Source organism: Archocentrus centrarchus, unplaced genomic scaffold, assembly GCF_007364275.1.
Source record: "Archocentrus centrarchus isolate MPI-CPG fArcCen1 unplaced genomic scaffold, fArcCen1 scaffold_42_ctg1, whole genome shotgun sequence".
NCBI classification, from domain to species: domain Eukaryota; kingdom Metazoa; phylum Chordata; class Actinopteri; order Cichliformes; family Cichlidae; genus Archocentrus; species Archocentrus centrarchus.
The window spans coordinates 1,462,124-1,585,151 of NW_022060268.1; the positions used below are offsets into that span (position 1 = coordinate 1,462,124).

General features: G+C 46.3%; 6 protein-coding genes across 11 annotated transcripts; 3 read left to right on the top strand and 3 right to left on the bottom strand.

Annotated features, from left to right (window-relative positions):
• Window positions 1-29,399: 29,399 nt before the first annotated feature.
• actr1b (actin related protein 1B) lies at window positions 29,400-35,425 on the bottom strand. Its single transcript, XM_030724866.1, has 11 exons — window positions 35,220-35,425; window positions 33,542-33,606; window positions 33,385-33,460; window positions 32,549-32,674; window positions 32,333-32,457; window positions 31,322-31,538; window positions 31,154-31,246; window positions 30,890-31,064; window positions 30,744-30,805; window positions 30,345-30,385; window positions 29,400-30,240 (listed from the first exon to the last, which is right to left on the bottom strand). The coding sequence occupies exons 1-11, from the start codon at window positions 35,265-35,267 to the stop codon at window positions 30,138-30,140; spliced, it is 1,131 nt and encodes a 376-aa protein (XP_030580726.1). The 5' UTR covers window positions 35,268-35,425; the 3' UTR covers window positions 29,400-30,137.
• Window positions 35,426-35,899: 474 nt separating this feature from the next.
• Window positions 35,900-40,468, top strand: LOC115777051 (E3 ubiquitin-protein ligase MARCH5-like). 2 transcript variants are annotated; one of them, XM_030724868.1, is made up of 7 exons: window positions 35,900-35,959; window positions 37,988-38,067; window positions 38,548-38,750; window positions 39,062-39,192; window positions 39,260-39,431; window positions 39,690-39,856; window positions 40,027-40,468. In XM_030724868.1, exons 2-7 carry the CDS (start codon window positions 38,045-38,047, stop codon window positions 40,180-40,182), a joined length of 852 nt encoding a protein of 283 aa, XP_030580728.1. In that variant the 5' UTR covers window positions 35,900-35,959; window positions 37,988-38,044; the 3' UTR covers window positions 40,183-40,468. The 2 variants fall into 2 exon arrangements, with proteins under 2 accessions (XP_030580728.1, XP_030580729.1); XM_030724869.1 differs by lacking the exon at window positions 35,900-35,959 and having other exon boundaries at window positions 37,972-38,067.
• A 2,321-nt stretch (window positions 40,469-42,789) lies between these two features.
• On the top strand, window positions 42,790-52,629 carry LOC115777049 (BTB/POZ domain-containing protein KCTD9-like). Of its 2 annotated transcripts, XM_030724865.1 has the most exons (12): window positions 42,790-42,958; window positions 43,095-43,216; window positions 43,830-43,873; window positions 44,204-44,297; window positions 44,923-44,981; window positions 45,052-45,180; window positions 45,260-45,327; window positions 45,418-45,513; window positions 45,796-45,945; window positions 46,301-46,406; window positions 46,518-46,651; window positions 51,023-52,629. In XM_030724865.1, exons 1-12 carry the CDS (start codon window positions 42,911-42,913, stop codon window positions 51,137-51,139), a joined length of 1,167 nt encoding a protein of 388 aa, XP_030580725.1. In that variant the 5' UTR covers window positions 42,790-42,910; the 3' UTR covers window positions 51,140-52,629. The 2 variants fall into 2 exon arrangements, with proteins under 2 accessions (XP_030580725.1, XP_030580724.1); XM_030724864.1 differs by having other exon boundaries at window positions 46,301-46,651.
• Window positions 52,630-76,007: 23,378 nt separating this feature from the next.
• On the top strand, window positions 76,008-91,193 carry LOC115777030 (fibroblast growth factor receptor 1-A-like). 4 transcript variants are annotated; one of them, XM_030724839.1, is made up of 17 exons: window positions 76,008-76,311; window positions 80,405-80,548; window positions 82,691-82,795; window positions 82,882-83,054; window positions 83,204-83,327; window positions 83,431-83,621; window positions 85,744-85,888; window positions 85,970-86,160; window positions 86,231-86,376; window positions 86,751-86,872; window positions 87,262-87,372; window positions 87,467-87,657; window positions 88,055-88,177; window positions 88,254-88,324; window positions 89,366-89,503; window positions 89,947-90,052; window positions 90,596-90,846. In XM_030724839.1, exons 2-17 carry the CDS (start codon window positions 80,452-80,454, stop codon window positions 90,692-90,694), a joined length of 2,133 nt encoding a protein of 710 aa, XP_030580699.1. In that variant the 5' UTR covers window positions 76,008-76,311; window positions 80,405-80,451; the 3' UTR covers window positions 90,695-90,846. The 4 variants fall into 4 exon arrangements, with proteins under 4 accessions (XP_030580699.1, XP_030580700.1, XP_030580697.1 ...); XM_030724840.1 differs by having other exon boundaries at window positions 82,694-82,795; window positions 90,596-90,729; XM_030724837.1 differs by lacking the exon at window positions 88,254-88,324 and having other exon boundaries at window positions 90,596-91,193.
• A 3,612-nt stretch (window positions 91,194-94,805) lies between these two features.
• Window positions 94,806-107,942, bottom strand: LOC115777061 (fibroblast growth factor receptor 1-A-like). Its single transcript, XM_030724881.1, has 12 exons — window positions 107,829-107,942; window positions 106,183-106,304; window positions 104,162-104,334; window positions 103,944-104,067; window positions 103,277-103,467; window positions 102,076-102,220; window positions 100,045-100,116; window positions 99,813-99,952; window positions 99,602-99,725; window positions 98,855-99,045; window positions 96,535-96,682; window positions 94,806-95,097 (listed from the first exon to the last, which is right to left on the bottom strand). Exons 2-12 carry the CDS (start codon window positions 106,262-106,264, stop codon window positions 95,021-95,023), a joined length of 1,467 nt encoding a protein of 488 aa, XP_030580741.1. The 5' UTR covers window positions 106,265-106,304; window positions 107,829-107,942; the 3' UTR covers window positions 94,806-95,020.
• A 5,731-nt stretch (window positions 107,943-113,673) lies between these two features.
• Window positions 113,674-116,250, bottom strand: LOC115777062 (stanniocalcin-like). The gene is made up of 5 exons (XM_030724883.1): window positions 116,061-116,250; window positions 115,343-115,485; window positions 115,165-115,272; window positions 114,688-114,791; window positions 113,674-114,146 (listed from the first exon to the last, which is right to left on the bottom strand). Exons 1-5 carry the CDS (start codon window positions 116,173-116,175, stop codon window positions 113,849-113,851), a joined length of 768 nt encoding a protein of 255 aa, XP_030580743.1. The 5' UTR covers window positions 116,176-116,250; the 3' UTR covers window positions 113,674-113,848.
• Window positions 116,251-123,028: the final 6,778 nt, after the last annotated feature.

Genomic DNA, 123,028 nt, shown 5'->3' on the forward strand with positions numbered 1-123,028 from the left:
AGATCAAATGTGCACATTGAAACCGCCTGTGCTCTGTGGTAGAGTGCAAATGCAAGTGGCAATAACAGCAGCAACCTAGCCGGGGGGACGGAGCCCACGGGGGTGCGCTCTGGTTTGCTAAATGCAGTGACAGCAGAGCTCCCAAAGTGAAGCGCTGACATCCTCAGCCCTGCGCAAGGACGTCTCAGCACGGTGCAGTGCCTGCCATCAACCACTAGTTAGAACACTGGCCTCTTACAAGACAAGGTTTTACATAGTAGCACCAAATTTGAAAGAGTCATCTGGTCCTCAGCAGGTACTAGTACTGTGCCATTATTTCTGGAACAGAAACCATACCAAAATACAGAAGCTGTGCGTCAAACATTAAACACACCATGACTCGATAGCTTGTAGTACCACCCTTATCAACAATCATTTGAAATCATGCTTTTCTGAATGACTGCATCAGTTTGTCACATCATCGGTGAGGAATTCTGACCCACTCTTCTTCAGTTCATTGAGGTTTGTGGGCATTGGTTTATGCACAGCTTTCTTAAGTTCCTGCCACAGCATTTCAATGTGGATGTTGACTGAACCATTACAGCACCATTCTTTTCTTTTTCAGCCATTCTGCTGGACAAGGTAGGTCTGCACTGTGTCCCAGTAAGAAGCAAACTACCTTTGTAATACACTGAAACCCTCCATCAAACCAGCAGCTGCCTTGTTGAGCCCCTAATCCTTCTTTGTAGGTGGGCCTCCAGAGCCATTTCAGGCAAGTGGCAGCCTCCTGGGCTTAAACATGAAGCTACTGTGGAAGTGCCAAAAACTGCACTTCCTGGAATGGCCACTTGTCTCCAATTGATGATTAAAAGCCCATTACAATGATAAGAAAGAAGAATATTATTATAGCTGCAGAAGATGAAAATAGCTGTTTCCATTAGCTGTCTGCTAGGCTTCACTTTAACTTATTAAAGCCATAAAACAGGAAATCTCTGCTCAGTTTGTCATGTCGAGGCCTTTTTGGAGCATTTTTAATGCAACTCTGTGACAAATTATGTTTGGCCATATGATTAATTACACTAACTGCTGTCAAAGAAGCCAGTGTTTGTAGTAATGTAGCATTTAGCCCTAATAAGCAGGTATCAGAGAGAAAAACCTTCTTTTAATGGGTTTTCTCACATAGATTTTGCACCCACAGCAGAGTGAACTCTGCCCTGCTGACTGTGTGTTGGTGTGAGAGGCTCCATATTTCACACCATGTGTTATAAGTCGCACTGTGTGCTAAAATAGACTTTTTTGTATTGAACAAACTGCAGAGATTGAGGCAGACTCAGCAGCACCATCTGTCACACATTTAGTCTGACACAGTACACTGTGAATCAGAGGATCAATGTTTGGAGGAAAAATGATAGATTATCAATCACTGATAACAGTGTGATGATGAGAATAATAATAACACCATTTCCAGCTCTTGAGTTAGAAATAAGGCAGAGAACAGTGAATGCATATAACGGAGGAAAAATGACTTTTCACATGTCAATACTCCATAATAATGAGCAGCAATGAAGTCAGAGTTCCTTTGCCAAGAGGTGTGAGTGGATGAAGAATTAAAGCTGAGGACTTTCTTATTTCTTCCTTGTCTAGTTGTTTATTTCTACTGGAAAATTACTGCGCGCTCAAAACAGGTTTTTTCCAGCAGCTTGTAAATGACCAACGGGGCACAGAGCTCAGAAAGTAGAAGGCTGTTTTTCTGCTGTATCCATATATAACATGAGATTTCAGTGCATGCTGTTCACAGCGCTTTGCCCTCTTCATTCAGCAGTGGTGTGTAGCACAAAAATCAAGAAGGGGTAAAAGGAAAAACCAATAAACTGACAGAAGAACAGAACAAGAATCTAACGTGCACAGCTGCTTCAGCCATAGTCACTCTTTAGTTATATCCACGCTCTGTATAACAGCTATCATGACTTCTATAGGTTTCCTCTGTCAGTGACCAGAGTGGGTTAACAGAACATCTCTGTAACAGGTTGGTTTCCTTCTGGTAGGTTTCCACACTGACACGGGAAGAAACAGCTAAAAACCATCTTTAGTTTCACTGCTTTACACAAGATTCATACTTTTACATAAAGTCATATTTGGAGGGCCAGAGAAAATGATTGTGAGGAATATTGTATCAGGAAGTCATTGTCCTTCCATGTCTACACAACAGCTTCCTCATGGACCACTGAGCCTTTGTAAGAACCAGCCTGGAAGTCTCATCATCACTGTGGTCAGTCATAAACGGCTGCAGCTGACATTAGTTTTTCATGGTTTTAACCAGCGTCCCACTATGAGTACCAGACTGTAGCTTCAAGGATCCAAATGTGACAAAGAAAGCATTCATTATTCATCAGGTACCACAATTCTCAACATTTACAATGCTTGCTGAGACAGTTCCTCTCACAGCAGGTCAGTAAAAACAAGGCTTCATGTAGAAGCATCCCTATGAAATATGTCATTATTAGAAAATTGATGGTGGTGACAGACAGTTACAAAGAAATGTAGCCTTTCCTGTCACTAAATGGTTAATGTAAAGCAACTGTAATGAATGACATTTCAATAAAAAATGAATAAAGTCTAAAGATGTCTAGAGCATCTAAAGCTATTCTCTTCCTTTGGCAGCCTCAATAAAGAGTTAAAGTTGTGATAGTCAGCAAATATAGAATGAAAGCAATAAATTAAAAGGATCTTGTAGGTTGCAGAAGTGAAGCTGCAGAATTGAACCTGTGTGGTACTAACCTGAACCCACATGCTTATTAACTAACAGGCTGCTCATCATTAAACTCACTGTGAATAAAGTCTGAGAAAAACAACCACATAAAAACATGACACATACAAAAACTTTGGTCACTCAGTCTCAGTTTCCTGCAGCCAGAAATGCACAATGCACCAATCCTCTCAACACAATGATTGATTGATTGATTTTTTTCAGCCAGATGAGAGAAACATAGTATTAATATAATAAGCAGCTCCAGGATGAAGAGCAGCTCGTTCCACCACAGGATTCATTACTGCACTGTGGCCTCCAGTTTGCATTGAGAGAAGGCCTGAAGCTCAGCCAATCACAGCAGAGAATGAGGACAGGAAGTGATCGGCGGACACAGCTGCAGTGATTGGAAGGTTCAGGTGAGGGTGTGAGGCTGCTTCATGCAGGTGTGAAACTATGAGGAACCTGAACGCCTCCTCTTCCCTCAGCAGGGATCTGTGGCAGTGAGAGCTCAGTGAGAGCTCAGTGAGAGCTGCAGGAGGAACAAACTGATTGACTGAGAGGGTCAGCTCTGTTTGTGCTGCTCTTTAACACCCTCAGCCTTAGTGTCAGTAACAGCAGACTGACTTCCATCACAGCAGAAACAAGTGAGGCCTCAAGGAGGAGTGCTGCTCGCTACACTTTTGCTCTCTGCAGGAAAAACTCAGCACACACTTCGTCCCGCTGAGGATCTCTGAGCTCCGCCTTTAATGAGTGTTCACAAATATCAGATCAATGAAAGTGAAACACTTGTTTATTTTTTAAAATGTAGTACAAACAAAAATGTCTGTGTAGATTCTCAGTCATCCAGGTCATAGTAGTCTCTGGAGCTTGAAAAAAGGCGATTTAAACCCCTGTGGGCGTAGTCCCCTGGAGGTGGTTATGACCCTCTATTGATCATGTGCGTGAACACATGTGCCCAGGTGTGAAAGGAGGCGTGGGTCATTTCAATCAGTGGTTTCAGTTGAAACCAATTTAGGACTCTGCTCCATTGTTTCCTGTGGCCTATTGAGGTCACTGGAACAAAGGTGTGAATGGGGGTTGAGACGTCTGGGAAGGGAGCTCAGGACAGCACTGTAAGCGGGGGAAAGTTGGTGACGTAATCCACCTCCTCTGTTCAATGATGGTTGTTCACAGTGGACATAGATGGCTTCTTTCACTCCTCTTTCAAACCATCTGTCTTCCCTGTCCAAAATGTGAACATTGGCATCCTCAAAAGAGTGCCCTTTTTCCTTCAGATGCAGATGTACTGCTGAATCTTGTCCTGTCGAGGTGGCTCTTCTATGTTGTGCCATTCGTTTGTGAAGAGGCTGTTTGGTTTCACCAATGTAGAGGTCCGAGCACTCTTCACTGCACTGAACAGCATACACTACATCGCTGATCTTGTGTTTGGCGGGTTTGTCCTTGGGATGAACCAGTTTTTGCCTTAGGGTGTGACTTGGTTTGAAGTATACTGGGATGTCATGCTTGGAGAAAATTCTTCTGAGTTTCTCTGACAAGCCTGACACATATGGGATGACAATGTTGTTCCTCTTGTCCTTCCTATTCTCTGTAGTTTGTGTTTGGCCTTCATTCCTGTGCATCTTAGCTGATTTGATGAAGGCCCAGTTGGGGTAACCGCATGTTTTGAGGGCTTTCTTAATGTGTGTGTGTTCCTTATGCTTCCCTTCTGCCTTAGAGGGAACACTTTCCGCACGGTGTTGTAGGGTCCTGATCACCCCAAGTTTGTGTTCCAGAGGGTGGTGGGAGTCAAAGAGGAGATACTGGTCTGTGTGTGTGGGCTTCCGGTAAACTTCAATGTTGAGGCTTCCATCTTCCTCGATAAGCACCGCACAGTCCAGGAATGGTAACTTGTTATCTCTGGTGTCCTCCCTGGTAAAACGTATGTATTTATCCACTGAGTTAATGTGACGAGTGAAGGCTTCTACTTCTTGGGTTTTGATTTTGACCCAGGTGTCATCTACATATCTGTACCAGTGGCTAGGTGCCATCCCTTTGAAAGAACCAAGAGCTTTACTTTCCACTTCCTCCATGTAAAGGTTGGCTACAATGGGAGACACTGGGGAGCCCATGGCACATCCATGCTTCTGTCTGTAGAATCCATCATTGTATTTAAAATATGTTGTGGTAAGGCAGAGATATAAAAGTGCACAAATCTGATCTGGGGTGAAGCTGGTTCTGTTCAGTAAGGAATCGTCTTCCTGTAGTCGTCTTCTGACGGTCTCCACTGCCTCAGTTGTGGGTATGCAAGTGAAAAGTGAAACCACATCAAAGGACACCATGTGTAGCGGCGTTTCTTCTGTTTTCTCCATGCCGCCTCTGGGCTGCTAGCACAGAAACTTGATCCTGACGCGTATGACAGTGGACTTTGCTTTTGTTTTCAAACGTTTATTTTGTAATTATCACACCATAGTCACACGGTAGAAAAACTGTTTTTGCTCCCGTCCCTAATGCAGCCCTCTAAACCTTCCCCCACCTGACGTCACTCATTAAATTAAAAGGAGCAGCATTAACACCAGTCAAATGCACATTTACAAATCTTTATGCATCAAGTTTTAATTATTCAGGAACTAGAAGTGAGTAATAAACTTTGACTAAACCTTATATCAAACTTCTTATAAATCGGCTCTTACACATCCGGCCCCTAATGGTTAAACAGGAAGGTTAAACCATTAAACAACTAACATAATAAAGAGCCATCTATTTACAAACTACTCTCAGCAGATAAACAACATTAAAGTCATCAATCTCTCTTTACGCATATTCTTCATTCTGTTTCCTTGTGTTCACACTGCTTCCTGTAGTAAACACAGTTTATTTATAGGTCTCTCTAAGGTGCTGGTTTTGGTCTTCAACATCACTCGGCGTACTGTTCCACTTGAGTCTGGGATGGTTTGGGTTATTCTTCCCATTATCCATGTGTTTCTAGGGGATGAACTGTCAACCACTAGCACCACATCTCCAGGCTTGTAGTTCCTTTTTAATCCTACCCATTTCTGACGCTCCTGTGGGAGAGGTAAGTATTCTCGAGTCCATCTAGTCCAGAATAAATCTGCAAGATACTGTACTTGTCTCCACCGCTTTCTAGCATACTGATCCTCCTTGTTGAAGACTCCTGGCGGCATGTTGGGCTGTACCTTCATGAGCAGTAAATGGTTAGGTGTTAAAGGTTCCAGATCATGTGGATCGTCTGTTTGATTTGTGATAGGCCGACTGTTAATTATGCTTTCTACCTCACACATAAAAGTTTGCAGACTGTCATCTGTGAGCATCTGCTCTTTTAGTAGGGCACTAAGGATCCTCCGTACAGTGCGGATTTGCCTTTCCCAAACACCTCCTTGATGAGATGCAGTTGGGCTGTTGAAGATCCACTTTATGTTCTTCTTCTGCATAGCCTTTTCAATGTGTGACTGATTCACATTTTCAGTGGCCTCCCGCAATTCCTTTTCTGCGCTGACTAAATTTGTGCCATTATCAGAGCGCATGATGGTGACTTGGCCTCTTCTGCTTATGAATCGCCTGAGAGCATTAATGCAGGAGTTAGTGTCAAGACTGTCTGCTACTTCAGTGTGTACTGCCCTGATGGTGAGGCATGTAAACAACACACCATACCTTTTGACAGTTCCTCGGCCGCGTTTAACTTCAAACGGTCCGAAGAAATCAACACCTACATTAGTGAAAGGTGGTTTGTCTGGTAGAAGACGATCTTCTGGCAGGACTGCCATTTTTTGTTGTCCAACATGCCCTTGCAATCATCTGCAGACTGTGCATTCTGATATAAGCCTCCTGATGACTGAAGTAGCCTGAGGAATCCAAAATTTTTGTCTTAGCTTGGACAACATGTAGTTTCGTCCGCAATGTCCAATTTGTTCATGGATGTCACGCAAGATGAGACTGGCAACTCTAGATTGCTTGGAGAGAATGGCTGGATGCTTTGCTTCCTCTGGCATGACAGATTTGTTCAGCCGTCCTCCCACTCTCAAAATTCCATCTTGCAAAACAGGATCGAGCTTGTATAGCGAACTGGTTTTCTTGACAGGCAGATTACTGTGAAGGGCCTTCATTTCTTCAGAGAAACATTGAGTCTGGCTATATCGGATGACTTCTGTTTCTGCAGTCATCAGCTCATCCAGAGTAAGTGTTTTCTTTCCCATTCCGGATTCAACCTTCTGTCTGTGTTTTCGCATAAACACTCTTTGCTTCTCGGGATCTTTTCCAGCCTGACTGATGAAGTGCTGTGGCTCTTTCTTTTTATCTTTCAAGTGGATCAGCAACTCTTTGGCTCTCAAAATCCATGCTACTGCCCTTTTTAGTCGGTCCCAGCTTGAGTAGTACTGAATCAAAGTTTTCATTGGGTCACACTGTTCTCCCGCTGTGATAGCATTCACGGTTATTTTCTTGACCTCTGGATCATTTTGTAGATTTTGAGTTACATTCTCTGGTCTTCGTGGCCACTCACATTCTGGCTGTGACAGAAATGGTGGTCCACTTATCCATGTTCTCTCTTGCATCAAGCTCTTCACTTTCATGCCTCTGCTGGCCCAGTCAGCAGGGTTTTGTCCGGTTTTAACATATCTCCACTGCACAGGATTGGTAGCCTCTCTTACGAGATTAATCCTGTTTGCCACAAATGTTTTGAAATGAGCTGTGTCACTTTCAATGTATCTGAGAACTGTTGTGCTGTCAGTCCAGAAAACAGACTGCTGAAGTGACATCTGCATTTCCTCCCGCAACATCTTGTCCATTTTAACTGCAACCACGGCTGCAGTTAACTCAAGCCTCGGAAAAGTAACCTCTTTTAGGGGGGCCACTCTAGACTTCCCCATCATGAAGGAACAGTGTTTTCTGCCCTCTTCATTTGTCAGCACAAGGTATGACACTGTCCCATATGCATACTCACTTGCATCAGAAAAGTGATGTAAGCGTGCTTCTGCTGTGTGCCCAAATCCAGCTGGTTTAATGCATCGATTAATCTTCAAGTCCGCAAGGTGACTAAGCTCTTGAAACCATTTGTACCATTGCTCACTTCGCCATCCACTGATTCCTTCATCCCATCCTTGCTTTTCTTTGCACAGATCCCTCAGAATCAGCTTAGCAGGGAGTACAACTGGTGCCAAGAACCCAAGGGGGTCATAGATGGAATTTACGATGGACAGAATACTTCTTCTGGTCAATGGTTGATCCTGCAGTTTGATGCTGAATGTGAACGCATCGCTTTCTGTGCACCACTGTATACCAAGTGCTCTTTCAGTGGGCAGGGCTTCATGAACCAGTCCATGATCCACTAGCTCATTGGCTCTGCGTTCTGCAGGGATGGTTGACAAGACCTTTCGGCTGTTGCTCACCCATTTTGTGAGGTTAAAACCTCCCTCCATACACAACTCTTGCAGGCCCCTCACCAAAGAGACAGCTATGTCTTCTGTAGAGACGGACTTTAAACAGTCGTCAACATAGAAGTTGTGCAGGATCGTTTCAACAGCCTCTGGAGATGCAATATGCTTTCTGTCTTCTGCCGTTCTTCGCAGAGCATAGGAAGCAACACTAGGTGATGACGTTGCCCCAAAAAGGTGTACTGCCATCCGGTACTCTTTTAGCGGTTCACTTAGGTTGCCATTTGGCCACCACAAAAACCGCAACAGGTCAGCATCTTCTTCAGGAACCCTCACTTGGTAAAACATTGATTCAATATCCGCCATCATTGCTACAGGCTCTTCTCGAAACCTTAGCAAGACACCAATAAGTGTATTAGTGAGGTCAGGTCCTTGCAGTAACTGACCATTCAGGGACACTTCCTGGAATGATGCTGTACAGTCAAAGACTACACGAATTTTCTTTTTCTTTGGGTGGTACACCCCGTGGTGTGGGACATACCAGACTCTGCTGTCATCACGGTTAAGCTGCTCAGGAGGAACCTCTATAGCATACCTTTTGTCCAACAGACTCTGCATGAAGGTTTTGTAGTCTTGAAGGAACACGTCACTTCTTCCTAGTTTCCTCTTCAAACCAGCAGCTCTTTGTTCAGCCAGACAGCGGTTTTTTGGCATCTTTACCGTTTCATCTCTTAGTGGGAGCCCCACACAGTAATGTCCATTCACGTACTTTGTCGTTTTCTGCACTGATAGCATAAACCTTTTGTCTTCCTGGGACATCTCTTCCTTGTCATCGTACCGACGCTCCGGGAAGTCTGTGTTATACTGCTGTATTAACAACCGTTCTACTTCCACAACTGAGGTACGATTGACACTGTAATGAGTTGTCTTGTCATTAGGATTTATGCCTTCAGTCTGCACAGTTCCATACACCATCCAGCCTAGGACAGTCTTCACTGCATAAGGTCCATCGTTTTGGCTATTGATGATGTGCCATGGCTCCATTGCATTTGAGTTGTTGGCTCCTATGAGAAGACCCACCTCAGCATCAATGTGTGGTAAATGTACCTCTTTCAAGTATGGCCACTTTTGCAGGTGTTGTTGTCTAGGAATGTTTTCACTCTGTACTGGGATATGGCTGTGTGTGAAAACCTTTGGTAAGTGAATGTACTCTGCTTCTTCCAGTCCACGTATTTCCAGGTCTGAGAGCATGTAACTGTTCATCAGCTTCTGCTCACCAGGCTGTTCTTGTTCCATTGTACTCAACAGAATCTGCGTTGGCTTTCCTTTCACATTCAGTTTCTTGCGAAGATCTTCAGTACAGAAAGTAGCTGTACTCCCAGGATCCACAAAGGCATATGTCTCTATAGATCTTTCACTATTACAGGCCCTAACTTTCACTGGTACAATAGGTAACAGACATTCTGCTTCTCCGGCCCCAGTGTAGCCAACTATTTCCTGTGTAATAGTCATTTGTGCTCCGGCGGGCTCTTCATTTTGAGGGTTATCATGATTCATAGATGCAAACGTCTCAGTTTCCTTATCCACATGAAGGACATCTGGATGTCTCTGTGAGCACTGTTTGCACACCATTCTTTTCTTGCAAGTCTTGCTAAGATGACCTTGAGTTAAGCAACCAAAGCATAGCCCTTTTGTCTTTAAAAATTCAACACGCTTAGTAGTCAGGGAGACTATGCGGTAGTCAGGGAGACTATGCTGTAGTCACGTGAGACTTTGTGAATCTCGGCAGTATCGTTAATGGCGGCGTGACTCTATCAGCAAACATTTGCGTGATTAGCCTTTTTTTTTTTCGCCAATTTATAACTAGACAGGCTTAAAACCAAAAAATATAGGTAGTTTCTTAGCCTAACTTAAATTATTTACAACAATCTGGAGGACGGTGAAGAGGACCTGGATAGTTTGCTGCGGTACATCGACGGGTGTTTTGAGCGAGTCGTCATGGGGAAAACAGACAAGACGCCGACTCCCTCCACCAGCAAAGCAACGCCGTCCACAAAAAGAAGCCGCCCAGAAGATTCCCCAGAGGCAACTTCGCCACCCACCACCAATATTGTGGACATTCTGGAGTCCATTAATAACAAATTGTCCAGCTTTGACGCCCGCTTGGCCCTGGTTGAAATCCTTCACAAGGAGTTTCAGGCCCTGCGGGAGTCAGTCGAGTTCAGCCAGCATCAGGTGGAAACACTGGCTGCTGAAAACGCTGTCCTCAGAGAGTCGGTGAATTCCCTCACCGAGGAAACGACCCGGCTCTCAGAAGAAAATAAGAAAATTAAAGAATCGATTATCGAGCTTCAGGCCCGCAGCATGAGAGAAAATCTTGTGTTTTCAGGTATCCCGGAGAAGGCAGAGGAGGACCCGGAGGCTACAGTGAAGGAATTTATCCAAACTCACCTGAAGCTCCCGGAGGACGCCGTGAAGACCATCGCCTTCCATAGAGTCCACCGCCTGGGAGGGAAGCGACCCGGAGCACGCAGACCCAGACCGATCGTGGCCAAATTCGAACACTTCAAAGAAAAAGAGCTGGTGAAGAGCCGCGGCCGGGAGCTGAGAGGGACGGACTTCAGCGTCAACGACCAGTTTCCAAAGGAGATTCTGGAGCGACGCAAGGGCCTGTTCCCCATCCGGAAGAAGCTCATGCAGGAAGGCTCCCGGGCTGTCATCGCCGTGGACAAACTGTATGTAAACGGACAGCTTTACCGAGACAAAAACACCACGCCATGGCTCTGCTGATCGATCAGGTGATCTGTGTCCATATTAACGTTCTTTTCTGAGTTTTTTTTTTAACCATCTAAACAGTACCATTAAATAGTCTAAATCTGTCTAAGTAGTACCATTAACGCCGACGAGTCAGCATAGTACCGTGATCGTTTGTTTGTTTGTTTGTTCTGTTTTGTTTTCCCCTCATCTAATTTCATTCTTATGTCACTTAGGTCACTTTTTACACGTCTTTTTTCTTTCTGCACTCAGCAATATGTTTACGTCACTTACAATGCTACAGTTTACTACACTAACATACAGCGCAGATGCACACACACCAACATACAGCGCACATACACACGCACACATCAATATAAAGGGCACACGCCAACATACAGAACATATGTACACACACACACATCCTTAGTGAGCACACAACAGTCCATCAGTTAGTTTAAATATGAGCACACTCAGATTTGTCTCATGGAATGTGCACGGGGCTGGTTCGAGGGAAAAGAGACTAAAAATTTTTAATCGGTTAAAAGACTTAAAAGCAGATGTTGTTTTTCTACAGGAGACACATGTGTCCAAAACATCTGTGCTCACTCTTTCCTCTCCACAGTTCCCTCACACGTACTCAGCCTGCTATAACTCCAAACAAAGAGGTGTAGCTATATTGATTAACAAGAAGATAAACTTTAACATTAGCAACAGTACAATAGACCCTGAAGGTAGATTTATAATACTTAATTTATCTATACAGAATACAGATTTATGTATTGCTAGTATATATGGACCAAATGTTGATGACCCCTCCTTCTTTCATGCTTTGTTCACTTCACTCTCAGATCACTCTGACACCACACTTGTAATAGGAGGAGACTTCAACCTGGTACTTAATGCAGATATTGACAGGCTCAGTACAGCAGTGAGTCAGAGGAACTGGCAGTCTGCAGACATTCTTAAACAGTACATGAAGGATTTTGGACTTTGCGATGCTTGGCGTTCACATCACCCTACTTTGAGAGATTATAGTTATTTCTCACCAGTACACAAATCTCATTCCCGCTTAGATTACTTTTTAGTTAGCAGCTCCATAATGATGGATATCACAGACACTCAGATTCACCCTATCACTATTAGCGATCATGCACCGGTGTCTATGTCTCTGACACAGAAAAGAGTCACACCACCAATCAGGAACTGGAGATTTAATACATCATTACTTAAAGAAGAAGATTTTATTAATTATTTCAAAAAGGAATGGTCAGCATACTTTGAATATAATGATATTCCAGGAATATCACCATGTGTTCTTTGGGAAGCAGGAAAGGCAGTAATGCGGGGCAAAATAATATCTTACTGCTCGCATAGGAAAAATAAAGAAAAAGCACTTGTGTTAGAATTAGAACAAAAAATTAAATCTTTAGAAACTGCCTATGCCGCTTCACCACAAGAACATACAATTATCAGCCTGAGCAAACTGAAACTGGAGCTAAATGAAATAATTGATAAAAGGACACAATTTATGTTGCAGAGGCTGCGTTTGGAAAACTTTGAGCATGGAAATAAATCTGGAAAATTCCTGGCCAAGCAATTAAAACTGAATAAAGAAAAAACAGCTATTTTTTCTATTAAAGACTCGACTGGTATTATTACTCATGACCCACAACAAATAAATAACTCTTTCAGAGACTTCTATGAAGCCTTATATTCACCACAGATTAACCCATCTGATACTGAAATTGAAGAATTTCTTAATAATATAAATCTACCAAAACTAAATGACAGCCAGGCTGCAGCTCTGGATTTACCTCTTTCATTGTCTGAACTTAGTGAAGCAGTACAGCATCTCCCAAATAATAAAGCCCCAGGCCCAGATGGTTTTCCAGCCGAGTTTTATAAAGAATTTTGGTCTGAGCTAGCTCCCATTTTTTTCAGAATGGTAACTCAGATTCAGAATGACCACATCTTATCTCCAACCTTAAACTCTGCTAACATTAGCCTGCTTCTTAAACCAGGCAAAGACCCCACACTCCCATCCAGCTACAGGCCAATCTCTCTCATTAATGTAGATCTTAAAATAATTTGCAAAGCCCTTGCCAAAAGATTAGAAAGTATTACTCCATTTATTGTACATCCAGATCAAACAGGCTTTATCAAGGGTCGGCACTCAGCCAATAATACACGTCGACTGATAAATATAATAGACTATTGTTCTATTAACAAATTAGAGACGACAATCGTGTCTTTAGATGCAGAGAAGGCATTTGATCGGGTAAATTGGAAATTCTTACTAGCAGTTCTGCAAAAATTTGGATTCGGTTCATCCTTTATAAACTGGATCAGAACACTACACAGCTCTCCGAATGCGCGTGTTAGGACAAATGATCTCATTTCACAAAGTTTCAGTCTGCAGAGGGGCACTAGGCAGGGCTGCCCACTCTCTCCCTCTCTTTTTGTAATTTTCATTGAGCCGCTAGCAGCAGCAATCCGTCAAAATGCAAATATTAAAGGGATTCAAACTGAAAATATGGACCATAAACTTAGCCTTTATGCTGATGATGTATTACTTTTCCTTGGGAATTCACAAGGCTCTCTTTTGAAGACTATCACACTGATAGATAAGTTCTCATCTATATCTGATTACTCTATCAATTGGAGTAAATCAACAGTTTTGCCTCTGAATTGTAATTTCCAGAGAACCTCTAGGACCCCACTAAAGTCAGGAAATATTAGATATTTAGGCATAAATTTTTCCGCCAGGCTCTCAGACTTGGTACGATTAAATCATATCCCCTTATTAAAAACAATAGAGGATGATCTCACACGTTGGAACAGTTTACCTATATCACTCATGGGGAGAGTTGCTGCCATTAAAATGATGGTTTTACCAAAAATTAATTATCTATTTTCATTGATCCCTAATAAACCTACTCTTCCTTGGTTTAAGTCACTAGATTCAAACATCTCAAAATTTTTATGGAAAAACAAACCGTCAAGAATAAGCTTAAAAACTTTACAAAAGCCAAAACACAGTGGAGGTCTAGAATTACCAAACTTTTATTACTATTTCTTAAGCAATAGGTTGCAGTATATTTCAAAGTGGATCAAATCCAATTCATTAGACAACCCATGGCTGGATCTAGAACAGGCGTTTTGTGGAAAAATAAAAATCTCAGATTTACCTTTCATTAGTTCCAGTATTAAACATCATAACTGCTATAAAGTCCTTAGTATAAATACCTCTCTGACAGCCTGGTGGGAATTTTTAAAAATAACTAAGTCTTCACTCATCCCCTGTAAACTAACACCCATTTGGAACAATCCAGATATTTGTCAGAAAAAGAAAATGCTGAATTTTCCGTTATGGCGTGATAAGGGTATAAATAACTTAGAACATATTATCCAAGATGGAAATTTTATCACGTTCCAAGAACTTATATCAAAATATAGAATTGGCAACGGTAGATTTCTGGAATATCAACAAGTTAAGTCCGTCCTACAGGGAAGATTTAACCTTAATCAATTGAATCTAGAAATGCCTACTTGGGTAACAGAATTTCTTAACCTCTGTACCCCAAAATTGTTATCAAAATTATATAAATTATTAATAAAAACTGATGATTCAGTTTCCCTCCCAATTACAAAATGGGAGCGTGATCTTTCTGTCAACCTGGATCAAAATTTATGGACAGAAATATGTTTAAATATCTTCAAAATGACTAAAAGACCCCAAATACAACTTGTACAATATAAGATTCTCCATAGAACATACTACACTGGACAAAGGATGTTCCAAATGGGCCTTACACACTCAAACATATGCACCCACTGTACAAGCAATTCAGAGGATAATCATCTACACGCTCTGTGGTCTTGTGTACCAGTTCAGAGATTTTGGCAGAGGATTTGTGAAGATCTATCCACATGGTTTAGCTGTCATATCCCAACTTCCCCCAGACTATGCATCTTAGGTGATGTCAGTGAATTAATTATGGAGTTAAATATATCACACATAGTTCTTACTGCCTTGTGCATCGCTAAGAAGATGATCCTCATGAACTGGAAGACAAAAAATAAACTATGTATTACTCAGTACAGAAATTTATTAGTAGATCATGTTAGTTTAGAGAGAATGTCTGCTTCTTCTAAAAACAAATTGGAGGAATTTGACTCTCTTTGGTTCCCACTGCTCAGCTCCATTACTTAGTGGGGGTGGTGGGCTGCGGGCTCTGCTCCTGATGTGCTTTGTGGGGGGGTGGGGGGGGACTCCGGGGGCCTGGGTAGCTGGTAGCCTCCTGGGGCTGGGGTCCTGGGGTGACCTTCTGGTGATGTCTGTGTGCCTGTCCTGGTTGATGGTGGTGGGGGCTTGGATGGTGCTGCCTTCGGTCCTGGGGTGTGGGCGGGGTGCTTGGGGGGGTGGTGCCGGCCCTCGGTCGGTTGGCTGGTCTTCCCTGTATGGCTTGGGGGCTGGGGTCTGGGGCCCCGGCACTGGGGCCGCGCCGGCTCCCGGTGGGCCCCCCCTGGCGCGGGGGGGGCCTCTGCTGTCCCGGCCGCGCCGCCGGGTGGGGTGGGTTGGCCTGACGTCGGGATGTCCGGTGTACGCTTTTGGGGCCCTGGGGTGCCTGCATTGCAGGGGGGTGGGGTGGGGGATGGGGCCGCGGTGGGGTGGTTGGGGGGGACTGGGCACTGCATTTCCATGCCCAGGCCAGTATGTCCTGTCGCCTGTTTGTGTCTATTGTTGAGTGAATGGGCATCTAGGAGGAGCGGGCCGCCCTCTGCGGTGGGGGCGAGGGCGCCAACCTCGGGTGCTGCAGTGCTCCGGGATGCTGTCACCGCGGCCCCGGGCTCACCTCCCCCTGCCCTGTGCTGGGGTGTGGGAGGTCGGGGTGCCTATTGAGCCAGCGGACAGCTGGCTCTCTTCTTCCAGGATTTTTCCTGGTCATATGACCCCCCCCCCCCTCCCCCTCCCCATACACAAACACACACACACACACACACAGAATACACATCACTCACAGATGTAGGATGGAGAGGCCACGTGGAGAGCTGCACCACCACTTGCCTCTCCGTTTTAATTGCACTTTAGTCATTATAACTCACAACACATACACACTTACACCCTGATACACATAGGACCTTTGGGGCAGGCATGTTACTCAGAGGTTGATGAGATGGGCCGCTGAGGTGGCCCCACTCGGATCCTCGTCACTGTCTGTCTCCAAATTTTATTTGCACTTTAGACATGGAGGGTTTTGGGGGGGCAGTGTGGGCAAGCGCTGACGACCAACAGTTGGCGCTTGTGGCATAACTGTCCCCTCAATTTTAACTGCACCCTATACACCTCATTCACTCACAAACATTAACACATAGACCTACAAGTTGGGGAGGAGGAGGGGTGGATGGGTCATCTTACACCCCGATTTCTTGCGTCTCGCCCGGGGTAGGGGTCGGGTGGTTCCTTGGGGACCGGGCTGGTGGCGTCCTGGGGTCGCTGTTGGCCCTGGGGTGGTTTCCACTTGCCCCGCCTTCAGAGGGTGGGTAGCTATGGATGAATGTGTGTCTTTGTGTATTTGTCACCGTCTCCGTGAGTATGGGGGGGTGAGTGAATGTGTATGTATGGCATATCTGTGTGTGGGTAAGTATGTATGGGCATGTATGAGTATCTGTGTATAAATGTGTACACGGGTGTCTGGGTGTGTTTGTATGTATGGCTGGACCTGGGTCTGGGCCTTGTGCCTTGCCTCCTGGCCGCTCCTTGCTGGTTGCCTCCTCCCCCCTACCCCCCTGGGATGGGGGTGCCTCGGGGTTCCTGGGTGGGGCTGGGTGTTCTGGCGTGGGTGCTGGCCTGCCCCCCTTGGGGGTGCGGTGCGGGGCTGCGTTGGCTTCTTCGGCCTGGGGGGGTGCTCTGTGGAGGGTCGGGCGGTCCTTGGGTGCCGTGGGCCCGGGAGCCCTGCCGCCGGCCAGTGCAGGGGGCTGGCCGCTGGGGGGGGGCTGGCTTCTCATCGCCTTGGGTTCCCTGGAGCCCTCGCTCCTCGACTGGGGGGGCTCCGTCTGAGACCACCCTCTCCCGTCTGCTGGGGTAGGTGTGCGGTTGTCTTTGGACTGAGTGGCCGGGGGTCTTCCTGGCCCTTGGTGGGCTGCTGGTGGCCTGGGGTTCCGGGGGCTTTCCGTACCTGCCTCTGGCTTCTGATGGGTGGAGCTGCAGCGTTTTGCCCTCATTGGTAAGTACGTTCCATGACACAGACACAAACATGACACAGACACAAACGCCCACTCAATCACAACTCAACAAAATTGTTGGTGTGCGTAACATGCTTTGTTAGTTTTGTTTTTCACACACAAATTTATTTTTGCAAGTATTGATAGTATTTTTTTATATGTTAAAGTGATGAAGTATCTGATTAATAGACTTGTGCTCTTTCCCCTTTTTTTTTTTTGCTCCCTTTCTCTCTCCCTTTTTCTTCTCTTTATTTTCCTCTTCTTCAGCCTGTCAGCTCTGGCTGTTACATAGTATGTGGAAAAATAACTCAGATAAATAAAATAAAGGGTTAAAACATCAACAAGAAGAGCCTATTGAGAACCTATAGAGCTCATCTTGAAATAGCAAATATGTTTGGCACAACAACGCATTCAGATCACAGTTCTGCTTGCAAGATCTACCAGACATGACAGGCTAAAAAAAAAAAAAAAAAAAAAAAAAAAAAAAAAAAAAAAAATTCAACACGCTTGTTGTGAGTTAGCTCTTTAAACTTGGTGCATGACTCAAACGTGTGAGTTCTTTGGCAGAAAATACATGGTACTTCAAAAGCATTAACTGTCTTCAGTTGGTTAACTGGCCTTGGCTTTACCTCCGCACTTTTCCTTTGCACTGACACACCTGTTGCAAAGCTGCTTCCTTTAATTCCAGCTTTGCCGTATTTTCCCTTTTCTCCACTTTTCTCAGACGGAGATCTGCGATTGTCGTGGAGTTCTCCAAAGAGTGGATCTAAAGCTATTTTTGCTTGACGATCAATGAATTTAACAAGGTTGGCAAATCTTGCTCTGTGTCCTGAGCTTTCTTTAATTTCAAATGCTGCGTTGCGCCATCTTTCCCTCATTTTGTATGGCAATTTGGACACCACTATTCGCATGTTTGTGGGGTTATCCATTTCCTCCATAAACTCCACATCTTCCATTGTGTTACAACAGCCAGTCAAGAACACAGCATAAGCATTTAGTGCTTTCCCATCTTCAGACTTGATCTGTGGCCATTTCAGGGCTTTATCAATATAAGCACTGGCTATCAGTAGCTCATCCCCATAATGTTTCTGAAGCAGTCTTTTTGCTTCCTTGAACCCTCTGTTCGGTGGCATGTGTTCACAGCTACACACAAGCGCCTGAGGCTCTCCTACAGTAAACTGCTGCAAGTAGTACAACTTGTCGGGATCGTTATCGGTTCTCTGCTCAGTGGCTTGCTCAAAGGCTCTCATAAAGGACCTGTAAGTAAGTGGATCCCCTTTGAAAACTGGAACATCTTTAATTGGCAGCTGAGCCTGTTTCTGATGATTCACTAACATTTCTGTGATCATATTTTGCTTCTGCATTACTTGCAAAATGCCATCACTGTTTCTATCAGTCTGTTGCCTGTCGTTACTGTCTGTGTATCTCGGCCTTGCAACTTGTGTATTTGTTAACTGCAGCGACTCCAAAGCATTCTTAGCTCCAGAAGCTGGTCTGTTAGACATGGGATGAGATCTCCGCTCTGACAAATGAGAATGAATATAGCTATTCATACCATCGTCTGATCTTTCATACTCCTTTAATATTCTTACTTGAGCTCTCTTTTCCGCAATAGCTGCTTCTAAAGTCAACCTTTCCAGCTTGGATTTAATGCGTGCTTCTTCCACTTCAAGTTCCTGTTTCTTTTGCAAAACTGCAGTACGTTCCATTAGTCCAGCCAGCTTTGCTTCTTCTGTAACACAAACTGATGATCTGGCAGACATTACAGATAAATGTCCAATAGAACTCCCTTTTTTGCCTGCTTTGATAGCACCAATCCCTATTTGTGATGCACTATCTTCAGGGCCCACTTCGTCATTTACTACATCTGCTGCCCTCACACCGTCATCATCAGCTGTTTTATCCTCTTCGCTTTTTTTGCTTTCATTCACAGCACTCATCCATTTTTCAGCTTCTTCCATAAACTCTCTTATGGTCAGCATTTTAGGTTCGACCCAAGTATTTAAATCTGCATCCCTTTCTTCATCAGACAAAAGCTCTCCTATTTGCTTAGTGAGGTCCTCAAACTCCACAACCAGAGCAGATAAATCTTTATCCATGACATCCTGCACCTTCTGTTTATTGCCAGCATCACTCATCCAACTCTCTATCTCTCTCTTCTTACCCGTTATTTGAGCTAACACTCCTCTTCTAACTCCAATAAGCCTGTGCAATTTATTTTCCAATGCTCTCTCTGTTAACTTGCTTGCTCTTTTAGTTTCCATTTCACCAGCATCAGTTACTCCTTTACCTTCAGCCATCATGTAAACAAGGCACTGTGTAAGTCGTGCACACGTTCCAAATCCCACTGCTCACAGAAGCATACGCATCACAACTTCCAAATACACAGACTTCAATGGCTCTTTGCGAGGCAAGCTATCATTACCAGCATGTAGAAAACCGGAGCAGCTAGCAGACGAATCCAGTTAGCACTTAACGTCACTCACTTTAAAGCGTGCGACAGTCTGTCAGAGAGCCCGTTCTTAAAAGGCAATACATTCCCGATCTTTCCGTTACCTTTTCCAATGCTCTTCTATCCTTCACGTGTTACGGCAACCGCGCTCGCTGTTTTATACGGCGCCATCCATCGGATATCCCTTCCTGCCGCTCGTGCTGCGCTCTTAGCGTCCCTCTCTCCTTCGTAGTTTGAGCAGTTTTTCTACTAATGTAGCAGCGTTTCTTCTGTTTTCTCCATGCCACCTCTGGGCTGCTAGCACAGAAACTTGATCCTGACGCATATGACAGTGGACTTTGCTTTTGTTTTCAAACGTTTATTTTGTAATTATCACACCATAGTCACACGGTAGAAAAACTGTTTTTGCTCCCGTCCCTAATGCAGCCCTCTAAGGTGCCGTTTACACGAGACCGTTTTCATTTTGAAACGGTGTCGTTTTGATGCGTTTCGGCCTTGCGTTTACACGACAACAGAGTGAAAACGATGTGTTTCAGAAACGGGGTCCAGAGTGGAGCGTTTCAGAAACGCACCGGCTTGCGTTTTCGTGTAAACACTTGAAACCGGGGTGACTTGAAAACGCTCGACTCGCACATGCGCACTATGGTTGCGACGGCCAGTTTTTCGTGCACGCGCAAACTGATAAACAGTACTCGCGGATTCACGAGTGCTTCTTATGCTTTTCCTGTGTTTTTACCGTTTTGTAATTCAGCGTTGTGTGCAGCAGCGATCCAACCTCATCATCGGTCAACACAAAACCTCTCACATTGGCCGTTTTGTAAGTAATGAACAATTTGCCGCACTACCTACTGTGTCACTCCACGCATGCGCGTCTTGCGTAAACAAACTGCAAAGAGAAAACCAACGCCAACTTGTGGCCTGGCATGGGAACTACATCGTTTTCATCGTTTCACATGTCCTCGTGTAAACGCGGATCGTTTCTGAAACGCCATCGTGTAAACGAAAGGCTGAAACGCATCAAAACGACACCGTTTCCAGTGAAAACGGCTTCGTGTAAACGGCACCTAAACCTTCCCCCACCTGACGTCACTCATTAAATTAAAAGGAGCAGCATTAACACCAGTCAAATGCACATTTACAAATCTTTATGCATCATGTTTTAATTATTCAGGAACTAGAAGTGAGTAATAAACTTTGACTAAACCTTATATCAAACTTCTTATAAATCGGCTCTTACACCATGGTTTCATCTGGATTCAGTACAAGATTATGGACCTTGTTTGTAAAATCTGTGGAGTTTTCAATGTGGTGGGGTGTGTTGCCAACAAGCGGTGATAAGATGGTGGCGAGGTGTTTGGAAATGTTGTAGGTGACCGAGTTTATACTGCTGATAATGGGTCGGAGTGGGACTCCTTCTTTGTGGATCTTCGGAAGTCCATAAACACATGGCGTAGTTTCTCCAGGGTACAGACGGTAGTAAGTGGGGCGGTCAAATCCGGAAGGAAATCCACCAGTGGTACGAGGGCCAAAAACAATCACCTCCGTCTTTTTGTCATTAAAATTCAGAAAGTTTAGAGCCATCCATAAGTCAGGTAGGCTCATCTTTCCCTGTCCCCGAAGGGGAAACAGGGTATTTTGTTTGCTGTTTGTTTGTTAACAATATTACAGCACAACTACCAGTTCATACCAAATTTTTACAAAACATACCTAGATCACCTGATTCATTTCTGCCATAACTGGGTCAAGGTAAAAAATATATCCAGAAAAACAGGAAAAAAATCCATGTTCCTACCATCGGGCAAAGTTTAAATAATCACATCTCCCTGTAAACCTGTTAGATTCGTCTGAAATTCGGCACACAGCTGTGGAGGGCCAAGAACTCGAGCCATCAGGATTGGATCCAGAGTCTGGATTTGCAGGATAGTTGAACTTAACATGGGAAACTCTATTTAACCATATTTTTGTCCATAGCTGAACAAAGACATCATCATCCTCATGTGTTGCAGTAAGAAGTATCTCACTGTTGTCCATGGACATGGAACATTTGATCGGGTTATGAACTGGGTACACGAATACATGACACACCTTTCAGTCGGATCACTCAGTTCCCCTTTTATCACCAATTATCACACCATTTCTCATCATCAGAGCTTTAAACCCTGGAAGATGATGAGCGTGGACATCGGGACCTCTGTGTTATCTCTGAGTCAGTGGTTAAATCAGCTAAAGTGTCTGCTGGGGGTGGGGCTTGTTATGCCCACTCCACTTCTTGTTTTAGGGATTTTTTCACAACCCAAAGTGCCTGCAGCCATGGCTGTCGCCCCCTGCTGGTCATTTAATGAGTCTAATCTGCAGAGTCTGAGAAGTCTGTTAATGCACACAGCCCGACATTTTTTTTTTTTTTTTGGCCACAGCGGCTTTATTTGTAGTGTAGACAGACAGGAAACAGGGAAGGATATGGGGAAGACACATGGGCAGGTTGGCGATGGGCCAGGACTCAAACCTGTGCCAACCGCACCACAAGGCGGTGTATGTATATGTTTTTATATATATATATATATATATGTGGTCGCCTGCGCCACCACTGAGCTACCTGGGCACCCCCAGCCTGACTTTGACTAAACATTATTGATATAGCAGCTCTTTTCCAGCCTGACTGAGCAAAGCTCTCAAAGCTCTCCTGATGAAAGGCTGTGATGCTAAAACAAAGACGCCGACTGTTCCTGAAAAGATCCTAATGAATAAAGATCAGAATAAATATCAGAGTTTTTAATTCACACTAAACACTTTACAAAGGAACTGCAATACAAATATTTTTTAGTTATTTAGTTAACCACAAACCCTTCTCCTCTCGAGGATGTTTGAGTGTGCGTGGGAGTTTGTCCAACCAGTCTACATGTGCTTTGTGGACTTGGAGAAGGGATTCGACCGTGTCCCTCGGGGTGTTCTTTGGGAGGTCCTGCGGGAGTATGGGGTGTCTGGCTCATTGTTGCGGGCCATTCAGTCTCTGTACAACCACAGTGAGAGCTTGGTCTGTATAGACGGTAATAAGTCGGATTTGTTTCCTGTGGGTGTTGGACTCCGTCAGGGCTGCCCTTTGTCACCGATTCTGTTCATAATTTTTATGGACAGAATTTCTAGGCGTAGCCAGGTGGAGGAAGGCTTCTTCCTTGGTGACCTCAGAGTCTCATCTCTGCTCTTTGCAGATGATGCGGTTCTGTTGGCTTCATCAGGGGGGGGCCTCCAGCTCGCAGTGGAACGGTTCGCAGCCGAGTGTGAAGCAGCTGGCATGAGAATCAGCACCTCTAAGTCTGAGGCCATGGTCCTCAGCCGGAAAAGGGTGGAGTGCCATCTCCGGCTCAGGAATGAGTTCTTGGCCCAAGTGGAGGAGTTCAAGTATCTCGGGGTCTTGTTCACGAGTGATGGGAGAAGGGAACGGGAGATCGACAGACGGATCGGGGCTGCTTCTGCAGTGATGCGGACGCTGCACCGATCTGTCGTGGTGATGAGGGAGCTTAGTGTAAAAGCGAAGCTCTCGATTTACTGGTAGATCTATGTTCCTACCCTCACCTATGGTCACGAGCTTTGGGTAGTGACCGAAAGAATAAGTTTGCAAATACAAGCGGCAGAAATGAGTTTCCTTCAAAGAGTGGCTGGCCTTTCCCTTAGAGATAAGGTGAGGAGTGCGGCCATCCGGGAGGGGCTCAGAGTAGAGCCACTGCTCCTCCACATCGAAAGGAGCCAGTTGAGGTGGTTTGAGCATCTGATTAGGATGCCTCCTGGCCGCCTCTTAGGTGAGGTGTTCTGGGCATGACCCACCAGGAGGAGGCCCCGTGGTAGACCCAGGGCACACTGGGGAGATTATATCTCTTGGCTGGCCTGAGAACGCATTGGGGTCCCCCAGATGAGCTGGAGGAGGTGGCTGGGGAGAGGGAAGCCTGGGCTTTACTGCTTAGGCTGCTGCCCCCGCGACCCGGCCCTGGATAAGCAGAAGAGAATGGATGGACTCACTGCTCTAACTTTAAGGGGACCAGCTGTGCCTCCATGCATGGCCACTTCTCTGAGGCTCATTTCGAGCAGGAAGAACTCTGAAGATGTCAAATAAGCCCAATCGGTCGCGGCAGATGACCCCCCCTCCCTGAGCCTGGTTCTGATGGAGGTTTCTTCCTGTTAAAGGGAGTTTTTCCTTTCCACTGTCACCAAGTGCTGCTCATAGGGGGTCGTTCTGACTGTTGGGTTTTCTCTGTATTATTGTAGGGTCTTTACCCACAATACAAAGCGCCTTGAGGCGACAGTTTGTTGTGATTTGGCGCTATATAAATAACATTGAATTGAATTGAATTGAATTGAATTGAATTGAATTGAATTGAATTGAATTGAATTGAATTGAATTGAATTGAATTGAATTAAAATAAGCTTAAAAATATCACATTCAAGAGTTTAGCTCTTTACAACAGCTTTAATGCAAATGGAGGGGAGCTCTGTGGTTGTTAGCCTGCAGCCATTTGCACTGATGCTCATTTAGGGCTGGCATGTTTAAACTGTGGCAGAGCTTCTTCCACATTACAGCCAATGATGTGAAGCTGCTGCAGAGTGAACTGTCAGAAAGAACTTTCCCCAGACTGGAGTCCAGGTGGAGTTGAAAACTTTCTGAAATTCCTGGAAGCGAGATATGGGGAGTAAAAAAAAATGGAGAAGGAGGGGGGAAAAAAACCCTGTCAGTATTTGCAGCGATGTTTTTGTAGCCGGGGGCACTTCTGCCAGCTCAAACTGAATTAAAGATTAAGGCTCACCATGAGCCTCACTTTCCAGCTCTCTGAGCACTCCATGCAATTCAAATGCCTCCCTCTGAGTGTGTGTGTGTGTGTGTGTGTGTGTGTGTGTGTGTGTGTGTGTGTGTGTGTGTGTGTGTGTGTGTGTGTGTGTGTGTGTGTGTGTGTGTGTATTTTTCCTGTGTGTATACTCCCACAGGGTACAGCAGGCCTGTAACCACAGTGTGCTCAGCCTCCTCTAAGCTCTGAGTCTACCTGTCCATGAGGAGGGAGTGTAGGAGGAGCCTACAGCTCAGCAAACAGCAGCAAAACTAACGGACGACTTCAGGATGTTCACAGCACACTGAAACAATTTTATTAGATTTTATTAGTGAGCATGAAGTTATTATGAAAGATGAACACGTGTTACAGACCTCGAGGTGAAGAGCTTGTAACAGTCGTAACTGTGTGGTGTCTCTTTACGACAGTCTAAGCTTTTGTTAGTGATGTCATCAGTGTGCGCCACCGCTCCTCTGTAGAGAGCGTGGGAGAAACGTTTTGGCAGATGGACGCACGGTACGAAGCGGACCTCTATTTTTCTATCTCCCCAACTCTTGGTAATGTTATGGGTTGTATGAACTCTGCTTCCTTCATGTATGATAATGCAGCAGCCGTTCAACCGGGCTTTATAAGGTTGGTGAAGAGTGTGTTTATTAAAGGACAACATTGTGGAATTCCAGTACCAGTGTGGTTGTGCGTTTTTGACTGTCTGCTAAGTATGTCTGCCACCTCCTCTTCACCACCGAACACAACCCAAATGTTACAAGCTACACAAACTAAATCCACCCTTACTGCTCCCACAGGAAGCCAACAGCTCCACCTCAGACTCTGCAGGCCTCAGTGAGCATGTGAAAGGTTAAAGGTCATGACAGTCCAATTAGAAACAGACTGAACCAGGATGGCTGGTTTGGAAGGGCTGCAGGAGAGAGCTTCTTCTCTCTAAAAGAACAGAGCAGCACAGCTTAGGTCTGCAGGGCTGCATCACAGAGACCTCAGGAACAAACCAATTTGCAGATGTTTGTCTGCGATGGTCAAACCAAACACCTCAGAGCAGCTGTCAGCACGGTGGAGGAGGGCGGAGGATCTGGGCTCCTTGCAGTCACTGAGTGGACCACGAACTCTTCTGTAGACCAAAGTATTCTAGAGGCACACGTGAGGCCGTCTGTCCCACAGCTGAAGCTGGGACCAAACTGGGTCACCAACAGGCCGACAATCCAAGCACAGCAGCAGGAATGAAGGTGCTGCAACGACCCAGTCAGAGTCCAGACCTCAGCCTGCTGAGTGCTGTGGGGGGCCTTCAGAGAGCTGTGCAGGAATGAATGCTGCAAACCGCACTGAGCTGAAGCTACGCTGTGAAGGAGAGGCTGCATATTTAAGGCAGACTGTGGTCAGAGCTCAGTTGTAGCTGATATCTGTTTGGATGCTGATATTAATCTAAACACCAAAGCACCAAGACCTGCAGTTCCTCTGGCGTCCAGCAGAGGCAGCAGTGAGTCAGTCCCCATAGACTCTCATGTTAAGTAAACATTCACAGCCTGATACAGAAACTGCTTTGGTCTCTGTGGATCATTTCCTCCTTCATGACAGCTGTACGGGGGTCTATAACTCATCTGTTTAAATAAAGCTTGAATTATCTTATTTTTATTTATTCATGATCACGTGTGTATTCTTTTTCATTTATTTTCTGATTCGAATCCTGTTACTGATCATTGTATAATCAGTTTTTTTAATCATCTTTCTGCAGACACATTTTCTGCTTTTTTTAACACTTTTTCCTAACAAAGATGTGAATTTTATGGTTTTTTATGAATTTATGAATGAGTTTTTTATGAATTTGGTGAATTTTATGATCGCTGCCCCCTCTGCCGAACCCTTAGCCTGGATGATCACAGTATTCACTGTTCCAAGCGTAGCTCTCGGAAAGCGGAAATGCACAAAGTTTCAGGTTTATCTTTGCTATGTGAGGGAGCTCTGCAGTCTTTTAACCTTATGGTGAAAGATGCGAGGGCTACATATTTTTCAAATTTAATCCACGACAGGAAATCCTAACGTTTTATTTGACACAATCAGGAATATTGTCACACCCGTTTCTCCTGCTCTGTTCACTCAAACGAACAGTGTGAAAAACTTTGCTTTGCTTCCTTGTTAATAAGATCCATCAGCGTGAGAGACTGAGGATGTGGGGGGGGTCTCTGGGTCAGCTCTTGACTGGTTTTCTTCCTATCTCTCTCTCACAGGAGCTTTTCGGTTGCTTCTGCTAATTTTGTGCAGCTTCACTATCTGTGCCCCAAGGCTCGAACCTGGAACCTATCCTGTTGTTCTATTATGCTCCCACTTGGACACATCCTGAATAACTGAAGCCATCTCATACCGCTGTTACACAGATGATACTCAGCTGTAAATGTCTTTCAAACCCCAGAATTCAGCCAAATTATGGTTCATGTTATAAAGAAGTGGATGGCAGTGAATTATCTGTCCCTGAGTACAGGAAAAACTGAAGCTGTGGTCTGTGCCCCTGACAGCTTTGTTCCCACAGTAACTGAAAACCCTTCATCTTCAGTTTGCCCCACTGTGAGAAATCTGGGTGTTACTTTGGATCAGGAAAAAGCTTGTTGGCTGTTTGCATAAACTTGTTTTTATCATCTGCGCAGAATAAATATATATATTTATGTATATGTTACATGTATATATTGTGTCTCACAGTGAAATGATTATATGTGCCTTTATTTCATCTCACCTCGATTATTCTAATTCGTTATTCCTGTGCCTGAGCAAATCATCTCAGGGTCGCTCTCAGATGATCCAGATTGCTGCTGAGGCTTCTCATCAGGTCCCCTAAAAGGTGCCATGTGCACTGGCTCCCCTTAATTTAACCCTTATATTGAAGTTCAGGGTTTATTTGAAAATGCCGGTGCTTTCACAGCCCTCCACTGTTGGGTGCCTCCAAATATCAGTGAGCTACTACAACCAGATCCAGGTGACTGTGCTTTTGAGGTCGTGGCCCCCAAGTTATGGAAGTCACTTCCACTGGATTTTCCAGCCATCCATCCATTCGCTTCCGCTTATCCTGTTCAGGGTCGCGGGGGGGCTGGAGCCTATCCCAGCTGTCATAGGGCGAGAGGCGGGGTACACCCTGAACAGGTCGCCAGCCTGTCGCAGGGCCAACACAGAGAGACGAACAACCTTTCACACTCTCATTCACACCTATGGGCAATTTAGAGTAGCCAATTAACCTCTAACCCCAGTAAGTGCATGTCTTTGGACTGTGGGAGGAAACCGGAGTACCCTGGATTTAAAAAAAAAAAATTAATCTATTTATACCATTTTAATTGGTGCATTTTATTCTGTATTGTAAAGCGCTATATAAATAAACTTTACTTACTTACGTACATTAGGGGCGTGGCCTCTTTGACAGACAGTGTTTGTGCTGGTGGAGCATTTTTAATGCAATTATCTGACCAATAATATGGCTGCCATCTTTTATGATCCAGACACCAGTTAATGATGTCGTGGTGCCTGCATCCATCTTTTATATACAGTCTGCATGTTTGCTGCTAGGTGATGAGTGAGGTTCAGTAAAGAGTGAAACACGTTTATATAATATGCTGAAGCACAAACTTGTGGTCTGTTGTGGCTGTGTTGCCGTGGTGTCGCGGTGTGTTCAGGCTTCCTGGGCAAACTGAACACAGCTGAGAGGGAGGGGTGTTTAAAGTCTGCTCTTTCGTTTCTCATCCATCATTAAAAGTCCTGAGGAGTCTCTGGAGTTTTCTTGGCTCATCATCTCCCTCCCACACTCTCGGTCTCTCAGCGATGCTGCACTTTCCGCCCCACGAGAAAAGAAGAAAGCGCCGCTGGCGAGCGGCGTCTCCAGGATGGACTGTTAAATACACACAGCACAGGAGGCTGATTACTGCCTCGTTCACCTGCTGGCTTCCTGCTCCCTCATCTCCTCCCCGCCGGAGTTTGTCGTTGTTGCTCAGGAAGACAGATTTCTCTGATAACTGCTCCATAATTCATGGTCTCACCTTCCATCAGATAAATGAGGGGGAACATGAAACCGATTATCAGAGCAGGCTGCTCAGGTGTAGGTGTGCAGGTAAAACCTTTCCTGCTGGACTGATGCTGATGGAGGCTGTGACTGATGTCTGAGATTAATGAATCATTCATATTTTTAAAGGTAGTTTTGACTGTCTGCTTTTTTAGGTTGGTGACTTCAGTTTTTAGGCGGCCTACATGTCACCGATGAATATTTTTAGTGTGTGCATAATTTACATGAAGCCAGTACAAACGTCTGTACCCTGATGCGTCCTCCAGTAATGAAGGTTGGGCCGCGTTCATGGATATCTGAGGATTAACGAGGCGGAGCAGCTCCTTCTTCCCATCACAATGATCCTGGATTTGTTAGGTTCAGAGAGGAAAAGCAGATCCTGACAGATACAGAGCGGCTTTGGTCAATCAGCCTTTTATAGCATCGCTCTGAAGTCCCACAGGCCCGTTTGTGTCAGGCATGGAAGTAAGCTCGGGTAAAATCAGAGCTGAAACAATGACCCCTGAACCCGACTGACAGGGATGTTTCTGATGATCAGTGAAGGTGCTGCAGCAGTCACACTGACACCTGCTGGCCACCACACAAACTGCAGCAGCTATTTATCGGTGCCATTTGGCATCTTTGGAAACTAACTCTTGACCTTTGACCTTCGTGATTCTGCTCCATCAGCATCCAGGAGGTGTCTGAGCGGTCCATCTTCACCCACAGAGTCCTGTAACGGACCCACAGACCCACCTGGAGCTGTTTTAAAGGAAAATCAGGATCAGATTTTTCCTCTTTACTTGGTATGAAGATCAAAGTCCCGGTGCAGGACCGGCTGAGGCTAATGTTTGGTGAAACATGAACATGAAATCCTCTCCACATGATTTATCCTCTTTTTGACAGCTGCAGACTCACCAGTGATGCTGGGGTGCCCACACATCGGTACAGGCCCAGTGCTGCGATCACTTCCTGATAAATGGGCCCCGCGGACCCGTCGATGGAATAAGAACCAAAGAAAAGGAAAACTGAGGCTTTTCGCACATTTTGTTTTAATCCCGTCAGCTGAGACAAAAAGCCGACAAAGACGCTGCTGAACATTTTCCTCTGCACACAAACACGTGACGCCATGTTCACGTAAAAAACATTTCATTGGTAACGAAGATGATGAGCGGCGGACGATAAATTAACTGTACTGAGAATAACTGTGCAGTTCAGGTCTATAATACAGTGGCGTTTTAATAGCACTACACACTGCAGAGAGCTGCAGACTCATGTCAGAAAGAAGGCTACAAAACAGACATGAAATCAAAACGTTCGTCTGGAATGGAAATCTGAACATTAGCAAAGAAAACAAAAACATTCAGGTTTATTGACGTCATGATGACCTCACAGGGCTTCAGAGAGCAACACCAATACTTCAGCCGAGGAGCTCAGAGCACCCACAGCAAACCGCCACCCTCCCACCACCCTGACAGCCCTGTGTGTGTGTGTGTGTGTGTGTGTGTGTGTGTGTGTGTGTGTGTGATGTCTGGAGAGTGTTGTCACTGTCACCTGACAACAGGAAGAACATGGGGGTCAGAGGAGGTAAATATGAGACGAGCACACACAAAGGTGTGTGTGTGTCTGCAGGTGGAGGGGTGGAGCGGGAGGCTGATGGTGGATTAGAAGCGGGTGGGTGTATAAGGAGGAGGAGGAGGGACCCGCAGGTGTCAGGGAGTCTCCAGCGTATGATGGGGGTTAATGGGGGCAGTTCTGAGGGGACATTAGCCTAGAAGGTCTTCCTGTGGATGGCACGTGCTCTGTCTTCTTCATATTCCCGCTTCGACACCCACATCTTCTTAAACGTGTCCAACGACGCCAAGATGGAGCCACTGCCAGAGGAAGTGAGGTCAGAAAGGGGAACGATCAAAGAGGTGACTCACAAAAACAACTGCTGTGAATAAATGACTGTGGGGAGGGCGGCTGACCCACTTACCCGATCCATGTGGAGTAGAGCCTCTCCTGAGGAGCCGAAATCTACAACAGAAGAACCACAGGTCACAAAAACGAGCCGCTCCCACCGTAACCCCGACACGCACGTCTGTACCGCTCACCTGTACGTCTGCAAGCATGCAGGTGGCCCTCTGTGTGCACCTTTATTGAACTGATACCAATCTCGGAGCAGCAGAGTTTTCTGCAGCTCACAGTCAGCGCTGACTGTGAGCTGCAGTCCACGTCTGCATTCGATCTGCTTGCTGGTGTTACTGTCATTACAACAGGATGAGTGCAGAGTGAGCCAATCAGAGCTCCCACAGAGGTCGTGAGAGCAGGACGCCCTCCTGCAGAGAGGAGGTGCAGCTGGAGCTGCACGGCTGAAGTGTCACAGTGAGCTCACCTTAATCTTCACGTCTTTGGGTGCGAGCTTCTTCACTTCAGTCAGTAGCCGTTCTCCAAAGCCTGCGAGTCGGTGAAGATGGAACACAGTGTGAGCGACATTCATTTAAACAGTGCGGTGAATCCTGCCGTGTCACATCCACCCACCTTTGATCAGCGTCGAGCCCCCGCACAGCACGATGGTGGAGAACAGCGTGCGGCGGAGGTCCATGTCGGACTTCTGGATGGCGTAGGCCAGGACTTCGTGGATGCCCGAGCTCTCGTCTCCGATCAGGTCGGGTCTGAACAGCAGCTCGGGAGCGCGGAACCTGGCTGGACCGATCTGAAAATATCGAGGTCACATTTCAGGTGTCGTGGTCGGGACAGGGAGGAGCTTCACGGGAACGACCGATCAAAATGTGCTGGACTCACATTTAAAGTGCTTCCATCGGGGAGGACGTACTGAGCCTTCTCTGTTTCTAAAGTCTCGTCCTTTTGAGGGTTGAGAGAGAGGTAACAAGCTCTCTGCAGAGACAGAGCACATTTAATCAGACATCCTCCCAAACATGTCACTCATATTTCATCGCCCCGCCGCCTCACCTCTTTGATGGTGCGAACGACCTCGAACTCGGCGGACGTGTTGAAGTTGTAGCCTTCCTTACGCAGCAGCAGCCGGAGGTACCGGGAGACGTCTCTTCCAGCGATGTCCACGCGCATGATGGAGTGGGGGATGGCGAAGCCTTCGTATATGGGCACGACATGGGTTACACCGTCGCCAGAGTCCAACACCACACCGGTGGTGCGACCTGTGGCGTACCTGCGGGAAAGAAGAGGCCGTTACGTTTAGGACAGAGTGGCGTGCAGCTGATTGATTCTGTGTGATAACAGTCGCCGAGCGGCGCTGAGGCGTTTCTGCCTCCTCTGATTCTGTTTGGCGAACAAACACGGCGCCAGTTTAACGTCCGTCAGAACCACAGACGGAGCGAAGGACGACGTCGCTCCTGAGTCTGAAACGTGAAGCCAGCGCTTGTATTTAACTCAGAGACGTGTCAGTTAAAAATGACACGCACACAAAAAAAACACAAACAAACAAAGAACATCAAAAATCATCTAACAGGTGCAGTCATGTGACCATCACAGCTGCTGGAAGCCTGCACAGGTTAATGCTGCAGGGTTCTCCGTAATAACCTGTGCAGTCTTCATTAGTCGGGCAGTAACGAGGGAACAGGCCGATGGAGATGGAGCTGCTGTCATACTTCAGCTGAGAGTCAGACACAGAACCAGCTGTCAGTGAGCGGCTACAGACGGCTGTCTGTGTCCTCCCCTGTAATGTAGGAAAGCCTCTCCAATGAGCTGAAGTGTGTCTGCAGCTGCAGTGCAGCGCCGTGTGTCACGTGGCATCATCTCAGTGACTCAGGGGAACTTAAAGCCTATACTGCCTCCTTGTGTCTAAACAGTGCAGCTGCTGGCAGCATTGACTGATAATATGCGCTCTCATGCACTGTGTGGTTAACACCTTTGCATCAATGTGTTTGATGGGAAAACATGAAGCTGCATGAGGAGGTTAGCACGTTCCTCAGGTCAGCCGGCAGAAATGTGACGAGTTCTTACAAGCTGAGCACAGCCTGCATGGAGATGAAGAGAGCGGGGACGTTGAAGGTCTCAAAGAAAACCTCTGCAGCCTTCTCCCGGTTCTTGCTGGGGTTCAGAGGCGCCTCAGTGAGCAGCACAGGATGCTGGAAAAGGGAAAAAAACAAAACAAGAACAGGATTACCAGCGCTCCGATGACCTCGTGTGTGGAAGTGTGAGACCCAGAGAGGAGCTCACCTCCTCAGAGAACGTCTGCAGCTGCTCCTTGGAGTAAACGTACTGCCAGATCCGCTCCATATCATTCCAGTCGGTCACGATGCCGTGCTCCATCGGGTACCGCACTGACAGCAGGCCCCTGTGCTCCTGGGAGGAGGAGGAGGAGAGTTTATTATTCCCTCGAACTGTTTCAGTCACATGCTTCGGACGCTGATGACAGAAACGGTACAGAGAGCCACAGAGGAGATGCTGTGAGCAAGAGTCACATGACCATGATCTGAAAACAGCTTTCAGAAAGTAAAGCTTTACTGACCCCGCAGGGAAAGAACTTCCTGTTCCTCCTGCACGGTGAGAGCAGAGCTGGAGGAGACGCTGCTGGAGACGAGCAGCTCGAGCACAGTGACACATTCAGACGGAAACTTACAGAATAATAAGAAATAACAGAAGCGAGGCCTTCCTCGCTGCCTCTAACATGGGGGGGGGGGGGGGGGGCTTTACTCTGGAGGGTCCATCAGCTGAGCGATTATCGGCTTTGGTGATTACGGCTGATCATTTCCCTCTCTATCAGCAGCTTTTCTGCTGGGAGATCATCAATAAAAGATGTAAACAGGTTACTTTCACACTTTGAGAACTTTCTGACCCTTCTGGTTTAAATCTGGTACGTCTGTGCTGATTGGCTGATGAGGGTCTGAAGAGGGGGAGCAGCCTCTACACAGAGCTCAAACTTTAAAGTAAAGTTTCCAACACTTCAGCTCAGTGTAGACGTACACCATCAGCTCACACAAAAACACAAATCACATCAGGCACCGAACACGAGCAGGGCTGTGGTTTCAATCTGCAGAGGAGGGGGGAGGTACCTCGGCCTTGGGTCCGATGAAGAGGTCTCCCTCCAGGGCTCCTGCCATCACGCGCACATGCTTCGGACGCCCAACACTGCACAAGACACAAATCACACAGTGAGAGGCGTGTGAGCTGGAACACTTCAGCACATTATGGAGTTTAAGGTGAACTTACTAGTTAGGGAAGCAGTATTTGGGGATCTGGTCTCCTGCAAACCCGGCCTTGATGACCCCCGAACCCTGCAGGAAGGAAAGAGACGAGACGTTTGAGCATCATGGGGTTAAAAGAAACGCAGAGAGGTCATGAGACAGAGCCCGAGGCGAGCAGCAGTCACATCTCCTCTGCTTCAACAGACACTTTGTCCTCCAGTCGCTCGGCTAATGGAGAAGCTTTCACTTGCAACTGTGAGCCGACGCCGGATCTACGAGGTCCAAACTACAGACGATACAACAAGCAGAGAAGCTCCTCCTGCACGCGGCTACAGCTGAAAACTGGGAGCAATGATCCTCAAACTGCAGCGCAGGCTGTAGCTCCACACAGGAAAACAACGTGAAAACTGATCTGACATCAGGAGAAACACAATAAAGGAAATTCTCTCAAATGTAACAAAAAATGAATTAAAATCTGCTTATTAAATACAGCAAATATCAGTTATTACCAACATTTATCATCATTAATTCACTAATATACTCCAGTTCCTAACGAGGGCGGCTCCGCCCTGATCACTGTGTGAGTTTTAATTGGCTCCCTCTGCCACCAGCCATGACCCTTGACCTTTGACAGTTTAGGTTAACAGCTGGTTAGGTTTGGATAAAGATCACAGGCTTGAAAATGCAGCAGCTGCTACATTGAAGCTTCCCATTCTTGGCTGCCATGATTATGCTTTCCTCTAGACAAAATTCGTTCTTCTGACACGACAAAACACACAAATTTGTGTCCTTTTTCAGGACTTTTACATCATAAACTGCTGTAGGACTTCCTGCGGCGGACGGACTTCCTGCGGCGGTGGTGGTGGGCTGAGAGGAGCCAGTAGACGGGCTCAGGCCTAGCAGCACACCGTGAATACTCAGATCAGACCAAAGGCCTGACTGACTCGCTGTGTTTGTAAACAAAGCTCTGGAGGCCCTCAGCAGGCTTCCAGATATTAGCCAATGAAAAATAAGTAGGCATAATGGGGGCAAGGCTTAAAGTAACAGAGCTGAAACATGTTCTGTCAGACTGAGAGGGTCTGAGATCAGATAAATCAGGATTATTGTGACTCTGGCTCACATGGAAACGTCTTTAGTTTCTGTGAGAAATGACAATTAAAGGCAGCTTTTGTTTACTTTTCTGCTGATCAGTGATCGATCGGTCGATCGATGAGCAGGGTTGGCTATGTAAACACGGTGTTTGATGAGGAAGCTTCACCTCCTGGTGGACTTCACTTTACTGACAGTGTCACGGCCATGCTAACATGCTAACAGCCGCTTTTGTGTTCCATGTGGAACCGCGGAGTGACTCCCATATCCTCGCCGCTGTTTATGTGGCATCACAGCCGGGGTGTACGTGCGCAGTGATGCCGCTGCAGCACGGCAGCCGGCTAACACGCCCCGGATCCGGCTTAACCGACCGGTAATTGCTCTGAGTTAGCCGCGGCTCCGGCTATCGGATAACACCGCCGCAAGCTGCGGAGACCTGAGCCGCTCAGAGGAGCTGAGCCGCCGGCATCACAGCTGGAACACCTGAGAGGAAGGCCCTCTGCACCTTTGGAGCAGGTGATCACCTCTCAGCTAGCTCCGGTACAAAGCTTAGCAGGCTAACGGTTAGCGGCGGCCTCGGTTTGGGTGTGGATGAATGACATCATCATACTTACATTATCGATCACAACCGGCTGGTTAGCTAAAATGTCATAGGACTCCATGACCGAACGTGCGTTTCAGGTGTGCTTCTGTGGATCCGCGCGAGTCTTCCTCTCCGTTTAGTGTTTTAATCATGTAAAATCACCGCCGGTAGCCGCTCCGCCCGTCGACGCTCCGCTGCTGCCTCTCCGAGCCGCCACAACAACCACAGCACCGCGGTGGGCTCACAGCGCAGCCAACCAATCACGTGCCCCAGCGCCCTGACGGACAGCACGGACATCCAATCAGAACGCCGGTGCGCTGTCAACAGCATAGCACTGTGAGTGTTACTTTTGAAATTAATAAGGGCATTAATACGTTTTACTGGCTGTTATTACAAGCAGTTTTATGTCGGTTTCTAATAAAAATGTATTTTATATTTATGACTGTAGACTGTATTTAGTCTACAGTCATAAATATTCAAATTTTTTAATACTCGGTATGAGTGATGACAATTCAATGACAGAGAGTGAAAACTAAAGCAAATAAATAAACACGTTCATGTTGCTCGTAATAAATAAACTCCAGTAGTTGGAGTAAAATTCCGCAAAAGCAGGCGTTTGTAAGTTTTCCCAGGCACCATAAAAGTATCGAGCGCTGTCACATGCTCCAGCCAATCAGCAAGCACAAAAGGGCCAAAGTGGGCGGGTCCACACGACCTGAGCAGTGAAATCACAGCGGGCTGGAGCAGGTGGCGTTTCGGTGATTTTCTCAGGTGAGTGTCACGCGTCTGTCTGTAACAGGGTTGTGGCTGCTGTCTCGTCCTAGAGTGACGTTTAAGTTAGTGGCTGAAGTCTCGTGAGCTCCGGAAACGAGTAAACGTGTGTGTTTTGGGCTGCTCAGAGAGGGTCTGTCTCAGTTAAAGTGAAAACCAAACTGTGAGTGTGTCCGCAGTAAAACTCCCGTCACTTCCGCCCGGTGTTACACCAAATTCTGCGACCCATCATATTCTGCGACCACAGGGGGCGATAGCGTACATCCCTCTGCATGTACGTGCTGAATACCAGCGAGAAGGAGACTATTTACGTAAACTGCAACATTTATTTATCGTTTACCAATTTATTGAAGGATGGGTAGTAGTGGGTTTATGTATTTCAAACGATAGAATAAAAGCATTCAATGCAACGGTCCGTCCAGCTGTGTTCAATGTCAAATAAAAAAAACGTCAATGCGAACGAAATAATATTCCGTAAGGTTTACAATCTCCTGTTTTGGTGATTACGCAGTTTACGTAAATAGTCTCCTTCTCGCTGGTATTCAGCACGTACATGCAGAGGGATGTACGCTATTGCCCCCTGTGGTCGCAGAATATGATGGGTCGCAGAATTTGGTGTAACACCGGCTCTCGGTGGGATGAAAGTCTGGAATTTGAAAGTTGCTAAAGCCCGTTTTCGTTGTTTTCTGCCGGTCAGTGGGATGCGACGCAGGTGCGGCACAGGTGTGTGTCGCTGAAGGACCTCCAAACGGCTGTGGTTCTGATCCTCGGCGGAACTCAAGAGGCTGAGCTTCGCCGTGCAGCCCGAGGCTGAAGCCGCGCTCATATTCAGCATATATTTTAAAGTACACTATATTACCAGAAGTGTTCACTCACCCATCAAATCATTGAATTCAGGTGTTCCAGTCACTTCCATGGCCACAGGTGTATAAACCAGTGGTTGTTGATGCAGTGGTGTAAAGCACGCCGCCACTGGACTCTAGAGCAGTGGAGACGTGTTCTCTGGAGGGATAAATCACACTTCTCCATCTGCCAATCAGAGGGAGGAGTCTGGGTTTGGTGGTTGCCAGGGGAACGGTGCCTGTCTGACAGTGTAAAGTTTGGTGGAGGGGGGGGTTATGGTGTGGGGGTGTTCTTCAGGAGTTGGGCTCGGCCCCTTAGTTCCAGTCAAAGGAACTCTTAATGCTTCAGCAGACCAAGGCGTTTGGGACAATTTGGTCCTCCAACTCTGTGGGAACAGTTTGGGGATGGCCCCTTCCTGTTCCAGCATGACTGCACACCAGTGCACAAAGCAGCTCCATAAAGACATGGACAGAGTCCTGACCTCAGCCTGGTAGAACACCTTTGGGATGGATTAGAGCGGAGACTGTGAGCCAGGCCTTCTCTCCAACATCAGTGTCTGATCTCACAGATGTGCTTCTGGAAGAATGGTCAGAAATTCCCATAAACACTCCTAAACCTGTGGAAAGACTTCCCAGAAGAGCTGAAGCTGTTATAGCTGCAGAGGGTGGGCCCACATCATATTAAAGCCTCTGGGTGTGTGTGTGTGTGTGTGTGTGTGTGTGTGTGTGTGTGTGTGTGTCCTTTTGGCAGTATAGTACAGCTTTAGTCTGACTGATGCCACCTCACAGCAGTGACACACAAACAGCTTCTATTATGTGTGAGTGCTTCTTTAAAATGAACCATTTGCTGCTTCTCTGCTTCGAAGCACATTTTGGGAACGATGTCAGCGTTCTGCCCTCTGACCTGTTGTCCTCTCACTCCTTTTCTGCCTCTGTCTTTGGAAGTTCATCTTTTATTTGTGGAGCCTACAGATTTTTTATTTATTTATTTATTTGCAGATATCTTAAACTCTGCAGTACACGTTTTAATTATCAGTTTTAATGAGTGTTATTGTAGAGCGTGCTCAGCTTCTCTTCCTCCTCCAAAAAAATGGTCCTGAAATTTGGACTCTTCAAACTTTCGGACCTTTTTTAAAGATGTTTTTCTCCTGCTGTCTAATCTGATATTTTCTGCCTGTGGCCTCAGGAGGGTCAGCCCACTGCGGTTCAGTATCTGGAGGAGCCGAATCTGCCCGGTAACAGCATGGCTGAGCAGCGGTCTGAAAAGTAAGCTCACAACTGGGAGACGAGTTCGTCCTCGTTACAACGTTCCAATAACGTCCTGATTTCCAGTTATTTTCCTATAAACTGTTAATGTCCAAATGTATTACAGACACGTCTGAGTCATTTCATTTAGAGGTGTTTACAGAGCTTTATTATTTTGCTTATTCTTTTTGTAACTTTCTGACTTTAATTTTTTCTGTTTTGGGGCTTTTTAAAACTTTTTGACTTGATCCTGTTTTTTTTTTTTTTCCCAGATTATTGTAATAAAAGTGAGTTCTGCTCAGCTTGTTTTCAGGTTTTACCTCTTTGGATCGTTTTAGTCATCAGTAAAAGTATTTCCGTTCTTTTGTTGGAAATCATCTGAAAACAAAGCTGAGCTGAACCTCTGCAGCGTTCTGCTGCTCTGTCCTGGTGTGTGTGTGTGTGTGTGTGTGTGTGTGTGTGTGTGTGTGTGTGTGTGTGTGTGTGTGCGCGTGCGCGCAGGCACTGCTGGGTGTGTTTTGCCACAGAGAGGGATGACCCCCGGGCGCAGTGGCTGAGCCCCTGCAGGTGCAGAGGAAGCACTAAATGGGTCCACCTGTCCTGCCTGCAGTACTGGCTCGACACAAGGCTGAGGATGAGCCAGCGACAGCCAATCAGGTGTCAGCTGTGTGAGGCGACGTACGCCGTCATCTTCCCCCGAATGGGTGAGCGGTGACTTGAGTGTTTGGGGTGTGCAGCGGGGTGGGGGGAGCATTTCACTGCCCCCCTCAGACAGAGCAGGAACTACAGTCTCAGATCCCTGAAGTACCTGATGGTGTCTCTGAGCTGTTAGTCATGTTCAGGATGGAGGGTTTGTCCTGCTGAGCAAGTCTGACTCAGTGAGCCCTCCATGACTGTGCAACCTCTGACTGTGGGCGGGGCTACCTGCAGGACACTGGGCCACGAGGTCTGGATTTGAGGATCCCTGGTTTAGAGTGACATCATCCCCCTGACCTTGTTTCCCGTTGTTCTTCAGGTCTGCTGGTGGACTTCCTGCGGGTGGTGGACAGGACTCTGACTGCGATGGGGCCGTACGGGACCTTGGGGCTGTTGGTTGGGTCTGTGTACTGGTCGGCTCTGACCTACGGCGCTGTGACGGTCGTGCAGGTACGCAGCACGAGCACCGCATGTGGGCGGCGCGTTCGCGGCCTCCTCACCTCCTCGTGTTCTGCAGGTGATGGGCCGTACGAAGGGTCTGCTGCTGATGAGGCGAGCCAGCCCTCTGCTCCTGCTCTCCGGCCTGCCCTCCATCCCTGTGCTGCTCGTCCTGGGGAAAACCGTCCGCTGGAACGACTACATCATGAAGCTGTGGCGGAAACATTGGTACGAACCCCAGCTACCCCCAGGTACTCGCACACACCTGCAAGGCTTCACCTCACTGCTTAACAAAGCTGTGACAAAGGGCTAGTTATACTGTGATGCCGTGGAAACGCCCACAGTGAGGTGAGGCAGGAACCTCAGTGGGCGGGGCGTCCGCTAATTTGCTCTCACAGTAGCGTTCTCGTCACGTCAGTAACTGAGCCTCGTCTGACGCCAGTGTCATCAGTGTCATGATGACGTTAATGTCGGCGCTGATTTCTGAAGGTGTGTCTGTGCTCCCTCAGGTAACAGTCGGTACCTGCCCCCCATCCCTGTGGATGAGCCCAGAGTACAGCCTCAGTACCTGACCTCCAGGAATCTGTGCGGCGCGCTCATGTTTCCCTCCATCGCCGTTCTGACCGGGCGGCTGCTGTTTCCGTCCCTGACCTCTCACCTGCAGCGCGCTTTACTGGTAACTGCACTGAGCAGGCTGCCTGACTTTGGGGGCTTTCATCAGAATGTGCATAAGAAAATGAGTTGTGCCTGTTTGCAGGTGTTGCTGTAACATGGCTCTGAGCTCATTGGTTGTAGATGTAAAGCAGGTGGAGCTGATTGGCCAGTTTCCTCCTGTCTGCCCCACAGGGAGGCGGTGCCTACGTGCTGCTCAAAGGCGTGCTGAAGGTGTATTTCAAACAGCAACTGTTCATCATGCACGCCGGCCGACGCATCCTCAACTACTGCGACGTGAAGAGGAAGCAGCCGCTGGAAGCCGGAGAGTCAGAGGGCGCCGTGGATTAGAGCCAAGGGAGGCGGGACCCTGACATGATGATGGACTGTAACCTGACCCTGAAGAAGCCTGCTGCTGTTGTAGGTTTGAAAAGCTTTATTGCTGTAACTGAAACTCCTGAGCAGCTCTGAGTACGACCGCAGCACCACAGAGCAGCCGCCTCTGCCTCAAACAGCTCCGGGCGGTTTCAGAAAGCGGCTCTCTGTAAACCAGACTGTAACTGCACGCGCTCAGGCAGTCAGTGCTCGGAAAAGGAGCTGCTGTTTATATTTCTGTTTTTAATAAAGCTGTTTTTACAAGTCACATGTTCTGTTTACTAAAGCTTAACTTTGCTTTATTAATGAAGGGAAACAGGTGCCCTCATTAATGTTTGTATAAATGATTGAGGTAAAAATTTAAAGTGTTTAAAATTGGAACGCTCTGGTTTGGCTTCAGCCTTTAAAAACAGCACGTACAGAAGTGCTCACTGTGGGCCCCTCGGTACCAGCGGAGCATCAGCGGACCGTCGTCTGATACGCACAGGCATGGGGGGGGTCCCCCAAATATTGAAGACGGGCGCATTTGTCCCACCCAGGAATTGCATTGCGGAGGTTGAAAAATCCTTTATTTTGAAATCTTTAACTCGCGTGCTTTTATTTTGAAGGCATGTGTCGCTGTGCTCCCCCCTACAAAGAGAACTTTGTAGCTGCTCCATACACCGCGGTGTGTTTCACACAGCAAAAAATCTGCAGCATGGAAGCTAAAATATGAGATGATTAAGTATTTCTAATCACTCAAATCATAATCAATGGAATAATTAACAGAATACTCAATTACTGAAATAATCAATAGTTGCAGCCCTATTTTGCTGTACTGCTTTCACTTTCTGATGAATCTGTAACATTTAGTTGATGAGGGCTGCCAGAGTCTGGCGGGTTCTCGCACACCTTGCTGTTGTGTTAATATATTAAAATTGTTAATGTTGACAGAAGGGTTCTTATTTTTTTATATCAGTTTTAATTTTGTTCTACTTTTGTTCTCCCATTTGTGGTATATTTTATTCACTAGCCCAATGAGAACTGATAAGAGAAGAAGTAATTGAATTGATAAGTGATATCGATTATGGAATTTGAATTGCTAAATTCTTACTAATTCCCCATCCCCAGGAGGAGTCAGAAACTTGAATGAGTCAAAACAGTCATCTTAATCCTGGGATGGTCACTGTCCAACATTTAACTGTACCAGGGGCATGGTGGCCATCGGGAGGTTTCCCGACTGGCCGGTCGTGTCCAGGCAGAACCGGCCGGTGATCAGTATTTTTTTATTTTTTCTTCCCAAGTAAGCACAGCAGGGTTAGGGTTAGCCCCAGCCCGCCCCTGACTGCTGCCTTTGTTAGCCTAAATGTTTTATCTCATGTCAGCACAACAAAAAGGCTGAAACAGCCGCACGACTCACTTTGTTTTTTTAAAAAGAGTAAAAAATCATAAAACTAAACAGTTTTATGATGAGAAGAACAGGTTCAGAGAGAGGAGAGCCAGGTGGAGCTTCAGGGTGTGAGGTCAGCTTTAAAAACCATATTATAATAGATCCAGAAAGAACAGGTGAGGACTGATGTCAGGTTGATTTTTTTTTTCCAAGATAAATTTTCAATAATGTTTTCATTATTTCCACAGTACTTAATAATAAATGGATTTTTTTTCTTGTTTAGTATAAAATGAGCCACCTTTAGGCTCAGGAGCTGTGCCTCATCTCTGAAAACATTTTGTATGTTTAGGAGCAGCAGTGCAGCACAGAGGAGAGGTGAGGTCTTAAAATAAATGCAAACTTTTAGCGCAGGGTTAGGTGATGCTGTATGAGATATAATGTATACATCTTAGGGCTGGGCAATAAATCAGTAACAATATATATTGTAATAGACGTGATCAATATCAGTTCCTCATTTGTTTCTATCATAATAAGGAACTAGTCTAAGTTGACACATTTGTGTCACAGACTGAACTGGAGATGGTTATTCATGCTTTTATATCCTTCCTCTATCTGTCAGGTTTCCCATATGCGTCCCCCCCCCCCCCAGTAGTAAACTCATTCCTACGCCCCCATACGAGCTCACACCTCCTCAGACGACCTCTGACCTCAGCCCATCAGAGCTCCTCTGGGATGTGGTGGAGTTTCTCATTGTGGATGCTGCAGCTGTGATGGTGGACCAAAGTTTCCAGCAGCTCAGAGAAACGGGGCCAGCCCAGTACCAGCAGGGTGTACCTAATAAAGTGTCCAGCGTGACTGTTTTCATAAATTTAAACATTTGTTTTAGGATTGTGTTTATAAATATTTAGTAAAAACTTGTGAATTTTCCGTGATATGCTTTATATTTTAACACGTATTTTAAAATTTTATTTTAGCTTCTATTTATTGAATGTCTAAATGTATTTTCTGCTTTTAGATTTTTTATTTCAAAATTCATGTACTTTACTCATAATGATGGATTTTACACGTGATTTTATCGTTTAATGAGATTAAATATGATTAGTTTAATAACGGTTCCTCATCCAGCGGCGCTTTACGGGTAGACAGGCCCCGCCCACCGTGTTTACTGATTGGTTGTTGAGCTCAGTGTAACCCGCTGATTGGCGGATGCGCCACTGGGCGTTTAGCGGCGTGTGGAAGCGGAAGGAGAGAGCGCTCGGTGCCGTGGCCGGAGAATAAGCTCCTTTCATGGTTGGAAGTGTGAGCGGGCGTCGCTCCGGTTGAAGCCGTTTCGCCATGAGAAGAGTCACCCTGTTCGTTAACGGGACGTCCTCAAACGGAAAGGTAAGCGGAAGCGGGAGTCTGTGTGCTGGTGCTGGACAAAATGTCCGGTTCCCGCCCGCGGCCCGTACGGAGCTGCGGGAGGGCGGGCTGCACGGGCTGAGCCGCTAACGGTGCGTTTTATCGGGGTACCGCTCAGGTGGTGGCCGTGTACGGATCTCTGGAGGACCTGCTGTGCGTGGCCAGCTCCAAGCTGGGGATCAGAGCCTCCAGCGTTTACAACGGGAACGGCGGCCTCATAGACGACATAGCGCTGATCAGGTGAGACAGACGCAGGTAAGAGACGGTCTCAGGTGTGTGCAGGTGTTACGGCCCCTGACTTCACAAAGGCCAACAACGTGTCTCTAAACTGCAGAGGTGTTCAAGGTGTCCGCACCTGTGGGCAGGTAAACAACCTGGTAAATAGGTTGGTAAAAAAAAAAAAAAAAAAAAAAAAAAAAATATATATATATATATATATATATATAACAAAAGAGAACATTTATTTTATGTTTGGCATCTTTGTGTATTTCACTCAATGACAGCTGGGATAGCCCCCCCACAGCAACCCTAAACAGGATAAGTAGAAGAGACTGGATGGATATTATTTTCTCTTTTTCAGTGTATTTGTTTATTAGTGATTAAAGGTTAATTAGTGATTAAAGGGTAATTAGTGATTAAAGGTTAGCATAGTGAGCTGGATTATGTGGCGTTTCTGGGATTCTTTTGCTTCTGTTTCCACCTGCTGACCAATCCTGCTCTAGACTGAGGTTAAATGGTTCTTATACAGCATGTTTGCATCTACCCATTCACACACATTCAAACAAGCACTTCCTTCTACAGCTAAGTGCTTTCTGTGTGTCTGTGTTTAAAGAGTGTTTTTCTGTGTGTGCAGAGACGATGACGTGCTCTACGTTTCGGAGGGAGATGCGTTTGAAGGTGAGTTTGCTGACCTGCAGCAGAGTCACAGCTAATGGTTTCCTGTGTGTGCGTTTCTGATGATGAGCTCGGTGTGTGTGCCGTAAGCCCAAACCTCAGGCTGCTCTGAACACTCAGCTCATCACAGTTTTTTCTACTCTTGGATCTGAATGATGTCATAGAGAGGGGATATTTCTAATATGGTCATCTCTGACAGAAGCCCCGCCCACCTGCTGTCTTCTCTGAAAGTACCTTTAAGCCTGATACTGGGGACACTGGTATCTCCAGCAAACCTGACAGCGATCTCATGCTTCACTGCACTCACTCACCTGTGTGCTCACCTGTGTGCAGATCCTCAGGAGGACCCCAGAGGCCCTGAAAACGATCAGACTCACACTGATTGGCTGACACTCAACGTCGGTGGACGCTGCTTCACCACCACACGGTAAACGCGACCATTGTGAATCCTGTAATGTCACAGATGTGCAACAGGTGTGATTTTAGTTTGTTTAGACCTCAAATCCATAAATCAGCTGTTCTTATTTTAATAATTGGTCTCTAACAAGGTTCAGGTGTCAAAAATGATTGCTTATAGTGAATAAATCAAAGGTTTTATGTGAGTTTGCTGTTGGATGCTGGAAGTGTAATGTGCAGACTGACCTGAGGGGGGCAGTGCTGGTGCTGTTATAGCGTTACAGAAACGATCTTTGTCTCAGTCACCTGAAGGCGGAGGAGGGGAACCAGAGCGTGGAACCAAAGAAACTCTAATGCAGTCGAGAACTCCCCTTCCTTCCTGTTCCACAGGGGGCGCTCTCGAGCATGTGCATAATGAGCGGGGCTCTGTGGAGCTGCAGAACAGGAGCAGGTTTCCTTGTTTCTGAGTCTCAGACAGGTGCAGCTCTGATTAGGATTCGTGTAAATCTGCAGGAACCTCGTAGTTACTCCAGGAGCCGCTGCAGCTCCAAGCTCCTCATTGGTCCTTCCATGCTGGAGCTGCATGCAGCCCTGATCAGCAGCTGCCTCCCTGATATCAGGTTCACAGGTCACTGTTAATGTGTGTGTTTGCTCAGGAGCACGCTGGTCAGTAAAGAGCCGGAGAGCATGCTGGCCCACATGTTCAGAGAGAAAGGTGAGCGCACGTCTGTCTCAGATCAGTGTTAGCCGCTCTGCGTGTCCTTAAACTGTGTGCTGTGCTTCAGACGTGTGGGCGAACAAGCGGGACTCTCAGGGGGCGTACCTGATCGACCGCAGTCCCGACTACTTCGAACCCATCCTGAACTACCTGAGGCACGGGCAGCTCATCATCAACGAAGGCATCAACCCTCTGGGTACGGCCACCGCGCACCGCAGCGTCTGCTCAAAGCGCCTGTGATGATGCGCTCCCTAACTGTCTTCCTACCTGTGCAGGTGTGCTGGAAGAAGCTCGCTTTTTTGGCATTGAGCAGCTCGCCGAGCAGCTGGAGACCCTCATAAAGGTGTGTGTTTGTGTGTGTGTGTGTGTGTGTGTGTGTGTGTGTGTGTGTGTGTGTGTGTGTTTCCTAACCTGATTGGTTGCTTCTCCTCAGTCCTCTCAGCCTCCTGACGATCACTCCCCTCTGACCCGCAAAGAGTTCATCCGGTTCCTGCTGGCCACGACCACGAAGTCCGAGCTGCGCTGTCAGGTGAGCGCTCGCGGTGTGCGCATGGTCACCATGGTAACACCAGCAGAGGTTGGTGTTAGCTGACAGTAACCAGAATAAAAGGCGTCCACGCTGACTGCTGGTTACCCAGAGCAGCAGCTGTCTGTCTCACCTGACAGGTGAGGAAGCTGAATCGAGCACCTGTGCTCTGATAATCGCTGTAGAAACTCGGTGTGTTTGGTATTTCTGCCGCTCACTCAGACACTTGAAGGCATCACTGCGGACACCTGCACAGGTAATAATCAGCCCTTTTTGCTGCTTCAGGGTCTGAACTTCACCGGTGCCGATCTGTCTCGTCTGGATCTGCGTTACATCAACTTTAAGATGGCCAACCTGAGAGGAACCAACATGACCCACGCTAACCTGAGCGGGGCCAACCTGGAGAGGGCCGACCTGTCCGTGGCCTGCCTCGATGTGAGTTTAGGGAGGGGTTAGCAGCGGGGTCACCCCCCTGACCCCCTCGCCATCAGCTGAGCTTTGTATACAGGAACTTTAATGAAGCTATGCACAGTGAGTTCACAGGGGTGGGTGCTAGTACTGTAATTATTACTGCAGCATCTTTAGCCCTCACAGCTTCATCAGCACAGCTTTCAGGCTTCAAGGTAGAAACTGCAGCCAGATCAGGTTCACTCCCACCGAGGAGCAGGTCATTCACCGCAGCAAACCGCACAAAGTGCATTCTGGGAAAACCTTCAGGCTCATATCAGCACGTGAGACAGGTGTTCTTTTATGTTATATATATGCACGTGTGTGTGTGTGTGTGCTGCAGGGGGCCAACCTGCAGGGTGTGAAGATGCTGTGCACCAACGCTGAAGGAGCGTCACTGCGAAGCTGCAACTTTGAGGATCCTGCAGGAATCAAAGCCAACCTGGAGGGTGAAGCAGCCAATCAAGAACATTCTTCAGATAAACATGCAGATACTGTGGTCAATATGGTTTTACTCGTGTGTGTGTGTGTGTGTGTGTGTGTGTGTGTGTGGAGTACAGGAGCCAACCTGAAGGGCGTGGACATGGAGGGAAGTCAGATGACGGGCATCAACCTGAGGGTGGCCACGCTGAAGAACGCCAAACTGAAGAACTGTAACCTGAGGGGAGCAACTCTGGCTGGGACTGACCTGGAGGTAAAACACACACACACACACTCAGTGACCCCCCATCATTCCCTGAATGCTGAGGAGGACCAGCAGCTAGCAAAGGAGAGCCTCATGACAAAACATTTAACCTCAAGCAAACAGCGCATTGATGTCCACTCAGCGTGTGTGCTTGTGGTCACTGCGAGCCTAAAGCCATAAAAGACCTTAAAGAGCAAACTCCAGTGACAAATGTCAGCTCTGCTCTCCCAGAAATCCCAGCCCTCACAGTGGACACCAACAACACAAGAACAAATAAACATAATAATAATTCATACTGGACACATCTATCTTTTCTGCACTTTGAGGAGGCTTCAGAATCACCTCGGTGCAGTTCAGTTCAGTGTGTGCACCTTTTTAAAGTGTGGGTGAAGTCAGTTCAGTTCAGTTTTCCTTGTTGGAAGGGCAGGGAACAAGGTCCAGATCCCAAGGTCAGAGAAGGAAAAACAAGTACTCCTACCAGCTGGCCATCAAACCTTTCAGCTGGGTCTGCATCACAGAAAGCCCGACCTGTAAACAAGGTCATTAAAGTAGTATCGTTTTAACATTTTACTACAATCCTTCCACAACCCACTGAAAAATGCAGGGAAGTAAACAACATGCCGTTTTGGGAAGGTAGCCGAATTCAAAGCAGCATGTCTGACCGATGAAGTTCGTCACCTCTAAATTCAATTCAATTTTATTTATATAGCGCCAAATCACAACAAACTGTCGCCTCAAGGCGCTTTGTATTGTGGGTAAAGACCCTACAATAATACAGAGAAAACCCAACAGTCAAAACGACCCCCTATGAGCAGCACTTGGTGACAGTGGGAAGGAAAAACTCCCTTTAACAGGAAGAAACCTCCAGCAGAACCAGGCTCAGGGAGGGGGGGTCATCTGCTGAGGGGGGGGCTGAGGGGAGAGAAAGACATGCTGTGGAATCAGAATCAGAATCAGAAGGTTTTTATTGCCATATGGGTGAACAGGTTCACAGCATTAGGAAATTGCTGCGGTACTTCGTGCTTACAGAAAAAAACAAATAAGTATAAAAACTATAAGACAATATACAAGTATACAATTGCAAATATACAGAGATATTAGAGCTATAACTATAGCACAATATTACAAAATTACAAAATATACAGTGCAGAGACTAATTAAAAGATAAAAGAATGTAGACTATATTCCACTAATATGTACATCAGTGCAGTCAGACAGGTGCATAGACATAGGGTCATCAGCGTTTGTGGAGGGTGGTGGTAACAGTCTTAGGGTTATTGTTCATGAGTCCAACAGCAGAGGGGAAGAAACTGTTCTTATGGCGGGAGGTTCTGGTCCGTATGGACCGTAGCCTCCTGCCTGAGGGGAGAGGGTCAAAAAGTCTGTGCCCAGGGTGAGAGTGGTCGGCTGTGATCCGACCTGCACGCCCCAGTGTCCTGGAGGTGTACAGGTCCTGGAGAGATGGGAGGTTACAGCCAATCACCTTCTCAGCAGAGTGCACAACGCGCTGTAGTCTCTGTTTGTCCCTAGTGGTGGCTCCAGCGTACCACACAGTGATGGAGGAGGTGAGGATGGACTCAATGATGGCAGTATAGAACTGCACCATGGTCCTTGCTGGCAAGTTGAATTTCTTCAACTGCTGCAGGAAGTACATCCTCTGCTGGGCCTTTTTGACAACAGAGGTGATGGTGGGCTCCCACTTGAGGTCCTGGGTGATGGTAGTTCCCAGGAAGCGAAAAGAGTCCACTGTGGTGATGGGGGTGTCAGTCAGGATGATGGAGGGTAGAGGGGCTGTGTGCTTCCTAAAGTCCACTATAATCTCCACTGTCTTCTGGGCGTTCAGTACCAGGTTATTGTGGCTGCACCAGGACACCAGACGTTTGACCTCCATCCTGTAGGCCGACTCGTCCCCGTCTGAGATGAGTCCGATGAGAGTCATGTCGTCTGCAAACTTAATAAGCTTGACAGACTGGTGGTCAGAGGTGCAGCAGTTGGTATACAGGGAGAAGTGCTGTAGGATGAAGTGCAGAGTCAGGTTGATGGCGTCGTCCACAGACCTGTTGGCTCTGTAGGCAAACTGCAGGGGGTCCAGAAGGGGGGCTGTGAGGGACTTGAGGTGGGACAGCACCAGACGCTCAAATGACTTCATGACCACAGAAGTCAGTGCCACAGGTCTGTAGTCATTTAGTCCAGTGATCCTTGGCTTCTTGGGGACAGGAACAATGGTAGCGGTTTTAAAGCAGACAGGCACGTGGCAAGCCTCCAGTGAGGAGTTGAAGAGAGACAGAGATTAATATCAATTAATGATTAAATGCAGAGTGGAGTATAAACAAAGTAAATAAGGTGAATGAGAAGAAACAGTGCATTATGTGAACCCCCCAGCAGTCTAGGCCTATAGCAGCATAACTAAGGGATGGTTCAGGGTCACCTGATCCAGCCCTAACTATAAGCTTTATCATAAAGGAAAGTTTTAAGCCTAATCTTAAAAATAGAGAGGGTGTCTGTCTCCTGAATCCAAGCTGGGAGCTGGTTCCACAGAAGAGGCGCCTGAAAGCTGAAGGCTCTGCCTCCCATTCTACTCTTAAGTATCCTAGGAACCACAAGTAAGCCAGCAGTCTGAGAGCGAAGTGCTCTGTTGGGGTGATATGGGTACTATGAGGTCTTTGAGATAAGATGGGGCCTGATTATTCAAGACCTTGTATGTGAATGTTTTGAAGGCTGGAACCTTCAGAAATAGAACCAGTTCTTAGTGGAGACACTTCGCAGCATTGACCCTGTTAAAGAAAAGAGGGAAATAACTCACCGCTGAGTATTTACGTAACAATCTTCTAGCTGTGCCAGCCAGGAGCCAACCACCCAAGTGTAGGTCTGCCTGCTAGATCTTAAAGGAGCCGCTCAGCAAACCAGGAGAGGTAACCGTGTCAGCTGATGTGTGTCACATGATGCGCTTAAAGTGACACAGGTTACACAGGTTAAATTACCTGACCTAAGTTTGTTCACAGCCTCCTTTTTCTTCAGCACATTGATGCTTATAGGAACTCTTAAAGTCACACCAACCAAATCCCTACTGTACTGGACAAACACGCATTACTATGGTGACATCAAAGGGTCTGAGTGACAGGGACGAGGTGAAACATCGATTTCCTGCGACTAACTACGGTGGCCCTGAAGTGCAAACCACAACATTAACTAAGCACAATTACAAATGACAAAAACTGATTGGAAGTTAAACACAGACACAACTCCCTCAGATGATCTCTAATGGCTGGTGTTTGTTTATTTCAGCATTTCATTTGTTCCTGAGCAAATCGGTTTGCCTGAAAATTAAAGTTCAGCTTTATAACCGGATAGTTTTATTCAACATTAATGTCTCACTGTGTTTAACTTCCAATCAGTGGCGAAAGCCAGCGGGACTTTGAAAAGGATGTGACATCTTAAAAGACATATAAAAATCTTAAAAGACATATTAAGTGAGACATTAAGATGTCTCACTTAATATAGTTGGAAATCAATCATTTGCTCAGCTGTATTCCTTGATGTTGAAATGTGTTATGCTTGTTTTAACAGCTTATTTTGAATTAAGACTGAAAATTAAACCACAAAAAGGAGAAAAAGTTTGTTTAACCAGCTGCTTTTACACAGCTGTGCTTCGTACTGTCACGGTTGCTAGGCGACATGAGCTACACCGATGAGAGGGCAGGTGACGCTGATATGAAGGACAGACCGTCCAATTTCACAGCCGCTCACTTCCGGTCTTTGCGGTCTTCGTGGGCTGCGAAGGACCCAGTTTACGTGAGCCGGGTCCTTCGCAGGATGCGGCCCCTGAATTTGGACACAGCTAGTCACAGCACTATGTATTACCCTAGCTGCGGAAAAGAGCTGGCTGAGCTGTCACCGAACTTTTGCAGCAGCTGTGGCCTAACTTCCGGTTCAAAAGCCAAACGTGGCGTCGTCCAATCAGCGATTTCCCAGGTTTTCCCACTGGGACCTACCTTTTCTGGTTTGTTAATGTTGTTGTGTTTTTGTTAATGTTGTTGTGGTTTGCACTTCAGGGCCACCGTAACTAACGGTACCTAACTGTTCGGTCCAAATGCTGCACATGTGCTCTCATCGGCCCTTTGTAATGTTAAAAAGTCAGCTTCATAGGCGTCCTCGGACAAACTCATCGACTCAGAACTGCTCGTAAAGAAAAGAGTTTCCACCATCATTTTGAAGCTTTGACAGTAATAATCATCTGAACCTGCTTCCTGACGGGTTTCAGCTCCATGTTTCATAGATAATGAGCCAGATGTGTCCTCGGGAGGAGGGGGAGTCATGAACATGCCAGCGGTATGAGTCCGTGATGCATTCAGGTTCATTTTCTTTATTGTTTTTCTCCAGAACTGTGACCTGTCTGGCTGCGACCTTCAGGAAGCGAACCTAAGGGGCTCCAACGTGAAGGGGGCCATCTTTGAGGAGATGCTGACTCCTCTGCACATGTCTCAGAGTGTGCGGTGAACCCGTCTACCATTATGACCTGCACTCACAGTGCCACACCAACCAGTGAATGCCAAACACGTTTATTATTACTTTACTGTCAGCCCAAAGGTCAGCCACAGCATTAAAACCACCTCCGATCCATCTGGGGCACCTCCCCAGGTCGGTGGGTCCTCTGGGCTTTGTTTTGGCCTTCATAGATCCAGGTCGGGCTCTTTGCTGAGTTCTTGGAGCTGCTGCTGAGCAGCTTCTGATGTCGTGGGAGACCACTGCCACTGGGGAGTGCTATGATGGGTGGGTGGGTGGTTCTTGCCAGAGGAACATCCACCTGAATACAGTTAGATCATAGCGAGCTGATCAGTGTTGGTCAGTGGTTGTAACGTTGTGGCTGCTCAGTGTAACGCCATCTTTTTTCACTGTTTTTCAAACATGTCTGCATCTCTTTGGGGGGGCAATGATGGTGCCTTTGATGCTTCTGAATGTATTTTTTTTTAATTTTAACAGGTTTGTGGTATTCATGAGCCTTCAGACTGTTCTGAGATGTTTTATATTTGCTTCTAATATATTTTAAAGGGGACTTTTTCTGCTCGTTTCCAGCTCAGCATTTATGTTCATGAAGTCTGCCCAACCAGCTTTGCATGATTCACAGTTCAGAATAATCCTTCTTTATCTCGTACTGGGCTTTGGCGCGGCTCCTCGGTTCATCCTCTGTCTGTGGCATCCCTCAAGGATCTATTCTTGGTCCTCCTGTTTTCATCATATCAGCTTCCTGTTGGGATTTATATTTGGAAAGTATGGCACTCTTTTTCATTGTTATGCAGGTGATACCCTGTTTGACTGTTACAAACCAAAAACTGCCGACAGTCACTTTTATTTTGTGTAGAAGGACATAAAAACCATATCAGGGCTGTCAAACACAGGCCGTCGTGGATGAAACATTAAATTTCTCTGTTTTACAGCAGGTTTTCACAGTAGAAAGAGAAGACGCTCGGCCTTCTGTGAACTCATTAGCATGTTTTTGTAGCGTTACAGATGTACTTCGTTAGCCTGAGGAGCCGTGCTCGCGTGTTTTATGTGCTACAGCAACACTTCTCTGGCTTCAGGCCGGCTCGGAGCGGGAGCTCTGAGGCAGGGTGTTTTACTTTAAAATCTCAGGCCTTTTATCATCTGGATGGTTTTTAAATGTGAATGTTTTTAGGATGAACCTAATATTTTTTATAGGCTGTTAGTTTTAGTGGTCTGGCTCAGGTAGGATCATGGTGAACTGTACATGGCCCACAGACTGAAATGAGTTTGACCCCTGCTGGAGGTCATGTGAGCAGATGGTCCAGGTGGAAAAAGCTTTGTGGGGTTTCTGAAGGACCAGAGAGACTGTAAGGCTGTCAGCAAATTAGTGGCAGTGGCGCAGTGGGTAGGCACTCGCCTTGCAGCCGAGTTGCTGGTTCGAGCCCCTGTCCCTGCGCTGCGTTGTGTCCTTGGGCAAGACACTTAAACCACATTGCCTAACAGTAGTGCCGGTCTCTGGCTGCATGACCGCAGATGCTCGTCTCTGGATGAGTGAACGATCATTTCGTTGTACCTTGTGTGAACCAGGGTTATAATAGTTTTGGATTTTACATTATAGTTTAGTTTTAGTTAGTTTTTACTTTTTTCTCTCTAATTCAGTTAGTTTTAATTAGTTTTCAGAGTGGTTTTGCTCGTTTGTATTAGTTTTTATTTTTGGTTTTATGCTTAGTTTTAGTTAGTTTCAGTATTAGTTTTAGTATTTTCATACTTAATCAGGTACGCTTTAAAGATCCCCTTTAAAGAAATAAATTCAGCAACCAACTGTTCACAGACAGCAGCACTACATGCTAAATGTGTGTAATATTAAGGACACACATGAACATCAACAGGGAGAAACTGCTAACAATATGAACTCCAAAACTCGATAAATTCTACAATAAATTCCCAATAAAGTTCAGCCTCAGTGCAGCAGATTAACAACAGCTACATGTGGTGTTTGACAAAAACAAACTCCTTGAAGGAGTCAAAGCTCAAATCCAGCTGCATCCTGATGTTCTCACCACCTGATGCTGCTTCTGTTTTGGAGCTAGCTTGGTTAGATGCTCGCTGATTAGACTTGCAGGGTCTTTGCAGCCTCTGTAGCCTACGGAAGTGTCCGACCTCATGTCCGCATTTATGCATGTATAGCTGGATTGCGTGTGTTAATTACCTTGTGGTTGTGTGCTCGGGGTTTTTTGGTCCTCGCTCTTTGTGCTCAGTTTTTAGGGTGCAAACATATTTGTCCCTGTTTTTTCACTTTCTTCCTTCCTTCACGTCCATTCCCATAGTTTCAGCAGCTCCCTCCAGGAATTTGCTGACATTTGTGAGTCCTTATATTGATGCTTTGATTATTAGTCCTGATTGTTATTATCTGACTGATAAAGTAGCCGGAAACGCACAAGGACTAAACACAACGTTGTGGGCTGCGTTGACCCGACGAGTAGTCACGTTTCTCTGGAGGTGCAGGCCGGGTTGCCTTGTAGGATGACAGCGGTTTCCGTAGCTGCCTTGTGTGCGCTTCTCAGGTCTACTTTGATGTTGGTGTTTTTTTTCCTGACTAAGAAGTGTTCCGTACATCATCCACAACATCATCCACAACAAGACACTCGCTGCTATCTGTGCTATCATAGTAAAAAAAAAAAAAAAAAACACCACATGGGACTCTCTGAGGAGCAGCGCGGTGTGCGCACGCACGCACATGCGCACCCATTTGCCCGACGGCGTTCCGAGCTTAAACTCGGAGAGAGGAAAAAAATGATTTCATATCAATCCACAAGACTTTTGAAAAAATAACAATATCTATAATTTCAGTTAGTTTTAGTTAGTTTTGTAAACTCACAATTCAGTTTTAGTTAGTTGTCGTTTCTTCCTTTTAATTTTAGTTTTTTATTTATTTCAGTTAACGACAATGTTTTTTCAATTTCAGTTTTCGTTATTTCGTTCGTTTTCGTTAACTATAATAACCCTGGTGTGCACAATGACAATGAGTTGAACCCAATATCTAAATGAATCAGTTATGACAGCCTGTACCAAAACACTTGTAGTATGTACCTCAACTCTCTGCTGGATGTTTGTGAACAGATGCTCTTCACCCCCGCTTGTCCCGTTTTTGTGACCTGCGTGAACTGGTATCCTGGTGACCAAGGCTGATTATTCCACATTATCATGAACATTATCACGAACTGCTAGCCAAGGGGGGGGGGCGCTGGCTACCTCCACAGTACCCCAGACTCACTCGTCTCAGCGTGAGCTTACTGCTCACACACTGAGCTCATCATCAGAAGTTTCACATTTAACATGAACATCTGGAACAGGAAGTGAGGAAAAGTAGAACAGGTCTTTAAAATCAGAGATATCTGATTATCGTATGAACAGACGTTGATATAAAAGTGTGAAATCTGTCCTGAGTGTCAGTTACTCCTTTTCCACCGCCGAGGAGCTGGTGCTCGTGCTGTTCTCAATGAACCGGCGAAACGCTTAAGAACGGGCCCGCGTTCCCACCGCGTTTCTGTGAACTGCTCCTTTACGTATGAGTGTGGGCGGGTCCTCGTCTGGACACGAAGCCGAAGCGCACAAACGTGGGAGAACACGCTCTCCTTTCTGTGCTGCAAACACGTTTTAGGGTCCAAACCAAACTACTGCAGCATCTGTGTGCAGCACAGAGGGAAACACAGACAGCGATTAGAGCAAGACGACAAGTACGCACTTTGTGTCCTTTTATCTGTGATATGAACTAATACAAAGCAGCAAGTTCAGCCTTAGAGCCCAACCTAATTCACAGCTGTGAACATCGCTTCTCTTTTCTCCTGTAATACACATGTAATATGGTAGAAAACTTGATGTTGACACGGCAGAGTCACGCCCTTCTGCCACTTTCATCACGCGTTCTTGGTTCCAGACCAGCTAGTTTGCGGGGCCGGAGTTGAACCCCTTTTTTCGGCCGAGCACCGAGTGTTTCGGTGGTGGAAAACCCGCCTAACGGTTCAAATTAAGGCACCGGCTCCAGAACCCTGTTGGTGGGAAAGCGGTTAGACTGTGCTGCGACCAGCCCTACACCCATCGTGTTACCTCTGACCGTCACAGGCTTCTTCAGGCTGGGAGATGCAGTAGGCGGAAATAAACCGGAATGATCCTTTAATGAAAAGCAGAAACAAGTGTTGATGTAAAAAAAAAGTGAGGCTGAAACGTGTTTGGTATTTCTGCTGCGTTTCTGTTCATCATGTTGAAGAATGATGGTTTTAGTCGCATCCTGCTGATGAACTTTGTGGAAGCTGCTGTGGGCGATGCTGAAGCTGGAGCGCTCCGCCCTCTTTAATAAATCTGTTTTTTCTTAAAGTCTCGTCTTCATCTGCATGTTTATTAGAGCAGTGAAAGCTTTGAGTCCATGTTTCTGTCACACAAACCAAATCAGAACCATTAAAATTTTCTATTTTATTTGTTTGCTTTTAGTTGGTTTTTATTCACTTTGATATCAGCAAGTTATCATCAGAAAAATCACATTTATGAGACTCCTCAGGAACTTAGGAGATAAGGAACATCTGTGATGTAAACGTGAGTTACACACAGTTCAAAGAACCTTTATTGATTTTGGGAATGTGGTTCCTTCACAGCACAGCAGGCAGGAAGAAGTTACTTAAATTTAAAAAAGTAATGTTTTTAACGTGAGCGTGAATGCTGTCTGTCTGTGTTACCCTGTTCAGGATTTGCCCCGCCTCTCGCCCTACGGCAGGGGAAGAAGTCCTGTGTGGTCGATCATGAGATGCACCTGTCTGATCCGTTCCTGCAGAAGCTGGTTCTGAGCTGTCCGTAGGGTCTGCTCAGCTGTGTCCCTGAACCATGGGCTCAGGTTAAAGCACAAGGGGCTTCTGTAGCGTGCTAGCCTCCTCTTGGACTGTGTGCGTGCTGCATGTTTGTCAGAGAAACTGAGGACTCTTCTCCAGGCTCGACTCCCTGCTACACTTTCGATCCAGGAACACCCTTGGACAAAAACCGGTTCACCACAGGGCAAAACACCTAAACGCAGCAGGACACCTGCAGTGCAGCGAGGAGTGCTCGGACCTTCACAGGAGAGACCAAACAGCTGCTCTGCAAAGGCACGGCAGCAGAGAAGAATCAGCTCACAAGACGAGACTCAGCTTGACAGGTGCCCTTAAAGGAGCTGCTGGCCCATCACACTAACTTTCAGCCACCTGTAACGCCATCTTCAGATCCGCTCCCAGGTGAGTCCCTCTGGTCCCTGTGACCTTACTGACAGATGATGAGATGGTGGCTCTCTCAGATCACATCCCAGGTGACAACCCCACTAGAGGTTAAGTACCTGGGTTCCCCCTCCTCAGCTTTGGGAAGTGAAGAAGCTGTTTGGGTGAGAGGTGAAACAGAGAAGTCCAGCTGCTCAGTTTTAAGAAGTACAACTAAGTGATCAGAGGTAGGCACCAAAACTACTGAGTTACTTTGAGGTGCTCAAATCGATGTAGTTGTGCCTTTCAGTCTGTAAGCACTCACCGGGAAGACCTACTGTTACCATAGAAACCAAAAAAGCTGACTCCCAAATGTGACGCGTCGTCCTTTCAAAGTGAAGAAGAGGACTACAACGGGTGCTACAAAGGAAGCAGCCCCAACCTTCCTAAAGGAGACACAAACAACATTCATCTCAGTGCTGGAGTCCTCGTTCATTTACCTCACTTATCCACACCGCAGCTCGCCGCCCTCACTTCCTGTCCTTGGTTTCTTACAGCTGATTGGCTCCTGCATTCCTTAATTAAGCTCACCTGGCACATGTTGAATAAGGACTGCAGGCTCTTCTACAGCAGCTGCTGAGTCACTGTTAGCAGCCTAATTAATTACATTCATCCTCAAGCTGATGACTTCCTGTTATGTCTCATTTTGCCTTATTAAAGCAGATGAACCCAAATGCTGAAGAGTCATTGATGAAGGTGGTCTCTGCATCCTCATCACAGGAAAAATAAGTCACTGCTTTTGGGAGCGTGAGGGTCCTGTTGATATATCAGTGTGATATAAGGGTAGATCTTTACTGAAGGTACCAAAGTGTCCATTTTCTGCACATACTCATAGAATTAGAGAAAACAGTTTGTTAAAAATGTTCATTTTTATTTAGTAAAGTTCAATTTACCGTTAATATAAGCCTTTAACTCTCTGTGTGTTTTCTGTAGATTTTGGAGTACCACACACATCGTAACTTACATTCACACACATTGCTTACACACACATCACAGATGTGTGACCTCTGACCTCCTGGGTCTGCTCTTCCTCAGCGTCTCCCTCTCAGCGAGGTCACTGTCATCGCTGTGGGAGTGGCTCTGACTGTCCAGTCACATTCATAGTCTGCTTCTATATCCCATCACATTAACACAGAGGCTCTCCTGAGGAGCCCGGCTCCCTGATGCAGAGGATCAGCTGGACTCACCTGAACCACGCAGGACCCGAGCTGAGAGCCACAGTTTCAGCTTTCGCCCAAACAAAAGTGGTCTAATAGCACAAAGCTGCCTGGAGGCAAAGGACCAGTGAAAGCTGTTTTATCAAATAAATCTCAATCTGTTTAAACCATCAAACGTACTTCATCACATATTCATGCACGTGAGTTATTCCAACTTAAACATGAGTAAAAGTGATCTTGATCATGGCAGTAGCTGGCAATGTGTGGATCCTGAAAGGCTTGTTCCACCCCCAGGTCAAAGGTCAAACCTTCTACCCCTCATTGTACTGAACAGTGAGGTGTCTTATGTCATTAAATAAAGATAAATTTAAAAAGGGATAGTGTAATAACCAAAAATGTGGTTTGTTACCTCAGGGTAACACCCTGCCATAAAAAACCCTCCAGGTCAGTGTTGGTACGTCAGAGTCCTGCCCCCCCCTCCAGTGGGAGCTTCAGCACTGATCAGCTGACCAGCAGTTACACACAGATTCACTTATTAGGGAAGCATGAAGAGCTCAGAAGGTGATCACCAAAGTCTGAACCCTGAAATTAACATTTGCAGCCACATTTAGAACAAGTCCTGTTTTATGCTCTGTTTTTGAGTCTATGATGCATTCAGGTGTTTCCTCCAGAACTGTGACCTTTCTGGCTGTGACCTTCAGGTAGTGAACCTGTGAGGCTCCAACATGAAGTGAACCATGAAGCTGACTCCTCTGCATGCCTCAGAGCACCGAGACAGTCTTTCATAACGGGGCCGCACCGACTGCTGAAAGCCAAACATTTGGAAATTTAACATCATCTAGTTTCTGAAAGTTTGACTCTTTAGCATGTGGCTAAAATAAACCCGACCCAGCAGCAACACGAAGGTCCTGCCAGCCGGCACTCCTGATGATGAAACCCTGCATTACCCTGTTTCACCATGATGTAATCATGAGGTCACACTTATTTTATTTCTTACATTTTAATGACTTATTTACTGTTTATTATATATATGCTGTTTCAGTCAGTGTTTGTTTTAACCCCTCCCACTTTAAGCCAACTTTCTTCTGATTGGCTGCCCCTCCCAAACAGTAACTTTGTACAGCAGGTGGGTGGGGCTTCTGTGTCCCCTCTGTGTGACATCACACAGATCTAAGAGGAGAAAAAACGTGTGAAATGGAGTGATCAGAGCAGTCAGAAGTTACAGATAACAGCAATGGGAGTTCAGCATGTTGCCTCTGCAGGTCACCTGTGCAGGTGAAATAGCCTCCTGATTGGACAGACTGATGTACGTGAGCCCGGCTTGTGTGATGATGACAGATGTGATCGGAAGAGTTCACGTTGACCCTTGAATGAAACTTTCTGGGCGACTTGCAGCCGTTTGCAGGTTAAACTCAGTGTTTCACTGAATGAACTGCAGAACTGAACCTTCACTTTCAAACATGCTGAGAAAAGCTGCCATGCTGTGAAGCAGCCAAGTGGGTCACATTATTTTATGATTGCTGTCAGTTTAGCTCAAAAGTGCTGCTGGATGTAATCCCTCAGTGGGTCAGCAGAGGGCAGTATCATCCCTGTGTGATGAGTTCAGCCTCGGGTTGGTGCTGTTTTCCTGCAGGATCACTGAGCTGAGCTGCACTTTGATCTCTCAGCAGATCATAAAAATAATTCAGAAAGCACTGAGAGAACTTAAGATCCAGGAAACAAAATGATTTTTAGCCTGAAATGAACTCCACTCGATTCAGTGGAGAAAATAAAAAATGCACCTTAAACATGATGAAATTTATTTTTACAGACATTTATCTGTTTCTCCTGATTATTTGTAAAAAATACACAGTGTGTTGCTGCAGAAATCAATTCAATTTTCAATTCAATTTTATTTATATAGTGCCAAATCATGGCAGTGGTTAGCACTGCTGCCTCACAGTTAGAATACCATCTGGAAGGCCTGGGTTCGATTCCACCTTGGCCCAGGCCTCTCCTTCTCTCTCTGGGTGGAGTTTGCATGTTCTCCCCGTGTCTGTGTGGGTTTCCTCCCACAGTCCAAAGACATGCACTTACTGGGGTTAGGTTAATTGGCCACTCGAAATTGCCCGTAGGTGTGAGTGTGGATGTTGTCTGCCTCTCTACGTTGGCCCTGCGACAGGCTGGCGACCTGTACAGGGTGTACCCTGCCTCTCACCCTATGTCAGCTGGGATAAGCTCCAACCCCCCCGCGACCCTGAACAGGATAAGCAGAAGTGAATGGATGGATGGATAGTGCCAAATCACAACAAACAGTCGCTTCAAGGTGACTCAGGATGTGGATGTCACTGTGTGGTCAGTGGACCACACAGTGACATCCACGTCCTGGAAGATTTTCAACCTTCAGGAAGTCCTTCCAACGCAATCTGCAGCGACCCGACTTCAGACAGAAGATCACGTCTTCCTTCTGCCTGGTTCATGCCTTTGAATCATTCGCACAGTCGGCCTCAGACGTAGATTTGGTGTGACGAAGTCCACCAGAGGCTCGCTCACCGCAGAACTGCCCTTGCATCTGTGTTGTCTCGATTGAGTTCGAGTGATTTGATCTCTTAAGATCCAGAGTTTCACTGTAAGTTCAGTTTGTTTGTAAAGCTGAACGCTGGTCACCGTTCCAGGCTCTGGTTACGTGGGTAACCTTCCATAGCATGCTAATGGCCCACACCTTTTTTCACCCCTGGGCTCATGTGACATCTCACATGATTAATAGCGAGCCCCCCCCCCCGAACTCTCCATCGGGTCCTTAAAACTGAAGAAGCCTCCTGGATGAGAGGAGAAGCATCTTTACAAACCTAAGGAAGTCCATTTGCCTTCTTTTCAAGCTCTTGAGACTTCTTGCATCATGTTTGCAGTCTGTGGGCTTCATGAAGACAAATCAGACCTGCTTCCTTTAGTGGAACCACAGAACCAGGTTCTTCAGAAAAGTTCCTGCAGAGTTCCTGCATCTCTCAGTAGAGGGAGGAATAAGTTGAGATTATTTTTAGTGCCTGATACAGAAGAAATCGCTGCCTGAAGCCAAACGTGATAATACAGACTGGAGAACAGAATCTCCTCAGACATGTTTCCTCTGTGCTGCTGAACCGCAACGCCTGCCCGGCCTCCTGATCCAGACTTCCACATCAGGTCCTGACCCCGGCCCTGGCTACAGCTGGTTTCAGGAGCTGGTTAGGCAGCAGTTCCAGTTTATATCTGCGGTCTGAACACAGGAACATGTAAACAGGATCAGGAAATCCGTGTGAGCGCGCTGGAGCAGAACGTGATGCTGGAGGCGGCTTTTCTCAGGTCCTGCCTGCTACCCAACCACAGCGCCCCCGTTTGGTACAGTGTTTAGATGGGGTAATGAGGCTGGGGGTGGGGGAGCTTGATTGGTGGTTTGTCCAATCATAGTTTAGTACACATCTGTAATTATTACTGCGAGCGTGTCAGCAGAGATAACAAACACACTTTGTGCTTCCTGTTCCTGTTTGTGTCTTTTTTGGGATCAGGATCAGGGTGGAGCAGGTTGGTGCCACAGTCGCAGGTCTCTCAGTCAGGAGTTTGTGTTCTGCACTTGGCTTCACCCCTAAAAGCTGCTTGGTTGCTTCAGGCTGTTTATGAAGGGTTAACTTTATCAACATATCAGTGAGTTTACAGGTCTCAGAGTCACGTGTGGAATCCAAACTGAACTGATGTCATATGTTGGATCCATACGATGTCGTATTTACTGCTTTGACCGATGTCAGCTGACTCGTGGCCGGGGTGGCAGGAGGCACGCTGACAGCAGCCAAACACAACACTCGCCTCGAGCTCCTCAGAGGAAACCAGTGGGCGTGTTTCCAGTGTGGATGTAAATCCTGAGCTGGAGCTGTTTCTGTTTGGAAAGGGAATGAAATGCACGGGCGTGGGCTGCCAGTGTTTGTGTTGTGCACAGCTCGGGCCTGAGTGGGTCGTCTGCGTGCAGAGGGTCTCTGTAGGTGCACTACCTTCACCAGTGAGGGGCTGGACACTTCCTGCCACAAGCCCAGCAACAGCCTCCTGAAGCCGGCAGGGTTTCCTGTCTGTACACCGCGGCATCACAAAGACAGGCAGGAACGGGTCCAGCTGCTCGCTGAAGGTTTGTCACTCAGGGTCTCCAGATGCTGCACAGCTGCTTGGAGGGCCACAGATCAGCTGACTGCCCTCATGTGTCACGTCCTTTCCACCAAATCCTTCAAAGAACGGTCGATACCAACTGTGGCTGCTCTCAGTGGAGCCACCGACATCACCGACGTCACTGACCTCACTGTCTGTGAGTTATGCAAATCAGGCTGAGGTCTGAAACAAGTCTCCATTAATAAAGAACATGATCCATGGGACAGCAGCCCACTCAGATCTGAGCTCATATGAATAACCGAGTCACCGACACATCTGTTCCAGTGACATCAGAGGAACATCTGGCCCGTGGTTCCCGAGCAGATGGTGATCAGTGTGTTTTATCAGCACAGCAGCAGGTTAACACCTCTGAGGTCTGTTTGTGGTCATTCTTCTGTCTCTGCAGCTCTTTTTGTCTCTTTATGATCATTTTGTGTCATTCTGTACTTCGTTGTTGTCTGTTTTAAATCAGTTTGTTGTCATTTTTTCTGATTGTTTTTGTGATTGTTTCACATATTGTGTCATATTTGTATCTCCAGGGCTGGTACACACCTAAAAACCTAAAGAAAGGAGAGTGAATATCATCCCCACAACAGTAAAATACAGAATCTAGCAGCATTTGTTGTGTTACTGCTGCCAAAACTGGCTTTTACCTGTTCTGAAACTGCACCTTCAAAAGTCTGTGTACGCCTCGTTTGTGTGCAGAATCCACAACAGGAGATGGTGATGTAGTACAGACACAAAATAACTCGTTTCCAAATCCACACACAACAGGTGTTTTTCTGATTTTATCACAGACTGTACATAAAAGATGGACACAACCACCAAGCCATCACCCACTGGGTTTGGCTACCACCATACTGGTTTTTGAAGCATATCTGGATGAGACCTGGTTATCAGGTGGCACAGACTGTACAGGAGCATCCACACACACACACACACACTCTGCAAACAGGAGCTCCGCCTCCTTGGACGGAATGTTAGTCCAACGAAGCCACAGCAGTCATATTATTGGTCAGATCATTGCATTAAAAATGCTCCAAAAGGCTCCAAAAGGCTCCAACAGCACCAACGCGGTCCAGAGGTCCAGTTAAGGAACTCCGGTTAGCTGAGGTGAAGCCTAGCAGACAGCTAGCAGCTACAGCCAAATGTGTCACCACCCACCTGTCAGTCAGAGAGGCCACGCCCTTAATAATGCAAACACATGAGATCTAGAAACATCCTCCCCCCAGTAGAGCTGCTATGAAGGAGGAAATTATCCAGAGACCAAAGCAGTTTCTGTATCAGGCTGTAAACATGTTGATTTAACATGGGAGTCTATGGGGACTGACTCACTGCTGCCTCTGCTGGACACCAGATGAACTGCCGCTGTGGGACTATCTGACCCCTGGAGGCTGCTAGTTGAGTAGATGATTGCGGATGTTCGGCGTGGCTTTAATCAGCATCTGCTCGTGTGCAGTTAGGACGCTGCTTTCTGCTCCTCGGTGCGGCTGCCTCAGTTTGCAAAAGAAGAGTTCCTGAGATTTGTTTATGTGTGTGCAGATGTGTGACGACAGCTGTCTGCAATCTGTTTGTAGTCCTTTTGTCTCTTTATGGTTGTTTCTTTGTCTCTCGGCTGTGTTTTTGTGGGTTTTTGTGAGTCTTGGCAGTCGTTTCATGTGTCTCTGTTTCTCGTTAGAGCTTTTGTCTCTTTATAGTTATGTCTTTGTCTTTGTCCCTCATTGTTTGTCTGCTTGTTTTTGTGTCAGTTTTAGTCATTTTCTGTCTTTAAACTGAGCCTCATGACTTCTGGTTGCAGTTGTTCCCAGAACCACCTCTGATGAACTGAATTATTAAATGTTAATAACAGATGGAGCTTTATTTTGGATGTGTGTGTGTGTGTGTGTGTGTGTGTGTGTGTGTGTGTGTGTGTGTGTGTGTGTGTGTGTGTGTGTGTGTGTGTGTGTGTGTGTGTGTGAGTGAGAGGGATGTGGCTTTCTGAATGAGGGAACATTTTCTTCAGGCCAAATAAAGCTGCCCATGTAAACTCCACATTCCTGACTTTGTGGTGCGTCTGAGTTTCGTTATGGAGGAAGGAGGTTGTGTGTGTGTGTGTGTGTGTGTGTGTGTGTGTGTGTGTGTGTGTGTGTGTGTGTGTGTGTGTGTGTGTGTTCGTGACAAACACACTTTTGAACATGGCTGACGCTGAGGTTCACACACTTTCTGCTGACTGCAGTGAAAGCAGAAACGACTCAAACATCCAAACTGTTAAAAACATCCAAAGTGAATTCACTGATTACTTTTCCTGTTAAGGTTTTCATGACAAAGATGATGGTATTTAAATAAAAAACTGCAGAACTTACAGTATTTGTGTACTTTTACTCCTGGGTGAGTGGACACGTAGTGGTGTGGTGGCTCCTCCTGCACATCATTCCCTGCATTATGAAGAATTTTTATGTACCAGTTTGCACCAATGGTATGAATTAATTGCACCAATTCTAAACTGAAAATCTTCTGCAGCAAACAAACCTTTAATGACATCAGTCTAAGGATGCTTCTGAGGCTGCAGCCTCCATGACTGCCCTGCAGGAGCTCTATCATTAGCAGCTCAGTGGCTTCAACACGCTGCTAAAATTACACTGTGTCTCTAATGAAGTCCAGAAAACCTCCAGGAAGCTCCAGAATTTGGCAACACAGAGACCCAAGGGTGCAAAGGCTTTTTGTAAATCACTCTCAGACCGCCAGATAAACCCTGAAGCTGGAGGCCTTTGTTTACGCTCCAAATCATTTTAAATGATTTTAGCTGTCTTCATTAAAACGCTCCCCTGCCCTTGACTCAGCACGTTTCAATAAATACGACCCAGTGTGTTTATTTTAATCTGCATTGTCCTCCTGTGGAGCAGAAGCTTGAATAACATTTTGAATCCAGAAACAGATTAGGATAAGCTGACACAGAGATGGTAATGGGCTGACTTTTCATTTGTCATTGGCAGTTGGCAGCAGACTTTTGGACCTGGTGGCTGTGAAACGACCTCTGAGCCGGTCAGACGCTCCATCTCAGCCTTCAAGGTCACTTCAGTTCTAATTTGCATAAAATGGTTTCTTGGCTTCCCACAGCTGAAGAGAACCTGGAAACAAAACAACCGCAGACATGCAGCACACTGGAAAAGGTCCAGCGGTGCAAGACGAGCAGAAATACCAGCAGGAAAATACATGTGTGTGTTTACCAGGAGGAAGTCACAGCCACAGGTGACTGTAAAATATTCTAAAGGCCACAAATACGACATAAAACACAGCATATACAACATGGCACAAGGAAAACATCGCCTCCCTCAGCATGATCTTTATGAAACTGTTAAACTACAAAAAAAAACACATGGTCACATTTTATTTTAGATCATTCCACATCCATGGTGTGCAGTAAGGAAATGTTTCCCACACAGCTGCCAAACAGCAATCAAAAATTAAAAAAACAATAAGAAGTTTCTGCTGTCATTCCTGCCATCTCAGTCCTGTTTAACATCTGTTTAATGTCTCTTTAACAGCTGTTTAACATCTGTTTTACATCTGTTGACACTGGTTTAAGGTCTGGTGTTAAAAGTCTGTTTAACATCTGTTTAACATCTGTTTAATGGCTTTTCAACATCTGTTTACCAGCTGTTTAATTGCTGTTCAATGTCTGTTTCGCATCTGTTTCATGGCTGTTTAATGCCTGTCTAACAGCTGTTCAACCTCTGTTTAACATCTGTTTAAAAGCTGTTTAACATCTGTTGGTACTGGTACCAAAGACCAAACATCCAAAGGATCTTAGCAGCTTCAGGCCGGTAGCCCTGACATCGCATCTAATGAAGACCCTCGAGAGGCTGGTCCTCAACCATCTACGCCTCATGGTGTCGTCTTCGTTGGACCCGCTGCAGTTCGCCTACGGGCCTGGCATCGGGGTGGATGACGCCATCATCTACCTCCTGCACCGAGCTCTGACCCACCTGGAGAAGCCTGGAAGCACTGTGAGGATCATGTTCTTTGATTTCTCCAGTGCTTTTAACACCATCCAGCCAGGACTTCTGAGAGACAAGCTGGAACTGTCAGGAGTGGACCACCACATCTCCGAGTGGATACTGGACTACCTCACTGACCGCCCACAGTACGTGAGGACACAGGGCTGTGTCTCTGACAGGCTGGTCTGCAGTACGGGGGCCCCACAGGGAACTGTGCTGGCACCGTTCCTCTTCACCCTCTACACTGCAGACTTCTCCATCAACTCCCCACGCTGCCATCTGCAGAAGTTCTCTGACGACTCTGCCATAGTTGGCCTCATCACAGGTGAGGATGACTCAGAGTACAGACAGTGGACTCAGGACTTTGTGGACTGGTGCCAGCGGAACCACCTCCTGATCAACGCCGCTAAAACCAAGGAGCTGGTGGTGGATTTCCGCAGGCGCAGACCCACCACACGGACACCGGTGAACATCCAGGGAGTGGACATTGAGATAGTGGACTCTTATAAGTACCTGGGTGTTCACCTAAACAATAAACTGGACTGGACTCATAACACTGATGCGCTCTACAGGAAGGGTCAGAGCAGACTCTACCTGCTGAGAAGGCTGAGGTCTTTTGGAGTGCAGGGGACACTCCTGAAGACCTTCTATGACTCTGTGGTGGCATCAGCCATCTTCTATGCAGCAGTATGTTGGAGCAGCAGCTTGTCTACAGCTGAGAGGAAGAGGATAGACAAGCTCATCAGGAAAGCCAGCTCTGTCCTAGGATGTCCTCTCGACTCAGTGCAGGTGGTGGGAGACAGAAGGACTCTGACCAAAATAACATCACTGATGGACAAGGTCTCCCATCCCATGCATGAAGCTGTTGCTGAGCTGGAGAGCTCCTTCAGTGACAGACTGCTGCATCCTAAATGCACAATAGAGCGTTATCGCAGATCCTTCCTCCCAGCAGCTGTAAGACTTTATAATCATCACTGCTCCCAACAAAAACCACAATAGCCTACACAATGTAGGATAATATATAATATACTGTAAATAGTCCGGCCTGTTAAGGTTCAACACACAGGCACATCATGTACAATGTATATAGTGTTATTATTAGTAGTATTAAGGTTAATCTTGTTTGTTGATTTTATATATATTTATATTCTTTTCTTAATAGTGTGAATTATTATATTTTTACTTATATTTATAATAACTGCGGCTGCTGTTACACCCAAATTTCCCCTCTGTGGGACAATAAAGGCTGTTTCTTCTTCTTTCTTCTTCTTCTTCTGTTTAACAGCTATTTAATGTCTGTTTATTCATTTCATTTTTTTCATTTATTCATTTATTTAAATTAGGACAATGCATAAAGGCCCTTTTACTGTTTGTAAACAATGATGACGTAGGTAGCGATGTGCGCATTTTGGAAACGGAAGTACGGCGGAGTTCAATATCGTTTCAATCTATGAGAAGGGATTATCAATGAAAGATCATGAAAACTACCTGCAAAAATTAATTTTGACCACCAGCAACCGACTCTGATCCCTGTGGTACGTTAGTGGCCCGGTATCTGTGGGCGGATATATATACACGTGTATTTGGTGGAGAAACCCAGCGCACACACCGGAGACAAGTTGCAGCGCATATAAGTCACTGGATGCTTACAATTATGTTGTTTGCGACCGTGTACGAACATCAAATATCCTGACACAGACTCGGAGTTTTGTGTCTTGAAGGCAGCGCTGTGTGTGAGGCTCAGGTCATTGTAAACAAGTCAGAGAACTACGTCCTCACAGCGGACTGTACCTGCATGGCAGCCTGAGTACTTCATCAAACTGCTTTTCTAGCTTGTTAAGAGTTTTCTGACTGCAGATATAATTGATTTACAATGAAAAAAATATATATATACTGTTCCAGTCACACTGTGAGACTCGCTCAACCATTCATATGTGAGTCTGCTCAGACTTTTGACTGGCACTGCATTTTGTAATCTATAGTGTGATTAAATATTAGTTTAAAAATCAGGACTCTCTGAGTCCAGCGATGCTCACCTGTAAATAGCCACACTACAGTTTAAAAGCCAAACAGCCGACCAGCTCCTGCTGTTTAATTTAGATACCAGACATCCCACAACGGAAGATAAATAACTTCACCTGATATAAAATGGGCGCTTCAAATGTGAATATTTCTGATCCTGTCCTCAGTCCTGGTCGTGTCCAATTTTTATCAATACATTTGATAGCTTGCGACCACAGACGCCTCCGTTTTCTCTCAAACAGCTGTGATCCCGTGGGATTCGGTACAACTTCAGTCCACTTTTGGTAGAGTAGAAATTCTGACAGCCAAACACGCAACAGCAGACATTTTGATGCTGACATCGCTTTTAAATCACGTTTAAACACTGAGCAGTCTCCTCGTTCTTATTGATTTGAATGGGGTAGCAGTTCACTTCCGTTGCCAAAATGCGCGCATATCCTTTGATGACGTAGGCTGTAAATGGGTCCATTAATCAACATGTCTGCAATGAGCATCAATGTAAATATGCTGGAGTTAGCACAAAAGCTAATTTTCATCCATTGTCCTAAGGCAGGTAAGACCAAAAAACACCCAACAAGATAAAGAGCAGAGAATAATACAAACATCATCTATATAACACATAACACAACATAAAATTACAGTAAAGATAGGACACCCTAACAAAATAAAGTAATGACTGCACCTCCAGTTAGTTTTCAGCCAATGTTTCAAAGAGTTTTTAAAGCTAGAGTAGGTGCCACAGTTCCTGATATAAGCTGGCAGTGTGTTCCACAACTGTGTGCCTCTAATGGACACCACTGTTTGGCCAAATTTTGTCCTGCGCCACTGTACATTACAGTCACCTCTGGTCAGTGCTCTTGTGTTTATTGTATTGCTTGTTTTTTTGCTCATAAAATACATTAAAGGAGGGGGAGCAAGTCCATTTAAAACTTTATAAATAAAGCAAGCATCCATAAAAATCGGATAACTATCAAAATCCAAAATATTGTACTTGGTTATGATGTTACAACAATGATACTGTAAAGGCTTTTTATCGAGAATTTTTAGTGTTTTCTTAAAAAGAGACTTTAAGGGCTTCAAAATGGTCTCTGAAGTGTGAGACCATGTAGTATAACAGTACGCTATATGACTGAATATCATGGCATGCATATAAGCCTTTGCTGATTCTGTTGTCAGAGAAGGTCTTATATGTTTGAAGTTTGACAGATTAAGTTTATTTATGGTTGAAATTCTCTTTACATGATGCTTAAAATTTAATTTGGAATCAAAAACTACTCCAAGGTATTTAAATTAATCAACCACTTCCAATGTCTCTGCATTGACCAACACAGATGGCTGCTCGCTATCTGCTGGCAGCCGAGAAAAAAACATACAAACTGTTTTTCTAAAGTTAAGATGTAAACCGGAGACCTTGAGCCAGTGAGATTTTGGTGTCATGGCGTCGGAAAGTACTGCAGCAGCTGCATTTTTTGTTTTCGCATGAACATACAGTACAGTATCATCTGCATATAATTGTATTTTTGCAGTTTTGCAGACATTGGGTAAATCATTAACATATAAGCTAAATAATATTGGTCCCAGTATTGAGCCCTGTGGGACTCCAGCTGAGCAGGTAAGAAAGGTAGATTGTGAATTTTCCATTTGTACTGCTTGTTTTCTGCCAGACAGATATGATTTCATCCAGCAGAGGGCACCATTAGAGAAATTAAAATGAGTCAATTTAACAAGAAGCATATTGTGATTGATGGTGTCAAAAGCACGTTTCAGGTCAAGGAACACAGCACCCACAAAGCTGCCCTGATCTAGGTGAAGTTTTAGATTTTCCAGAAAATAGCAGGTCGCTGTCTCTGTGGAGTGATACTTTCTAAACCCAAACTGCATGGGATGGAGAGAAGTTGGGCTGTTAATTAAATGCTCTGTTAACTGTGCAGCAACCCATTTCTCTGCAGTTTTTGAAATGTTTTGGCAAAATACTTATAGGACGGTAATTCTCTGGATTTGTTTTGTCTCCTGACTTAAACACTGGGATAACCCTAGCAATCTTCCATCTTGATGGCACTACTCCATATTTAATGGACTGGTTAATTATATGTGCAATTGGACTTACAAGTGCCTCTTTATGAAGCTTGAAAAAATAACTTGTCAAGCCAAATATGTCTCTAGCCTTTGAGCCTTTTAGAGACGCTATCATTTTTATTACATCAGTGACAGAGATTTCTTGTATACTAAATACTGGAGCAGGGGTGGGCAACTCCAGGGCTCAAAGGCCGGTGTCCTGCAGGTTTTAGATGTGTCCCTGATCCAACACACCTGAACCAAATGGCTGAATTACCTCCTCAGTATGCAGTCAAGTTCTCCAGAGTCCTGCTAATGACTTCTATATTTGACTCAGGTGTGTTGGATCAGGAACACATCTAAAACCTGCAGGACACCGGCCCTCGAAGTCTGGAGTTGCCCACCCCTGATCTAGAGAATTGTATGAGATATCAGGGTGTTTGACATGCATTGTTAGTTTGTCAATTGAACTAATAAAAAATGCATTAAAGATATTAACAATTTTACTTAAATCATCTATTGGTGATTTAAGCCGTGCATTTTTGCATACTTGAAGCCGTGCATTTTTAAGATTATCAGCATTGTTGCACCCTAGTAGCTTACTTAAATTTTCCCATATCATTTTCCCATTTCCATTTGCTCCTTTTATAATGTCATTGTAAAAATTAGCTTTTGAAGTTCCTTTACTCAAAGATTTCTTAAAGGCTCGATCTCTTTCTTTAATCAGTTTTAAAATGTCACTGTTAAGCCAGGGTAAATTATGTTTTTGTTTCCTAAACCTACCTATTTTTGTAAACTGGCTTAAAATTTCATTGACACTTTTGATAATGTTGTTAGTACAAATCTCAGTATCATTATATTCCAATACATTAGACCAATTTTTTTTTTCAAGTTCAGTCTGAAGATGCTGCTGCAGATGTTTAGGAATAAAAAGTTAGGATCTATCTTTAGTGATTATAGCTGGATGCTGCCTATTCATTTTTCTTGAGCAGAAAATAAAATTGTGATCAGAGAGACCTGATAGAAGGTTAAAAGTTTTCAAAATTCTATCAGGTTTATTAGTGAAAGTCAAATCAGTAGTTGTTTTGGATGTATTTGTTATTCTTGTTGGCCCATTTATAATCTTTGTTAAATTATATTTGTCAACAAGTTGTTTCAGTTTTTTCCTATCCAATTTATTGTCCCAGTTGACGTTAAAATCACCCAATATCTTGTTTAATATCTGTTTAACAGCTGTTCAATGTGTGTTTAATGGCTGTTTAATGTCTAACATCTGTTTAATGGCTGTTACTGGAGGCCAAAGTAATGCCATCCAGAGTAAGTATTTGGTTCGACACCATGTTTCTAAGATTTGTGGGGCTGAGTTCAAGAACTTCAGTTTTCTCTGAATTTAGAAGCAAACTTTGATAGTTTTCTTCTTTCTGTTTTGACTTCTATCAGTTATTTTCTAATGTAATAATAAAATATATGAATATGAACTGTAATTCTGGAATGTGCTCAGCTTCACCATCTGTGATGTAGAAGAACAAAGGGAGAAACAAATCTTGCTCTCCTCGCTGTTGCATAAATTGTAGATGGGTGGCTCTGCTCCACACCTGAACAGGTGCAGTCAGGGATTAAAGCTGCAATCAGTTGACTTGCTCTTTGTGGATTTTAGCACCTGAACTCAACAGTTTGTTCAGTTTTATTTCAGTAACACCAAATCACAGCAACAGCCACCTCAAGATGCTTTATACGGTAAGGCAAAGACCCTACAATAATACAGAGAAAACCCAACAATCTGACAACCTCCTATGAGCACTTGGCAAGAGTGGGAAGGAAAAACTCCCTTTTAACAGGAAGAGGTCTCTGGCAGAACCTGGCTCAGGGAGGGGTGTAACGAACACCAATAGGATTGTCTTTGATAGGTGTTTGTTCCCTCAGTGGCTCAAAGGTCTCAAACCTGCAGTAACGAGGAGCAGGAAGGAGAGAGATTTGTGGAGGGAGTAAAAGCTGTGAGTAGAATAAATACTCCAGTAAAGCACGGATACCTGAAAATACAATAAGGAGGTACTTGTACTCTGTTTGGTTTACTGGATATGTGGAAAAAGGACATGTGTCGTTCCATAAAGTTTGGTTTTGCGGATCATGAACTCGAGTATCGCTGGGCTTTCCTGGTCGTCATGTGATGCTCGTTTGTCCTGTGCACGCAATCAGCAGAAAACTGTGTCACAAACCTGCAGCAGAGATGCTGAAGGACTTCACAGTGCTTTTCTTTCTTTTTGGCCTGCTCTGCTCTGCTCTGTCCAAACTCTGGGGTTTGGCCCTGGTTTTAGGTTTGGGTGGGTCCCGGCTAGTCTGACTGTGTGGTTTAACGGGGTCAGTAGTTAGTGCTGGGCTGGGGCTGGGGCTGCTGTGGCTCTCAAGTCCAAAATAATGACTGGATGCAAGTGGCCTGGATGGAGGACTGATTGCTGACTCAGAGAGGCTGGCAGACTGTTTCAGTGATGTTATCCATGAAGGCAGCACAGCTGTGATGCATAAACATGACCAGTTTCAGCCTAAAGGAGACATATTTTGTCCTCAGGGACTCCACTAGAATCCCTGCATCATACAGCAGTGCTTATTCCAGACTGTTATTCTGGCCTTTCTGTAACACAGAGCTCACTTTCCTCTGATTCTTGAGTAAAGAAAGGGGATTAGCTAAGACAGAGCCAGAGGACAGGATATGGAGCGAGGGGAAACCTGTGAGCACGGCGGACCATGACTGCCTAGCTTTTTATTAACTAGCAGAAAGAAGTTAAACAGTCCTGGAAAGTCCAAAGTCCCTTCCTGTGTTTCTGAAACAGGTGCAGAAAAAGCCCTGAAGAGGAAGTGCAGGTTTGAGCCCCGTGACCACACCAACACTTCATAAGCCACAGTTTAACAGGAATCAAACCCACATCCTCCTCGGCCCACTTTCACCCTGCAGTGTTTCACCGCACACTGATGACTGAGTGATGTCTCAGCACGTCCATCCTTGGACGCCATCCAGGGAAAATATTCATCTTCTCCTGAGTGTTTATGAGTCAGCAGCTTTTACAGATTCTGAGCTGGTTTTCTTCTGTGAATCACAGCGTTTGTATTTAATACAGTAAAACACTGAACACAGTGACAGCACCGTTATTGACTCTGGACGGGATCAACCCTCCGTCTGCAATCAGACTGTCTCACTGCCTCAGTGTTTCTGTCAGGCCGTCTCTGTTAAAAGAAGAAAAGGCCAGAACACGTGGACGTACCGAACCTTTAGAGCCTTCACTGAGAAGCAAACACATGCTGCACTGTGGGCCAGTGAAGCTTTGCTGACAGGCTGATTGCTCCACTTTGTTCTTCCAGGCAGTCTTAATGGTCCACATATTTAACCCTAACCTTTCCAAAGTGAACTAAAGCTCTCACTTTAAGGAAACAAACATGACTTTATGTCCAAAATATCTGTGTGTTGTACTGAAAAGATACAAACGGCAGTTAAACTAGTACTGCAGGATGGTACAGCAATCGTGGTGTAGTACCCACTCTGCCCTGAATCCAATATGACAGGAAATACCAGGCAACAACATCCGGGTTGGAAAAGTGAAGCTAATGTGGAAGAGCATCAATCTGGCAATCCTTTGACTGTCCAGCAGGGGGCGACTCCACTGAAGCTTGTGAGAAAATGAACCTCCTGCTCAGCTGATCTCTGAGCATAAAATCGTGATTAATGCCTCAGCGAGCGTAGTCACTCCGTCCCACATGAAACAACACTGGCAGCAGCAAAAATGCTTCAAGCCTCACAGCAGCTACGTCCATCTTTTACCAGCTGCAGGAAGTAGGTTTTCGTCTTTCCTACAGCAGGAAAAAAAATCTTTCTGCTAATGAGTACTTTCAAAAAGTACATTTTATTAATGTCTGTTTATCTCAGTTTGTTTTGTACAGTGACATGTGTGTGACTGCATTGTTGTTATGAATGCTCTGATTTATGAACTGTGCGTCCGTCCTGCCCACGCCCTCTAATAGCTTTGCCCTTACTTTGTGTGTCTGGATGGAGCCCACAGTACCGTCTCTGTGCTGTGTGCGCTCTCACAGGCAGTCATTGTTCACAGTCTGACACTCTTAAACACACACTGTGCCAGTGAATTCACAATGGAAACCATCTGTGTGTGTGTGTGTGTGTGGGCGCGTGTGTGTGTGTGTGTGTGTTGATCAGAGTTGTGGGGACACTCAGGGTGCACAGTCACTTTGTGGGGACTCTGCTTCCTCATGTGAAAACAAAGCAAAGATACAGAGAAAATCCTAACGTGAAGCCTCGGATCCACTTTAGGATCCCGTCAGCTCGCCGAGGAAGATGTAAGTGAGCGACAGACGCACAGCTGTTAGCGCTGGGCAGTAATGTGACCGAGGCCAGTCTGAACAGCTGATTAGAGACTTTCACACAGAGACACACGTCATCAACACCAAACTACACTTGTTTTAACACTCACGTCACAAATCATGGTTTGATACCTAAAAACAGACATGTCCACAAGTCGAAGTCGAAACAGTCTGATGCTACTTTCCCACCGCCGAGGAGCCGGTGCTCGTGCCAGTGCTGGTTCTGGTTCTGGTTTCAATGAACCGGTGAAACGCTTAAAAATGGGCCCACCGTGTTTCTGTGAACTGCTCCTTTACGTATGAGTGTGGGCGGGTCCTCATCTGGACACGAAGCCAAAGCGCACAAACGTGGGAGAACACGCTCCCCTTTCTGTGCTGCAAATACGTTTTAGGGTCCAAACCAAACTACTGCAGCATCTGTGTGCAGCACAGAGGGAAACACAGACAGAGATTAGAGCAAGACGACAAGTACGCACTTTGTGTCCTTTTATCTGTGATATGAACTGATACAAAGCAGCAAGTTCAGCCTTAGAGCCCAACCTAATTCACAGCCGTGAACATCGCTTCGCTTTTCTCATGTAATACACATGTAATATGGTAGAAAACTTGATGTTGAGACGGCAGAGTCACGCCCTTCTGCCGCTTTAGGCTCGGGTTCTTGGTTCAGGACCAGCTAGTTTGTGGGGCCGGAGCTGAACCCGTTTTTCAGCCAAGCATCGAGTGTGTTCGCGGTAGAAAACCCGCCTAATGGTTCAAATAATGGCACCGGCTCCAGAACCCTGTTGGTGGGAAAGAGGCTTGAGTCCACCATGATCCTTTGCCCCCCTTCTCCCCCCCCCCCACGTAGTTCTCTTTCCTAGCAGCTCTAACTGAAATGACAAAGCTGCAAAAAGACTCCTTCCATGCTGATGGCCACAGCTGAAGCTTTCAGTAGATGGAGTCGGTACACACCAAATCTATCAGTATGTTTTATTTTTTATTGCATTTTTCCCATGAAAAACAGTGCCTGGTTAACTCTGTGTTTCCTGATCGAGCAGATAAATCTGTAGCTCAGCTCTGCAGACCACACACAGGACAGGAAGTCCTTTCCCTTCCTGCTGCTTCAAGATGAATTGGGGAGGGGTGGGTGGGGCGGGTCTCAGGCATACACATGTGTACTGATGCTATATAGCATCAACCCTGACTGTAACTTGGAGCTGGATTAGAGAAACTCAGCAGCCACAAACTAAAGAAGCAGCCTCATACATGAACTCGGCACTGAAGGCTTTTTGATTGGGATCCAAATTTACAGGCAGATTTTTTTTTTTTTTGAATTATTGCATAACAAACAACCACAGCTCTATAGTACTGGTTCCTCTCTGTGTGTTTAACACTGCAGGGCCCAAAGGGGGGGGCAGCACCAGGGCCTCTTAAAGGGTTAGACCGGCTCTGCTATCCCATCAGTTCATATCAATGAGTCTCACAGTTAGTTTCCTTTAATATTATTATTATTATTATTATTATTATTTTTGAAGGCTGGGTTATGAACGAGGTAAAAACCTAAGAAGTTCAGTAGCACAGAGCATGACCCATATGAGAAGCTCCCAGAGTACCTTTTTGCTTAAAGATTCAATCTCTCCCAACCCCCTGTGTTTGGGGCTTTAACGATGGGGGGACTGGGGTACTAGGGTACTGGGGGCCGGGGGGCAGCGGAGCGCTGTTTGGGCCCCTCTGCACTTTGATCCGGCCATCGTCGGACCGCACTTTAGCCTAAATCTGATTTACAGATTTCCATTACGGGGCGTTTTTGTGCCCACGCCGGCAGTGAAGCCAGCCTCCCCCCCATGGGTGGCCCCGGGGGAGGTCCCGGCCCGCTGGGGGTCTGGGGGAAAGAAGCGGAGGCGCTGTGGCGCATGAGTCGGCTGCAGGAAACTCCCACTGTAGGCGTTTCTTCCCGGTGGCGGTACGCCGACAGACAGCGTCGATGAACGGCGCGCTTCACGCGCTTCTCTCCGGGGGCGAAGAAGAAGGACGGGGCGCGTCTGGGATTACTCCGCCGGGACTTTAGTGGCAACTAGAGCCGCTCGTTCAGGCTCCTCACACTCCCGCGGACGCTCGAGTGTGCTGTTGAAATCCCGGGACCGACTGACGTGTGCTTCCTCCTCCGCTCCGGATCCAGGAGCTCGCTGACCGTGGATCAGCCCGCACAGGTACCGCTGCTGTGACCTGAAGCTTTGTCTCTAAATACTGCAGTACTTGTACTATCAGAGTTGGCTCATGCTCAGGTCAGAGAGGAAAGTAGTAGATGAAAGTAGAGGAGTGCAGAGACTTCACAGAGTGGAGCATGCGCGCTGTTCCTCTGCTGGAGACTCATTTCAGACCTGTGTGCATCAGCAGGAGCTCCTCAGTCATGAGCTCACTTAAAAATGATTTGCTTACAGGAACAGATCCAGGTACAGGTAGCACTCTGCTCAGGACTCACAGGCTTGAACCATCAGAGTTTGGATCTCTCTGTGTGTGTGTGTGTGTGTGTGTGTGTGTGTGTGTGTGTGTGTGTGTGTGTGTGTGTGTGTGTGTGTTGGCTGGTCTGGGTTCAGCCACAGTAGGCCCTCCTGTGGGTGGAGGTCAGTGATCTCCATCAGTGCCATCCAGCAGCTGGAAGCATGTCTGTGTGTGGCAGCATGAGTGCAGATCAGACACCTGTGTGTGAGATCAGTGCTTTCAGTCCATCATCATCATCATCATCATCACGCTGCAGTGACCTCACAGTTACCTTCAGCGTGCTGCGGGGAGTTCTTTGGGAAAATGAATTTATTGAACTTAAAGACAGACTGGCTTCGGTTTGTTCCGGCATTGGAGGACAGGGAATCTGTCCCAGGGCCTCACTGTCACTCAATGATCCAAAAAAGCTTTGAATTTAGAATCAGATGAATTGGACAGTCCTGTCCTCCATCCGGGGAGGCTCTTCATCCAGCCAAGAGCTGTAAAGCTCCAGAAGATTCATTCTCAGGTTCCTCCAGGAAAACAGTGCATCCTCACACGTCAGCAGCTGGAAGCCCAAAATGCGCGGCACTGGGTCATTCCACGGAATATTTCAGATTTAAAATAAGATGTTTGATTGAAGCTGAGCGATCTGCACGAATCTGTTATGAATACAGAAATCCTAAAGCTCAAATTCAAGAAGAGCTCATTGACGTCTGCGAGTGGGTTCGCTCAGCGTCACAGAGACTGCGTGTGCTCAAAGCCAGCAACAGGAAAACACACCAAGCATCAGTTCATCCCCTGCAGGCCACAGAGTTTTCTGCAGAAATACACACAAATCTCAGTTTGGAATTTCCCATGAAGAACGGAGCAGAGCGAGTAAAACCCTGAGCTTCACGTGAGAAATTATGTTTGCTGATACGTGCAGCTGAAATCCAAACAGCACACAGCTTCAGTCGGCTGCCTTTGACTTTGAAATGTTGGCGGCTCAAATGAAATGACTTCATTGTTGTAACTGAAGGAAGTGGATCAGTGTTCAGTCACATGCTGCGTCTGCGCCACTGCAGGCGGCAGTTTGGATCTGCAGGTCCGTCACTTCACAGCTGCTTTTGCAGACCCTCTGAGCTTCAGCTGCAGACCGTCTGAGCTTCAGCTGCAGACCGTCTGAGCTTCAGCTGCAGACCCTCTGAGCTTCAGCTGCAGAGCTGCAGCAGACACTTTGCTGGTGAGACTTTCACAGACCTCTGTGACTCTCACTGGGATTTGATGCTGTTAAATCATCTCACAGTGAAAACCTGAAATATGTTGCGTGTGCGTGACGAGTCTGACTCATTTTTCCACTCAGACATCCCAAAGCCTGACTGTAAACCAGCAGCTGGTTCTTCTTATTTCTGCATCCCTTCCTACCTGTTTCCTGCCTTTCCCTCCTTCACTTTAGTGTCTGATTTCTGAGGCACTGCCTCTTGGCTGGCTGCTGTTTCCGGCTCAGATGGATACGGGGGGGGGGTCTGCAGATTCTGGTGTAGGTGAGGACGTGTAACAGCCAAAGTTTGTTAGGCAGGCTTAAAGGTTTTTCTCAAAGTGCTGTGATGGTAAGAGGCTAATGACGTCTCCTCAGACTGAGTGTCACAGACACGGTGAGAGCGTCAGTGCCTGCAGAGGCAGCCGGCCGGGGGTGAGAGCCCCCCGTCTCCTTATGGCGGGGGGCTCTCAGCCACAGTTAGTGAGAGTCAGGAGCTCACCAGCTGTGAGGATCAATAATGTGGAGGCAGCTTTCCAGCTTTCTCCTGATGAGGCAGATTAAAGCATCATAAAATCACCTCCACCGGCACTCAGACCAGAAATAATAATAATAATTTATTATTACAGCGTAATGAATTCAAACAGGACCCCGCCCTGCCGCTCAGGCTGCTGTGAGGCCGTCAGGTAACATGAAGGTTCAGTGCTTTTGTGCGTACAGGCTGCAGCCGGGCCGTGGCCCTGCAGGCAGCCAGGCAGCTGCTCCTAACCACAGGCTGCTCCAGAGACACAAAGCTTTTTAATCAGCTGCTCTAATTCTGTGATGTGTGCAGGACTGGGCCAAACCACACCAGAAATGTCACCTCCCTGTTTTCCATAAATATTCCCCTCGAGTTTTACAGCTGCTCACGTTTATCGCTGAAACTGGTTCCTGAAGCCTCGCTACGCTTCTTCTATCTGAGTGTGTTTGTAGGCCACAGCCAGCCTGCTGTGTGTGAGGCTGCAGGCTGAATGTGCTCACTGTCTGTGTGTGTGTGGTTGGAGGGGGGAGGAGGCCGCTGTATTTTCCAGAAACTCTGGACTGGATGAATGTCTGTCTTTGCGCGCTGCGGCCGACACTCGCAGGAGGCTCTGATTAACTAAGGCGGCTGTTGAGTGCGTAACCGTGGCGCTCTCTGCTGTTGTGGATGCCACTCTCCACCGCACGCACATGCTCAGCACACATGCTGGTCGGTGCGGTGTGAAGCTGAAGGACTGATTCTGCATCATCCACACCCACCTGCGGCTCGGCCGGGGGGAGCGGCCAGAGTTCACCGTGTTTATGAGGCTCTTCAGACGATGAGACGTGATTTAAGGGAGCTTCTTCTCTGCTGCTCCGTGGATCCGTGCTGACCTTCTGTGGGAGGAAAGCAGGGTTTCACCCTTGAATGGGTTTCTGTTAGCTGTCCTTCCTCAGACCTCCCTCTCTCAGCCCCTCCTCTCCTGGAGGGACACTGAGATGTTCCCAAGCCGACCAAGAGACATCATCTCTCGAGCGTGTCCCGATCTCCTCCAGGTTGGTATGTTTATGTCTTAAACACCTTACGCAGGAGCGTCCTGGTCAGATGCCACTCCTTTTGGTCAGTCAGGAGGAGTTCTACTCCGAGCTCCTCCTGACTGACGGAGCCCCTCACCCTGTCTCCACAGGAGAGCCCAGAAAGCCTTCAGAGGGCTCATTCCTGCTACTTCAGCTTTATCAGCTCCATCTTCACCACAGCAGACCACTACTCCCCCCAAACTTGTGAACCAGAGCCTGAGATACTTGAGCTCCTTCGCTCGAGGCAGCACCTCCTCCAACCGAGAGCCACGGCCTCACACCTGATGGTGCTGATTCTCATCCCAACCCTAACACCGGTGTGAGGTGGAGGTTATGGGACCAGGACCACATTTTGAAAGCACAACACTTGGAAACAGATGTGAAAACAGTTGTGAAAGTAAAGAATCGGTGCAGCCCGTTCAGTCGATTACAGGAGTTCATCTGTACAATAACTCATTAAAATTGATGGGCCAGTTTATTTTTGTTAAATTAATGAACCACCACAAAGCTGCTGCTTTCATCTCCAGATTAGCTGTGACTGGTGTAGCTTTAAGGAGCATTTCTGCTGCGGTGATGTTTGTGTGCTCACACAGAAACAGAGCCAGGGATTCATGTCAGTGAGAACCCCTAACCCCTAACTTTAACCTTAAACAGGTAGGTCAGACTGCAGGCTCCTCCTCTCTGCTGCCACTTTGCTCTAGGAGCAGCGTTTCATGCCTTTGTGGAGACAAATGGTGGCAAGTTTGTTCAAGGCAGCATGCACATCGGTCTATATTTGACATGTGTCTAGCAGTCACCTCACAGGGGTCAAAGGTCATCATGTCTTCATGGAGCAGCTGCAGCAGCACCTGAAGCACCTGCAACACCTGAATCAGGCCGATTTCCATCCTCAGAGCTGCTGAAGCCCTCGGTCAGGGCATGGTGTCGTGGTCTGAACCTCAGGGCAGCAGGAAAGGTTGTGAGTCTCCTGTGAGTCTGACTTTATTGTCTCTGTGTTTCTGCTGCAGGGTGTTCGTTGTGTGGACGTCGCCGTACGTTCGTGTGTGAGGACACGATGTCCTCCCCTCGCTGCTTCCTGCTGGCTCTGCTGGTTCTGCTGGTTCACTTCTCTCTGGCTCAGTCCCGACCGGCCACAGAGGACACAGACACAGGTGAGAAGCTTCAGGGAGGTCTGAGTGTGGACCGCATGGTTAGAACCGGCTGAGGGACACACTCAAAGACCTTTTTTTAGACACTTCCTGCAGTTTAAACTGTGATTCCTTCCATCAAACTCTAATTAAAGCTGTTTGTGATCTGATTCATGGTCATAATCAATGAGCTGAAACTGGCTTCAAATCTACATTAGTTCTGTGTAAGAGACTGAAACAGTGGAGCTGAATCCAGGATCCGAGCGCCTGCCCGCTGAGCCGGACCTGCTGCCACTGCAGGAGATTCCTGCATGAAGCACTTACAGAGGCTTTCACACATGTAGCAGCGCAGGTTTATTCGTTGTTTCAGCCCACTGCTTCTTTTTCACCAACAGTTTACTTTTTCTGACTACACACCCATCCAGCTGTGATTGTAATTACTGCTCCAAACACAGTGTGGATGCACAAAGATTTCCTCTTTGCCTGAATATCAAAGCATTTCTTTGAGCTAAAGTTGATCCAAACTACAGTTCATGTTGGGGTTAGGCGCCTCTCTGTTTCTGGTGTTTTATGCACCATTGTTTTATGTACTATTTCATGAAACGATACTGAAACCATTTGCAGGGCATCGTCGGTGTGGCGCACCAGCAGCCGATGACTGAAATAGTTAAATATGAAGGTTACAAACAGACTCAGTTATCGTGTTAACAGGGAAATCTGACACACAGTAACTGCAGTCTGTGGTCGGAGCGCTGAAGCTCGGGCGGTGATAAAGTCGGTTCCCGGCAGCGCCCGCCTCGTTTTAACTGCTGCGGCTCGTGTTTGGGCCTCTTTTGTTTCTTTCATGTCTGATCTCATCTGTGGTCGTTGTGTTTCTGTCTCCAGATTATATAAAAGCTCATAAAAGTTTCCTGTGAGAGAATTTCTGTAACAGGAAAGTGACTTCTCAGGGTCTGCCTGTTTTTGGCTCCGAGCATCTGAAACAGTTTAAAGGGATTTTTTTTTTTTTTTTTTTTTGGTGGTGTGAGCGCTCAGCGTGCTGCTGATGGGCTGCAGAGCTGTGTGTGCCTGCGTGTGTGTGTGTGTGTGTGTGTGTGTGTGTGTGTGTGTGTGTGTGTGTTGCTTCTGATTATTCAGCTCTGCCTCCATGAGCAGGTCTCGTCTCCCTCTGAGCCTCGTGGCTGAGCATCCTGATCCCGGCCCCGTCTGGTTCTAAGCTGATGTGTTTTCCGGTAGCTGCACATTTCCCAGAGGATTTTACAGACTCCCTCCTTCATGTGTCTCACAGGGCTGGCTCTCCTTCTTTTCACCAGGGCCTCTGAGACCCTCTGACTGTTGGTCAGATAAAAATTACTCTTATTTTTATTCCTGGACTCTCCTGGAGCAGCTGTGCATGAGTCCCACTTTATAATAATCCTTCTTTATGTGATGCTGAGCCTCAGTGCAGCCCTCTGCCTGAAACAGCCTGCTTCAGGTGGTTCTTCTTCTAGACCTTCACACCTCCACAGGGTCACCTGTGTGCAGTCAGTCTCGTAGATTGGCGGCTTTTTCTGGTCGGAGCTTTTCCAGAACATCCATAAAAGGGCCACATGTTACCCTAACCCGGCCTCTGGGTGGGTCCAGGGTCCAGTGACAGTTATACATTGAGTCATACACACTCATCTGTACAGTCTCACCACCCCTGCTGCTGAGTCTGTTCCTGTTAAGCTGTATTTGAGGAGGACGGTCAGCACCAGCAGACGGTCTGCCGGGGCTGCTCCTTAATGCAAAGTAATGAAATGATCACGGTAATAAATTTGCAGTTGGCCAAACAGCCTTTGATCTTCTTCTTGATCTTGAAGTGAATCCTCTCTGCATCGTGTTTTCTGGCAGTAACTGCAGGCACACTCAGTCCTCGGTGTTTGGCTTGTTTAACTAATGACAACCCCCACCCCCACCCCCCCGGATGACTCCAGGGCTGGAGGGCTGTGTGTGTGTTTGCCTGCTGTTAATGATCCGAGGCAGGTCAGGAGGAGGTCTCTGAAGTTTGGGGAGTGATGGCGCTGTGGCGACAGCCCCTGTCTGCTGAGGAGGAGCACTTAAAGCCTCTTTTCACTGAGGTCAGAGGTTAATCTGTGCGTTAGAAGGGACTCACTGCACATTTCTAAACATGCCTTCTTTCTGAAGCAGATGCAGTCAAATCCTCTGAAGATGAAGAAGATGATGAGTCATCGTCAGAGGAAAATAAACTGTCCAATGAGCTGTCAACAAGCAACGAGAAGCTGCAGCAGCGTAAGCCTCACACCCTCCTCTCTCAGCTGCTGTGTCAGTGAGTGCAGACACAGATGATTGTAATCAGGATGTTTACCTCTCGTTAGCGCTGGCGCCGCAGTGGGTGATGCCAGAGAAGATGGAGAAGCTGCTCCATGCCGTTCCTGCCAGCAAGACGGTGAAGTTTCGATGCCAAGCGGGGGGAAACCCGGTTCCCTCCCTGCGCTGGTACAAGAATGGGAAAGAGCTGAGGAAGGACCAAAGAATTGGAGGCTACAAGGTGAGTTTCAGAGGAAACCTCAGAGCTCCAAGCAGCAGTTTCAGAGGAAGTCACTGAGTGAATCCAGCCATCATCCTCTGCAGTCTGTCCTGTAGTGTAACAGTCTTTGGTAGAAGGTGTATTTATCCTTTACCTGTGCTCTCTTTCAGATCAGAGACCACATGTGGACTCTAATAATGGAGTCAGTGGTTCCCTCTGATAAAGGGAACTACACCTGTGTGGTGGAGAATGAATACGGGAGCCTCCGACACACCTACCAGCTGGATGTAGTGGGTAAGAGTGATGATCTCTGAGATCATTTCCTCCAAACTGAACAGGAAACATCATCGTCTTCCCCGTTTTATGTCTCTCTCCATTTCTGACCCATCTGCTGCAGAGCGTTCTCCTCACAGGCCCATCCTGCAGGCCGGGCTGCCGGCCAACCAGACGGCGGTCGTTGGCAGCGATGTGGAGTTCGTGTGCCGCGTCTTCAGCGACCCGCAGCCTCACATCCGGTGGATCAAACACATGACTGTCAACGGCAGCAGAGTGGGACCGGACGGAGCGCCCTACGCTCGTATTCTTAAAGTACGCAAGTTCTAGACAAACTAGAATCCTGGATTTTCATTAGAGGCTGCAGACGATTGGCAGTAGATGCAGCCCGGAGCCTACCTGAGCCTACCTGAGCCTACCTGAGCCTGGTAGTTCTTAGATGATCACAGCTTTCCAAAATAAACGCTTCTCAAACTGTTCCCAACCTGCTGCAGGCTTCAGTCTGTATGAACTGATATGTGAGTGTCAGATATTTAGCACTTAGCTTAGTTACACATGGAAGTGCTCGTATGAATGGGTGAATACAGGTGCTGGTCATAAAATTAGAATATGATGAAGTTGATTTATTTCAGTAATTCCATTCAAAAAGTCAAACTTGTATATTATAGTCATTCATTACACACAGTCTGATATATTTCAAATGTTTGTTTCTTTTAATTTTGATGATTATAACTGACAACTAATGAAAACTCCAAATTCAGTATCTCAGAAAATTAGAATATTAATTAAGACCAATACAAAAAAAGGATTTTTAGAAATGTTGGCCAACTGAAAAGTATGAACATGAAAAGTATGAGCATGTACTGCACTCAGTACTTAGTTGGGGCTCCTTTTGCCTGGATTACTGCAGTAACGCAGCGTGGCATGGAGTCCATCAGTCTGTGGCACTGCTCAGGTGTTATGAGAGCCCAGGTTGCTCTGATAGTGGCCTTCAGCTCTTCTGAATTGTTGGGTCTGGTGTATCACATCTTCCTCTTCACAATAGCCCATAGATTTTCTATGGGGTTAAAGGTCAGGTGAGTTTGCTGGCCAATCAAGAACAGGGATACCATGGTCCTTAAAGCAGGTACTGGTAGCTTTGGCACTGTGTGCAGGAGCCAATTCCTGTTGGAAAATGAAATCTGCATCTCCATAAAGTTGGTCAGCAGCAGGAAGCATGAAGTGCTCTAAAACTTCCTGGTAGACGGCCGCGTTGACCTTTGACCTCAGAAAACACAGTGGACCAACAGCAGCAGATGACACGGCACCCCAAACCATCACTGACTGTGGAACCTTTACACTGGACCGCAGCCAGCGTGGACTCTGTGCCTCTCCTCTCTTCCTCCAGACTCTGGGACCTTGATTTCCAAAGGAAATGCAACATTGACTTTGATCAGAGAACATAAGTGTGGAGCACTCAGCAGCAGTCCAGTCCTTTTTGTCTTTAGTCCAGGCGAGACGCTTCTGACGCCGTCTCTGTTCAAGAGTGGCTCGACACGAGGACTGAGACAGCTGAAACCATGTCTGCATACGTCTGTGCTGGTGGTTCTTGAAGCTCTGACTCCAGCTGCAGTCCACTCTTTGTGAATCTCCCCCACATTTTTGAGTGGCTTTTGTTCCACAGTCCTCTCCAGGGTGCAGTTATCCCTGTTGTTGGACACTTTTTTCTACCACATCTTTTCCTTCCCTTCACCTCTCTATTAATGTGCTTGGACACAGAGCTCTGTGAATAGCAGCCTCTTTAGCAATGACCTTTGTGTCTCGCCCTCCTTGTGCGAGGTGTCAAAGGTCATCTTTAGGACAACTGTCACTCAGCAGTCTTCTCCATGATTGTGTAGCCTACAGAACTAGACTGAGAGACCATTTAAAGGCCTTTGCAGGTGTTTGGAGTTAATTAGCTGATTAGAGTGTGACACCAGGTGTCTTCAATATTGAACCTTTTCACAATATTTTCTGAGATACTGAATTTGGGGTTTTCATTAGTTGTCAGTTATAATCATCAAAATTAAAAGAAACATTTGAAATATATCAGTCTGTGTGTAAGGAATGAATATAATATACAAGTTTGACTTCTTGAATGGAATTACTGAAATAAATCAACTTTTTCCTGATATTCAGACTTTATGACCTGCACCTGTATAAACCTGTTGTATAAGTGCTTTGAGTGCTCAGCGGGTCAGCGCTCTGTGGGGATTTATCACGGTCTGCGGCGCTGACTCTGACAGGTTACAGGAAAGGCTGAATGTGCTGAATTTCAGGCGATACCTGTTTGGTGCTGAGTAGCAGCAGTTTAGCTCCGGGTTAAAGAACAGCTCCAAATGAATCCAGGTTCCCATGAACTGACTCCACAGATCTCAGACTGCTGAAGGACTTAAACAGATGTTTGTGTCTCTCTCAGACTGCCGGCGTGAACACCACAGACAGAGAGATGGAGGTGTTGAGTCTGAGGAACGTGACTCTGGACGATGCCGGAGAGTACACCTGCCTGGCCGAGAACTCCATCGGGATGTCCCACCACTCTGCGTGGCTCACTGTGCTCAACGGTATGTGAAGGCTGGCAGAGTTGACATGGACGGAGCCGAGCTCAGATCTCTGTTAATGTTCCTGCTGTGATCTCTGCTCAGACCCGCCCCCCTCCCCGCTGCCCTCTCAGACCTACCTGGAGATCTTCATCTACTGCCTCGGGTTTTTCATCGTCGTCATCCTCACGGCTGCAGCTGTCATCTGCAGGCTCTGCTGCGCCCCAAAGAAGAGTGACTTCAACAACCAGCTGGCCGTGCAGAAGTTAGCCAAGAGCATGCCTCTGAGGAGACAGGTGAGGAGATGGGTGAGCAGACAGGTGAGGCAGCCAGTCACGCCCAGTATGACATATCCTCTGTCCGCAGGTGTCGATCGAGTCGTCGTCCTCGCTGCAGTCAGGGATGTGTTTGATGCGTCAGTCACGTCTCTCCAGCGCAGCCACCACCATCCTGGCGGGAGTGTCTGAGTACGAACTTCCCTACGATCCTGCGTGGGAGCTGCCTCGTGACAGGTAACCACGCCTTCGCTGTCCCTCCCCCTGCATCAGTCTGCACCACACCTGAAAACAGTGCAGCAGGTCGTATCAGGGCAAAGACCACAATTACAGTTCTGACAGTAAATTTAACGTCAGTTATTTAAAATGAGTTGTTAACTTGAACACGAGGTTTTTTCCAAGTGTTAAACTCGTTTTATCACAGCACCTTGTAATCTGACTCTGTCTGTGACTAATCACTGACATCACCAACTGAGCCAGCGAGCTGGGCCTGAGCTGCACAGCATGTATCCCACACTTTATCTCGTCAGCTTCGTTCTGGGCCTTTCCTTAATTCTTAAATATAAAGAAAGTAAAGCCCAGTCTGCTCACTGTGTGCTTGTTGTCTCCAGGCTGAGTCTGGGGAAGCCTCTGGGCGAAGGCTGCTTCGGTCAGGTGGTCCTGGCTGAGGCCGTCGGGATTGACACAAACAAACCGACACGCGTCACAAAGGTGGCCGTGAAGATGCTGAAAGGTGAGCCCATCTTTAAACCGATACCAGAACTATGCAGAGAGCTTCGTGTTTCCAACGCCCCCTTCAGGCGCAGGAACACTGAGACAAAGTTGGTGCTGCTGCATCTGTAAGCCTCTTTCTTTGCAACCCACCTCCACCCCAGCTTCTCCTTCTCACCCTACCTCCATCTTTTAACGCATGCGTGCAAATAATAAAACCCTGCTAAATATAAATGACTGCAGAAAGAAATGCCAACCTTCTTTTGACTACTGTGGTGCTCCGTGAAGTCCCAGTGGAGCTCCACATACAGATGTGGGTGTGGAGCAGTGTATGGGCACCTTAGAACATGTGGATTTGTGCAGAAGCAGCTGCAGACAGTCTGACCTGTAAGGTGTTGTTGCTGTGTGCAGCCGATGCCACGGAGAAGGATCTGTCTGACCTGATCTCTGAGATGGAAATGATGAAGATGATCGGGAAGCACAAGAACATCATCAACCTGCTGGGTGCCTGCACTCAGGACGGTGAGCAGTCGGAGGCTTTTAAATTCCTGCCGTGGGAACGTTTGATGCTGACGGCTTTGTTTTGCTCTTCTCGGGTCACGGTGACCCGGAGCAGGCCCTCTGTACGTGGTGGTGGAGTACGCCTCGCAGGGGAATCTGAGGGAGTATCTGCGAGCTCGCCGGCCGCTCGGGTTGGAGTACTGGAGCGGCTCAAGGCAGGCGTCGCTGGGCAGCGTGGAGGTCGGGGAGCTGGTGTCTGCAGCGTACCAGGTGGCCCGAGGGATGGCGTACCTGGCATCAAAGAAGGTCGGGGGGTGCTCTTCATACCTCTACATTAATGATGTCATGAATTCTGTGATTCTGCCTTTAGTGTGATTTTCTAACGTCTGCATCACTTGGCTGAAATACACCCAGCAGCCACTTCATTAGGTATACCCAGCTCCATATTTCTCTCTCTCCGCAGTTCAGTATAAGCCTTTTGTTGTCTTATCCTTGCTGCAGGACTGCATCCCTCCCTGTAAGCTAAAATATGGAGCTAGAAATGAGCAGAAGTGTCCGTTATCTTTTAAGACTTATGCATGCATGCACAGTTTAACAGAGATGGCTGCTGGATGACGTGAATGATGTAAAAAGGGGCTGATGAGCCGTGCTGAGTGTGTTTGGGAGTCAGGGTGGAAACGCTGACCCCTCCTCTCTGCTTCAGTGCATTCACAGAGACCTGGCAGCCCGCAACGTGCTGGTCACTGAGGACAGCGTGATGAAGATCGCCGACTTCGGCCTGGCTCGAGACATTCACCACATCGACTACTACAAGAAGACCACCAACGTAAGCCCAACAGACTTTTTTTTTGGCGAGGTGAGATCCCGGGGGGGGTGCTGACGTGGATCTGAACTGTCCGCAGGGTCGGTTACCGGTGAAGTGGATGGCGCCTGAAGCTTTGTTTGACCGGATCTACACACACCAGAGCGACGTGTGAGTCCTTAAACCTTCCTCCTCCTGCGATGTCAGTGAGTCCTTCCTGTTCCTGTTTTCAGCGCACAGCGAGTGAAGCTCACGTGTGTTCAAGGTGTGTGGGCTTTTAAAGTCCTCACTGATAGGGATGGTCCTGTTTCTGTGAGCGCGGGTCGAGGGGGCAGCAGTCTGAGTGCAGGGGCCCAGACCTCCCTCTCTCTTCCAGCTCCTCCAGCCTAGTGAGGTGTTTCCAAACCAGCATGTCCGGGGTCTGCCCCAGGGTCTCCTTCTCGCCGTGGAGGGTCCAGGAAGCATCCTAGACAGATGCTTCCTGGCTCCTTTGGATGTGGAGGAGCAGCCCCAGCTGCCCTGTCTCTGAGGCTGAGCCTTCATAGGAAGCTCCTTTCCGCTGCTCGTATCGTGGTCACAGGTGAGGGCAGGGAAGCAGGTCGAGCTCTACATCTGCAGCTTCACCTCGAAGCTCAAACTCTGTTTACCACCAGCATCTGTCAGGCACGGGTTCCTGAGGTACCGAGCACCTTCCCAAACTGGAGTGGACGTCTCCACCCTTTTCTTGGCTCAGACCTGCTGATGCTAATTGTCTTCAAGGAAAGAAAAGCTAATTTCCTAATAAATGGATGTCTGGTGGGAATTTCTTCTTCTGACTGAATAGAAGATTTCCCTCGTTTGCACCGACAGCTGGTAGAACTGCTCTGCTACCAGCAGACGGTGATGCTAAATCACCAACGAGAGAAGGAGCGCTGCGATCTGCAGCTGTGGGATTAGCTGCTGGCGCTAAATGATCAGAGAAGACGACTGCGGCCGAGAAACAAACATGCTTCTTCACCAGCACGGACCTGCTTCCTCTGCAGTCGGCTCTGTCAATATTGAAGAGTGGTTCCACCTGAGGTGACCGCACCTGTCTGAGATTTCACTTACTGTTTGAGTTTATCCGTTTGATGGCCCGGCCGTCCCCTTCAGCTGAAAAAAAAAATAAATAAATCGGTCATCGCAGTAAGTGGTGGGATCGCAGAGCTCTTAATGTTTCCGGTGTGTTCACAGGTGGTCGTTCGGGGTCTTGCTGTGGGAGATCTTCACCCTTGGGGGGTCTCCGTACCCTGGCGTCCCCGTCGAGGAGCTCTTCAAACTGCTGAAGGAGGGACACCGTATGGAGAAGCCCTCGGCGTGCACTCAGGAGCTGTGAGTACATCTGAGCCTGTCGCGTCACAGTTTCATCAAACCACCCTTTCCTCTCAGTATGTGAAAAAATGAGACGTGACATTATTCTGTAAATGAATGTGAAACTGGCTGGCCTCCGCATATCTCCAGCTCACACGCCTTCAGCTGGGAATGGTTTGGTGGTGCCTGTGCAGGCGGGTGCTGGAGGTGGAGACTGAGCACCACACAGGAACTCACAGATGCTGTGGAAACGTGTTGATACATGATTTGAGATGCAGCTGTAACAACTCCTCCCCTGGGCTGGCAGGGGAGGAGTTTATGTAGTGGAGGTGATGTGAGGGCCGGGCTCCACTTTGTGCTGCTGTCCAGCTTTGTGTCATGTGTCTGGGTTGTGATGCAGTTGTGTTGTTTTGGTGTTCTGATTCACTGAGCTGTGCAGTAAGCTGTGCTGTGCGTCCTCGCAGGTATCTGATGATGCGAGACTGCTGGCACGCCGTCCCGTCCCGCAGGCCCACTTTCCAGCAGCTGGTCGAAGATTTAGATCGAAGTCTCTCTCTCACGGCCAACCAGGTAACACGGTTCTTACAACCAGCAGCTGGCACTCCTCCGCCCTCTGCTGCCACTTCTGAGGAAACTTTCTCTCATTTTTTCTCTTAATTGCAGTCAATAAGTTAGAGCGGTGGTTCCCAAGGTGGGGGCTGCGGCCCCCTTCTGGGCCACAAAGGTACTGAAGTGGGGGTCGGAGTAATAACAGATAACCAGTTTGAAATTACTCACAAGTACGTGTAGTTATATATTTATAATAAGGTGTTTATTTATGTAAAGAGTGAATTAAAACAGGTGGTTAGTTTGTGACTCATTACTCTGACCTGTTTGTGTCCCAGTGGCTCACATGCTGGATCAGCACTTTACTGTTTTAGCCATTCTGTGTTGTTTGTGTTTTTTGATATCCTTCATTTTCTCGGGTATTTTGATGAGAGGCTTCAAGCCAGGAAAATTTCACAAGCCGGTGCTATCAGACAACCAGTAAAGAAAAGTTTGAAGTGAGAGTTTCTGAAATCAGTTCGTTAGCTCGCATCTGCTTTTACTTCCGGTGTGATTCTGTGTGTTCAGGAGTACCTGGACCTGGCCGCCCCTCTGGTCCAGTACACTCCGGTCCAGTACTCCCCGGTCAGCACCTCTTCCTCAGCTCATTCCTCTGTCTCCACATAATCCTCGTGGGGCCCTTTCTCCTTCCTGAATCACCTTCCTCCTGTTTCCTGTGGAGCGGCGGCGGCCCTGGAGGAGAGCGGGCGGTGGAACGAGCTGCTTCGCCGCAGCCTGATGTAAAGAACAGCTGGACTGAGCCGGCCTCAGGAAACGCAGCATCTGATCTGTAAGCGGTGCATAGACTGATGGGAGACTTCCAGCCTTAACGATGTCGTCAGTGTGAATATTGTAAATAATAATTCGAGTTCCAGGAAGAGCATTTATCAGAGAAACGTGACATGAAAGGGAAACAGCAGAGAATTTAAAGTGCAACAAAATGCAGGAATAATTGTGTAAGTTTAATATTTCCCTGATGCTCCTGATTGCCTCGTTTATTTGCCTTTGTGTTTAATTTAATTCTCTGTTTATTTTTCAGTGTTTTGTGTGTCGGGTTTGATGTTGCATCAGTGTTACTGCCCATTTATGATAATGCACTTATTCTCCATCATTACTTCATACGCTGAATGTGTCAAATAACTGATTAACAGTATTAAAATATCTTTGAATTTCTGTGGCGTGATTTCATGTTTCAAACATGAGTTATTGATGAGGATGTCTGAGTCATCGGGAACCATCGAGGCCGATGATGTTTATTTTATTCTACTTTCTATTTCACATTTCATTTGTAGTTTGGTTTCACTTTGATCTCATCCTTCCTGGTGGGGACACATGGCTGCAGGAAGTGCCAGACATGACCATATTTGGGCGAGAGGGTACCGTGTCATCGGCTGCTTTGTTGGATCCATAACAGTTAACATCAATTTTTCCTATAAATCTGCTCAAGAAAGGAACCTTTTAATCAGAGTTCAGCGTCAGTGAATCAGGTAGGCAGCCGAGGTTAATCAGGCTCAGCTGCTGGTGTTCAGTAGATGAGACTTGGTGCCAGACTTGGACCCACTGACAGACCCCACGCTGCTGCAGGGGGTCCTGGGTTCCTCCTGGTGCCTCACGTGGTGAGAGTCTGCAGGCAGTGGTGGATCCCTCTGACTGACTCCCAACGCCCCCCTCACCTAAATCCTCTGGACATCATGTTTCAGTCCATCTGACAGGTTGCACCTCTGACTGTCCAGAAGGAGCTCAGTGATGCAGAATCAGATCCTCCAGGACACCATCCATCGTCTCATCAGGAGCCCCGACGCTGTCAAGCTGCATACTAACGACTAGCTGCTGCATCATCATCATCATCATCACTTTGATTTTCAGGGTGTTTGAGTTCAGTCTCTGTAGGCTGATCATTTCACACATTACCCAGTATCAGTGTTGATAGCTGCCAGCTTTTTCCCACTGAGATCTGATGAGTTTTTCAAGGGTTGATTGTTTTGAGCAGTATGCATTTTAATATTGACCCTGAGATGGTGTCACACTGACGGAAGACCTTGGATATGCAGATCCCCTTGTCCCCTGACAGGAAACATCCACTGGTTACGTGTGTGTGTTGGACAGGAAGAGTGTCTTCATCTGTGAGTCTTCATCATCACTCACACAAACACTGTCCTGTGGGCGGCTTCCTGAAGCAGCGTTTCTCTCCCTCAGAGAGGAAACGTGCTGTCTCAGGTGGTCGTCTGCAGCTTCCAGACACAAAGCTGCTGCTTGGGCGGCTCGCTCAGCCTCTCCTTCCTGGTTTCCTCTCCAGCGCCATCAATGTTCCCTCAGGCTGCCATGAAAGTCTCCAGACTTGAAACAGCTAGAATCTCCAGACAAAGTGCTCCAGCAGATCCTGTGGGAAATAATTATGCAATAAAATCAGGTAAGATTATAAACAGCCTAAACAAAAAACCAGGACATGCAAAACTGACTCAGTGCAAAAAAGGAAGTGATTCATCCTTGTGTAGAAGAAATCCTTCAGTGTTTGCTGTGAGCATCTCATCTGTGCAGCCACTCAGTGGAAACAAGGTGGAGGTAAACATAAAGTTGCTACAGACAGAAAAAATTAATCTAATTTGAACACATTTGTTTTGGAAAGATTAAATTTGTCTGGAATTAAAAAGCCGTTATTGCAGTCTTCTTCTGCTACCTTTAGGGGGCGCCACAACACATCACCTGCCTCCATCTCAGCCTCCCAGCATCCTCCTCTGTCACACCAACCCTCTGCAATATTCCCATCGAACCCCCTTCAGTTAAATCGGCAGTTCCTCTGGTGTCCAGCAGAGGCAGCAGTGAGTCAGTCTCCATAGACTCCCATGTTAAATAAACATGTCTACAGCCTGATTCAGAAACTGCTTTGGGCTCTGTGGATAATTTCGTCCTTCACAATAGCTTGTATGGGGGAGGATGTTTATATAACTCACCTGTTTAAATAAAGTTTGCATTATTAGGGGCGTGGCCTCTCTGACTGACAGGTGGCTGGTGACAAAGGTGGTTGTAGCTGTCTGCTATGCTTCACCTCAGCTAACTGGAGTCCCTGAACTGGACCTCTGGACCGTGTTTGTGCTGTTGGAGTCTTTTGGAGCATTTTTAATGCAATGATCTGACCAATAATATGACTGCTGTGTCTTCACTGTCCAAGAAGGCGGGGCTCCAGTTTGCTGAGTGAGATTTTATTGGATGTTCAGCAGCAGGCATCTGTGTGAGACTGGTGTTCCTGCAGTCTGTACAGGAAGCAGAAAGTAGGAACGTGATGATTTTCTTTGATCAGATGATGTTCCTGCAGTTGTCATTATGAGTCTGTCAGACACACCTGTCCACTCTGAAGAGCTTCATCTCAGGTGTGTGAATGCTTCAGTGGTGGTGAAGTTACAAATACTGGGATAAAATGAAGGTTGGTGTGGTGGTGTAGAGGTTTGCTTTAGTAAAGGTAACATTACATCGTATAATCATAAAGTTATTAATCTGATATCAAACTAAAACATGACGAGTAAAACTACGATCTGTCAAATTCCTTCAAACTACATCAGCTGTCTGTAACCCTCCGCCTCATTTGAACGGTGCAGGAGAAGAAACACTCAAAGCCTCCTGCTTTCTGATTCCAGGAAACGCTGAACCCTGCTGAGCCACAGGGTGGAAAGAAGCCTGCAGCCCGATGGAGATTAATGGGCCATAACAGCGAGGAGAGGAGCCATTACTGTGTGTGTGTGTGGGTGTGTGTGTGTGTGTGTGAGTGGGGGGGGGGGGGGGGGGGGGGGGGGGTCACCTAACACCTGGAGGAGGTAAACCTGCAGGACACCTGCAGGTCAGGGTGGATGTGAATGTACATGCATTCATGTGCTGTCAGAAACAGCAGAATCAGAGGAACTGCTTTCCACTCAGAAATGAGCACCGGTGCTGCACACGAGCATAAATGATTTACAGTAAGGTGAATCTACCTGCATGCCTCTCTATGAAGTCCAGGCGATCAATCCGTGCTGCTTCAAATCAATGAAACATTTTCCTCCAATAATCAATAATATCTCTGATCAAAAGCTGATTGATCTGCTGTACTGCAGGGTTTGCTCTTCTTTACACACGGTCACTGATTCAGTACTATCTGCCCGTCCATACGAGGAGCTGCTGCAGGAACTGAGTCTGGATACTCTGAAGGTTTCTTCCTGATTAATGTTCAGATCTTTTTCTTCTGCCAGATCTTTGCTCAGATTTGACTTTGTCTCTGTTGCCTCCAATGTTGCTTCTAATGTTGCCTCCAATGTTGCCTCTAATGTTGCCTCCAATGTTGCCTCTAATGTTGCCTCTAATGTTGTCTCTAATGCTGCTTCTAATGTTGCCTCCAATGTTGCCTCTAATGTTGCCTCCAATGTTGCTTCTAATGCTGCCTCTAATGTTGTCTCTAATGCTGCTTCTAATGTTGCCTCCAATGTTGCCTCTAATGTTGCCTCTAATGTTGTCTCTAATGCTGCTTCTAATGCTGCCTCTAATGTTGTCTCTAATGCTGCTTCTAATGCTGCCTCTAATGTTGTCTCTAATGTTGCGCACAGTTCTTCAGTGCATCTTCAGCCTCAGCCTGCAGCTGGGGAGAGTGCCCACCCATTGGAAGACATCCTGCATCATTCCAGTCCTGAATCAGTGAATGAAGTCATTATGGATTACTAGCAAAACTGTCAATAAGGGTAAAATAGGGATCAATGAGAGGGTCAGTGTTTATGAATGTCTTTTATTAGGCTGATTATAAAAACAACGTGAATGAGAAAAACTACAGTATCCAGATCAGTGAAGCAGAAAGCTAACATCCAGGCATGTTTAACATGAATGTCCACTGCTGGAGCAGGAGATCCATGACAGGAAGCTTGTTAACAGAACTGAAACTATCAGAGGAAGTGCAGTGTGTAACTGTGTGCCATCAGCATACGCTGAGATACATCAGGTCAAGTGCTGACATGTGTAGGCTGAGGAGCAGTGGACTGGAGAACAACTCTTGAGAAGCTGGAGAGATGTTTCTGCAGAGCGAAGTGTGGAGAAAAGCAGTTAGGAACCAGATCTGCTCATTTCACTGAAACATAAATGAAACCATCATAGTTCATCCCTGAGCATGCCCTCCTCAGAGAGCCACGGGTCTCAGAACTGCTGCTCAAGAGCACTTTCAACAATTCCAACAAAGTCTGACTGCATCCAGGGGTGGATGCAAAAGAGCCCATTGGCTTTAAGAAGTAAAGCCATTTAAAAAGTGAAGGCAGTGGTGTTGTTACTTACACACAGCAATAAAGAATCATCAAATTAAAACTGTGATTAATATAATATATACCTGAATCAAAATGCTCACAGCACTCCAGCAGGTGACTCACAGGTGACGGTGGCAGAAATATTGGAACTGTGTTCAGTTTTAAGGCAATCAGGCTGCAGCCGACATGTTTGAAGGCCCCGGCTGTCATGCTCTCGGGCCGGGGGCCCAGTGTTTTGTGGAGTTCTGTTTTGTTGTAGATTTGTATTCTGTTTTTGGTTATGCTTATTATTTGGTGGTTATTCTGATTTCCCTGTGTTCTGGTCTTCCCGTGTCTTGACCCCTGTTTAGTTCCTTCTGTGTGGCAGTCCTCCATGGTGTTGCCCTTAGTTGTGTTTTAGTTCTGGCACCTGACCAGCCCAGTTATATGTATTCTTTGTCATTCATCTCAATAAATCACTCTTAAAGTTCAGTTTGCCTGTGAGTCCTGCATCTTGGGATCTGCCTTCGCTTCCCACACACCATAACATGACACCGGCTTTTACTTTGAAGGCAAACTGTCTTTGTTTCCTGTTTGAGCTGCACTGTTCAGGGTTCATTATAGAAGAAGACAGAGTATACACACATCATTCCATCAGCACAGGTACAATGATGAAAGACACAACTCCCCCAAACTGGCATTTATTATACAAAGACTGCAGATGGTGAACAGGGTAAAAGGGGATTTATGCCACTTTGCATGTCTCCAAAAATCAGACGTGTCTCCGCCGCTGTGTTTGGAGCTGCACTTCATGCTCAGAAACTGGACACACTGCGCAGGTCATGCAGCGTTTTCCCGACTTTGAAGCGCACAAATTCACATCACAGTTTTTACTTGAAAAATTCTCATTTTCCCTGATTTTTTTTTTTGGATGAAAAATATAATTTTTATATTTTATTTACTGTGTTGAGGAAAAAGTTGCTTTTTTCTGGCCAGTCAGATTCATAGTGCGGATTAAAAGGTTTTCAGTTGTAGATGTTCAATAAATTTTGGCCCATCCTGTGATTGAGGTTGACGCCCCTCTACTAGATGATCAGTCTCTGAACCCCCCCCCAGTCATAATCCTACCCAGTAGTAGGCCACCAACAGCCAGGTAGATGTGAACAGGTTAACAGAGAGGCAGAGAGCCGAGGTCATTTCTGTGTGGACTGACTTTAGGCGCTGCAGGTCACGTACCATCAATCACTATGAGCCACACAGTCTGCTGAGACACTCCCTCAGAGTTCCTTGCCAGGCAGGTGTACTCTCCAGCATCAGCCAGAGTTACGTTCCTCAGAGTTAGCAAGGACTCCACCTCATGATCTGCTGTGTTCAAATCTTCATCCTGCGAGAGACAAATAACACCTGAAACCAGTTTCAGTCAATAAGGCTACATTCACACTGCAGCCTGAAGTGACCCAAATCCAATTTTTTCAAATGCGACCTGTGTGTGTACGGCCAGGACGCATTTATCCGACCTGCACGTCATTGATACTCGACAAACGTCACTATTCTGGTCCCATTACGTGGACGTGGACATAGACATGTATACGTAGATGCCTCGTTGACTGGGTCGACCCACTGATGTGGTGTACCTGTGTGTCCGCGATAATGGAGGAGGCAAAGCTGCGCTGTGAACTAATACAAGTGAATGGACTGATCTTCATAAAGCACCTTTCTACCAATTTATTTAAGTTAATGTGGTTATTCACACTTTCAAATATACACTGGGAAACTGTTAGGTACAAAAAATAATTTTGTTTTCAAAATGTTAGAATGGCCAAATACGATCAAAAATAATTCGCCAGTCTTACCTGTGAAAGGTAATCCCATGTGATCCCGTTTTGACTGTAAAATGGTTCAACAACTCCACACAGCACCAGAGCGCAGCATCTCTCATGTTATGTTGGCCGCTTTTGCCACATCCGATATGGCGGCGATGTTGACGTACGAGTCAGCGCCCAATGCAGCGTCTAGGTCAGGGATCCTCACATCCAGGCCTCGAGGTCTGGTGTCCTGCAGCTTTTAGATGTGTCCCTGATCCAACACACCTGAGTCAAATATAGAAGTCATTAGCAGGACTCTGGAGAACCTGACTGCATACTGAGGAGGTAATTCAGCCATTTGAATCAGGTGTGTTGGATCAGGGACACATCTAAAACCTGCAGGACACCGGACCTCGAGGCCTGGATGTGAGGATTGCTGGTCTAGGTATATATATATATATGTCTATGGACGCGGGAAGGAAAACGTGTGTGACTTCCACAAACATTGAGCACGCTCACTGTATGTGACATTATCACGTCCTCTACTGTGCATGCAGGACACCTTCAGGTTCGTTTGCTGTTCAATGACAGATCACGTCCAAGTGGCATATATTTGGAAATGTGCACGACCGCGCAAAAAAAAAAAAAAAAAAAAAAAAAAAAAAAAAAAAAAAAAAAAAAAAAAAAATCGGTATTGGGTCACTTCAGGCTGCAGTGTAAACGTGGCCTAAGTTCCAATCACAAGTGATCAACACGGCTTCTAAAATCTGGGTCATCTGTCTGAGAGTATTTTAAGAGTGTGGCACTAACGGCAGGTTTGGTCCCACACGGTGACCGTTTTCTTTATTGAATTCTTCTTTTAATGCAGAACTAGGCTCAGCCCACGTGTGGGACAGTGAAAGTAATCCCATGGCTCACTGACACAGATAAAGGTGCCATAAGCAGTCACTAACACATTATTACTTAAAGGTACAGTCAGTCATTTTTTAGGTCATTTAATAGGAAAAAATGATGCTCTACTCATACATAGAATGGTGTGTAATTCCATCTTCCAACAATTTGACGCATTCTCATAAACTATGCACTTATAATCCATTAAAAATACATTGGAGCAGGCACCATGTTCCTACAGCATATTTGAATACAGTGGCTGGGAAGAACATCTCCCTTCTCAATGGCATTTACCTGTGTGGCTGGAGACTGAAGCACACCAAAGGTGGAGGAGAAAAGAAGTGTTGGCATTCATGTCCCGTGGAGGGGCATTTAAATTTTATGTCTGCGTCTTCAGACTAAAGATCTGAAGCACTAAACGAATGTTTTATTTATGCAGAGGCATTATGAACTTGAACTAGAAGGGTAAGAAACTATTGACCACAAAGCTGCAATCTACTGACAGCTAGCAGCAAAAATTTTACACACTGACTGTGGCCCATCCATCTCCTCCTCTGAGAGTGTGCTGGAAGATAAAGCAATCCTTCTGGTAAGGGCACATATTTCTATGTGATCCTGGAGGAGTCGGTCCACCTGTGCAGCCTCTGTTGGATTACATTCATGCACCAAAACTACTTAAGTTCAGGAAATGATCATGTTCAGTAGTGTTAAGTGAACTGAGAATTGTTCACCTGGTGTATCTCTTATCCCACCATAGACCAGAATAACATTTATGAGATGAATGCAGCCTCAAAGCACCCTGGAAATAGAAACTAGTACAAACACAAGCCTGTAACACTGCCTGATGGTGGTGTACATACTTTGAGAAGATGAACAAAGGGGAGTCCGTCTGGGCCTTCTTTGCTGTCATTGATCGTGATGTGTTTGAGCCACTGTATTTGAGGCTGTGGCTCACCAATCACTGTGCATGCAAACTCCACATCACTACCAACCACAGCAATCCGGTGAGCCTGTAGTCCAGCCTGCAGGATCGGCTTGTGAGGAGAACGCTCTGTAACAACGCAAGGTTTGGGGTTAATAAATGTTATAGACTAGTTCTTTTATAGTGTTTTTCTACTCCGGAGTGGCTGTAGCTCAGGAGGTACAGCAGGTCACCTATCAATCAGAAGGTTGGCGGTTTGATTCCTGGCTTCTTCTGGCCGTGTGCCAAAGTATCCTCGGGCAAGATACTGAACTCCAAGTTGCTCTCCAATGCAGGTTTTGGAATGTGGACTTTGGCATGCAGCCCGAAGCAGCCAGGAATCAAACCAACCTTCCGATTAGTACGTGATCTGCACTACCTGCGGAGCTACAGCCACCTCGCCTAGTATGAAGGTAGAGGGAGGCTGCAGCAAATCCTACAAACTCATCATGTGCACAGAGAGCAGGAGAGGACAAAAAGCTGTTCTGTTTGCCAGTAAAATCAGAATGTTCTGTCTGGATAGACTTCATGAAAATGACAGAAGTAGAGTGTTTATACATTTCACAATTTACTGACATGTTTGCCCACTTAGTGTTTAGAAAGACATGTGCCTTTGTGTATCAGTCCTGCAGACAATCACTCTTACCGACTACCTCCAGCTGGTAAGTATGTCGAAGGCTCCCATATTCATTCTGCACCACACAGGTGTAGTTCCCTTTATCAGAGGGCGCTACTGACTCCTTAATTAGAGTCCACTCATGGTCTCTGATCTGCAGATACAGAAAGAAGGTAAAGTAAAGCTTGATGTGACCTCTGAAGTTGTTTCTAGAAGCCTCCGACTCTTGGCCCACCCTGACCTCGTCTCCGTTCTTGTACCAGCGCAGAGAGGGAACCGGGTTTCCTGTCGCTTGGCAGTGAAACTTCACCAGCTTGCCATCAGGAACGGTGTAGAGCTGTCTTTCCATCTTCTCCGGCCTCACCCACTGCGGCACCAACACTACCAGGGAGACACCGCAAGCTAAAACTATAACAGTGTATGTACCTCGTCAACACAAAGGATGAAACAAAGAGCATCAGCGTGAGGTTTACCCAGCTTTCCATGGCCTGTTGAAAGTTCACGGGACAGTTTGCCTTTCTTTGAACATCCTCCAGAGGATTTCTCTGCAACAACAGAGCTTCAGTTTAAAAATGGTGATTTTGTGAATGCGCCCTGGGTGTCTTTGGTCAGAACGGGCCTCTGCAGATAAAAGCATGATTGCTTTTATTGTATGAGGACCAATGTGTCTGTTGACAAAAAAAATGTGCATTTTCCCATCATTTCAAACCATCTTGAGGACAAAGAAATCTATCATGCTTGATTAAATCACTTCCCAATGATATGTCATCTAATGCAAAGGTAGTACTGGAGCTTTGACCTCGCTCACTTCAAATACTTGACCCTGAGTATTTGACCCTGCTGTCATTAGAGACTTTTAATAAAGGTATTGCATGTGAACAAGTCAGTGAACAAGTCGGATGCTGGATGGTTCTGGGGCCCTGCTCTCAGCTCGTGTGGCCGGCCTCTGGCTCGGTTGGCTCCCCGTTGTCTCTGGTTCTTTGGGGCTTTTGCCCTTTGGCCATGGGAACTCTGACTGGGGCCTCCCTCCCCCTTCAGGGTTGGGCACAGTTATCATTGGGATGTGTGGTCTCGGGTCTTCAGTGTTCCTGGGGTTTCCTGAGTCTTTATCTGTCTCTGGGGGTCGTTGTTGTGGCTCCTCACCCTCATTATCAAGTATGCTTCATGACAAACACACACACACACACAACCAGCTACCAGTGTTCTCCTCTTTCAGGTGCTGTTTGTTTGCTGTTACAGATGCTGCAGTTGGTCACGATCCCTCTTCTTTCGGTTTTGTCTTTCACGGTGGCATGGTGGAGCAGTGGTTAGCACTGTAGCATCACGACAAGAAGGTCCTGGGTTTGAATCCGCATTGGCCGGGGTCTTTCTGTGTGGAGTTTGCATGTTCCCCCCATGTTTGCGTGGGCTCTCTCCAGGATCTCTGGTTTCCTCCCACCGTCCAAAGACATGTGGTTAGGTTAGCTGGTGATTTAAAATTGCCCATAGGTGTGAGTGGTTGTCTGTCTCACTGTTAGCCCTGTGACAGGCTGGTGACCTGTACAGGTGTACCCTGCCTCTCACTCTATTGGAGCTGGGATAGGCTGAAGTGCCTCTGCTACCTTCAATTTGATGGATGGATAGATAAAATGCTTTGATTGGCCAGCCAGGCCCACAAGCAGGAAGAAAAGTCATTGGCCAGGTGAGATAGGTAGATAAAGTCAGCCAATGGGACAGACCACAGCTTATTTATAGGTGCATCCTGAATTTCATGGCTACCTCAGCATAACAACTCTTGTTTAAGCAGTTAAAAATAGGAATCACCACAGAGGATAAAACATGGGCAAGCAATCGTAAGAAACTGATGAAGTAATGACAGACCGCTTAGCAATTTCTAAAACTTTTCTTTATCAGTAATGAGATTTGTAGAGACTCATTTTTAGCGTGCCTCAAAGAGATTTTAGCCAGTGCTAAAGAAAACATGTGCAATGAAATTTCCTGTTCATATCCACCATGTCACCAGCGACCTGTTTAGGCTCTTTAACCAGATGCTAATAAGGCCAATTTTTAAACACTGCAGATGTTGCATTTCAAATAATTTTGGTACAGCAGTTATTCTGCTAAAACCTGTTCACTTGGGTTTTCCTAACAGGTGAAAATTTTACAATAGGACATGGATGTCCTCCACCCCTACCCTTAACCCTAGCTGGGATGCCACTAACTTGGTTGATGTTGAGAGGTTAAGAGGGAAATGCACAGATTTCTATCAGCTGAGGTGACACCCCTCATCTGAAACCCCATCTGAGAATCCCAGCAGAGTGGTCAGTATAATCATTCTATTTGATTGAGAGTTCCTGTTAACTAATGGTTAACTAGTAGTTTAGTTTCTTCTCTTATCTGATAACTTCTAAACATTTTGTGTCCCTTATTCAAGACTCTTTTTGAATCAGAGAACAGATTAACAGAGAAGCAGAGATCTGAGGTCATTTCCCTCTGAATTCTAGCTTCTGCATGTCTTCATGTACCCTCGACTACAGTGAGCCACGCAGAGTGGTAGGAAAACCCAATAGAGTTTCCAGCCAGGCAGGTGTACTCTCCAGCATCATCCAGAGTTATGTTCCTCAGAGTCAACACCTCCATCTCTCTGTCTGTGGTGTTCAAGCCGGCAGTCTGAGAGAGAGACAAACATCTGTTTTAGTACTTCAGCAGACTGGTTCAGAAGTCTGAGAGCTGTGGCATCACTTCCTGGAAACCTGGAAGCATTTTTGAACTGTTGTATAACCAGGAAGTGGAGCTAAACTGCTGATACTCAACACCATACAGGTATCACCTGAAATTCAGCACATTCAGCCTTTCCTGTGACCTTTCCCTACCTGTGGTGTCCACAACAACAGTCTGAGAGAGAGGGAGAAAAATCTATTTGAGCCTTCATCAATCTGCCTCAAAGGTCAGAGCTGAGTTACATTCCTCACGGTCAGCAGGAACTCAAAGCCTTATTCTCTCATTGAGAGTCAATGAGTCAGTTCTTGGATGTAAACTTTAATTGTACCACTTCAAAAATGGGCTTCATAGATAATTGGGAAAGTTTCTTCATCCATCCCACTTTGGATGGAGCAGCTCTCATCTCTGGAAATCTGGACAAATTTATTAACCCTCCTAAAACCTGACTACCCAGGGTTGAGACCAGGAAGCAGAGTTGCAGTCTTACACGCCTCTCTGCAGCTTCTCTCCTCCTGCCATCCCCCCAAAACCCCATCCCCATAGAGTCGGTGCTGCTCCCAGACCACCAAAAACCAAAGCTAAAATCAGCAAAAAAATATTCAAGCATTTAAATAGCTTCATCAACTGCACCAAAGAATAGAACAATTAAATGTGGATTATTAAACATTAGGTCTCTCTCTTCCAAGTCCCTATTAGTAAATGATTTAATAATTGATCAACGTATTGATTTATTCTGCCTTACAGAAACACTGTGAGAAATCTTGGAGTCATTTTTGACCAGGTCCTGTCTCAGAGTGATGCTGAAGAACGAATTCACCCAGTTAATCCACAATGTGCTTATTTTACGAAGATCCTTCTAAGAGCTCAGAGTTATACAAAGAAAAGGCTGCTTCGTTATAGATGTAGTGTCACATATCAAAACTAAAACTAACAAAGTCAAATGACTAATAATGGACTAAAGCTAAATTTAGTTTGGCATGAACACTGCCTGATGGTGTTACATACTTTAATAACTCGAACATAGGGCAATCCGTCCGGTCCCACTCTGCTGCTGTTGACGGTGATGTGTTTGAGCCACTGAATGTGAGGTTGTTTGTCACTGAAGACACGGCAGACGAACTCCACATCGCTGCCAACGACCGCTGTCTTGTTGGCCGGCAGCCCGGCCTGCAGGATGGGCCTGTGAGGGGAACGTTCTGCAGCAGAGTCACAGACAACAACACAACAAAGAACAGACGAGAACTGAGGGCTTAAATACACATCAGGTAATCAGGGCAGGCGGAAACAGCAGGTGAAGCAAATGAAACTAATAACGGGGAAGCAAAATTAAACACAAAGCACGGGGAACACAAAACTGTCAAAATAAAACAGGAAGTGACTAGACAGGTACATGCAGACTTGACACAGGGAAACACAAGGGACTAGAAATAAACTGAGGAATACAAACGAGAACAAATAAACATAATCACAGAAATAACTGAAACAGAACCAAGAGAACACAAAACACTGGGCCACCGGGTCAGGACCATGCCACAGACGAATGTTTGAATTTCCTATTATTGAAAAGTCAGCCATTCATGGAAGGACACTGAAGAGGGGACAGACCGAGCTCTTTCTGCCATTTTCTGATGAAAACATCACAGCTGTTACCATAGCAGATCATCACTCTTACCCAGTACATCCAGCTGGTAGGTGTGTTGGAGGCGCCCATGTTCATTCTCCACCACACAGGTGTAGTTCCCTTTATCAGAGGGAACCACTGACTCCATTATTAGAGTCCACATGTGGTCTCTGATCTGAAAGATTGAGCAGGCGCACAGACAGAAGGAAAAGTAAAGCTTAAAACCAGGTTGTACCCCTAAAGTTAACTCTTTACAGCCACAAACACACCTTGAAGCCTCCTTTTCTTTGGTCCATGCTGAGCCGTTTTCCATTCTTGTACCAGTGTATGGAGGGAAGTGGGTTTCCTCTTGCTTTGCATCGAAGTTTTACTGTGTGGCTGGCAAGACTGTGATGGTGCTTCTTCTCCATCTTCTCTGGCCACTCCCACTGTGGAGCCATCACTGATGAGGAGACAGCATGAGGTAAACATCATGATCACAATCATTTGTGCCCAGTGGCCTGTACCCAGTGTACAGTGGTTTCTGGGTCAGACAGGTATTGCCAGTGGACACTTTAACACCTCAGATTAAGACGTTGCCAGTGGCTACTTTGTTCACTTCAAATATCTTTGCGTTCATAAAAATTTGCCGACAGTGTAAAGCGTTGAAAAATGCAGAGCTAGTGGATAAGTGAAAGCAAACGCCGGCCCTTTCTATTAGAGTGCTAAGTAAGGTGTGTGACCCTCTCTGGGACGGGGCAGTCAAAGAGTGGACCAGAGCTATATCTGAACTTTCATCTTTAGGACCCCCTTCCTGATCCCCGAGTATTGCCTCAATCCAACAATAAATTAATAACCGGTGCATCATGTTGCATCTGGGACCCGGTAAGCTGGTTATTTATGAATATTTGTTTATCATATATGGAAGGAATTTCATTCAACTGGCAGAGAGGAGCAGAAAAATCTTTTCTGTCTAGCCTGAGCTCACAGTTTTCACCTATAATTTCATCAGTCAAAGGAAAATTGGTTTTCGTTTAATTCAGTTCAATCTTTATTTATATAGCAACAAATCCAACAAACAGTCGCCTGTTGTATAGGTGAGGTAGAGACCCTACAACAATACAGAGCAAACCCACCAATCAAACGACCCCTATGAGCAAGCGCTTGGTGACAGTGTCTCATTATAACATTATCATATTATCAATATTATGATAATATTATTCTGTCATTATAATAATTCCTGGTGTGTTTCTTTATGTTTATATTGTTTTACAGTTTCAGTTTATATCATGTTTATGTTTCTGTCTGCTTTAGTCTTCGTCTTCAGTCCTCTGTTCTTGTTCCTGTTTAGGTTTCAGTATTTTTGTTCTCAGGTTCTCTTAGTGCTGGTTCTGGGTTCTGTTCTTGGTTCCAGGTTCTTGTGTTCTTTTCCAGGGTTAGGGTTGTGTCAGGTTAATCTTGTCTCTCTTTTGTATTTCCGTGCAGTCCCGGTCTCATGTGTGTTGTATCTTTAGTGTCTCCTGTCCTGTCTCTGTGTCAGGCCTGTATGTTCTCAGTGTTAGGGTCTTCCTGTCTTATTTTGATGTTCTCTTGTCTCATGTGCCTCGGTTTTAGTTCTGCTTTGCGTGTCATTTTCTCTGTGATTAGTTTCCCTCGTTATCCCTCAGTGTATTCATAGTCTCAGTCTGCCTTTGTCTCATGTGGGAGTGTGTGTGTGTACGTGATTCTCAGCCCTCATGCTTCCAGTAATCCCAGTAGTATTTCCATTGTTTTTTAGTCTTCCGCTCCCCCTCGATTTTTCCTTATGGATTCCTGTGGCTTTCTGGTCTCCACCATCAGCCAAAGAAATGGTTCGCTTCTGGTTTACTTTTACCTTTTGCAAGCGACTGTATTTGGGTCCTACTCAACATCCAGTCTGCAGACCTGACAGTTACAGCCATAAATCCCCTCATAACTTCATCTATGATTATCAGTGTTAATCCAACAGTCATTAACACATAGAGCCTCAGTCTTGTTACGTGCATCCACAGCAGTGGTAGGAAAACTTAGTGTGTGGGATTTGTGGATGTTTCTCACACTCTCTGAAATGGTAGCTCAGACGCTTTTTATGACTTTCAGTTCATTAAATCTGAGGACTTCGTGCTGCCCTGTGTCATTGACGTGAATGTGTTTGGGGTTCGTAGTGACTGATGGTAGGTGAACACTGGGCTGGTTGTACTTGAAGAAGCATGTCAGCAAGAGCACATTTAGGTCTTTTCCTGAAACACTTCAGCTCTGTTGAGCATGATGTTCCCTCCATAAAGCTTCGTACCTGTGTCCTCTGTGGCTGGGCTGGGCTGAGCCACAGGGAAGTGAACCAGCAGCAGCAGCAGGAAGCAGCGGGGGCGACACATCGTGTCCTAATGCACCAATGACGTCCACGCTCTGAACACACTGCAGCAACGACAAAACCAGACTCAGTTAGAGGCGAGCCTCCTGACTGCCCAGCCTGTGACCCCACCGTCCTAACAGCACTGAACCACCACTGTAGCAGCGTTTCTTCTGTCTTCTCTGTGCCCCTTCTGGGCTGCTAGCCCAGTAACTTAATCCTGACACGTATGACAGTAGACATTGTTCAGGCTTCAGACGTTTATTTTGTAATAATCACAACATAGTCACACGGTAGAAAAACTGTATGCTCCCATGCCTAATGCAGCCCTCCAACCCTTCCCCCCACCTGATGTCATTAGTTACATTAAAAGGAGCAGCATTAACAACAGTAAAAACACATTCACAAATCTTTATGCATCGTGTTTTAATTATTCAGGAGCTAAAAATGAGTAATAAACTTTAACCAAACTTCTTATAAAGTGACTCTTACAACCATTATGTCAGTGAATCTCCAGGTGACTGTCCGCGGTGCTATTTAACCCATGTCCAACAGAGGGCGCCGCGCTTACAGCTGTTGAGTCTTTCCAGTGTTTGCGCACAGGCTCAGGGTTTGTTGGTGTTGGAGCTCAGAGACCTTTGAACCGACTCCTGCTCCACCTGTGCTCCAGCTGTGGACTGAAAAACAGCTGGAAATCTATTGATCTCTGCTCTGACTTTATTTTATCTTGGTTTGGTATTAACTCTGAAAGCACAGTCAAACTAACAAAGCCACTCTGTGATCCAACCTTTGAAAAAAGACACCTCTGAAACTAAATCAATTCAAACTAATAATAAATATTAGTCTGGTTTCCCCAAAGGGGAAAGCCACACCTCTGCGAAGTATAACTTTGAACATGTCAAGGCTGGTGGTGTGGCAGTGAGGACCCAGTCGCAGGACCCTGGAGACTGGAATAACATTTTACTGCTTCATTGCAGAGATCACAACAAAGTCCAAAGATTCTCCTGAGACCAGAACCAGAGGAAAACCTTTGAGGTAAGAACAGGAATGGGAACAGGAACAGAAGGACACACCACCGAGAGGGGACAAAGAGGCAAAGAACAGAGGGAAACCGAGGCTATTGATACACAAGAGGTAATGAGACAATGGGAGACAGCTGGGAGAGAAACACAGGGAGCAAAGCACTGCACAAGGACCAGACACACACTAAAATAAAACAGGAAGTGGCAAACACAGAGACCAAGACTAAGACACACGAACTCCACACCAGAACAGGAAGACAAACAAACAGCTAATGTCACACACTCAGAGACAAAGGCAAGCCGAGGGTGGGCCGGATCACAAAGGAACAAACAACCCAGAAATAATAATAGCAAAAGGCATGAAAAATAAAGCAGAACAATAATCACCCTGAAATCACAGCGCTCAAAAAGTCCAAACTCAGGGTCCAAGAATAAATAACATCATCAACGTGTCAAAGAAATGCAAGAAACTTTCATCATAGCTTTCAGTTTGCTTCTTCCACTTTGCTAGACACAAAACACACACAGTCTGATAAAGCTTCAGGTCAGAGGTCACAGCAGCAGTACCTGTGCGAGCTGATCCCCGGTCAGTGAACTCCTGGATTCAGAGACTTCAACGCAGCAGACCTGTCCACACACTCCGACCTCAGTCTGACGGAGCCTGAAGGAGTGGCGCAGGATAAGGTTAAAATCCCAGCACCCCCTGAGAGTGGGGGGAGTGGCCATGGAGGGGGGGGCATATCTCACAGACTCCATGAAATACTTTGAGCATCTTTCCATAAAAGGAACATTTATCTGTGCTCTAACTGAGAGCACAGGGTTAGCCCCCACTAATGAGGACAAAACTGTAAAATCTATTTTAATGCAGGCAAACAGTAACAGCAACACTGTAACAGCACGTCACATTAAAGCAGCACAACTCAAAATATTCACAGTTGTTTCAATAAAGTAACTTTAAAAATATTTAGCTGGTATAATTTGAAAATGGTTTATGAATGCAGACTCCTGAGGCAAACGTGGCAGAACAAAAATCAAGCAGGGGTCTCAAGCAACCAGTAATTAGAGCAGGGGATACTGGTGACTGACATAAACGGTAGTGGAACCAGCTCCCAGCTTGGATTCAGGAGACAGACACCCTCTCTATTTTTAAGATTAGGCTTAAAACTTTCCTTTATGATAAAGCTTATAGTTAGGCCTGGATCAGGTGACCCTGAACCCTCCCTTAGTTATGCTGCTATAGGCCTAGTCTGCTGGGGGGTTCCCATAATGCACTGTTTCTTTTCATTCACCTTATTTACTTTGTTTATACTCCACTCTGTATTTAATCATTAATTGATATTAATCTCTGTCTCTCCCCCCTCAGCAGGTGACCCCCCCCTCCCTGAGCCTGGTTCTGATGGAGGTTTCTTCCTGTTAAAGGGAGTTTTTCCTTCCCACTGTCACCAAGTGCTGCTCATAGGGGGTCGTTTAGACTGTTGGGTTTTCTCTGTATTATTGTAGGGTCTTTACCCACAATACAAAGCGCCTTGAGGTGAGTGTTGTGATTTGGTGCTATATAAATAAAAGTGAATTGAATTGAATTGAATTGAATTGAATTGAATTGTCACACTGTTTAACAACTTCACCACCGGATAGTCACAGAGATTGTGTGGGTGGGTGTAGCTCAGGAGGTAGAGCAGGTCATCTATTGATCGGAAGGTCAGTGATTCGATTCCGGTCTGCTCCGGGCTGCATGCCAAAGTACCCTTGGTCAAGTATCCCAAGTTGCTCTCTGACACAAGTGTTGGAGTGTGAATGTTAGATAATAAAAGCACTTAGCTTAGTTAATCATGGAAGTGCTTGGGTGAATGGGGTAAATGTGTTGTATAAGCACAGACTGAGTAGAAAAGCGCTATATAAGAACTAGTCCAATTACCATTATCGACCTCTATGGAACAGGCCTGCCTGATGGAAATCCATTTAAAGCATGGATGGCGAGATGCCCCCAAATCACAAACTGGAAAATTCACCTGCAAAATCACTTTGTGAAAGGACCTGAAGTACAAACATGTACACAAACACTGTGTGCAGCTGGACTTGGTAATATCATCTGAAGATTTCCCACACATGGAGTTAAAATGGCAAAAGAAGAGACTGAGAAAAAGAGAAAACTGAAGCAGCGCTGCACGTAGACCAGCTGAACAGATTGAGAAAGGTGGTGGAGGTAGGAAACTGAAATGGTTCACACAGATACTGTGTATTTAAGAGAAGATTAACGTGTAGTTATCTTTTTTTTTTTTAACAGTTTATGAGAACGTTCCACAGGTTCTCTCCCAAAAGCTGAACGAGAAGTAAGATGATGTTTAACAGTGGACTGAAAGAAAACAGTTTTTATCCCTCGGAGGGGCCGACATTGTTGCAGATGTCGGTGATTTAATCATCTGTTCTCCTTCTAAGCAGGCCTGTGACACTGACACAGAGATGGTCTCCAAATTACAGTGGGCTTCGGAGAAACTCACCTATCTGGGACTCATGATCATGTCAGACGGTAAGTCCCTCTCTCAAAAGGACTGCAGCCATTGAATCTACTCCAAAATCACAAACAATGAAACAAATGGTGAGTTTTCTTGGCATGACATCATTTTGCTGTCAGTGGATACCCAACTATTCTGCATGAGAGGCTCCACTGTTAGCAATGATACATGGGAGGGGACTGACTCCATCCAGCAGACCACAGTGGACTGATGACACAGACAAAGCTTTACTGACCCTGCAGACTGCACCAAGTCGAGGTGCTTCACCCACACAGTGGAGCAAAGGGTGGATACATGACCTTTGTTTCATTGCAGGAGCACTGTTGCATGGACTAAATGGTAAATGGACTAGTTCTTATATAGCGCTTTTCTACTCAGTATGAGCACTCAAAGCGCTTATACAACACGTTTACATTTACCCATGCACACTCATTCATACAAGCACTTTCATGTTTACTAAGCTAAGTGCTTTTTTTAATTATCTAACATTCATACACACATTCTCACTCCAACGGTCACGTCGGAGAGCAACTTGGGGTTAACTATCTTGCCCAAGGATACCTTGGCATGTAGTCTGGAGTAGCTAGGAATTGAACCGCTGACCTTCCGATCAGTAGGTGACCTGCTCTACCTACTGAGCAACAGACACCCATGCATGTTTCATGCATGTTTCTCATTCCACCTGGACTCAGTAGCTGCAAACCTTCTTCTTAACATCTGAGCAGTAACAGCAGCTAAAAAGGCAGCTTTAACTTCATATCACTCAGACTGACTCAGACTGAACCTTTTTGCTGCCACATTCTCTGGGAGTGACCCTTCTGGCACTAAGACTATGTGTTTATTAACTTCTTATTGGTTATGGTTTCAGATTGTTTCAGTGGAAGTGATAAATATGCACTGTGCTAAACCCAACTTCACTTCTCCCCACAGACGCAGATGGTGAACCTCATGATTGTAGCAGCTATTTCTGCAGTCTGACCTGCAGCACCCACGCCGGCTAACCCAGACACAGCAAAGGCCAAGCAGGATATGCAGTGGTCAGAGAACATGACATCCTAGCAGCAGGCTCATTACCATCTCACCACTCAGCTCAAGCAGCAGAACTTGTAGCATTAAGACAAGCACATGAAAATCACGTAAGACCAGACAGTCACTATTTACACTGATTCTAGATCTGCACATGATTTTGGCACATTATGGAAGCAACAGTTTTACCTGATTGAGGGAAATCCACTGCACATCACAAACTTGTGGCTTCTTTGCTGGATAACTTATTACTCACCAAATGTAAATATGAAACTCACACTAACCCAGAAGACTCTGTTCCTGTGGGCAACTCCAGAGCAGATACAGCAGCAAAGACAGCAGCTCCACAGAAGGTGAAACCAGCAGCATTGACATTAAAACCTCACTGACTCCATCTGCTAACACAGATTTACAGGCTGTCCAAAGCACGGCCACCCCAGAGGACAAACAGGTATGAAGAGCAGCAGGGCAGCTAAAAAAGTATTGCTTGGTGATCCCAGAACCACAGCAATAACCCACTGGATTAGAGAGATTTTTATGTCGATGCTGAGGAAGACAACAAAGGTGTACGACGTGCTCCGACCTTTTAACCTGCTGCTGCGCTGGAACCAAAGGATCACTGTGAGGGGTGAAAGAGCGCCCTCCTCCAAGGAAGCAACGTGCAGAGCGAGACTCTGTCACCCACGAGGGATCAGTGAGGGAACGCAGACTCCTGCTGAAACAATTAGGATGTATGAGCTGAGAGTTTTTGGCTGTGACAGCTGTTTGTGTGATTTGTCAGTTCTACAACAACAAACATCCCCATGACTCTCAGAGCATCACAGACACAGGGAAGGCTTATGTGATTCACTCGAGGCATGCCCTTTCTGAGAGCTTCAACCCTTCTCTAGTCCGGATTTTATTCAGAAATCATCTGCAGTTTGCAAATTTCACAACTATTTCACTAACAACTTACTCGTGTACATTCTGTATGGCAGGTAGACCGCTACTTATAGTGACACCTTATAGCAAAACCTGTGCACCAGAGCCTCATTTTCCTAATAACAATAACTAAAGCTGTAAGTTCATGTGTGGTATCTACTACACAAGCTCTGACATCACCTAAGATTCCAAAATTTTGTGGTCATCATCAAATGATTTTTCTGGGCCTCCATCACAGGATGTGCTCATTCCTTCAGAGCTAAATGTGGCTGATATGGACACAGAAAAAGCTAACTGTAAATACCTTTGGGATGTTTGTAACCATTATCACAGGATCATAGATGAGGCGCTGTTATGTCAGACTAATCACCTTACTGCAGTAAAACTCTCAGAAGCCTGTGTGTCTGCAGGCACTCAGAGTGGGTAACAAACGCCCAGCTGTCACTGCACTGCAAAATCCAGATCAGAGGTAGCTGATGGTGCTGTGCAGAGATCTGCGTCTGGGTTCAGCTCAGACTGGAAAGACACTTTCATCAGAGTCAAATTAATTAAACAAGCTATGATTTATCCACAGGTTCAATCACAGTTATTATTCCCTCAGGGCAGGTTTAAATGTTCCACAGACACCCTTGAGTCTGACTCTAAAGTGTATATAGATGCTGTAGGTGTCCCTCAGGGTCCTCATGTGATAGAAACCATCAGAAACACAGATCTATTACACCCAGCAGACATTTGATCATGTCACTACAGATGCATGTGACTCGTCTCATCACAAGGCAAAATAGAGATAACAGAGAAAGGAGGTGTGTGTGTGTGTGTGTGTGTGTGTGTGTGTGTTGTACAATCATTCCTAACAATACTGCAGCTGATGATTGTTTTACAGAAGCTCTCACTGAATTGTGTTGTTTTATCAAAAATGAAGATACACCTCAAACATGAACTATGAAAAATAGTTTATAATGGTAATAATAACCTTTGTGTTGACTGCCAAGTTTGTCTGAATTACACAGCACATTTATGTTGGAGGTCTCCAAAAGAAACAGTTTCAAAATGCATGAAAAGCTGAAAGGTGTGTTTTATTGTGGAAAGTAAAAATGACTGTGAGTGTGCTCACCATGTGCTCTCCCTGCATTAGCTGCTTTTATAAGCTAAAAGTATCAGCAGTACTGGCTCTGTGTTTACTTCCATCTCACTCACTGCAGCTATGTGTGTGTCTGCCTCTGAGTCACATGACCACACGACAGCAAATCACAGCAGGGCAGGGAGGAGGGGGCGGCGCAACGTGCACCTGCATGAGGAGGTGTCTGCACAGACCTGCGACTGTTTGATGAACGGAAACAACAGTCTGAACGTCCAGGAGGCAAACTAAAGCATCGATCCTGTCACGCCATTATCGATCTGGTACCAGTACCAGATCAATACCAGTACCTGCACTGGTACCAGATTGATCCAGTACCAATAGCATCGATACCAGTACCAGCGCTGGTATCGATGCTATCAGTACTGGATCAACCCCCCCCCGTGGCCTCTTTGGTTCATGCCTTTGTGCTTTCCAGAGCTTTCTGTTATCTTCATGATGTGCTGTATTTAGGTTAGCTTCACTGCTAGCGTGTAATGCTTCCATTGCTTAATGGTTTTGAAAGGTGCCATCTCCTTCAGCTATCAGGGAGCTGAGTTGTAGGCTGGTAGCTTTGGTCTAGTTGTTAGGCTGTATTTTTGTTGTGCTGGCTGTCCCTGAACGTGTTTCTTTGGCAGTAAATGATTTCAAATGGACCCAAACAGTCTCCTCATGTTTCTGTGATTACCCCCAGACCACTCTGAGGATGTCATGAAAACAACACAGGAGCCAAAAGCTGTCATATCACATCATTTATTTCTACCACAGAACCAGAGTCAGCACAGATGAGCAACACAGAGTCACAAAGAGCTCCACGACCAGCGTGAAAGCATCTTCTCGCCTCCACAGCCTCTCGTCCTCCTGCATAAATTAACTTGATAAGAAAATAAATATCAATCATAAATGAGCAAGTTCTTTAAATAACAGGAAGAGAGCCATTTAAAGCCTCAGGTGTGTCAGTGTGCCTGTGTATTCAGGACTGGGTGTGTGCTTGTACTGAGCTGTGTCATCTACTCGTGGGCTTTGACCTCGCCTTCTTTCTCCTGGCTGTCCACAGATCTCCTGGCAAACAGGTGGGTGGGGTCTCGGCCTCTGAAGCCCGGCTGGATGTTGAATACGGGCGTGTTTCTCCAGCTGGTGGGGTTGTTGTAGGTGGTCGAGTCGGTGTCGGCGGTGCAGGGTTTGTTCTGGATGAGCTGGAGGAAGGTCTCCATGTCGGGGCCCAACCTGGCAATGATCCCGGCCCTCACCGCCACCACCGTCTGCTCGTCGCAGGTCTGCAGGGTCTGCAGCAGGGTGCTGTAGTACCTGGAGTTTGAGCAGACGCACAAATTCACGCAGTTACTTTTGCATGTAATACAGCTCACAAGCACTGCCCCTCAGCAGGCTTCTGGGAGGTGTCCAATCTTAGGGACACAGAAGGACTTTCAGTTTTTATTAAATGCATCTGGACTGAGTCACATTCAGACAGAGAGGTGAAGCCACAGACACCGCTGCTTTAGTGGGCTGTGGTTGTAACAGCGCTGTGCTTATTGTCTGTGTGAAACCAGCAGATTAGCCTCCGGCCTCTTTATGACCCCCCAGCAGCAGGCCAGTGCTTGTGACTGAATCCTGTTTGTACCAATCCTGCCACTCTGGAGCCTATCCCAGCTACCACAGGGCGAGAGGTGGGTACACCTGGACAGGTCAGACTCTGAGGACTCTGTTGTGATTTGGTGCTATATAAATAAAATTGAATTAAATACTAGCATGCTACTGTTAGCATTTAGTTCAAAGCATCTCTGTGCTAATGCAGCTGCTAGCATTGCCTCACCTGTCAGTGACTGATGACAAGTGTACATGTGCTCACCTGTTGGGGAAGTGAACCGGCAGCTGCACCACCTCCCCGATGGCGTCAGGGTTGGTACGAGCCACGTTGCAGATGTCCAGGCTGGTGTAGCACTCTTCTTGGACCTTTGATGAGACAGAAACACTCAGACTGAGGAACCCAGGAGCTCCTCTGAGAGCGTTTACAGCGACAGGACAGGCCCGTCTAACCAGCGCTAACAGCCCCCAGCCCGTGAAACAGCTGCTTTAAGTATGAACTGCTGTAATGTTGCCTGGGTCGAGACCCTTAAATCAGTCTGCTGAACAGATCAGCCTGGTCCTGCTGCAGATATCTTCCTGCTACAGGAGAGTTCGTCCTCCCCACCTTCACCAAGTGCTGCTCACAGAGGTTCATTGGGACTCTAATATGGCAGGGTTTTTCTTTTACTTTATGATTAAAAGCTAAATAAATAAAATAGATGGGTTTTTTTTTGTTTTTTTACAGTGTCAGCCTACGAACCTCAGCGATCATCCTCTGGAAGATGTTGCAGCGGCGGATGGTCTGGAAGACTTTGCCTGAGATTCCCTGAGACATGCACTGCAGACTCTTCTTGACAAATGTCTTACCCTGCGGAGCGAACACGGTGATCAGACAGGTGGAGCTCGGGTGGAGGTCAGGGGGACAGGAAGTCACTCACCTCGGTGTTGAAGCTCGCGGCGGTGTGGAGGAACAGCTCGCAGAGTTCATGCATGCCGTCGGTGTCGCAGGTGGAGTTTTCCAGACAGGAGAAGAACCCACAGCCGACGGCCACGGCACCGCTCAAACATCTGGCCACATCACCTGCAAACACATGCTATATCATTATTTTATCAAGATTAGCAGCACTCCAGGCTGAGACTTTCACACCATATAATAGATAACTTCGGCTTCAGTGAGATTTGTTTGTGTCTCACATAAAAATTAAACATTAAAGGGTAAAACTGTAAGGAGATGAAATCATAATGTTTGAGCATTAATCGATACAATAAGTGGACCTATTGATCAGTTTGTAACCAGCATGTTTTAGTATCAGACACAGGCATAGGCTATAAAGCACTCCTGAAACTTAAGCATCATTTTAAAAACAGCAGATTTTGCTTTAATTACACCTGAAATGAATCCGCCTGACCAAAGAAATCTGGAGCTCATCTGGAGCTTCAATTTTTATGGAAAACTGAAGTTTGAGCCTCTGTTTTTAGAAGATTTACAAACCGATAATTAATGACGTAATCAGCATTAAGGCAGGTGCAGCCACGTGCTGACTGTTTTCAGAGCGGTACTTTTACTTATAGCAAAGTATTTTGAAGTGCAGTATTGCAGCCAAAGTATCCGAGTACTGCTACGCTGTGCTGCAGGCAGAGGCTGCAGGGACTCACTCGGGCTGTTGGCGGAGAACCGGGCCCGGCGCGGAGTGGGCTCCTCCGGAGGCATCTCGAAGCCGGAGGCGGAGCAGAGGACGAGGAGGAGGAGCAGAGCGGAGCCGCGCAGCATCGTGTATCACCGTGAAGATGGAGGAGGAGGAAGAGGAGGATGGAGGTGCTGGTCTGCCTGGTTTTCGCTCCTACTGATCCTCCTGGTATTTATACACAGTCAGCTGGAGACGGACCAATAAGAACGCAGTTTCCGCAGGGGGGGCTAATGGTTTATTCACGAGGGTAATTAACCCACGGAGTTAATTGGTTATTTCCACACGCACCGAGGAGGAATTTCCGAGCAGCAGTGAAGTCACGGGGATAATTTTAGACTCGGGCAGGAAGAAACACACCTGCCCTGCGGCCTCTGCAGGTGACACCGAGGACAGGAAGTGGGAATGAGACGATGAAAGCTTTGATCAAAGGTTCTATGATTGGAGCGAACAGCTGCTGAATGTGCCAGCAATAATCAATGAGTTCCTTTAATACTGAGAAAGAGGTAACGAGAGGAGTCAGAGCAGGTTTGATCCTGAGATGATGACTGTGGACACAAATCCATAAATCTGCGTCTGTGTGTTCAGATTTAAGTGAATTATGACCTGTTACAATGAAGAACAAACTGCGCTAAGTTCACCTGTATTTGCTGCTCCTGTAGTCACCGTTCACACCTGTGCGGTGTTACAGCACAAGCTAATGTCTGCTTTCTCCTTCTGAACCTTTAAAGTCGGAGTTATGGGATCCGATCCTCACGGAGTACGAGTGGGAATTTCCGGTGTTTTCTGGCTGTCACGTTTCCTGGTTTTCCTGTGACACACTCACTGACAGCTTCATACACTGATGCGAGGAAAGCTTGATGGACCTGAACACAAAAACTCAAGTAAGTCAAAGTATTTAGAAGCAGCTCAGGGTCAGGGTCAGGGTTCGGGTGAAATCAGATCAGGCTGGGCTCAGTATCTGCATCTGCATGTGGCATCATGGTCCTGATGCTGCAGACAGAAGCAGGTCCTGTGCACTGAAACATGAAAACATCTGGGAACGCTTTGGAAGACCATCATTCATAAATGTAATCTGACAGTTATTGAAACTGGTCGGCTCATTTTACTGCTAACTGTGATTAATAATGATCACTGATTGGTTGGATGAACAGAGGAGAGGGGCCGGAGGTCACAGATCAGTACTGGGCCCCCATAAAGATCGAGGTTTGTGGCAGTGGTGCCCCCTAAAGAACACCAAAGAAGAAAAGTTATTGGTTAATAATCAGTTTGGCCCTAATTATAACAGTATTACCGAGTCTATAAATGGTTATAATGTGTGTTTTCATGCCGCTGGTAAGCAAGCAGGTGAAGTCGTGGGGTGTAAATCATAAGCTACCCCATCGGGCTCCACGCAGCCACCGAAGCCAGCGGATCAGCTTTCCAATGACCCCGTCCCACTCCTCTGAGGCACACAGTGTGATCTGTTAACAATGAGACACACAAGCTGCATCCTGGGGTCACATGATCAATGTTTGAGGAACGAAACCCTCATCACAGAATATCTGTACACCATCCATCATCAACCATGTGACTGGTTTATTGTGCAAACAAAGCAATCAATAGCCACAAATGACCACATTATATAATATTGGTCATTCTGCTCCTCTTTCAGCTTTTTGCGTCTTTTTAAACTCTTTTCGTGTCTCTGTGCAGTAAGAGGCCGGCCTAACCCTAACCCGGCCTCTGTGGGTTTTTTGTTGTGGGTGATGTGGAAAAATCTGTGTGTCTTATCAGCTTCTACATTTCAGCTGGTCCTGTTTGACCAGAGGAACCAGTGAACCTCGCACGGCTCTGCTGACTTCATCAGCCCGGAGGTCAAAAGGTGCTGATAACCATCTTCCACCTGTCACGCTTTAGATTTCATGAACTGCCCTCCAGCACAAACTCTCCAACCACAGACCGCTGGGAAATCTGCTTAAACTCTGAGGTGGGTTAATTTAACTCCACTCCTATTTTTCAATACAAAGACTGAAAGTGTGCACTGTGGAACTTCCACACATGAACCCGTCATTTCCAGATAGCTCAGCGTGGACCTGCTGTGGGTGTAGAACCACTCCCAATCCCTGGGCTGTTCCTCGGCTCTTCCTCGGCTGTTCAGCCTCATGAAGGGAATCTGATTTTGTTCCCAAAAATGATCAAAACAACCAGCTGTGGTTTGAGTTCTTCCACCTGCTGTCTGAAGACTTTGCTGTCATGTGATTTGCACAGTGTGACTGGTAGTGGGGGGGGTGAAGGAGGAGGCGGCTTTGTGTCTGCAGTGACACGCTGTCACAGGCAGAGGACGCTGCTGCACTGGAAACCTTCAAACCCAAACAGCAAACATGAGGTTCCTCCTCCAGCAGGAGTGCACATCTCCATCCACATGTTCATCACCCCATGATCAGTATCAACAAACCAAACGAGACCGTGATCAGGACATAAGAGGATGAGTCCCCCACTCACTTCAAATTAAAGCCTGAATTCCTCAGACATCCAAAAAGCTCTTTAAAAAAGCAGGTGTGAGTGAAGAAAAAAGCCCACATTAATATATCTATGAAATATAAACTACATGATCATCATGCAGCCAGGGTGTTGCGTCCTGCCATGACATTTTAGGCCTGCTTCACCTCCGCCGGTGCCATTGGGTCAGCTGCAGGGCCGCCAGCTGCAGGGCCGTCAGCTGCAGGGCCGCCAGCTGCAGGGCCGTCAGCTGCAGGGCCGCCAGCTGCAGGGCCGTCAGCTGCAGGGCCGTCAGCTGCAGGGCCGCCAGCTGCAGGGCCGTCAGCTGCAGGGCCGCCAGCTGCAGGGCCGCCAGCTGCAGGGCCGTCAGCTGGCACCGCTGTTCACTGGTGTTTCACCCCCTCAGCCAGTAATCACAGGACGTCTCCCCACCACCTGCTGGAGCTGCCTTTTTTGGAACCCCAGCTCTTGTCTTTCCTCCTCAGCCATAGCCAGTAGCTCGCTTTCTCAGTTTCCTCCCCCACAAATCCACTACAGCCAGTCTCCACGGGTAAACTCCAGATGGCCTTCTGTTTCCCGCTCATTGCACTTAAGGTACTTGAGAAACTTTGCTCATGTGCTGCTGCCTGCCCTCTTCCAGAGGGATTGTAAGCTTAATGAGGAGGGTCCTCTTCTCCACCCCGGACCACATGATGATGTCTGGTCAGAGTACACTTGTTAAGATCTCTCTTGGAAAGATCAACTGCTTTCTGAGGGCTGTCAACATAAGTCTTTTCCAGGAGTAAGGATGGAAATTTTTTCCCCTGTGGTAGGACGGAACGAGCTGCCAGACCAAACAAAGTCTCTCAGTGCAGACGTCATGAATGCTGGTGCATGGTCTGCTGCCACCCTGCACCTCTCCAGCACCTCAGCTTGGTGAGAACAGGGGCCACCTGAAGTGACCTTGGGCTAGCACCACTTTGCTGGAGAATGTGCTGGAGGCGTGCCTTGATGTTACCACACAGGGGGCAGCTGGTGCTCTGAGCTGGATACAGGAACAGCCTGCATCTTCACGAGCACCACATCTTAGTGTTTATCCATATTATTGGGTTAAACTCTAATTTCACAGACAGAGCTAATCTGTGCTGTAAATTAGCTTTCCTACATGCAGTGCTTTCATGCTAACATAAGATGGGGCCTGATTATTCAAGACCTTGTAGGTGAGGAGAAGGATTTTAAATTCTATTCTAGATTTAACAGGGAGCCAATGAAGAGAAGCCAATATGGGAGAAATCTGCTCTCTCTTTCTAGTATGATACATTACATCATACATATGATATAATTGTTGGTTCTTGACCTTTCAGTATAAAGCACTTTGACCCAGCTGTTTGTTGTGATTTGGCACTCTAATAAGACTGAATTGGATATTATTTTCCAGTAGAAAACACTCATGTACAGCTCTGAGGCTCTGAGCATATTTTAAAGCTCATCTTCAGCCTATTTTTAGGTATCGATGGGCAGAACCAAACCAAAGGGACTAAGAATAGTAGTGAAGTGTAGTAAAGACCTCAGGATTTACGAGCACAGACACAGGTAGATGCTTCATTCACTGTTGTAACAGTGACCGGGGAATAGTGTTTGTAAGAGGCTAAGTGACCTGAATTGAGAGGTATTCTTCACTAATTATATTTACCCCCTCAGGAATACGTTTCCATACAGTGAGGTCACTCAGCACAGTGCCAGCTCTACTTTTTCCAGCTAATTGTCATGCGTCATTTACCCCAAGGAATTACCTCAAACTATAACACGTCCCGAGGGAGGCAGTGCTTATTGTTTGATTGGCATCATTTTGCATAAATATATGGACCCTATTTGAGTGTGACACTTTGATGCTAAGGAAGGAGATGAGAGTAGAAGAAGTGAAGAGAGTGATTAGAGGTGAGGAAGAGACGTTTCTTTAAATGGCAGATAATTAGTGAGTGAAACAATCCTGTGATGATTTTCAGAAAGTTTTTCAGCCACCTGGGCTTTACCTGAAACTGTGTCACAGGGCTAACAGTGTTATTATGGGAGGACCATTATCTCACTCGTCCCTCTCTCTCCTCTGGATGCCCCCTCCTGTCTTTTCTGGTTGCTGTAGGTGCAGCAGAGATCTGGTTCCCACACTGAAGAGCTTCATCTCTCAGACAGTTTGTCCTGCTGAATCCCAGACGCTCTGCTGCTTTCTCACCCCATTGGGTCAATCGTCAGCATCTGAAGAGCAAACACCTGACCCAACAGGTACGTGATCAATAGCCTCGATCTTTGATTTGGATTAAAGCATCTGAAGTCTCTCAGGAAGGTAAAGCGGACTTTTAGGGGGGAAACATGAAGTCATTTTGCTTTTCTGCAGCAGGGCTGGGGTCATCATCAGCAGGGCTGGGGTCATCACGGATGATAACTTAGACCTCAGAGGGTTCTCTGCACAGGAAGATTCACTGATTTTTAAGGAAAAAAATTGTTGTGATCTGTGTCAGTATTATAATTTTTTTGTCATGTGGGCCAGTAATGAGTAATGCCTGTATTACACGGGGACGGCTGGACACCCGATGGCTGACTACTCCTTCCTGTTATGCTTATTTGTGCTCTGCTGCCTGGCATGCATGTGTAGTTGGTGCATTGTAGTGTAAACACTCCACGGAGGATGGCCATAAAAATCAGGCAGGGCCATGGATGTCCACACAGACCCTTGTGTTCACTCATGAAATTTACGTCACTGAGACCCGAGCAGACCCGTGCGGACTTCCTGATGTGTATCATTGAAGCTTTAGACCTCACAGAACAGATTAACTAATTGAAGTACTTTGAAATTCAAGTTTTGAATTGTTTTTGGAGGAGAGAATGACTTCATTCCTTTTGTAACATTTTTCAAAATGTTTAATTTTCATGTTGAAAATCGGGGTAAGTGAAGTTTCCATAGTTGGTATGTAAGGTAAAATGTAAGGTAAATACCCTACAGTAATTGATATCTATCCGAGGTCATGGCTGACCTGTCCAAGGTTAGGGTTAGGTTTTTCAGCTACATGCTGACTAGGCAAATTTTCAGAAATTAGATGATGTTTCAGGGGAAGTCTCAAATATTTATTTTGACCTCCTAGTAGTTTTTCTGCTAATCGATAACTGGTTATTCTGAAATATGTAAATAATTCTATGAAAGGGGCTCAACATTAACCAAACCCAAGACCTTACCCCTCAATGGGTCATTTATGAACTGCTGGATAGTATAGGGTTAAAAACCCTTACAGATAGTTTTTAATTTGTCCATCTTTTATTTTGCTCAAGGTGAACAGTATTTCCACAGAGAGAGAGGGGCCTGGGCCAAGGGGGAATCGAACTCAGGCCTTCCAGATGGTATTCTAACTGTGAGGCAGCAATGCTAACCACTGAGTCACTGCGCGTGTGGAGTTGGCATGTTCTCCCTGTGCTTGTGTGGGTTTTCTCCAGGCACTCCGGTTTCCTCCCACAGTTCAAAGACATGCACTTACTGGGGTTAGGTTAATTGGAAACTCTAAATTGCCCATAGGTGTGAGTGTGGATGTTGTCTGTCTCTCTGTGTTGGCCCTGCAACAGGCTGGTGACCTGTACAGGTGTACCCTGCCTCTTGCCCTATGTCAGCTGGGATAGGCTCCAGCCCCCCCGCGACCCTGAACAGGATAAGCGGAAGTGAATGGATGGATGGATTTCTAATTAGTCATTGGGATGTTTGTTTGGGAGAATGGTAACATGGCAGACAGGTGTATTTTAACCCAAACTGTGACCTTGTCCTAAACTCAACCAAACAGCTAGTGAAAATTAAACTACTAGAATATAAAGGGGAACAAACTGCGGAAACTAAGCAGTCGTTTATGCAGTGACCACAGCCTCCTCATGCAGACTTTCTTTTCCTTTCCAGCAGAACTGTTTGCTCTTAGTATTGAATATTTCTACTGCCAGAAGGCACCGCATCTGTATCTCAAACACACCAGCAGCTTTGACACTAATCTGACAGTTTATAGGAGAATCCATAAAACACCAAAATCTTAACTACTGTTTGAACATAAAAAGGGCCAAGCAACTTTGCAAGGATATCAACAGAACTGGGATGGGGAAAACTATGTTCAGGTTTGCTATTGTTTAGTTGAAGTAAGTTTTTGCCATCCAGGATTTCATAGCATCCAAACAGTCACTATCACGTCTCAGGTAGAGAAAACTGAGCATCATCAGCATAAAGCATGAGACTGAATACTTCTGAAAGACAAATCCAATGGGTAACATGTACACTGAAAATATAATAAGACCTAAGATGAGTCCTGAACCAGTGCTTTAAAACCTGAAGGTACCTGATCAGTTCTGAATCCACCTACATGTATGAACTTACAAGCCTGAGGCTGTAGCTCAGGAGGTGGAGCAGGTCAGTGGTTCAATTCCTTTTTTTTTTCTTTTTTTTTTTAATTTAAATTC

Coding starts and splice junctions, on each gene's coding strand:
- actr1b (XM_030724866.1), bottom strand. CDS start 35,267: ATGGAGTCCTATGACATTTTAGCTAACCAGCCGGTTGTGATCGATAAT. Junction 31,539..32,332: donor ATGCAGGCTGTGCTCAGCTT/GTAAGAACTCGT, acceptor TCTTTCCCGCAG/GTACGCCACAGGTCGCACCA. Junction 31,065..31,153: donor CCGATGGAAGCACTTTAAAT/GTGAGTCCAGCA, acceptor CGATATTTTCAG/ATCGGTCCAGCCAGGTTCCG.
- LOC115777049 (XM_030724864.1), top strand. CDS start 42,911: ATGAGAAGAGTCACCCTGTTCGTTAACGGGACGTCCTCAAACGGAAAG. Junction 44,298..44,922: donor CGCTGCTTCACCACCACACG/GTAAACGCGACC, acceptor GTGTTTGCTCAG/GAGCACGCTGGTCAGTAAAG. Junction 45,328..45,417: donor AGCTGGAGACCCTCATAAAG/GTGTGTGTTTGT, acceptor GCTTCTCCTCAG/TCCTCTCAGCCTCCTGACGA.
- LOC115777030 (XM_030724837.1), top strand. CDS start 80,452: ATGTCCTCCCCTCGCTGCTTCCTGCTGGCTCTGCTGGTTCTGCTGGTT. Junction 86,377..86,750: donor TGGGAGCTGCCTCGTGACAG/GTAACCACGCCT, acceptor TGTTGTCTCCAG/GCTGAGTCTGGGGAAGCCTC. Junction 88,178..89,365: donor ACTACAAGAAGACCACCAAC/GTAAGCCCAACA, acceptor GTGTGTTCACAG/GTGGTCGTTCGGGGTCTTGC.
- LOC115777062 (XM_030724883.1), bottom strand. CDS start 116,175: ATGCTGCGCGGCTCCGCTCTGCTCCTCCTCCTCGTCCTCTGCTCCGCC. Junction 115,486..116,060: donor GTTCTCCGCCAACAGCCCGA/GTGAGTCCCTGC, acceptor ATGTGTTTGCAG/GTGATGTGGCCAGATGTTTG. Junction 114,792..115,164: donor TCCAGAGGATGATCGCTGAG/GTTCGTAGGCTG, acceptor GTCTCATCAAAG/GTCCAAGAAGAGTGCTACAC.
- LOC115777051 (XM_030724868.1), top strand. CDS start 38,045: ATGGCTGAGCAGCGGTCTGAAAA. Junction 38,068..38,547: donor GCTGAGCAGCGGTCTGAAAA/GTAAGCTCACAA, acceptor GCGTGCGCGCAG/GCACTGCTGGGTGTGTTTTG. Junction 39,193..39,259: donor GCGCTGTGACGGTCGTGCAG/GTACGCAGCACG, acceptor CGTGTTCTGCAG/GTGATGGGCCGTACGAAGGG.
- LOC115777061 (XM_030724881.1), bottom strand. CDS start 106,264: ATGTGTCGCCCCCGCTGCTTCCTGCTGCTGCTGCTGGTTCACTTCCCT. Junction 102,221..103,276: donor CCTATGTTCGAGTTATTAAA/GTATGTAACACC, acceptor TCTCTCTCTCAG/ACTGCCGGCTTGAACACCAC. Junction 99,953..100,044: donor AACAGGCCATGGAAAGCTGG/GTAAACCTCACG, acceptor TCTCCCTGGTAG/TGTTGGTGCCGCAGTGGGTG.